The sequence below is a fragment of the Ranitomeya imitator genome, chromosome 4, assembly GCF_032444005.1.
Source record: "Ranitomeya imitator isolate aRanImi1 chromosome 4, aRanImi1.pri, whole genome shotgun sequence".
Lineage (NCBI taxonomy): Eukaryota > Metazoa > Chordata > Amphibia > Anura > Dendrobatidae > Ranitomeya > Ranitomeya imitator.
The window spans coordinates 166,156,691-166,300,869 of NC_091285.1; positions in this window are offsets into that span (position 1 = coordinate 166,156,691).

Here is a 144,179-nt window from a genome sequence, read left to right on the forward strand (position 1 = left end):
CCTTCGAAGCCTGTCTGCGGTCCCTCCTTCCACTAGGCCTCCACTGACCATTGTACTGCTGCCCGTGTACCCCTGGAACCAATTGTAAATTGCCAACAGCCCTATTTTTTTATGTTAGGCCTTCGAAGCCTGTCTGCGGTCCCTCCTTCCACTTGGCCTCCACTGACCATTGTACTGCTGCCCGTGTACCCCTGGAACCAATGTAAAAGTGCCTACAGCCTGTCCAATTTGTTATGTTAGGCCTTCGAAGCCTGTCTGCGGTCCCTACTTTCTACTACAACTACACTGACCAGACCACTGCCGCCCGTGTACCCCTGTAACCTATTTTAAAGTGCATACAGACAATTTTTATTCTCTATTTTACAATTATAAAGCCCAGATGGACTACGCTGTACCACGGTAAGAGCTACCCAGTCGTCACTTCTTTTGCGAGAAAAGCCATCCCAGCACTACAGCATCATGTAAAAATCTGCATTGTCCATGCTCTCTGGCTATCTAATAGTAGAAACGTGCACCTGACAACAGATGCATGGACCAGTAGGCATGTCCACGAAAGGTTAGATGTCCATTACGGCGCACTGGGTTAATGTTGTGGATGCATGGTCCACAGGGGACAGCCTACAAAGTCTGTCTGCAGTCCCAAATATAAATTGTCCTCCGCTTACCACACCAATGCTGCCTGTGTACCCCTGGAACATTTCATAAACTCCATTGACCAAAATTTGGGGTTTACAGCCTACTACCAGTGTCTGCCGCTCCAAGGTGTTCCCCAGGTTTCCTCGCCATTGCTTCGATCTTCCTGCTCTCGTTTAGTAGTTGTTGGAAACTACACTGCATTAGGCCTACAAATTGGGTATGGGGTGTAGAGAGACGGTGTGTTACACTCCAAGGTGTTCCCCAGGTTTCCTCTCCATTGCTTCGATCTTCCTGCTCTCGTTTAGTAGTTGTTGGAAACTACAGTGCATTAGGCCTACAAATTGGGTATGGGGTGTAGAGAGATGGTGTGTTCCACTCCAAGGTGTTCCCCAGGTTTCCTCGCCATTGCTGCGATCTTAATGCTCTCGTTTAGTAGTTGTTGGAAACTACACTGCATTAGGCCTACAAATTGGGTATGGGGTGTAGAGAGACGGTGTGTTACACTCCAAGGTGTTCCCCAGGTTTCCTCTCCATTGCTTCGATCTTCCTGCTCTCGTTTAGTAGTTGTTGGAAACTACAGTGCATTAGGCCTACAAATTGGGTATGGGGTGTAGAGACTGTGTGTTCCACTCCAAGGTGTTCCCCAGGTTTCCTCGCCATTGCTTCGATCTTAATGCTCTCGTTTAGTAGTTGTTGGAAACTACGCTGCATTAGGCCTACAAATTGGGTATGGGGTGTAGAGAGATGGTGTGTTACACTCCAAGGTGTTCCCCAGGTTTCATCCACATTGCTTCGGTCTTCCGACTCTCGTTTAGTAGTTGTTGGAAACTACAGTGCATTAGGCCTACAAATTGGGTATGGGGTGTAGAGAGATGGTGTGTTCCACTCCAAGGTGTTCCCCAGGTTTCCTCGCCATTGCTGCGATCTTAATGCTCTCATTTAGTAGTTGTTGGAAACTACAGTGCATTAGGCCTACAAATTGGGTATGGGGTGTAGAGAGATGGTGTGTTCCACTCCAAGGTGTTCCCCAGGTTTCCTCGCCATTGCTTCGATCTTCCTGCTCTCGTTTAGTAGTTGTTGGAAACTACACTGCATTAGGCCTACAAATTGGGTATGGGGTGTAGAGAGATGGTGTGTTACACTACAAGGTGTTCTCCAGGTTGCCTTTCCTGAGCTTCTATGTTCAGGCTCTCATTAAATTGTGGTTAAATGGAACAACTGCATTTGGCGTACTAGTTGGGTTGGGGCCTACTATCGGTGTCTGCCACTCCTTGCTGTTCTCCTGGTTTCCTGTCCTGAAATTCCATTTTCAGGCTCTCGTTAAGTAGTTGTTAATGTTAGACTGCATTTGGCCTACTAGTTGGGTTGGGGCCTACTATCGGTGTCTGCCACTCCTTGCTGTTCTCCTCCACTGAACAAAGCTGTGCCGCCTGTTTACTACGGTTGCCAATTTTGAACTGCATTTCGACTACTTACTGATTTGGGCCTACTCTCTGTGTCAGCCTCTCATTCCAGTCGTCCTCCACTGCAATGCCCCCTGGTTAGTCCTGTGTTACCAATTTTGAACTGCATTTAGCCCACTTTATTCTTTGGGCCTATATCTGTGTTTCCTCCTCATCCTGCCCATTGCCCAGCCAGTGATAGATGAGTCTGCTGGTACATTGACCCATAACGCTAAATTCCCCGTGCACGCTACACAGCAAGATTGTGACCCTGCTGAAAGTCAGGTTCCTCTTCCCGCATACCATACCAGAGGAAGGTGCAGATGAAAGTGCAGGTTCCTTCATCAGGTGGGGGGAGGAATACTAGTTGGCAACGTCACTGGCACAGGGCCTCTCATAGTACGCAAAAGTGTTGCTGCCGGTGGGAGGCGCCCCCGCCGTGCAAACACACCGCTGTACTTTGAGGGGCCCTGTGCCAGTGCCAGTGCCAACGAGTGGGCCCCCCCTGTTTGCTCAGGATCACAGCACTTGCAAAGTTGAAATACTTTCCTCTCCCTGCTCCACTGCCGTGACGCGTTCCAGATTTCCTGGGCCCACTAATTACTTGAACCAGCCCTACCCCCCACAACTTTAGCCAAATGACCCCCAATTTCAAATGCCTTCCAATTATTATAAGCTAAATTACGATTGACAAGCTTCAGTAAAAAGAATGGATGTTTTTGCCATTAAAATGGGCAGTGTAGGTGTTTTCCTGGCCTCCACTCACTGCCGACTATGCTCCCCCATTGACTTTCATTGGGTTTCGTGTTTCGGGCGATACACGACTTTTCGCGATAATCGGCCGATTCCACTCGACTCGACTTCTAAGATAGTCGGGTTTCGCGAAACACGACTCGACTCTAAAAAGGTCAAGGTCGCTCAACCCTACTTAAGAAGAGCCAGAAGATCGAAGCAATGGAGAGGCAACCTGGGGAACACCTTGGAGCGGAACACACCGTCTCTACACCCCAGACCCAACTTGTAGGCCGAATGCAGTGTTGATTTCAACAACTACTAAACGAGAGCTAGAAGCTCTAAGCTATGGAGAGGCAACCTTGGGAACACCTTGGAGTGGAACACACCGTCTCTACACCCCAGACCGAACTTGTAGGCCGAATGCAGTGTTGTTTTCAACAACTACTAAATGAGAGCTAGAAGCTCTAAGCTATGGAGAGGAAACCTGGAGAACACCTTGGAGCGGCAGACACCGTTAGTAGGCCCTACCGAAGTAGTAGTAGTAGCCCCAATGCAGTTTTCAAATTCTTATAGGCTGAAAACCAGACTATTGACGCTCAGCTTTTTAAAATGGAGGACAGCTCTATTGAGTGGCGCAGACAGACATAGGTAGTAGGCCTTAAACACAACATTTGGCTCAATGCAGTTTAAAAAAGGTTACAGGGGTACACAGGCAGCATTGGTCTGTTCAGTGGAGGACAATTTCAATTATGGACCACAAACAGAGTTTGTATGCCTACTATTAAAAAAAGGATGCTCTATGCAATTTAAAATACGTTCCAGGGGTACACGGGTAGCAGTAGACAGGTCACTGGAGGACTAGTGGAAGGAGGGACCGCAGACAGGCGTAGTAGGCCTAACATAAAAAAATTTGGCTGTAGGCACTTTTAAATTTGTTCCAAGAGGACAGGGGCAGCAGTGGTCTGGTCAGTGGAGGACTAGTGGAAGGAGGGACCTCAGACAGGCGTAGTAGGCCTAACATAAAAAAATTTGGCTGTAGGCACTTTAAAATTGGTTCCAAGGGTACACGGGCAGCAGTGGTCTGGTCAGTGGAGGACTAGTGGAAGGAGGGACCGCAGACAGGCGTAGTAGGCCTAACATAACAAAATTTGGCTGTAGTCACTTTTAAATTGGTTCCAGGCGTACACGGGCAGCAGTGGTCTGGTCAGTGGAGGACTAGTGGAAGGAGGGACCGCAGACAGGCGTAGTAGGCCTAACATAAGAAAATTTGGCTGTAGGCACTTTTAAATTGGTTCCAGGGGTACACGGGCAGCAGTGGTCTGGTCTGTGGAGGACTAGTGGAAGGAGGGACCGCAGACAGGCGTAGTAGGCCTAACATAACAAAATTTGGCTGTAGGCACTTTTAAATTGGTTCCAGGGGTTTATGGCCAGCAGTGGACAGGTCACTGGAGGACTAGTGGAATGAGGGACCGCAGACAGGCGTAGTAGGCCTAACATAACAAAATTTGGCTGTAGGCACTTTTAAATTGGTTCCAGGGGGACACGGGCAGCAGTGGTCTGGTCAGTGGAGGACTAGTGGAAGGAAGGACCTCAGACAGGCGTAGTAGGCCTAACATAAAAAAATTTGGCTGTAGGCACTTTAAAATTGGTTCCAGGGATACATGGGCAGCAGTGGTCTGGTCAGTGGAGGACTAGTGGAAGGAGGGACCGCAGACAGGCGTAGTAGGCCTAACATAACAAAATTTGGCTGTAGGCATTTTAAAATTGTTTCCAGGGGTACACGGGCAGCTTTGGACAGGTCACTGGAGGACTAGTGGAAGGAGGGACCGCAGACAGGCGTAGTAGGCCTAACATAACAAAATTCGGCTGTAGGCACTTGCAATTCTCTTGCAGGGGTACACAGGCAGCATTGGTGTTGTCAGCGGAGGCCGATTGTAATGAGTGTCTGCCAGTTAGTACTCCAAAAAAATAAATAGATGTTAATGTCTCACATTACAACAAAACCAAAACACAAAAGGGTGGAATACTTAGGTACAGGGGTGGGCTCCTCTACTGAGATTTAGACCTAGTAATTTGCCGCTAATTATTTAATGGTGTAAATATAGGACACTGCCCCTGACTATGTTAAGTACCATCATACATGTCAACACAATGGTATTGTCAGTGCCAGGCATTGAATGATGTCAGCGCATAGACTAAACATTGGTGGAACTGTGAGAGATAATTGTGCAAGTGGTAGAGCAATGTTTGAGCAGGGGGGGGGAACTCTCTTGTGGCCGGCGGTACATGTCCAGGGCACCTTATGTTACAACAGTGTGTCTGACGTTGGGTGCGCACCACCACCGCCAGAGACACTATATTGTACTATGAGGGACCCAGTGGCAGTGCCGTCGACCAAAAGCGGGCACACCCACCTCTTCAGACAAACGGCACTGTCACGGGTGCTTGCGTCGAGTGGCGAGACCACGGCCCTGTGGGAGGAGTTTGGCCATTTAGGGAGGTGTAAACATGTCGTATGCTGGACAATCAGCTGCTGCAAATTACGCGATTTGAAAAGTCAGAGTAGTCCACAAGCAAGACCTTTTCATAGGAAAGCTAGGTGTCAGCCGGGCAAGGTGGGGCAAAAGAATTCGAAATCCAGTTGTGGTTCATTTTAATGAAGGTTAGATCATCAACATTTTGGGTAGCCAGACGAGTGCTTTTTTTGGTTAATATTGAACCTGCAGCACTGAATACTCTTTCTGATAGGACACTAGCTGCCGGGCAAACAAGCTCCTGCAATGCATATTCTGCCAATTCTGGCCAGGTGTCTAATTTGGATGCCCAGTAATCAAATGGGAATGACGGTTGAGGGAGAACATCGATAAGGGATGAAAAATAGTTAGTAACCATACTGGACAAATGTTGTCTCCTGTCACTTTGAATTGATGCTGCAGTACCTGTCCTGTCTGCGGTCATAGCAAAATCACTCCACAACCTGGTCAGAAAACCCCTCTGTCCAACGCCACTTCTGATTTCTGTACCTCTAACACCTCTGGTCTGCTGCCCCCTGCAGCTCGTGTGAGAACGATCACGGGCGCTGTGTGCTGGGAATGCCTGAAGCAAACGGTCAACAAGAGTTGATTGTTTGGTTGCTAATATTAGTTCCAAGTTCTCATGTGGCATAATATTTTGCAATTTGCCTTTATAGCGAGGATCAAGGAGGCAGGCCAACCAGTAATCGTCATCGTTCATCATTTTAGTAATGCGTGTGTCCCTTTTGAGGATACGTAAGGCATAATTCACCATGTGGGCCAAAGTTCCAGTTGTCAAATCTGCGGTTGTGCTGGGTTGAGGGGCTGTTTCAGGCAAATCTACGTCACTTGTGTCCCTCAAAAACCCCGAACCTGGCCTTGCCACGCCACCAATTTCCAGTGTCCCCGGAAAAGCTTCCTCATTAAAAAAATACTCATCCCCATCATCCTCCTCGTACTCCTCCACCTGTTCGCCCGCTACCTCGTCCTGTACACTGCCCTGACCAGACAATGGCTGACTGTCATCAAGGCTTTCCTCTTCCTCTGCTGCAGACGCCTGCTCCTTTATGTGCGTCAAACTTTGCATCAGCAGAAGCATTAGGGGGATGCTCATGCATATTATGGCGTTGTCTGCACTAACCAGCCGTGTGCATTCCTCAAAACACTGAAGGACTTGACACATGTCTTGTATCTTCGACCACTGCACACCTGACAACTCCATGTCTGCCATCCTACTGCCTGCCCGTGTATGTGTATCCTCAAACAAATACATAACAGCACACCTCTGTTCGCACAGTCTCTGAAGCATGTGCAGTGTTGAGTTCCACCTTGTTGCAACGTCTATGATTAGGCGATGCTGGGGAAGGTTCAAAGAACGCTAATAGGTCTGCATATGGCTGGAGTGTACGGGCGAACAGCGGATATGCGAGCAAAGTCCACGCACTTTGAGGAGCAGGGCGGATAACCCCGGATAACTTTTCAGGAAGCACTGCACCACCAGGTTTAAGGTGTGAGCCAGGCAAGGAATGTGTTTCAGTTGGGAAAGGGAGATGGCAGCCATGAAATTCCTTCCGTTATCACTCACTACCTTGCCTGTCTCAAGATCTACAGTGCCCAGCCACCACTGCGTTTCTTTCTGCAAGAACTCGGACAGAACTTCCGCGGTGTGTCTATTGTCGCCCAAACACTTCATAGCCAATACAGCCTGCTGACGCTTGCCAGTAGCTGCCCCATAATGGGACACCTGGTGTGCAACAGTGGCAGCTGCGGATGGAGTGGTTGTGCGACTGCGGTCTGTGGACGAGCTCTCGCTTCTGCAGGAGGACGAGGAGGAGGAGGAGGGGGTGCGAACGGCTACAGCCAACTGTTTCCTAGACCGTGGGCTAGGCAGAACTGTCCCAAAATTGCTGTCCCCTGTGGACCCTGCATCCACCACATTCACCCAGTGTGCCGTGATGGACACTTAACGTCCCTGGCCATGCCTACTGGTCCATGCATCTGTTGTCAGGTGCACCTTTGTACTCACAGATTGCCTGAGTGCATGGACGATGCGCTCTTTAACATGCTGGTGGTGGGCTGGCATGGCTTTTCTCGAAAAGAATTGTCGACTGGGTAGCTCGTAGCGTGGTACAGCGTAGTCCATCAGGGCTTTGAAAGCTTCGCTTTCAACTAACCGGTAGTACATCATCTCTAATGAGATTAGTCTAGCTATGTGGGCGTTCAAACCCTGTGTATGCCTATGCGAGGCTAAATACTTCCTTTTTCTAACCATAGTCTCATGTAGGGTGAGCTGGACTGGAGAGCTGGAGATCGTGGAACTAGCAGGGGTGCCGGTGGACATGGCAGACTGAGAGACCGTGGGAGACAGTATTGTTGCCGCCGGTGCCCTAGATGCAGTGTTTCCTACTACAAAACTGGTGATTCCCTGACCCTGACTGCTTTGGCCTGGCAAAGAAACCTGCACAGATACTGCAGGTGGTGTGGAAAATGGTGGCCTTACACTGCCGGAAGGGATGTAGCGTTGCTGACTAGCTTCACTGGCCGAGGGTGCTACAACCTTAAGGGATGTTTGGTAGTTGGTCCAGGCTTGCAAATGCATGGTGGTTAAATGTCTATGCATGCAACTTGTATTTAGACTTTTCAGATTCTGACCTCTGCTTAAGGTAGTTGAACATTTTTGACAGATGACTTTGCGCTGATCAATTGGATGTTGTTTAAAAAATGCCAGACTGCACTCTTTCTAGCATTGGATCCCTTTTCAGGCAGTGCAGACTGAGCTTTAACCGGATGGCCACGCTGTCCTCCAACAGGTTTTGGCTTTGCCACGCGTTTTGGGCCAGATACGGGCCCGGCAGATGGAACCTGTTGCGATGTTGATGCCTGCTGCGGCCCCTCCTCCTCCGCTTCAGAACTACTGCCGCTTGCACCCTGTTTCCCCAATGGCTGCCAATCGGGGTCAACAACTGGGTCATCTATAACCTCCTCTTCTAGCTCGTGTGCAACTTCGTCTGTGTCACCGTGTAAGTCGGTGGTATAGCGTTCGTGACGGGGCACCATAGTCTCATCAGGGTCTGATTCTGGATCAGTACCCTGCGAGGGCAATGTTGTGGTCTGAGTCAAAGGACCAGCATAGTAGTCTGGCTGTGGCTGTGCATCAGTGCACTCCATGTCACATTCAACTTGTAATGGGCATGGCCTGTTAACTGTTTCACTTTCTAAGCCAGGGACGGTATGTGTAAAGAGCTCCATGGAGTAACCCGTTGTGTCGCCTGCTGCATCCTTCTTTGTTGCTGTTTTTGCTGAAGAGGACAAGGAAGCGACTTGTCCCTGACCGTGAACATCCACTAACGATGCACTGCTTTTACATTTACCAGTTTCAGAAGAGGAGGCAAAAGAGCTAGAGGCCAAAGGTTAGCCAAAACTTGCTCTTGCTGCTCCGGCTTTAAAAGCGGTTTTCCTACTCCCAGAAAAGGGAGCGTTCGAGGCCTTGTGTAGCCAGACGATGAACCTAGCTCCACAGCTCGAGACTTAGGTGCTATATTGTTTTTCCCACGACAACCCGATGCTCCACTACCAATACCATCATTACCAGCTGGCAATGAACGCCCACGGCCACGACCTCTTCCACCAGACTTCCTCATTGTTTTAAAAACGTCACCAAACTAACGGTATTTGTTACTGTCAAACAACTTACAAGGTGAACTCTAACTTCTGTATTATTTAGATATCCCTTTATAGGTGGGTGAGACTGCAAGGAAAATCAGGCACGATGTTACACACTCTGTTTTCTGTGGCACCAAATGAGAGAGATGCCACACACGCAGGACTGTCACTCAAGCACAAAGGCCAATATTAATCTCCCACTAGGCTTTCTATGGCCCACTATTTAAGACAGATGGCACACTCAGGACTGGCAAACAAGCAGAAAGGCCAATATTAATCTCCCACTGTTTTTTTATTCTGGGAGAATTTAGATACCAAATTTAAAAAAATAAAAATAGGCTTTCTATGGCCCACTATTTAAGACAGATGGCACACTCAGGACTGGCACACAAGCAGAAAGGCCAATATTAATCTCCCACTGTTTTTTTTATTTTTCAGGGAGAATTTAGATACCAAATTTTAAAAAAAAATCACTAGGCTTTCTATGGCCCACTATTTAAGACAGATGGCACACTCAGGACTGGCAAACAAGCAGAAAGGCCAATATTAATCTCCCACAGTTTTTTTTTTTTCAGGGAGAATCTAGATACCAAATTAAAAAAAAAAACCTTTAGGCTTTCTATGGCCCACTATTTAAGACAGATGGCACACTCAGGACTGGCAAACAAGCAGAAAGGCCAATATTAATCTCCCACTGTTTTTTTTTTTCTGGGAGAATTTAGATACCAAATTTAAAAAAAAAAACACTAGGCTTTCTGTGGCCCACTATTTAAGACAGATGGCACACTCAGGACTGGCAAACAAGCAGAAAGGCCAATATTAATCTCCCACTGTTTTTTTTTTTTCTGGGAGAATTTAGATACCAAATTTAAAAAAAAAACACTAGGCTTTCTATGGCCCACTATTTAAGACAGATGGCACACTCAGGACTGGCACACAAGCAGAAAGGCCAATATTAATCTCCCACTGTTTTTTTTTATTTTTCAGGGAGAATTTAGATACCAAATTTAAAAAAAAAACACTAGGCTTTCTATGGCCCACTATTTAAGACAGATGGCACACTCAGGACTGGCAAACAAGCAGAAAGGCCAATATTAATCTCCCACAGTTTTTTTTTTTCAGGGAGAATCTAGATACCAAATTAAAAAAAAAAACCTCTAGGCTTTCTATGGCCCACTATTTAAGACAGATGGCACACTCAGGACTGGCAAACAAGCAGAAAGGCCAATATTAATCTCCACTGTTTTTTTTTTTTCTGGGAGAATTTAGATACCAAATTTAAAAAAAAACACTAGGCTTTCTGTGGCCCACTATTTAAGACAGATGGCACACTCAGGACTGGCAAACAAGCAGAAAGGCCAATATTAATCTCCCACTGTTTTTTTTTTCTGGGAGAATTTAGATACCAAATTTAAAAAAAAAACACTAGGCTTTCTATGGCCCACTATTTAAGACAGATGGCACACTCAGGACTGGCACACAAGCAGAAAGGCCAATATTAATCTCCCACTGTTTTTTTTTATTTTTCAGGGAGAATTTAGATACCAAATTTAAAAAAAAACCACTAGGCTTTCTATGGCCCACTATTTAAGACAGATGGCACACTCAGGACTGGCAAACAAGCAGAAAGGCCAATATTAATCTCCCACTGTTTTTTTTATTTTTCAGGGAGAATTTAGATACCAAATTTAAAAAAAAAAAACACTAGGCTTTCTATGGCCCACTATTTAAGACAGATGGCACACTCAGGACTGGCAAACAAGCAGAAAGGCCAATATTAATCTCCACTGTTTTTTTTTTCTGGGAGAATTTAGATACCAAATTTAAAAAAAAAATAGGCTTTCTATAGCCCACTATTTAAGAGAGATGGCACACTCAGGACTGGCACACAAGCAGAAAGGCCAATATTAATCTCCCACTGTATTTTTTTTTCCGGGAGAATTTAGATACCAAATTAAAAAAAAAAAACACTAGGCTTTCTATGGCCCACTATTTAAGAGAGATGGCACACTCAGGTCTGGCACTCTAGCAGAAATGCCAATCTTAATCTCCCACAACTTATTTTTTTAGGGATAATTAAAAAAAAAAGAAAAAAAAAAGGGACTGTCCTACAATTACTATCTCCCTTCAGTAATCTCAGCCAGGTATGGCAGGCATCAATAAGAAGGAGTGGACTGCTGCACAAATTAAATCAAAAGTGTGGACAAACAAAAAAGATAGCTGTGCAGAAAGGAAGGAACAACAGGATTTGTGCTTTGAAAAAAGCAGTTGGTTTGCACAGCGGCGTACACACAGCAATGCAGCTATCAGGGAGCCTTCTAGGGCAGCCCAATGAGCTACAGCGCTGAGGGGAAAAAAAAAATGTAGCTTCCACTGTCCCTGCACACCGAAGGTGGTGTTGGGCTGTGGAAATCGCTACAGCACAAGCGGTTTGGTGGTTAATGGACCCTGACTAACGCTATCCCTGCTTCTGACGAAGCGGCAGCAACCTCTCCCTATGCTCAGATCAGCAGCAGTAAGATGGCGGTCAGCGGGAACGCCCCTTTATAGCCCCTGTGACGCCTCAGACAGCAAGCCAATCACTGCAATGCCCTTCTCTAAGATGGTGGGGACCAGGACCTATGTCATCACGCTGCCCACACTCTGCGTCCACCTTCATTGGCTGAGAAATGGCGCTTTTAGCGTCATTGAAACGCGACTTTGGCGCGAAAGTCGCGTACCGCATGACCGACCCCACACAGGGGTCGGGTCGGGTTTTGTGAAACCCGACTGTGCCAAAAGTCGGCGACTTTTGAAAATGAACGATCCGTTTCACTCAACCCTACATATTATACTTGGCACTTGCTAAGACTTTTGTCAGTTATGGTGTGCAAAGAAATCTTTTTGTTTCTTGGACTCCTATATGATTTTGATATCCACTATGTTGTTTCTTACAATTCTTTAGATAATGTTATGGAACCTCTCTAAATAATACCCGGTCAAGTCCTATTTACCTATGTCCCAATTTACTTGCATTCAGTATTTCATCCCACACTATTTGAACATATTTGCTTTTATATATGAACGTAGGGATTATTACTGCAAGTCTGTGTATTTTTTTATATAACTTTGGACTTTATCACTCTGCTCAGTGTTGGCTTGTTTTTTCATTTTTTTGTTCTATGTATTGTTATCTCTCTTTAATAAAAAAAAAATTTTTGAAATGTCTCAATAAAATTTACAGTTTATGTGGAAATTTGTTGGAGGACTTATTCTCGCCTTCATGGAATGCCTGACAAGATTTTCAGTGACCGGGGTCCCTAGTTTGTGTCTTGGTTCTGGAGGAAGCCTTGTCAACTGCACTGTATAGAGCTCAATCTGTCCTTGGCGTACCATCCTGAGACGAATGGACTGGTGGAGAGGACCAATCAGACACTTGTCACATATCTTCAGCATTTTGAGTCTGCCATGCATGACAACTGGGCATACCTACTGCATTAGGCAGAATTTGCCTTAAATAATGCCATCTCTGATTCCACAGGGCAGGCTCCTTTTCTCCTTAACTATGGTCAGCACCCACGTGTTCCTGTACCCATGCCTGTCTCATCTTCCTATCCAGGGTGGTGAACTGGGCAGTGGAGGCTTATGACATCTGGGATTGCACACAGGGGGCAATTAAAGTCTCCATGGAGATAATGAGGGCCTCCGCCGACACGCATCATCATCCCGCTTCATACTTTGCCCCTGGTGATTTAGTGTGGCTGTCAGCTCGTAACATCAGGCTGCTTGTAGAGTCCACTAAATTTGCTCCACGCTACCTAGGTCCTTTCAAGGTCCTCGAGCACTGACACTTTTCATGTGTCTCTGTTAAAACCTGTGTTTATGAACCGATCCTCTGGAACGCCTGTGCTGAGTTCGGATACGTCCTCTGAATATTTTTGAGGTCAACACTAGGGTTGAGCGAAACGGGTCGTTCATTTTCAAAAGTCGCCGACTTTTGGCAAAGTCGGGTTTCATGAAATCCGATCCGACCCCTGTGCGGGGTCGGCCATGCGGTACGCGACTTTCGCGCCAAAGTCGCGTTTCAATGACACGAAAAGCGCCATTTCTCAGCCAATGAAGGTAAACGCAGAGTGTGGGCAGCGTGATGACATAGGTCCTGGTCCCCACCATCTTAGAGAAGGGCATTGCAGTGATTGGCTTGCTGTCTGCGGCGTCACAGGGGCTATAAAGGGGCGTTCCCGCCGACCGCCATGTTACTGCTGCTGATCTGAGCTTAGGGAGAGGTTGCTGCCGCTTCGTCAGAAGCAGGGATAGCGTTAGGCAGGGTCCATTAACCACCAAACCGCTTGTGCTGTAGCGATTTCCACTGCCCAACACCACCTTCGGTGTGCAGGGACAGTGGAAGCTACATTTTTTTTTTTTCCCCCTCAGCTGTAGCTCATTGGGCTGCCCTAGAAGGCTCCCGGATAGCTGCATTGCTGTGTGTACGCCGCTGTGCAAACCAACTGCTTTTTTCAAAGCACAAATCCTCTTGTTCCTTCCTTTCTGCACAGCTATCTTTTTGGTTTGTACACACTTTTTATTTAATTTGTGCATCAGTCCACTCCTTATTGCTGCCTGCCATACCTGGCTGAGATTACTGCAGGGAGATAGTAATTGAAGGACACTCCCTGTTTTTTTTTTTTTTTTGTGGGAGATTAAGATTGACATTTCTGCTAGAGTGCCATCCCTGTCTGTGTCATCTCGCACTCAGTGGGCCATAGAAAGCCTATTTATTTTTTTGCTTGATTTGGGTTATAAAATCTACCTGAAAAAATCACTACATCAATCAGTGGGAGAAAAATATTGGCCTCAGGGCTTGTGTGCCACTCTTGACTCCTGTGTGCATCATCACTCACTCAGTGGGCCATAGAAAGCCTATTTATTTTTTTGCTTGATTTTGGTTCTAAAATCTACCTGAAAAAATCACTACATCAATCAGTGGGAGAAAAATATTGGCCTCAGGGCTTGTGTGCCACTCCTGACTCCTGTGTGCATCATCACTCACTCAGTGGGCCATAGAAAGCCCATTTTTTTTTTTTTTGCTTTATTTGGGTTCTAAATTCTACCTGAAAAAATCAATAAATCAATCAGTGGGAGATTAATATTGGCCTTTGGGCTTGTGTGCCAGTCCTAAGCGTGCCATCTCTCTCTCTCAGATAGTGGGCCATAGAAAGCCTATTTATTTATTTTTTTTTTTATTGGGTTTATAAATTTTCCCTGGAAAAAAAAAAAAAGTGGGAGATTAATATTGGCCTCTGGGCTTGTGTGCCAGTCCTGAGCGTGCCATCTCTCTCACAAATAGTGGGCCATAGAAAGCCTATTTATTTATTTTTTTTTGGTTTTATAAATTCTCCCTTAAAAAAAAAAGGGAGATTAATATTGGCCTTTGGGCTTGTGTGCCAGTCCTAAGCGTGCCATCTCTCTCTGTCTCTCAGATAGTGGGCCATAGAAAGCCTATTTATTATTTTTTTTATTGGGTTAATAAATTTTCCCTGGAACAAAAAAAAAAAAGTGGGAGATAAATATTGGCCTCTGGGCTTGTGTGCCACTCCTGACTCCTGTGTGCGTCATCTCTCACTCAGTGGGCCATAGAAAGCCTTTTTTTGTTTTATTTGTTTTCTAAATTCTCCCTGAAAAAATCATTTTATTTTCTTTGGTTTCTAAATTCTTCCTGAAAAAATCATTTTATTCTATTTTTTTTTTCCTAAAGTCTCCCTGAAAAAAAACAAAAAAAAACAAATCAGTGGGAGATTAATATTGCCCTTTCTGCTTGTGTGCCAGTCTTGACTCCTGGGTGTGCCATCTCTCTCTCTCTCTCCAATTGTGGGCCATAGAAAGCCTATTATTTTTTTAGCTTGATTTGGGTTCCAAAATCTACCTGAAAAAATCACTACATCAATCAGTGGGAGATAAATATTGGCCTCTGGGCTTGTGTGCCACTCCTGACTCCTGTGTGCGTCATCTCTCACTCAGTGGGCCATAGAAAGCCTTTTTTTGTTTTATTTGTTTTCTAAATTCTCCCTGAAAAAATCATTTTATTTTATTTGGTTTCTAAATTCTTCCTGAAAAAATCATTTTATTCTATTTTTTTTTTTCTAAAGTCTCCCTGAAAAAAAAAAAAAAAACAAATCAGTGGGAGATTAATATTGCCCATTCTGCTTGTGTGTCAGTCTTGACTCCTGGGTGTGCCATCTCTCTCTCTCTCTCCAATTGTGGGCCATAGAAAGCCTATTATTTTTTTTAGCTTGATTTGGGTTCCAAAATCTACCTGAAAAAATCACTACATCAATCAGTGGGAGATAAATATTGGCCTCTGGGCTTGTGTGCCACTCCTGACTCCTGTGTGCGTCATCTCTCACTCAGTGGGCCATAGAAAGCCTTTTTTTTTTTATTTGTTTTCTAAATTCTCCCTGAAACAATCATTTCATTTTATGTAGGAAAACCGCTTTTAAAGCCGGAGCAGCAAGAGCAAGTTTTGGCTTATCTTTGGCCTCTAGCTCTTTTGCCTCCTCTTCTGAAACTGGTAAATGTAAAAGCAGCGCATCGTTAGTGGATGTTCACGGTCCTGACTCCTGTGTGCGTCCTCTCTCACTCAGTGGGCCATAGAAAGCCTATTTTTTTTTTATTTGTTTTCTAAATTCTCCCTGAAACAATCATTTCATTTTATTTGGTTTATAAATTCTTCCTTAAAAAATCATTTTTTTTTATTATTTTTTTTTTTCTAAAGTCTCCCTTTTAAAAAAAAAAAAAACAAATCAGTGGGAGATTAATATTTACATTTGCGCTTCAGTGACAGTCCTGCGTGTGTGGCATCTCTCTCATTTGTTGCCACCAACAACAGAGTGTGTAACATTGTGCCTGATTTTCGTTGTGGTGTCACCCACCTGTAAAGGGGTAGCTAAATCATACTGAAGTTATAGCTTCCTTGTCCTCTTCAGCAAAAACAACAACAGAGAAGAATGCAGCAGGCGACACAACGGGTTACTCCATGGAGCTCTTTACACATACCGTCCCTGGCTTAGAAAGTGAAGCAGTTAACAGTCCATGCCCATTACATGTTGAATCTGACATGGAGTGCACTGATGCACAGCCACAGCCAGACTACTATGCTGGTCCTTTGACTCAGACCACAACATTGCCCTCGCAGGGTGCTGATCAAGAATCAGACCCTGATGAGACTATGTTGCCCCATCACGAACGCTATACCACCGACCGACACGGTGACACAGACGAAGTTGCACACGAGCTACAAGAAGAGGTAATAGATGACCCAGTTCTTGACCCCGATTGGCAGCCATTGGGGGAACAGGGTGCAGGCGGCAGCAGTTCTGAAGCGGAGGAGGAGGGGCCGCAGCAGGCATCAACATCGCAACAGGTTCCATCTGCCGGGCCCGTATCTTGCCCAAAACGCGTGGCAAAGCCAAGACCTGTTGGAGGACAGCGTGGCCATCCGGTTAAAGCTCAGTCTGCAATGCCTGAAAAGGTATCCGATGCTAGAAAGAGTGCAGTCTGGCATTTTTTTAAACAACATCCAATTGATCAGCGCAAAGTCATCTGTCAAAAATGTTCATCTACCTTAAGCAGAGGACAGAATCTGAAAAGTCTCAATACAAGTTGCATGCATAGACATTTAACCACCATGCATTTGCAAGCCTGGACTAACTACCAAACGTCCCTTAAGGTTGTAGCACCCTCGGCCAATGAAGGTAGTCAGCAACGCAACATCCCTTCCGGCAGTGTAGGGCCACCATTTTCCGCACCACCTGCAGTATCTGTGCAGGTTTCTTTGCCAGGCCAAAGCAGTCAGGGTCAGGGAATCACCAGTTTCGTAGTAGGAAACACTGCATCTAGGGCACCGGTGGCAACAATACCATCTCCCACCGTCTCTCAGTCTGCCATGTTCACCGGCACCCCCGCTAGTTCCACGATCTCCAGCTCTCCAGTCCAGCTCACCGTTAGAGATGATGCCCTACCGGTTAGTTGAAAGCGAAGCTTTCAAAGCCCTGATGGACTACGCTGTACCACGCTACGAGCTACCCAGTCGACACTTTTTTTCCAGAAAAGCCATCCCAGCCCTCCACCAGCATGTTAAAGAGCGCATCGTCCATGCACTCAGGCAATCTGTGAGCACAAAGGTGCACCTGACAACAGATGCATGGACCAGTAGGCATGGCCAGGGACGTTACGTGTCCATCACGGCACACTGGGTAAATGTGGTGGATGCAGGGTCCACAGGGGACAGCAAGTTTGGGACAGTTCTGCCTAGCCCACGGTCTAGGAAACAATTGGCTGTAGCCGTTCGCACCCCCTCCTCCTCCTCTTCGTCCTCCTGCAGAAGCGAGAGCTCGTCCACAGACCGCAGTCGCACAACCACTCCATCCGCAGCTGCCACTGTTGCACACCAGGTCTCCCATTATGGGGCAGCTACTGGCAAACGTCAGCAGGCTGTATTGGCTATGAAGTGTTTGGGCGACAACAGACACACCACGGAAGTTCTGTCCGAGTTCTTGCAGAAAGAAACGCAGTCGTGGCTGGGCACTGTAGATCTTGAGGCAGGCAAGGTAGTGAGTGATAACGGAAGGAATTTCATGGCTGCCATCTCCCTTTCCCAACTGAAACACATTCCTTGCCTGGCTCACACCTTAAACCTGGTGGTGCAGTGCTTCCTGAAAAGTTATCCGGGGTTATCCGACCTGCTCCTCAAAGTGCGTGGACTTTGCTCACATATCCGCCGTTCGCCCGTACACTCCAGCCGTATGCAGACCTATCAGCGTTCTTTGAACCTTCCCCAGCATCGCCTAATCATAGACGTTGCAACAAGGTGGAACTCAACACTGCACATGCTTCAGAGACTGTGTGAACAGAGGCGGGCTGTTATGTTTTTGTGGGAGGATACACATACACGGGCAGGCAGTAGGATGGCAGACATGGAGTTGTCAGGTGTGCAGTGGTCGAAGATTCAAGACATGTGTCAAGTCCTTCAGTGTTTTGAGGAATGCACACGGCTGGTTAGTGCAGACAACGCCATAATAAGCATGAGCATCCCCCTAATGCGTCTGCTGATGCAAAGTTTGACGCACATAAAGGATCAGGCGTCTGCAGCTGAGGAAGAGGAAAGCCTTGATGACAGTCAGCCATTGTCTGGCCAGGGCAGTGTACAGGAAGAGGTAGCGGGCGAAGAGGAGGAGGAGGACGAGGAGGATGATGGGGATGATTATATTTTTAATGAGGAAGCTTTTCCGGGGCCACTGGAAATTGGTGGCGCGGCAAGGCCGGGTTCTGGTTTTTGGAGGGACACAAGTGACATGGATTTGCCTGAAACTGCCCCTCAACCAAGCACAACCGCAGATTTGAGAACTGGAACTTTGGCCCACATGGCGGATTATGCCTTACGTATCCTCAAAAGGGACACACGCATAACTAAAATGATGAATGATGACGATTACTGGTTGGCCTGCCTCCTTGATCCTCGCTATAAAGGCAAATTGCAAAATATAATGCCACATGAGAACTTGGAACTAATATTAGCAACCAAACAATCAACTCTTGTTGACCGTTTGCTTCTGGCATTCCCTGCACACAGCGCCCGTGATCGTTCTCACAGGATCTGCAGGGGCCAGCAGACCAGAGGAGTTAGAGGGGCAGAAATCAGAAGTGGCGTTGGCCAGAGGGGTTTTCTGACCAGGTTGTGGAGTGATTTTGCTATGACCGCAGACAGGACAGGTACTGCAGCATCAATTCAAAGTGACAGGAGACAACATTTGTCCAGTATGGTTAGAAACTATTTTTCATCCCTTATCGATGTTCTCCCTCAACCGTCATTCCCATTTGATTACTGGGCATCAAAATTAGACACCTGGCCAGAATTGGCAGAATATGCATTGCAGGAGCTTGCTTGCCCGGCAGCTAGTGTCCTATCAGAAAGAGTATTCAGTGCTGCAGGTTCAATACTAACAGAAAAAAGGACTCGTCTGGCTACCCAAAATGTAGATGATCTAACCTTCATTAAAATGAACCACAACTGGATTTCGAAATCTTTTGCCCCACCTTGCCCGGCTGACACCTAGCTTTCCTATGAAAAGGTCTTGCCTGTGGACTATTCTGAATGCCTTTTCCAATCTCGTAATTTTCTGCACCTGATTGTCCAGCATACGACATGTTTACACCTCACTAAATGGCCAAACTCCCCACACGGGGCCGTGGTATCGACACTTGGCGACAGCACCCGTGAGAGTGCAGTTTGTCTGAAGAGGTGGGTGAGCCCGCTTTTGGTCGACGGCACTGCCACTGGGTCCCTCCTAGTACAATAAAGTGTCTCTGGCGGTGGTGGTGCGCACCCAACGTCAGACACACCGTTGTAATATGAGGGGCCCTGGGCCTGTACCGCCGGCCACAAGACAGTTTCCCCCCACCCCAGCTCAAACAGTGCTCTACCACTTGCAAAATTATCTCACAGCTCCACCAATGTTTAGTCTATACGCTGACATCCTTCAATGCCTGCCACTGACAATACCATTGTATTGACATTTTTGTTATGTTAGGCCTTCGATGCCTGTCTGTGGTCACTCCTTCCACTAGGCCTCCACTGACCACACCACTGCTGCCCGTGTACCCCTGTAACCAATTTAAAATTGCCTACAGCCATGTGTTATTATTTTAGGCCTTCGATGCCTGTCTGCGGTCACTCCTTCCACTAGGCCTCCACTGACCACACCACTGCTGCCCGTGTACCCCTGTAACCAATTTAAAATTGCCTACAGCCATGTGTTATTATTTTAGGCCTTCGATGCCTGTCTGCGGTGACTCCTTCCACTAGGCCTCCACTGACCACACCACTGCTGCCCGTGTACCCCTGGAACCAATTTAAAATTGCCTACAGCCATGTGTTATTATTTTAGGCCTTCGATGCCTGTCTGCGGTAACTCCTTCCACTAGGCCTCCACTGACCACACCACTGCTGCCCGTGTACCCCTGGAACCAATTTAAAATTGCCTACAGCCATGTGTTATTATTTTAGGCCTTCGATGCCTGTCTGCGGTCACTCCTTCCACTAGGCCTCCACTGACCACACCACTGCTGCCCGTGTACCCCTGGAACCAATTTAAAATTGCCTACAGCCATGTGTTATTATTTTAGGCCCTCGATGCCTGTTTGCGGTGACTCCTTCCACTAGGCCTCCACTGACCACACCACTGCTGCCCGTGTACCCCTGGAACCAATTTAAAATTGCCTACAGCCATGTGTTATTATTTTAGGCCTTCGATGCCTGTCTGCGGTCACTCCTTCCACTAGGCCTCCACTGACCACACCACTGCTGCCCGTGTACCCCTTGAACCAATTTAAAATTGCCTACAGCCATGTGTTATTATTTTAGGCCTTCGATGCCTGTCTGCGGTGACTCCTTCCACTAGGCCTCCACTGACCACACCACTGCTGCCCGTGTACCCCTGGAACCAATTTAAAATTGCCTACAGCCATGTGTTATTATTGTTAGGCCTTCGATGCCTGTCTGCGGTAACTCCTTACAATATGCCTCCACTGACCACACCACTGCTGCCCGTGTTCCCCTGGAACCAATTTAAAATTGCCTACAGCCAGCCCAATTTTTTTATTTTAGGCCTTCGATGCCTGTCTGCGGTCCATTCTTTCTATTACTACTACACTGACCAGGCCACTGCTGCCCGTGTACCCCTGGAACCAATTTAAAATTACCTACAGCCATGTGTTATTATTTTAGGCCTTCGATGCCTGTCTGCGGTCACTCCTTCCACTAGGCCTCCACTGGCCACACCACTGCTGCCCGTGTACCCCTGTAACCAATTTAAAATTGCCTACAGCCATGTGTTATTATTTTAGGCCTTCGATGCTTGTCTGCGGTGACTCCTTCCAGTAGGCCTCCACTGACCACACCACTGCTGCCCGTGTACCCCTAGAACCAATTTAAAATTGCCTACAGCCATGTGTTATTATTTTAGGCCTTCGATGCCTGTCTGCGGTCACTCCTTCCACTAGGCCTCCACTGACCACACCACTGCTGCCCGTGTACCCCTGGAACCAACATCAGAAAATATAAAAATAAGTATGTTGCTTATAAAAAAGAAAATACTGGAGAGATATCAAATGCAGACATTTTAACATTAAAAACAAACACATACAACAAAAATCTGGTACAGTACTAAAAATGGCCACCAGCTACAATAACTTTCTCCTGCAAGTAGTTAACTGAAAGGTTTTTTCAATTTTAAACACAGATATGGCATCCACCGAGTGTTGTCCTGTCGCGTCTTCTTTATATTATTGCCAAGAAGATGCAAAACAATGAAAATAATAAAATCATTATTTACCAAAAAAATAGAGTAAGTCAAAACCACATTGCAAATAAACATTCATTACAAATAAAGAAGCAGGGCGCGTCCGAGGGTGAGTATATACCTAATAAGAATATAATCACCCTCGGACGCGCCCTGCTTCTTTCCGACAGCCTTCCTTCCTAAGAATCAGCCCTTCCGTGGTGTAGAGAGAGGGTTTGTTACACTCCAAGGTGTTCCCCAGGTTGCCTTTCCTGAGCTTCGATCTTCCGGCTCTCGTTTAGTAGTTGTTGGAAACTACGCTGCATTGGGCCTACAAATTGGGTATGGGGTGTAGAGAGATGGTGTGTTCCACTCCAAGGTGTTCCCCAGGTTGCCTTTCCTGAGCTTCGATCTTCCGGCTCTCGTTTAGTAGTTGTTGGAAACTACGCTGCATTAGGCCTACAAATTGGGTATGGGGTGTAGAGAGATGGTGTGTTCCACTGTAGAGAGATGGTGTGTTCCACTCCAAGGTGTTCCCCAGGTTTCCTCGCCAATGCTTCGATCATCATGCTCTCGTTTAGTAGTTGTTGGAAACTACGCTGCATTAGGCCTACAAATTGGGTATGGGGTGTAGAGAGATGGTGTGTTCCACTCCAAGGTGTTCCCCAGGTTTCCTCTCCATTGCTTCGATCTTCATGCTCTCGTTTAGTAGTTGTTGGAAACTACGCTGCATTAGGCCTACAAATTGGGTATGGGGTGTAGAGAGATGGTGTGTTACACTCCAAGGTGTTCCCCAGGTTTCCTCTCCATTGCTTCGATCTTCCGGCTCTCGTTTAGTAGTTGTTGGAAACTACGCTGCATTAGGCCTACAAATTGGGTATGGGGTGTAGAGAGATGGTGTGTTCCACTGTAGAGAGATGGTGTGTTCCGCTCCAAGGTGTTCCCCAGGTTTCCTCGCCAATGCTTCGATCATCATGCTCTCGTTTAGTAGTTGTTGGAAACTACGCTGCATTAGGCCTACAAATTGGGTATGGGGTGTAGAGAGATGGTGTGTTCCACTCCAAGGTGTTCCCCAGGTTTCCTCGCCAATGCTTCGATCATCATGCTCTCGTTTAGTAGTTGTTGGAAACTACGCTGCATTAGACCTACAAATTGGGTATGGGGTGTAGAGAGATGGTGTGTTCCACTCCAAGGTGTTCTCCAGGTTGCCTTTCCTGAACTTCTATGTTCAGGCTCTCATTAAATTGTGGTTAAATGGAACAACTGCATTTGGCGTACTAGTTGGGTTGGGGCCTACTATCGGTGTCTGCCACTCCTTGCTGTTCTCCTGGTTTCCTGTCCTGAAATTCCGTTTTCAGGCGCTCGTTAAGTAGTTGTTAATGTTAGACTGCATTTGGCCTACTAGTTGGGTTGGGGCCTACTATCGGTGTCTGCCACTCCTTGCTGTTCTCCTCCACTGAACAAAGCTGTGCCGCCTGTTTACTACTGTTGCCAATTTTGAACTGCATTTCGACTACTTACTGATTTGGGCCTACTCTCTGTGTCAGCCTCTCATTCCAGTTGTCCTCCACTGCAATGCCCCCTGATTAGTCCTGTTACCAATTTTGAACTGCATTTAGCCCACTTTATTCTTTGGGCCTATTTCTGTGTTTCCTCCTCATCCTGCCCATTGCCCAGCCAGTCATAGATGAGTCTGCTGGTACATTGACCCATAACGCAACATTTCCCGTGCACGCTACACTGCAAGATTGTGACCCTGCTGAAAGTCAGGTCCCCCTTCCCGCATACCATACCACCTTACACGGGAACAAACAGGAAGGTGCAGATGAAAGTGCAGGTTCCTTCATCAGGTGGGGGGAGGAATACTAGTTGGCGACGTCACTGGCACAGGGCCTCTCATGGTACGCAAAAGTGTTGCTGCCGGTGGGAGGCGCCCCCGCCGTGCAAACACACCGCTGTACTTTGAGGGGCCCTGTGCCAGTGCCAATGCCAACGAGTGGGCCCCCCTGCTTGCTCAGGTTCACAGCACTTGCAAAGTTGAAATACTTACCTCTCCCTGCTCCACTGCCGTGACGTGGTCCAGATTTCCTGGGCCCACTAATTACTTGAACCAGCCCTACCCACCACAACTTTAGCCAAATGACCCCCAATTTCAAATGCCTTCCAATTATTATAAGGTAAATTACGCTTGACAAGCTTCATTAAGAAGAATGGATGGTTTTGACATTAAAATGGGCACTCTAGGTGTTTTCCTGGCCCCCACTCACTGCCGACTATGCTGCCCCATTGACTTGCATTGGGTTTCGTGTTTCGGTCGATCCCGACTTTACGTCATAATCGCTCGATTTCACTCGACCCGACTTTTGAGATAGTCGGGTTTCGCGAAACCCGGCTCGACTCTAAAAAGGTCAAGGTCGCTCAACTCTAGTCAACACTATTGTCTAGTCCAAGATGTTGCGCCGCCAAAAATTTTTTTGGGTTGACTGGAAGGGTCATGAAGCTGAGGATAAAACCTGGGAACCTATTGAGCAAATTTGTGCCCCCCAGCTCATTGCGGCCTTCGAGCGCCGCGAACATCGAGAGGGGGATGCTAGCGGGGGTAATGTTAGGCATGGGATTCTCTCTTCAGGTCCGTCCGAGGCCGATGGTTCCAGCATCTTGCTCAGGCTGGTGATATTCATTTGGTTACTGCTCGCTCCCCAGCCAAGTCCATGGGAGCCAGTAATATTCTGATGCAGCCCTGCACTCCAAAGTTTAAGTCCAGAGATCACCTTTCTGAGCAAGTCTGTGATGTGGCGTCTTCTCATTGGTGGTCGTGTGTTAGCTGCTCTGGTGATAAGGAGACTATGGATTGGCCCACAGGCAATGTCTCTGCCGGATTGGCATGAGTGTTTGGGGTGGAGCCTAGAGTTTAAAAGGCTCTCAGCGGCACATGCGAGCGCACTAGTATTACTTATGTGTGGTGTTTTTGAGTGGATATTCTACCACTCTGTTTGCACGTGATGCTCTATACACAGAGAGTTCTTTCATTGGCAAGGTAGGATTAGGACTGGGTAGCTACTCCTTGGCTTCGCATCTGTTTCCTACATGTGTGTGGTTAGCACAGTTGATTAACAGAGCAAGTCCAACCCTCAGACTACACCTTTCAGGGAAAGCGTCAGAGCTTTGCACCTAGCGTCACATGAGTTCTTCCTTTGGCTCAACATCTGCCTCATTCTTGTGTGTGATTGCCACAGTTTAGTTGCAGAGCAAGCACAATCCATGTGCTTCTATCCCTGTGACATTTAACAGGGTATAGTACTTAGCATATTGAGTACAGTATCTCTCAGTGAAGTAACTGAGCTTGCTACTATGCGCTCTTTCTTACTGTGTGGCGTTAACACACTGCGGTTATAGTGATCGCTCGCTGTTGAGTCTCACCATTGTTCACACTAGCAGCAGTTAAACATCTCTGCATGGTGGACCCGGGGTTGCAATTGCACTTTATTATTTATTTTTATTTAGTGCAATCCTCAAACCCTAACAGAGTTAGATTCCCCCTTTGGAAACTATATTTTTTTTGAATATAATGTAAGCACGCAATGTGTTTAATTTATAACTTGCTGAATTTTCCTCCCAGCTCTCATTGTTCTTCGACTACCTACAATTTGGCTTTCACCCCCACCATTCCACTAAAATTGCCCTGACCAAAGTTAATAATAACTTACAGTCAAAGCCAACAGACTATTCTCTATACTCTTCATTCTAGACCTGTCCTCTGCCTGCAAAACAGTTGACCACTGCTTCATACTATGCATCCTCTCTTTTGTTTCAAAGACCTTGCCATATTCTGGATCTCTTCATACCTTTCGAATCGCACATTCAGCGTTTCTCTTCATTCCACCCTCTCTGTGTTGGAGTCCCTCAAGTTTCTGTCCTAGCATCCCTACTCTTCTCCATCTATACCCTTGGCCTGTGGAAACTCATAAAGCTGCAAGGCTTCCAAAGCCATCAGTAAGCTCAAGACACTCAGATCTATCTCTCTGGCCCAGACATCACCTCTCTGCTGTCCAAAATCCTGGAGTATCTGTCAGAATTATTCTCCTTCTCCTCTTGCTTCCTCAAACTCAATATGGACAAAACTATACTCTTTATCTTTCATCAATCTCATGTATCTTGACTACCTGATCTATCTATCACAATAATTTCCTGTACCGGAAATCCTCTGACTCAGAGTAACTTTGACAAAAATATTTCCAGAATTAGTCCTTGCCTCTATCCTCACTCTACTAAAATGCCATCATCATCTCCTGCCTTGACTATTGCAACATCCTCCTCTGTGACCTACCTGCTAACACTCTCGCACCTCTCCAGTTTTCCTTATCTCTGCTGCCTGACTAGTTCATCTCTCTCCTCGCTAGTCCTCCATTTCTCCCATTTTCAAATCTCTTCATTGGCTCCCAATGCTCCAGCATAACAAGTTCAAACTACTAACACTGACCTACAAAGCATCCATAATCTTTCTCCTCCGTACATATCTGAACTAATCTTCTGTTATTTTCCAAGACCTCCTTCTCTCCTCCACACTTATTTGTTCCTCACCCAATCACCTCCAAGATTTTTCCTGAATATCACCCATCCTCCGGAATTCTATGTCCCAACACATTTGATTATCCACCACACTCGGATACCTTATACAAAACCCATCTCTTCAAGAAAGCTTATAACCTGCAATGACCAGGCTGTCACCTCAACACCACCTGAGCTACTGCAACCCCCAACCTATTGTCTCCTTACTCCATCATCCTGTAGATCAGTGTTTCTCAACTCTGGTCCTCAAGAGCCACCAACAGATCATGTATTCAGGATTTCCTTAGTATTGCACAGGTGATTGAATGCTTGCCTGGCCAGGTGATGCAATTATCACCTGTGCAATACTAAGGAAATCCTGAAAACAAGACCAGTTGGTGGCTCTTGAGGACCGGAGTTGGGGAACACTACTGTAGATCATAATCCCACAATGGCAGGGTCTTTTCCTCCTGTATTTTGTACTTAACCCCTTCTCATGTACAGCAGAATGGAATCAATAGTGCTTTATAAACAAATAAATAAAAATAATAACTTACTTAAGTTGACACTATTTACTGAACATGTCAACAACCACCCAGATAATGATTTTGTCCACAGAAATGGGGAGGTCATTTAATGAAATCTATATAGAGGTGGTTACAAGTAGAGATGAGCGAACCCCTGGATATTCAAATTCGGCGAACAGTTAATAAAAGGTTTGGTTTGGGTACCAGAACATCACCTGAGCCCGAAACCAGACCACATTCACTTGAATGAGTGGGCCCGAATATTCAGCATTTGCCACGCTGTCATGTTCATGACAGCACTGCAAACACTGCCTCTGATCAGTGGTAAAATCATTACCGCCGGTTAGAATGATGTGGTTCCCATGCTGTCAATTGTCAGCGTGAGCATACAGCTGTGTTTGGAGGTAAAAAGTTTACCTCCGGTCATTGGCATCAGCTGATGGGACTACTATTCCCATCAGTCGACAGCTGCTGCCGCTAATAACAGTAAAAGCAGGAGCGGCTCAGGGGATTATTCATCAGCCAATGCCTGCACTCCAAAAATATAATTAAAAAAAATACTGTGGGTTTCCCTATATTTTTGATAAGCAGCCAGGCAAAATTTACAACTGCTTGCTGCAACCCACAGCTGTCAGCATTAGCAAGGCTGGTTATTAAGAGTAGAATGGTTCCCACGTCGTTTTTTAAATTATATAAATAATAATTTTAAAAAATGGCGTGGGGTTCCTCCCATTTTTGACAACCAGCAAAGCTAAAGCAGACAGGCTGGTAAGAGGCCATTGATATTGGCACCTCCAGCCTAAAAATAGCAGCCCACAGCTGCCCAGAAAAGGCGCATATATTATATGCCCCAATTCTGGCACTTTGCCCGACTCTTCCCGTTTGCCCCGTGGCAGTGGTAAGTTGGGTTCCTCTTTGTCAGGTTATGTCACCTTTGTATTGTCTGGTTTTAGTAACACCTATCCATTACTAATCCTATATTTTTCTGGTAAATAAACACACAGCAAGTATAAAGTCTTTTGTTTGAAATAAAACAAAACACAGCTTCCCATTTGTATTTAAATATAAGCACAGTTATACTCACCTAATGCTCATTCCTTGAAGCCATGGTCTCCTTTAATAAGTAGAAAATAAAAAACAACCATATCCCTCACCTGTCCATTATTCTGTCCCATGCCGTAATCCATGTCTGGGGATAAATAGTTTTCAACCATCCAGGTTGAAAATAATAAAAAAAAAACAGCATGGAGAGTCTTCTATTCTTGATGAATACTCCTGTGCCTGCTCTCACTGTTATTAGTGGCAGCAGTTGTAGGCTGTTGGGAGCAGAAGTAACAATCAATCACCGCCTGCTCGCGTATTAGACACATGGACACATGCATACTGTTTTTGCAGGCACCAGTAATATCAGGACGTGTGAAACAGGCTTTACAATACCGCTGCTTCCCGGCGCCGGTACCTACCACACTGATGACACACAGATGTTATCCGTGTGCATGTGAGGGTACATTTTGAAGATCGTTTTGCTGTTAAAAAGCAGACATGTCTATGTGTTTTTCCCATGCACACATGTTCCGTGGAAACACCCTGACATGTGCACAGACCCATTCACTTGAATGGATATATGTGTGTAAGTCACCACATGTAACAGACACACTGACATGATAAAGAGGCCTAAAAGGGCCCTCAGTGACTGTTGTTAACCTTGAACATGTCACCGCTAGTCAATAAGGTCCACAGCAGCTCATTCATCAGTGGTTCTCAACCTGGTCGGTCAAATCTCGGCACCATCCAGGTTGAAAACTGTTTATCCCCAGACATAGATTATGGCGTGGGACAGAACACCGGACAGGTGAGGGCTATGGTTGTTTTCTATCTTCGATTTATTACAAAAGATGAGGGTTTCTATGAAATGAGCGTTAGGTGAATATAACTGTGTTTGTTATTCTTAAGCAAAAATGTAAAAGTTTTTTTTTATTTCAAATTAAAGACTGTATACTTGCTGTGTGTTTATTTACAAGAGGATTACTAATGGATAGGCTTCTTATAGACACCACTCCATTAATAAGTTGTGGGCTTTATCTCACCGGACAATACAAAGGTGAGATCAACCACACAAATATGAACCCCACTTGCCACCACTACAGGGAAAGTGGGAAGAGTTGTGTTCACAACGGTGTTCTGCTGGTGGTACAGTGCAAGAGGCTGCGTGAGTGTGTTAGTGTGTGAGTATGTGAGTGTGAGTGTGTGTGGGAGTGTGAGAGTGTGAATGTGAGAGTGTGTGTGAGTGTGTGAGTGTGTGAGTGTGAGTGTGAATGTGATTGTATGAGTGTGAGTGTGTGAGTATGAGAGTGTGAATGTCTGAGTGTGAGTGTGTGTGATTGTGAGTGTGTTTGAGTGTGAGTGTGAGTGTTTGAGCCTGAATGAGTGTGAGTGTGTGAGTGGGTATGTGAGTGTGTGAGTGAGTGTGAATGTGAGAGTGTGCATGTGAATGTGAGTGTGAGTGTGTGAGGGTGTGATTGTGTGAGTGTATGTATATGGTGCGACGGTGTTCCGCTGGTGGTACCGCGCAATAGGTTGGTACCAGCAGCAGTTTCCATATTGACACACCCATCACTTCAGTGTCCTGATATGACGGTCGATGAACTTCCTCCGCTTGGAATTCTGGGATACGGTGACATCTGGACAGAACAGGAAATTAAAACATTACAAGGCAATTATATAAATAGACATTCAAAGTTATAAGTTAACAGGATTTTTTACTTCTCTAATTTTATTAACTTCATATAATGTATATTTGCAAGACATATGAGCAGGGAGTTGATGGAACAGACTCAAGAACTGAGCCCATGTCATACACTTGCCCACATTTGCAATGCTCATAAATAGTTTTGATCAAGGCAATATAACCATGCGTATGATGCTGAAGTCAGTAGTATATGCTGCATTTAAACAAGTAGGATTGGGGTCCCCATTGTCACCAAATTGCCCCTCTCACATAATAAGATAATACTGACAGGACAATATGAAAATAATAATAGCTGGTATTGCACTATTGATGAAACAACCACAAGTTTGAATTTCCTAGTGGGACTGAAAAGTTATATATTAAGATAAAAAGCAACAAAATAAAACATACAGTACTGAGTAAAAGTTTTAAACACCTGTGAAAAAAGGCTGCAAAGTAACAATGCTCTCAAAACAGAAGTTTGTTAGTTTATTTTTATTATCAATTAACCATGAGCAAAATGAATGGATAGAAGATGAATCTAAATTAAATTATTACTTGGTGCAATGACCCTTTGCCTACTGAAAAATACATCAAAGCATCAATTCCTCTAGGTACACCTGTATGCAGTTTTTGAAAGGGAAGTTGTTCTAAGCATCTTGGAAAACTAACCACAAATCTGTTGATATAGAATTGTGCAAATCCTTCTGCCTCATCATGTAATTCCAGAGACAATCAATGATACTGAGATCAAGGTTCATATCCTCACTTCCAAAACTCGTTGCTTTTCTTTACTCTGAAAATAGTTATTAATTATATTATCTATATGTTTGGGATTGTAGTCCTGCTCTAGTATAAAATTGGAGCCAGATACCTCATTTATAGTATTGCATAATGGATTTAACAGCATTGAGGACACAAAGTAATGGACAGCACCGAGGACCAGAAATACAGTTTGCAGCATTTTTTTACAACTGCCTACAACTTTGGCACAGTACTATAAATTTAAATCACCTCCCTTTCACCATTTGTCAAAAAGAAAAAATAATACATAATTTGTATAGCACGTAATCATGCTGACTCACATAATAAAGGTAACTGCACTGTTTTCTGCACGTTTGGACCAACCTATATAACTCATAATGCCATTTTCCCACAACATACGGTAAATATTACTTCTATTCTAAGAAATTCTTTTAACTCAAAAAATAGTCCCTCATATGGTTCTTGAAAAGCAGAGATGAAAGACAAAAGCGAAAAAAATGCTGCAGTATCAGGGGGTTAATCAGCAGTAGATAGCAAATACAAGTGAAAAGTATAATCTTTAATATAAAATAGATTTAAAATATGTTCTTGAGTAGGAAGTAAAAATGATTTCCCATTGATAACAAATAATACTGAGTCACAAGCCAAATTAGCAAATGAATATATTCATGAAAAAAACTTTAGCAAAAATCTGGGAATCAAATCAATGATTTCATATACGAGAAGCATAGGAAAATAAACAGCCAGGAAATAGACTTGGAAGTGAAAGCCGTCTTTGAATTCTAAAGAACATTCTCAATAAAAGACCTAATACAGTGGGCGAAATAAGTATTTGATCGCTTAATGATTTAGTAAGTTTTTACACTGACAAAGACATGAACAATCTATAATTTTAAGGGTAGATTAATTTTAACATTGAGAGATAGAATGTCATGAACTGGGGGTGTTTGATTGCCCCCAGTTCATCAGGGGATTTAATATATCCCACTTTCCAGTTCCGGTTTGGAACTTGCAGCTCTCTGGCACCCCTTTACCCTCAGGTCAGTCAGGGAGCTACACATAAGGTAAGTAGTAGTCAGAAGGGCATCCTTGCTGTGTACTGGTTATTGGGCACACTGCAGTGAGGGCTATATAACTATTCTCAGATTATGTGTCTGTGTCCATCACTGCCAGAGTCTCCCAAAAAGCCCAGAACATTTCGCTACCACCAGCTCCTGATTTTATGATTACTATCGGGTCAGGAGCCAACATAATCAGTAGCGTTGACTTCGGAGTTCGGAGGACGTGGGGGATACATTTAGAGAAAAAACAGACTAGTAAATATTATAGCTTTTACTCCAAAAAAGAAATACAGTATTTTTCAGACCATAAGATGCACTTTTTTCCCCAAAATTTTTTGGGGAAAATGGGGGTGCATCTCATGGTCGCAATATACTTACAAATCCTGTGGCGGTGGCAGCGGTGGCTGTCCCAATGCAGCCTCCCTTCCCAGGCTGGTGTGGCTGTGGTGGTGCGATGGGGCTCTGGTGTTGTGGTGGTGGGCTGTGCTCTGGGGCAGTGACAGTGGCTCTCTGTGCTCTGTGGGGGGCTCTACCAGCATTTTGTCAAAGCCAGGAGGCCCCCGCACATCTGTTGTACCATATTGCGGTGGCTTCCGGGAACATGGCCTCCAGGAAGATGGTCATCAGGCCAGGGTCAGCGCATGCTCAGATTCAGATCGTCCCGAGATCTCGGGAGATGAGATCATGGGACAAGATTTTGTTGCCGAGATTTGAGTCTGAGCAAACGCCGCTACTGGCCCGGCGGCTATGTTCCTGGAGGCCATTTTCCTGGATGCCACCACAATATGGCATCAACAGATGTGTGGGGGCCTCCGGGCTTTGACGAAATGCTGGCAGAACCCCCCATGGAGCACAGAGAGATGCTGCCACTCCACTGGAGCACAGTCCCTGCCCCAGAGCACAGCCCCCTGCCCCAGAGCACAGCCCCCCTGCCCCAGCACAGAGCCCCTGCCCCAGCACAGAGCCACCACCCCTGCCACAGCATAGAGCCGCTGCCACTACACCAGCTTGGGATGGGATTTCCTGAAGGCCACCACACCAGCTTGGGATGGGATTTCCCGAAGGCCACCACACCAGCCTGGACCACCGAATGACCCCCTGTGACCACTCCTCCACCTGTGCCAATCTCTTCCCTGGTAAGCTGAAATCAGACTGTAAAACAGACCCCCATTTGACACATTATTTTTTTCCCTATTTTCCTTCTGAAAAATTGGGGTGCGTATTATGGTCCGGGGCAACTTATAGTCTGAAAAATATGGTAGGCAGTGCTTGCAAACATATAAAAAGATGTTACAAAATGAAAAGTATAGAATGTATATACACTGGCGCTTAATCACCTGGAAGGATAAGATGGAAGGGCCACAAAAGCTGCAGGTTGTTAAAACAGGTTCTGTGCAAAACTCTGTTGAAAAAATATATCCACTAAATAATAATACTATTAACCACCGTGCTAAAAGAGGCTAGAATATTGCTATACTTACTTATAATATAGCTGTTTCTGTGTTGTGTGGGGATCCTTATGCACAGAAGGGTACACCCAGTTATAGTAGTTTACTGAAAGGTAAATATACAAGAGAACGATATATTATTTTATTTCATTTGGACCATGCAAATTTATTTATCAGGGGTGTAGATAGAATGCACTTACTCCCAGTGAGTGGACTCACCGTCCAGGTACCTCAGCCTCAGCCTCTGGCACTGAACCGCACTATAACTCACCTAGTAGAGTTAGCGGTACAATCGGCACCGCATCCAGCAGATTACCTGGTCACCTTCATCGCAGGAATCCTTCCAAGCAGGATATGGTAAGTGCCCGTTTATGGTCATTAACACCACTGTAACTATCGCAGCACTGAATGATTCAGAGTGCTGCTTGCAGCATAGCTCTACCTTTTTTCATTTGTTTATCAGTATCAGTTTGCCACACAGTGGAAAGAAAGTAAAGGAAAAAAGAAATCCCACATAGGAACACTTCAGGTGCAACCTATACATTTGTATTAAAAGAGTAAGTGGATCCAATTAATACCCTTTGTAATACCCTTGATTATTCATTTGGACGCTCCAAATAACATATAGTTTTTTCTGTACAATTTACCTTTCAGTATTAACTTACCACATTGTGAAAAGAGAAACATTCAAACCCATATAGGAACACCTCAGGTGTAGACTGTACAGCCTCTCAAAAGGAGTAAGTGCATTCTATCTACACCCCTGATAAATAAATTTGCACGGTCCAAATGAAATAAAATAATATATCGTTCTCTTGTATATTTACCTTTCAGTAAACTACTATAACTGGGTGTACCCTTCTATGCATAAGGATCCCCACACAACACAGAAACACCTATATTATAAGTAAGTATAGCAATATTCTAGCCTCTTTTAGCGCGATAGTATTATTATGTTACAAAATGAGACAATTACAATATGTACAAAGCAATTAAAAATAATGAATTAAAGATGAATGAACTTAAAGTTATCTCATTCAATGGTACCCCATGTGGTGGCAGTGGGAGGGAATCTTCCCAAATCATCAGGTCAGATTGCACAGCCTGTCATAGCTGAATCCCCTGGCAAAAGACACCCTCCTTATTGTGCTTCGTATTCATATACCCTCTGTTAATGACCTCAGTGAGTGGGTGGAGCTGTGGAAGGCACCCCCCTTGTCCACAAGGACTGAAAACTTACTAACACCTTATTAATTTCATATCTCTGGTGGGAAATCTCATAGAGTGACGGCGGGACTATCATCATTCTTGTTCTGAAATTGGGTTTTTATTAAGTCCACACATGAAGTGGATATATGACCCGGTTAAGCAGAAATTGATTTCTCGAATTCTGCTGGTGTTGGGGCTTAAATAATTCACTGGTGTGTGTTTCTACTGATGCACATTCCAAAAATGTAAGTTTTGTTTTTTTATGGCTCTTTGGTGCCAGTATTTTTGATTTTACATGAACACCGTACTAAGGCAAAGAAATCTTGGCTTGCCATGTGCTTCAGACAAAAGTATGGTTTCTCCTCACTCACACATTCCTGAGTGAGGGGTGAGAAGGAAAGGTGGAGAGTGTTTACTTTACACAAATCTAATGGGGGGAAGGGAAGCGTGTGTGTGCTGAGCTGGCAGGTCATTTACAAAACTAAGGAGATGTACCAGAGTTTTGGTGTGCGTGGCTAGCACAATAAAGAATTGTTTCTTTAGGTCATATAGCTCCTGACATAAAATATCAAAAATAAAATCTAGAAAATCACATTGTATAAATTATGTAAGTTTATTTGCATTTTGCAGTGAGAAATAAGTATTTGATCCCCTTCCAACTATTAAGAGTTCTGGCTCCTATAGACTAGTTAGATGCTCCTTTTCAACTTGTTACCTGCTTTAAAGACACCTGTCTTATATCGTCAACTTTATAAAACACTCCTGTCCACAGACTCAATTAATCAGTTAGTCTTTAACATCTACAACATGGGCAAGACCAAAGAGCTTCATAAGGATTTCAGGGACAAGATCATAGAACTCCACAAAGCTGGAAGGGGCTACAAAACCATAATTAAGATGCTGAGTGAGAAGGAGACAACTGTTGGTGCAATAGTAAGAAAATGGAAGAAATACAAAATGACTGTCAATCGACATTGTTCTTGGGCACAATGCAAAATTTCACCTCATGGTGTATCCTTGATCATGAGGAAGGTGAGCGATCAGCCTAAAACTACACTGTGGTAACTTGTTAATGATCTCAAGGCAGCAAGGTCCACAGTCACCAAGAAACCATTGGTAACACATTATGCCGTAAAGGTTTAAAATTCTACAGTACCCACAAGGTCCCCCTGCTCAAGAAGGCACATGTGCAGGCCCGCCTGAAGCTTGCCAATGAACACCTGGATGATTCTGTGGGTGATTGGGAGAAGGTGCTGTGGTCAGATGAGAAAAAACGGAGGTCTTTGGCATTCACTCCACTAGCCGTGTTTGGAGGAAGAGAAATGCTGCCTATGACCCAAAGAACACCATACCCCCTCTCAAGCATGGAGGTGGAAACATTATGTTTTGTGGGTGTTTTTCTGCATCAATGGGAGAATGGATGGAGCCATGTACCATAAAATCCTACGTGACAACCTCCTTCCCCCAGACCTTAATCCCATTGAAAACTTATGATGGGAGTTGAAGCTCAGAGTTGCCAAGCGACAGCCTCAAAATTGTAATGATTTAGAGATGATCTGCAAAGAGTAGTGGACCAAAATGCTTCCTGACATGTGTGCAAACCTCATCATCAACTACAAATAAAGTCTGGCTGCTGTGCTTGCCACCAAGTATTAAGTCTTGTTTGCCAGAGGGATCAAATACTTATTTCTCACTGAAAAATACATTTATATCATTTATACAATGTGATTATCTGGATTTTATTTATGATATTCTATATCTCAATGTTAAAATTAACCTACCCTTAAAATTATAGACTGTTCATATCTTTGTCAGTGGGCAAACTTACAAAATCCACAAGGGATCAAATACTTATTTCCCCCACTGTATGTAGTTGCAAAACAGCTCATAATGTGCAAAATCACTGGAGATACCGGCTTTCAAATAGCATTATAAAACTTCATAGAATTTTTGCTATTGACTAATGAAAGTGTGTAGTCTTTACAATAATTGTTTTAGATTTCCTCTAGTAAATAATCACTTTCCTTCGTGTCTCTTTCTCGTAGCTTTTTCAATATGTGCATTGCTATTGTTCTATAGTCATGTGCTCACTTTTTTACGACTGAAGATACTGTATGTCAGCAGTAAAAACATTTTCAACATATGCCTTGATTCAGTAGTGATGTAAGAAATAAAACAAACATTACCCAACTACCTTAACAAAAATAATAAGTTTGAGAAATGAAAGAAAAGAAGGTTCACATTCCCAGGTTGTGCCTTGTTCACTGTCCTCCATGTTATTGATAATATCTATTGCATCTATTTAAAAACCAAAGCCAAATGGACTAATGGACTAAACCTTCCTGCTGCTTTTTGTTTTATCTACCAAATGCCAGTTTTAATTAATCAACTGGCCATGTTTCTTCATAATACAATGAAATCAGAGGTGACAGATTTTTGCTAAAGGATAATGTTTATTTTTAGGATAGATCCATGCTGATGAATTCAATTTACTTGACTAGGTAATGTACAAAAGCAACCCGGGCAGAAAATTACAGGGACAAAGTGGATAATGGACGGCATTCCAAAGATTTTTCTAATGTAGATACTGTTAATATTAAACTTTAATTTAAGGGCGTTAAATATTATTAAGAGCTTTCAAAATTAAACTACATACAAGCTGTCATCAACTTTATTGGCAATAGAGATAAAGAAATTGTTTCGATGCAAATCAAATTTGTATTGAATTACTTGAAATTTTCAGGACCTGGCTAATTTCAACAATTTGCTAATCAGATATCATTGAATATCAAGAAAAATTACCGACCCTATTTTACATATTACAGAAAATTACATTAGCCACAAAAGAATTGCATGACCTCAGGTGTAACCAGGGGCTGGCTGGCACTTTTCAGCCTGGGGGGCAATCGCAAGGCAGTTGCCCTCAAGTTGCAGTGGCCCTCCTTTTCGCTGCTTATCTCTGGCCATTGCATTAAAGCAGCAGAGTTAACAGGCTTTAACCCCTTCACCCCCGGAGCTTAATTCGTTTTTTTCATTTCGTTTTTTGCTTCCTTTATTTCCAGAGCCATAACTTTTTTATTTCTCCATCAATATGGCCATGTGAGGGCTTATATTTTTGCGGGACGAGTTGTACTTTTGAACGATACCATTGGTTTTACCATGTCGTGTAACACAAAAGGGGAAAGAAATTCCAAGTGCGATGAAATTGCAAAAAAAGTGCAATCTCACACTTGTTTATTGTTTGGCTTTTATGCTAGGTTCACTAAATGGTAAAACTGACTTGACATTACGATTCTCCAGATCATTACAAGTTCACAGACACCAAACATGTCTAGGTTCTCTTTTATCTAAGTGGTGAAAAAAAATTCCAAAATTTCCTTAAAAAAAAAATTGCGCAATTTTCTGATAACGGTAGCGTCTCTTTTTTTTGTGATCTGGGGTCGGGTGAGGGCTTATTTTTTGCATGCCAAGCTGACATTTTTAATGATACCATTTTGGTGCAGATACATTCTTTTGATCGCCCATTATTGCATTTTAATGCAATTTTGTGGCAACCAAAAAAACGTAATTTTGGCATTTCGATTTTTTTCTCGCTGCGCCATTTAGTGATCAGGTTAATCCTTTGTTTTTATTGATAGATCAGGCGATTCTGAACGCGGCGATACCAAATATGTGTAGTTTTGATTTTTTTTATTCTTTTATTTTGATTGGAGCAAAAGTGGGGTGATTTGAACTTTTATATATTTTTTATTTTTTTATATATTTAAACACTTTTTTTAAAATTTTGGCATGCTTCAATAGACTCTATAGGAGGCTACAAGCATGCACAACTCGATCGCCTCTGCTACATAGAGGTGAAGCACAGATTACCTGTATGTAGCAGAAATGCAGAGTTGCTTTGAACGCCGACCACAGGGTGGCGCTCAAAGCAATTGGCCATCAACAACCATAGAGGTCTCATGGAGACCTCTGGTTGTTATGGCAATGCACCGATGACCCCCGATCATGTGACGGGGTCAGTGGTGCGAGCACAACCGGCCACGCGGCCGGAAGCGCTAGTTAAATGCTGCTGTCAGCATTTGACAGCGGCATTTAACTAGTTAATGGGCGCGGGCGGATCGCGATTCTGCTTGCGCTCATTGCGCGCACATGTCAGCTGTACAAAACAGCTGACATGTCACGGCTTTGAGGTGGGCTCACCGCCGGAGCCCACCTCAAAGCGGGGGTTCTGCCAGCTGACGTACTATTCCGTCAGCTGGCAGAAAGTGGTTAAAAACAGGCTGGTGCATAGATATGGGATATACAATATGATGTCCTCACTGTCTCCTATACATAGTATGAGACTTTACAGTTTTCTATATACCATATACTATAGCTCCTCACAAATTGTATATCTCCAAAAACCCCTATTTATAGAATGATGGTCCCCTACAGCTCTCTAATTGCGATATTATGTACCTCACAGCTTCCTATATAAAAATATGATACAGGAAAGATATATATCTTGGTACCATGTTAGCCACGGGATAGATAAATATTTAGAATTGAGTGTCCTCAGTGGTTGATATACCATTTAATGGCTAACTGAAAAGATGGTAACAAATTGCAAGCTTTCGAGACTACACAGGTCTCTTCATTAGGCAAAGACTAAAAGAAAATCTGGAGAATCACATATTTATGCACAACATAGCACAGAGAAAAAGGGCAATTTGAATCTCTGAGGAAAACACTTACAGAAGACACAGAGCAAAAATTACAACAATATTACAACAAACTACGGGCCCTTCTGATTCATATCAAGGAAAAGAAACTGCACAGATTGCGCCTCAATTCAGGACTCTATGCAAACAGATACAAAACAAAGCCAAAACCTGACAACTTGGACAACCACTCAATTCCAGACACAAAAGGCGACACAAAGCATCTAACTGTGTCATTAATCTCTCAGATTATAAACCCAACAAAGTGGAGCTGGCCGTGCTTTCCAGAGGACTCTCATTTTGTCCCACTAAGGCCCTGGATAAAACTGAACTCTGCAGTAATATGGAACATTTTTTCAGGAGACTGCACCTGAGGGAATATTTCAATGATACAGAAGATTCAGAACCCACCTGGACTGAAGGAAAAGGGATCCTAACAACAAAGAAGAGGTCAGACTGGACACCTCCACCTGGACGCAACACTCATTTGGATAAGTATATAGACTCCTTCAGACATTTGATAAAATCCACCATCATAGATGCTAACAGGACACAAGCATCAACATCAGTGCCCAGGAGAGAAAGGCCATACAGTCTCTGAAAACCAACAAAGAAATCATCATCGAACCTGCTGACAAGGGAGGTGCAATAGTCATGATAAACACATCAGACTATATAAGGGAAGCAAACAGACAATTTATGGACACATGCTACTACAAAAAAATTGGAGTCGGATCCTACACAGGACTATTACAAGGAACTAAACAAGTTGGTATCTTGTCTGCCCGACGAATCCATAAGAGCCAGTGACATGATACCAGAAAGTCCAAGAACAGGGATATTCTACATGCTTCCCAAAATCCAAAAAATCTGGAAATCCAGGAAGACCAATTATTTCATGTGTGGGCACCCTTACTGAGCAGATATCTGGATGGGTAGAGGGTATTCTTAAACCCCTGGTAAAGGATACACGCAGCTTCACTCAGGACACAACTGACCTATTGAATAAACTATCAGCAATGGGTCCTCTACCAGAAGGAACCATCCTGGCCACCATGGATGTGGAATCTTTGTACTCCAATATCCCACACCAGGATGAATTAAATGCCTGCAGATTCTTCCTGGAAAACACAGGGACTGATGCATATTCTGTGGTGAAACTTATAAAATTCATCCTCACCCACAATTACTTTGAATTTGACAAGAAGATCTATCTACAGGAGACTGGCACAGCAATGGGAAGTAAAATGGTCCCACATTATGCAAATCTTTTCATGGCCAATCTTGAAAGCGACTTTTTGTCCTCATGTCCCATCAGGCCTCTGGCGTACTACCGCTACATTGATGACATGTGAATCATCTGGACGGAGTCTGAGCCACAGCTAAAGACGTTCCATGAACAATTTAATCAATTTCATCCTACCATCAACTTGACACTCAACTACTCCTGCACTGAAATTAACTTTTTGGACACCATCATTAAGCTGCAGAACAATAAAATAGAGACATCCCTGTATCAGAAGCCAATCGACCGTCCAACATACCTTAACCCCTTCCCGACCCATGACGCCACGTAGGCGTCATGAAAGTCGGTGCCAATCCGACCCATGACGCCTATGTGGCGTCATAGAAAGATCGCGTCCCTGCAGATTGGGTGAAAGCGTTAACTCCCATTTCACCCGATCTGCAGGGACAGGGGGAGTGGTAGTTTAGCCCGGGGGGGTGGCTTCACCCCCCCGTGGCTACGATCGCTCTGATTGGCTGTTGAAAGTGAAACTGCCAATCAGAGCGATTTGTAATATTTCACCTATTATAACTGGTGAAATATTACAATCCAGCCATGGCCGATGCTGCAATATCATCGGCCATGGCTGGAAATACTAATGTGCCCCCACCCCACCCCACCGATCGCCCCCCCCAGCCCTCCGATCTGTCCGGTACACTGCTCCGGCTCCCCTCCGTCCTGTGCTCCGCTCCCCCCGTGCTCTTGTCCGCTCACCCCCGTGCTCCAATCACCCTCCCCGTGCTCCAATCACCCCCCCTGCACTCCGATCCACCCCCTCCGTGCTCCGTTACACCCCCCCGTGCTCCGTTCCACCCCCCCGTGCTCCGTTCCACCCCCCCGTGCTCCGTTCCACCCCTCCCGCGCTCCGATCCACCCCTCCCGCGCTCCGATCCACCCCCCCGTGCTCCGATCCCCCACCCCCGTGCTCCCCCCCACCTCATCATACTTACCGATCCTGCCGGGGTCCGTCCGTCTTCCTCCCGGGCGCCGCCATCTTCCAAAATAGCGGGCGCATGCGCAGTGCGCCCGCTGAATCTGCCGGCCGGCAGATTCGTTCCAAAGTGCATTTTGATCACTGAGATAGATTATATCTCAGTGATCAAAATAAAAAAAATAATAAATGACCCCCCCCCTTTGTCACCCCCATAGGTAGGGACAATAAAAAAATAAAGAATTTTCTTTTTTTCCACTAATGTTAGAATAGGGTTAGGGTTAGGGGTAGGGTTAGGGTTAGGGGTAGGGTTAGGGTTAGGGTTAGGGCTAGGGTTAGGGTTAGGGGTAGGGTTAGGGGTAGGGTTAGGGTTAGGGTTAGGGTTAGGGGTAGGGTTAGGGCTAGGGGTAGGGTTAGGGGTAGGGTTAGGGGTAGGGCTAGGGGTAGGGTTAGGGTTAGGGCTAGGGTTAGGGTTAGGGGTAGGGTTAGGGGTAGGGTTAGGGTTAGGGTTAGGGTTAGGGGTAGGGTTAGGGCTAGGGGTAGGGTTAGGGGTAGGGTTAGGGGTAGGGCTAGGGGTAGGGTTAGGGTTAGGGTTAGGGCTAGGGTTAGGGTTTCGGTATGTGCACACATATTCTGGTCCGCTGCGGATTTGATAAATCCGCAGTGCTAAACCGCTGCGGATTTATGGCGGATTTACCGCGTTTTTTCTGCGCATTTCACTGCGGTTTTACAACTGCCATTTTCTATTTGAGCAGTTGTAAAACCGCTGCGGAATCCGCACAAAGAAGTGACATGCTGCAGAATGTAAACCACTGCGTTTCCGTGCAGTTTTTCCGCAGCATGTGTACAGCGATTTTTGTTTCCCATAGGTTTACATTGAACTATAAACTCATGGGAAACTGCTGCGGATCCACAGCATTTTCCGCAGCGTGTGCACATACCTTTAGAATTAGGCTATGTGCACACGGTGCGGATTTGGCTGCGGATCCGCAGCGGATTGGCCGCTGCGGATTCGCAGCAGTGTTCCATCAGGTTTACAGTACCATGTAAACCAAATCCGCTGTGCCCATGGTGCAGAAAATACCGCGCGGAAACGCTGCGTTGTATTTTCCGCAGCATGTCAATTCTTTGTGCGGATTCCGCAGCGTTTTACACCTGTTCCTCGATAGGAATCCGCAGGTGAAATCCGCACAAAAAACACTGGAAATCCGCAGAAAGTCCGCAGGTAAAACGTAGTGCCTTTTACACGCGGATTTTTCAAAAATGATGCTGAAAAATCTCACACGAATCCGCAACGTGGGCACATAGCCTTAGGGTTAGGGTTGGAATTAGGGTTGTGGTTAGGGTTAGGGGTGTGGGGGGGTTAGTGTTGGAGGTAGAATTGAGGGGTTATCACTGTTTAGGCACATCAGGGGTCTCCAAACGCAACATTGATTCCAGCCAATCTCGTATTCAAAAAGCCAAATGGTGCTCCCTCAATTCCGAGCCCTGACGTGTGCCCAAACAGTGGTTTACCCCCACATATGGGGTACCAGCATACTCAGGATAAACTGCGCAACAATTACTGGGGTCCAATTTCTCCTGTTACCCTTGTGAAAATAAAAAAATGCTTGCTAAAACATCATTTTTGAGGAAAGAAAAATGATTTTTTATTTTCACGGCTCTGCGTTGTAAACGTTTGTGAAGCACTTGGAGTTTCAAAGTGCTCACCACATATCTAGATAAGTTCCTTGGGGGGTCTAGTTTCTAAAATGGGGTCACTTGTGGGGGGTTTCTACTGTATAGGCACACCAGGGGCTCTGCAAACGCAACGTGACGCCCGCAGACCATTCCATCAAAGTCTGCATTTCAAAAGTCACTACTTCCCTTCTGAGCCCCGACGTGTGCCCAAACAGTGGTTTACCTCCACACATGGGGTATCAGCGTACTCAGGAGAAACTGGACAACAACTTTTGGGGTCCAATTTCTCCTGTAACCCTTGGGAAAATAAAAAATTCTGGGCTAAATAATTATTTTTGAGGAAAGAAAACGTATTTATTATTTTCACGGCTCTGCATTATAAACGTCTATGAAGCACTTGGGGGTTCAAAGTGCTCACCACACATCTAGATAAGTTCCTTTTGGGGTCTAGTTTCCAAAATGGGGTCACTTGTGGGGGGTTTCTTCTGTTTAGCCACATCAGGGGCTGTGCAAACGCAACGTGACGCCCGCAGAGCATTCCATCAAAGTCTGCATTTCAAAACGTCACTACTTCAATTCCGAGCCCCGGCATGTGCCCAAACAGTAGTTTACCCCCACCTATGGGGTATCACCGTACTCAGGAGAAACTGGACAACAAATATTGGGGTCAAATTTCTCCTGTTACCGTTGGGAAAATTAAAAAATTCTGGGCTAAATAATTATTTTTGAGGAAAGAAAACGTATTTATTATTTTCACGGCTCTGCATTAAAAACTTCTGTGAATCACTTGGGGGTTCAAAGTGCTCACCACACATCTAGATAAGTTCCTTTCGGGTCTAGTTTCCAAAATGGGGTCACTTGTGGGGGGTTTCTACTGTTAAGCCACATCAGGGGCTCTGCAAACTCAACGTAACACCCACAGAGCATTCCATCAAAGTCTGCATTTCAAAACGTCACTACTTCACTTCCGAGTCCCGGCATGTGCCCAAACAGTGGTTTACCCCCACATATGGGGTATCAGCGTACTCAGGAGAAACTGGACAACAACTTTTGGGGTCAAAGTTCTCCTGTTACCCTTGGGAAAATAAAAAATTGCAGGCTAAAAGATCATTTTTGAGAAAATAATTTTTATTTTTAATTTTCATGGCTCTGCGTTATAAACTTCTGTGAAGCACTAGGGGGTTCAAAGTCCTCACCACACATCTAGATTAGTTCCTTTGGTGGACTAGTTTCCAAAATGGGGTCATTTCTGGGGGATCTCCAATGTTTAGGCACACAGAGGCTCTCCAAACGTGACATGGTGTCCGCTAATGATTGGAGCTAATTTTCCATTTAAAAAGCCAAATGGCGTGCCTTCCCTTCCGAGCCCTGCCGTGCGCCCAAACAGTGGTTTACCCCCACATATGGGGTATCAGTGTACTCAGGACAAACTGGACAACAACATTTGGGGTCCAAATTCTCCTAATACCCTTGGCAAAATAGGAAATTCCAGGCTAAAAAATCATTTTTGAGGAAAGAAAAATTATTTTTTATTTCATGGCTCTGCGTTATTAACTTCTGTGAAGCACCTGGGGGTTTAAAGTGCTCAATATTCATCTAGATAAGTTTCTTGGGGGGTCTAGTTTCCAAAATGGGGTCACTTGTGGGGGAGCTCCAATGTTTAGGTACACAGGGGCTCTCCAAACGCGACATGGTGTCCGCTAACAATTGGAGTTAATTTTCCATTCATAAAGTCAAATGGCGCGCCTTCCCTTCCGAGCCCTGCCGAGTGCCCAAACAGTGGTTTACCCCCACATATGAGGTATCGGCGTACTCGGGAGAAATTGCCCAACAAATTTTATGATCCATTTTATCCTATTGCCCATGTAAAAATGAAAAAATTGAGGCGAAAAGAATTTTTTTGTGAAAAAAAAGTACTTTTTCATATTTACAGATCAATTTGTGAAGCACCTGAGGGTTAAAAGTGCTCACTAGGCATCTAAATAAGTTCCTTGGGGGGTCTAGTTTCCAAAATGGGGTCACTTGTGGGGGAGCACCAATGTTTAGGCACACAGGAGCTCTCCAAACGCGACATGGTGTCCGCTAACGATGGAGATAATTTTTCATTCAAAAAGTCAAATGGCCCTCCTTCCCTTCCGAGCCTTACCATGTGCCCAAACAGTGGTTTACCCCCACATGTGAGGTATCGGTGTACTCAGGAGAAATTGGCCAACAAATTTTAGGTTCCATTTTATCCTGTTGCCCATGTGAAAATGAAAAAATTGAGGCTAAAAGAATTTTTTTGTGAAAAAAAAGTACTTTTTCATTTTTATGGATCAATTTGTGAAGCACCTGGGGGTTCAAAGTGCTCACTATGCATCTACATAAGTTCCTTGGGGCATCTAGTTTCCAAAATGGGGTCACTTGTTGGGGAGATCCAATTTCTAGGCACACGGGGGCTCTCCAAACGTGACATGGTGTCCGCTAAAGAGTGGAGCCAATTTTTGATTCAAAAAGTCAAATGGCGCTCCTTCCCTTCCAAGCCCTGCCGTGCGCCCAAACAGTGGTTTACCCCCACATATGAGGTATCAGCGTACTCAGGACAAATTGGACAACAACTTTCGTGGTTCAGTTTCTCCTTTTACCATTGGGAAAATAAAAAATTGTTGCTAAAAGATAATTTTTGTGACTAAAAAGTTAAATGTTCATTTTTTCCTTCCATGTTGCTTCTGCTGCTGTGAAGCACCTGAAGGGTTAATAAACTTCTTGAATGTGGTTTTGAGTACCTTGAGGGGTGCAGTTTTTAGAATGGTGTCACTTTTGGGTATTTTCAGCCATATAGACCCCTCAAACTGACTTCAAATGTGAGGTGGTCCCTAAAAAAATGGTTTTGTAAATTTCGTTGTAAAAATGAGAAATCGCTGGTCAAATTTTAACCCTTATAACTTCCTAGCAAAAAAAAAATTTGTTTCCAAAATTGTGCTGATGTAAACACGTGGGAAATGTTATTTATTAACTATTTTGTGTCACATAACTCTCTGGTTTAACAGAATAAAAATTCAAAATGTGAAAATTGCGAAATTTTCAAAATTTTCGCCAAATTTCCGTTTTTATCACAAATAAACGCAGAATTTATTGACCTAAATTTACCACTAGCATGAAGCCCAATATGTCACGAAAAAACAATCTCAGAACCGCTAGGATCCGTTGAAGCGTTCCTGAGTTATTACCTCATAAAGGGACACTGGTCAGAATTGCAAAAAACGGCAAGGTCTTTAAGGTCAAAATAGGCTGGGTCATGAAGGGGTTAAATGGGACAGTTTCCATCCAAAACCTATAAAAAACTCTATTGTCTACAGCCAAGCCATCAGATACAATCGTATATGTTCCAACCCAATGGATAGGGATGAACACCTTAGTTGCCTCAGAAAGACCTTTTTCAATCAGGGCTACCATCCAAGAACAATTGAAAACCAGATTACAAGAGCCACCAGAATATCAAGGAATCACCTGCTACATTACAAAGCTAAAGAAGATAATAACCGGGTACCTTTAGTAGTCACATACAATCCAAATCTGGAAGTGCTAAGGGGAGCTGCACGGAAATTACAAACTTTACTACAAAAAGATGCCCGCTTACAATCCATTTTTCCAGACCCCTCACTACTGTGTTTTTGACAGCCCCCAAATCTAAGAAGCATCATTGTCAAGAGCTCCCTTTCCTCTCCAACAGCTGCAAGTACCTTTCCTTGCAACCAGAAAAAATGTAAATGTAAAACCTGTCCATTCATAATGACCACGGACAAGATAAAGATCCCCAATTCACATCAGGACTACAAGATCCCAGGTACTTTCAGCTGTGTCACTTCTAATGTGGTGTACCTAATTATTTGTACTAAATTTCCAACTGGGGGTCTGTATGTAGGGGAGTCAGGGCAGAAACTGAGAATAAGGATGAACTCTCATCGCCATACAATAAGAGAAAAAAGAATGGATCTACCTGTGGTAATACATTTTTGTCTCCCAAATCATAACATTATGGACATGAAATTACTTGTGTTAAAAGGTAGCTTCAAATCTCAGAGACAGAAGAGTTAGGGAATATAAACTGATGACGACTAGTGTTGAGCGATACCGTCCGATACTTGAAAGTATCGGTATCGGATAGTATCGGCCGATACCCGAAAAATATCGGATATCGCCGATACCGATATCCGATACCAATACAAGTCAATGGGACATCAAGTATCGGAATGTATCCTGATGGTTCCCAGGTTTTGAAGGAGAGGAAACTCTCCTTCAGGCCCTGGGATCCATAGTGAGGTGTAAAATAAAGAATTAAATAAAAAATATTGATATGCTCACCTCTCCGGCGGCCCCTGGACATCACGCTGGTAACAGGCCGGCTTCTTTGTTTAAAATGAGCGCGCTTAGGACCTGCGAATGACGTCGCGGCTTCTGATTGGTCGCGTGCCGCTCATGTGACCGTCACGCGACCAATCAGAAGCCGTGATGTCATTCGCAGGTCCTTAATTCCTAGAATTAGGAGTTTAGTGAATGAGAATGACGTCGCGGCATCTGATTGGTCGCGTGGCGGTCACATGAGCGGCACGCGACCAATCAGAAGCCGCGACGTCATTCGCAGGTCCTAAATGCGCCCATTTTAAACAAAGAAGCCGGCCGGTTACCAGCGTGATGTCCAGGGGCCGCCGGAAAGGTGAGCATATCAATATTTTTTATTTTAATTCTTTATTTTACACATCCCTATTGATCCGATACCGATACCCGATACCACAAAAGTATCGGATCTCGGTATCGGAATTCCGATACCGCAAGTATCGGCCGATACCCGATACTTGCGGTATCGGAATGCTCAACACTAATGACGACCTTTGACAGCCTTAGTGGAGGAATGAATGTGTCGCACGGATTTATGTCTTTTTACATCAACTAAGGAACTTGCCTCTCAGACTATGAGGGGTCATCACTAGGGTTGAGCGACCTTGACCTTTTTAGAGTCGAGTCGTGTTTCGCGAAACCCGACTATCTTAGAAGTCGAGTCGAATGGAATCGGCCGATTATCGCGAAAAGTCGGGTATCGCCCGAAACACGAAACCCAATGCAAGTCAATGGGGGAGCATAGTCGGCAGTGAGTGGAGGCCAGGAAAACACCTACACTGCCCATTTTAATAGCAAAAACATCCATTCTTTTTACTGAAGCTTGTCAATCGTAATTTAGCTTATAATAATTGGAAGGCATTTGAAATTGGGGGTCATTTGGCTAAAGTTGTGGGGGGTAGGGCTGGTTCAAGTAATTAGTGGGCCCAGGAAATCTGGAACACGTCACGGCAGTGGAGCAGGGAGAGAAAAGTATTTCAACTTTGCAAGTGCTGTGATCCTGAGCAAGCAGGGGGGGCCCACTCTTTGGCACTGGCACTGGCACAGGGCCCCTCAAAGTACAGCGGTGTGTTTGCACGGCGGGGGCGCCTTCCACCGGCAGCAACACTTTTGCGTACTATGAGAGGCCCTGTGCCAGTGACGTCGCCAACTAGTATTCCTCCCCCCACCTGATGAAGGAACCTGCACTTTCATCTGCACCTTCCTCTTTGTCCCCGTGTAAGGTGGTATGGTATGCGGGAAGAGGAACCTGACTTTCAGCAGGGTCACAATCTTGCTGTGTAGCGTGCACGGGGAATTTAGCGTTATGGGTCAATGTACCAGCAGACTCATCTATCACTGGCTGGGCAATGGGCAGGATGAGGAGGAAACACAGATATAGGCCCAAAGAATAAAGTGGGCTAAATGCAGTTCAAAATTGGTAACACAGGACTAACCAGGGGGCATTGCAGTGGAGGACAACTGGAATGAGAGGCTGACACAGAGAGTAGGCCCAAATCAGTAAGTAGTCGAAATGCAGTTCAAAATTGGCAACCGTAGTAAACAGGCGGCACCGCTTTGTTCAGTGGAGGAGAACAGCAAGAAGTGGCAGACACCGATAGTAGGCCCCAACCCAACTAGTAGGCCAAATGCAGTCTAACATTAACAACTACTTAACGAGAGCCTGAAAATGGAATTTCAGGACAGGAAACCAGGAGAACAGCAAGGAGTGGCAGACACCAATAGTAGGCCCCAACCCAACTAGTACGCCAAATGCAGTTGTTCCATTTAACCACAATTTAATGAGAGCCTGAAGATAGAAGCTCAGGAAAGGCAACCTGGAGAACACCTTGTAGTGTAACACACCATCTCTCTACACCCCATACCCAATTTGAAGGCCTAATGCAATGTAGTTTCCAACAACTACTAAACGAGAGCAGGAAGATCGAAGCAATGGCGAGGAAACCTGGGGAACACCTTGGAGTGGAACACACCATCTCTCTACACCCCATACCCAATTTGTAGGCCTAATGCACTGTAGTTTCCAACAACTACTAAACGAGAGCATTAAGATCGCAGCAATGGCGAGGAAACCTGGGGAACACCTTGGAGTGGAACACACCATCTCTCTACACCCCATACCCAATTTGTAGGCCTAATGCACTGTAGTTTCCAACAACTACTAAACGAGAGCATTAAGATCGCAGCAATGGCGAGGAAACCTGGGGAACACCTTGGAGTGGAACACACCATCTCTCTACACCCCATACACAATTTGTAGGCCTAATGCACTGTAGTTTCCAACAACTACTAAACGAGAGCAGGAAGATTGAAGCAATGGCGAGGAAACCTGGGGAACACCTTGGAGTGGAACACACCATCTCTCTACACCCCATACCCAATTTGTAGGCCTAATGCACTGTAGTTTCCAACAACTACTAAACGAGAGCAGGAAGATCGAAGCAATGGCGAGGAAACCTGGGGAACACCTTGGAGTGGAACACACCATCTCTCTACACCCCATACCCAATTTGTAGGCCTAATGCAGTGTAGTTTCCAACAACTACTAAACGAGAGCAGGAAGATCGAAGCAATGGCGAGGAAACCTGGGGAACACCTTGGAGTGGAACACACCATCTCTCTACACCCCATACCCAATTTGTAGGCCTAATGCACTGTAGTTTCCAACAACTACTAAACGAGAGCATTAAGATCGCAGCAATGGCAAGGAAACCTGGGGAACACCTTGGAGTGGAACACACCATCTCTCTACACCCCATACCCAATTTGTAGGCCTAATGCACTGTAGTTTCCAACAACTACTAAACGAGAGCATTAAGATCGCAGCAATGGCGAGGAAACCTGGGGAACACCTTGGAGTGGAACACACCATCTCTCTACACCCCATACCCAATTTGTAGGCCTAATGCACTGTAGTTTCCAACAACTACTAAACGAGAGCATTAAGATCGCAGCAATGGCGAGGAAACCTGGGGAACACCTTGGAGTGGAACACACCATCTCTCTACACCCCATACCCAATTTGTAGGCCTAATGCACTGTAGTTTCCAACAACTACTAAACGAGAGCATTAATATCGCAGCAATGGCGAGGAAACCTGGGGAACACCTTGGAGTGGAACACACCATCTCTACACCCCAGACCCAACTTGTAGGCCGAATGCAGTGTTGTTTTCAACAACTACTTAAGAAGAGCCTGAAGATCAAAGCTCAGAAAAGGCAACCCGGGGAACACCTTGGAGCGGCAGACACTGGTAGTAGGCTGTAAACCCCAAATTTTGGTCAATGGAGTTTATGAAATGTTCCAGGGGTACACAGGCAGCATTGGTGTGGTAAGCGGAGGACAATTTATATTTGGGACTGCAGACAGACTTTGTAGGCTGTCCCCTGTGGACCATGCATCCACAACATTAACCCAGTGCGCCGTAATGGACATCTAACCTTTCGTGGACATGCCTACTGGTCCATGCATCTGTTGTCAGGTGCACCTTTCTACTATTAGATAGCCAGAGAGCATGGACAATGCAGATTTCTACATGATGCTGTAGTGCTGGGATGGCTTTTCTTGCAAAAGAAGTGACGACTGGGTAGCTCTTACCGTGGTACAGCGTAGTCCATCTGGGCTTTATAATTGTAAAATAGAGAAAAAAAATTGGCTGTATGCACTTTAAAATAGGTTACAGGGGTACAGGGGCGGCAGTGGTCTGGTCAGTGTAGTTGTAGTAGAAAGAAGGGACCGCAGACAGGCTTCGAAGGCCTAACATAACAAATTGGACAGGCTGTAGGCACTTTTACATTGGTTCCAGGGGTACACGGGCAGCAGTATAATGGTCAGTGGAGGCCAAGTGGAAGGAGGGACCGCAGACAGGCTTCGAAGGCCTAACATAAAAAAATAGGGCTGTTGGCAATTTAAAATTGGTTCCAGGGGTACACGGGCAGCAGTACAATGGTCAGTGGAGGCCTAGTGGCAGGAGGGACCGCAGACAGGCTTCGAAGGCCTAACATAACAAAAATAGGGGTGCAGGCAATTTAACATTGGTTCCAGGGGTACACGGGCAGCAGTGGTCTGGTCAGTGTAGTAGTAGTAGAAAGAAGGGACTGCAGACAGGCTTCGAAGGCCTAACATAACTAAATTGGGCTGTTGGCAATTTAAAATTGGTTCCAGGGGTACACGGGCAGCAGTACAATGGTCAGTGGAGGCCTAGTGGAAAGAGGGACCGCAGACAGGCTTCGAAGGCCTAACATAACAAAAATAGGGGTGCAGGCAATTTAACATTGGTTCCAGGGGTACACGGGCAGCAGTGGTCTGGTCAGTGTAGTAGTAGTAGAAAGAAGGGACTGCAGACAGGCTTCGAAGGCCTAACATAACAAAATTGGGCTGTTGGCAATTTAAAATTGGTTCCAGGGGTACACGGGCAGCAGTACAATGGTCAGTGGAGGCCTAGTGGAAGGAGGGACCGCAGACAGGCTTCGAAGGCCTAACATAACAAAAATAGGGGTGCAGGCAATTTAACATTGGTTCCAGGGGTACACGGGCAGCAGTGGTCTGGTCAGTGTAGTAGTAGTAGAAAGAAGGGACTGCAGACAGGCTTCGAAGGCCTAACATAACAAAATTGGGCTGTTGGCAATTTAAAATTGGTTCCAGGGGTACACGGGCAGCAGTACAATGGTCAGTGGAGGCCTAGTGGAAGGAGGGACCGCAAACATGCTTCGAAGGCCTAACATAACAAAAATAGGGGTGCAGGCAATTTAACATTGGTTCCAGGGGTACACGGGCAGCAGTGGTCTGGTCAGTGTAGTAGTAGTAGAAAGAAGGGACTGCAGACAGGCTTCGAAGGCCTAACATAACAAAATTGGGCTGTTGGCAATTTAAAATTGGTTCCAGGGGTACACGGGCAGCAGTACAATGGTCAGTGGAGGCCTAGTGGAAGGAGGGACCGCAGACAGGCTTCGAAGGCCTAACATAACAAAAATGTCAATACAATGGTATTGCAGTGCCAGGCATTGAAGGATGTCAGCGCATAGACTAAACATTGGTGGAGCTGTGAGAGATAATTTTGCAAGTGGTAGCATCGGATACCTTTTCAGGCATTGCAGACTGAGCTTTAACCGGATGGCCACGCTGTCCTCCAACAGGTTTTGGCTTTGCCACGCGTTTTGGGCAAGATACGGGCCCGGCAGATGGAACCTGTTGCGATGTTGATGCCTGCAGCGGCCCCTCCTCCTCCGCTTCAGAACTGCTGCCGCCTGCACCCTGTTCCCCCAATGGCTGCCAATCGTGGTCAACAACTGGGTCATCTATTACCTCTTCTTGTAGCTCGTGTGCAACTTCGTCTGTGTCACCGTGTCGGTCGGTGGTATAGCGTTCGTGATGGGGCAACATAGTCTCATCAGGGTCTGATTCTTGATCATTTCCCTGCGAGGGCAATGTTGTGGTCTGAGTCAAAGGACCAGCATAGTAGTCTGGCTGTGGCTGTGCATCAGTGCACTCCATGTCAGATTCAACTTGTAATGGGCATGGACTGTTAACTACTTCACTTTCTAAGCCAGGGACGGTATGTGTAAAGAGCTCCATGGAGTAACCCGTTGTGTCGCCTGCTGCATTCTTCTCTGTTGTTGTTTTTGCTGAAGAGGACAAGGAAGCGACTTGTCCCTGACCGTGAACATCCACTAACGACGCGCTGCTTTTACATTTACCAGTTTCACGAGAGGAGGCAAAAGAGCTAGAGTCAGCAAGATAAGCCAAAACTTGCTCTTGCTGCTCCGGCTTTAAAAGCGGTTTTCCTACTCCCAGAAAAGGGAGCGTTCGAGGCCTTGTGTAGCCAGACGACGAACCTGGCTCCACAGCTCCAGACTTAGGTGCAATATTTTTTTTCCCACGACCACCTGATGCTCCACCACTACCACTACCCTCATTACCAGCTGACAATGAACGCCCCCGGCCACGACCTCTTCCACCAGACTTCCTCATTGTTTTAAAAACGTAACCAAACTAATGGTATTTGTTGCTGTCACACAACTTACACGGTGAGCTATAACTTCAGTATGATTTAGCTACCCCTTTACAGGTGGGTGACACCACAACGAAAATCAGGCACAATGTTACACACTCTGTTTTTGGTGGCAACAAATGAGAGAGATGCCACACACGCAGGACTGTCAATGAAGCACAAATGTAAATTTTAATCTCCCCCTGTTTTTTTTTATTTTTTATTTTTTTTTTCAGGGAGACTTTAGAAACAAAATAAAATAAAATGATTTTTTCAGGAAGAATTTAGAAACCAAATAAAATAAAATGATTTTTTCAGGGAGAATTTAGAAAACAAATAAAACAAAAAATAGGCTTTCTATGGCCCACTGAGTGAGAGATGACGCACACAGGAGTCAGGAGTGGCACACAAGCCCAGAGGCCAATATTTTTCTCCCAATGATTGATGTAGTGATTTTTTCAGGTAGATTTTGGAACCCAAATCAAGCTAAAAAAATAATAGGCTTTCTATGGCCCACAATTGGAGAGAGAGAGAGAGATGGCACACCCAGGAGTCAAGACTGGCACACAAGCAGAAAGGGCAATATTAATCTCCCACTGATTTGATTTTTTTATTTTTTCAGGGAGACTTTAGAAAAAAAAATAATAAAAAAAAAATGATTTTTTTCAGGAAGAATTTAGAAACCAAATAAAATAAAATGATTTTTTCAGGGAGAATTTAGAAAACAAATAAAACAAAAAATAGGCTCTCTATGGCCCACTGTGTGAGAGATGACGCACACAGGAGTCAGGAGTGGCACACAAGCCCAGAGGCCAATATTTATCTCCCACTGATTGATTTATTGATTTTTTCAGGTAGAATTTAGAACCCAAATCAACCAAAAAAATAAATAGGCTTTCTATGGCTCACTATCTGAGAGAGAGAGATGGCACACTTAGGACTGGCACACAAGCCCAAAGGCCAATATTAATCTCCCACTTTTTTTTTTTTTTCAGGGAAAATTTATCAATCCAATAAAAAAAATAATAAATAGGCTTTCTATGGCCCACTATCTGAGAGAGAGAGATGGCACGCTTAGGACTGGCACACAAGCCCAAAGGCCAATATTAATCTCCCTTTTTTTTTCAGGGAGAATTTATAAAACCAAAAAAAAAAAAAAAAAAAGGCTTTCTATGACCCACTATTTGTGAGAGAGATGGCATGCTCAGGACTGGCACACAAGCCCAGATGCCAATATTAATCTCCCACTTATTTATTTTTTTTTTTCAGGGAAAATTTATAAATCCAATAAAAAAAATAATAAATAGGCTTTCTATGGCCCACTATCTGAGAGAGAGAGATGGCATGCTTAGGACTGGCACACAAGCCCAAAGGCCAATATTAATCTCCCTTTTGTTTTCAGGGAGAATTTATAAAACCAAAAAAAAATAAATAAATAGGCTTTCTATGGCCCACTATTTGTGAGAGAGATGGCACGCTCAGGACTGGCACACAAGCCCAGAGGCCAATATTAATCTCCCACTTTTTTTTTTTTTTTTTCAGGGAAAATTTATAAACCCAATAAAAAAAATAATAAATAGGCTTTCTATGGCCCACTATCTGAGAGAGAGAGATGTCACGCTTAGGACTGGCACACAAGCCCAAAGGCCAATATTAATCTCCCACTTTTTTTCAGGGAGAATTTATAAAACCAAAAAAAAAAAATAATAAATAGGCTTTCTATGGCCCACTATTTGTGAGAGAGATGGCACGCTTAGGACTGGCACACAAGCCCAAAGGCCAATATTAATCTCCCACTGATTGATTTATTGATTTTTTCAGGTAGAATTTAGAACCCAAATAAAGCAAAAAAAAAAAATAGGCTTTCTATGGCCCACTGAGTGAGTGATGATGCACACAGGAGTCAGGAGTGGCACACAAGCCCTGAGGCCAATATTTTTCTCCCACTGATTGATGTAGTGATTTTTTCAGGTAGATTTTGGAACCCAAATCAAGCAAAAAAATAAATAGGCTTTCTATGGCCCACTGAGTGAGAGATGGCACAGACAGGGATGGCACTCTAGCAGAAATGCCAATCTTAATCTCCCACAAAAAAAAAAAAAAAAAAAGGAACTGTCCTTCAATTACTATCTCCCTGCAGTAATCTCAGCCAGGTATGGCAGGCAGCAATAAGGAGTGGACTGATGCACAAATTAAATAAAAAGTGTGGACAAACAAACAAGATAGCTGTGCAGAAAGGAAGGAACAAGAGGAATTGTGCTTTGAAAAAAGCAGTTGGTTTGCACAGCGGCGTACACACAGCAATGCAGCTATCAGGGAGCTTTCTAGGGCAGCCCAATGAGCTACAGCGCTGAGAAAAAAAAAAACGTAGCTTCCACTATCCCTGCACACCGAAGGTGGTGTTGGACAGTGCAAATCGCTACAGCACAAGCGGTTTGGTGGTTAATGTACCCTGCCTAACGCTATCCCTGCTTCTGACGAAGCGGCAGCAACCTCTCCCTAAGCTCAGATCAGCAGCAGTAAGATGTCGGTCGGCGGGAACGCCCCTTTATAGCCCCTGTGACGCCGCAGACAGCAAGCCAATCACTGCAATGCCCTTCTCTAAGATGGTGGAAACCAGGACCTATGTCATCACGCTGCCCACACTCTGCGTTTACCTTCATTGGCTGAGAAATGGCGCTTTTCGCGTCATTGAAACGCGACTTGGGCGCGAAAGTCGCGTACCGCATGGCCGACAACGCACAGGGGTCGGATCGGGTTTCATGAAACTCGACTTCGCCAAAAGTCGGCGACTTTTGAAAATGTTCGACCCGTTTCGCTCAACCCTAGTCATCACAATAGAGACCCTAATCAGAGGACAATAAAACAATCCTTATCTAAGAGTTGGCCCAATATTTATGGACATAACTGTTTATCACTCATGGTAATTCTGCTTCATGTCACCTGTCTTATCCATGGTTTCCCCCCTTTTCTTTTACTCTGTGCTATGTTGTGCATAAATATGTGATTCTTCAGAATTTGTTTTAGTCTTTGCCTGATGAAGAGACCTGTGTAGTCTCGAAAGCTTTCAATTTGTTACCATCTTTTCAGTTAGCCATTAAAAGGTATCAAACACTGAGGACTCTCAATTCTAAATATTTTTCTATCTACAATATGATGATCCTGCATCCCCTCTATATAGAGTATAATATTCCTACAGCCCCACTATATGGAATATGGTGGCCTCTCAGCCCCCATATGATGGTCTCCACAGTTTCTTTTATATATATATATATATATATATATATATATATATATATATAGTATGAAGGCATCATACTGCCCCACACATATAGTATGATAGTCCCCACAGCCCCCCATGCATAGTATATATAGTGCAATGGCTCCAGTTCAAACCATAAATATAGTACGATGGAACCCATATATACAGTGGGGCAAAAAAGTATTTAGTCAGTCAGCAATAGTGCAAGTTCTACCACTTAAAAAGATGAGAGGCGTCTGTAATTTACATCATAGGTAGACCTCAACTATGGTAGACAAACTGAGAAAAAAAAATCCAGAAAATCAGATTGTCTGTTTTTTTATCATTTTTTTTGCATATTATGGTGGAAAATAAGTATTTGGTTAGAAACAAACAATCAAGATTTCTGGCTCTCACAGACCTGTAACTTCTTCTTTAAGAGTCTCCTCTTTCCTCCACTCATTACCTGTAGTAATGGCACCTGTTTAAACTTGTTATCAGTATAAAAAGACACCTGTGCACACCCTCAAACAGTCTGACTCCAAACTCCACTATGGTGAAGACCAAAGAGCTGTCAAAGGACACCAGAAACAAAATTGTAGCCCTGCACCAGGCTGGGAAGATTGAATCTGCAATAGCCAACCAGCTTGGAGTGAAGAAATCAACAGTGGGAGCAATAATTAGAAAATGGAAGACATACAAGACCACTGATAATCTCCCTCGATCTGGGGCTCCACGCAAAATCCCACCCCGTGGGGTCAGAATGATCACAAGAACGGTGAGCAAAAATTCCAGAACCACGCGGGGGGACCTAGTGAATGAACTGCAGAGAGCTGGGACCAATGTAACAAGGCCTACCATAAGTAACACACTACGCCACCATGGACTCATATCCTGCAGTGCCAGATGTGTCCCACTGCTTAAGCCAGTACATGTCCGGGCCCGTCTGAAGTTTGCTAGAGAGCATTTGGATGATCCAGAGGAGTTTTGGGAGAATGTCCTATGGTCTGATGAAACCAAACTGGAACTGTTTGGTAGAAACACAACTTGTCGTGTTTGGAGGAAAAAGAATACTGAGTTGCATCCATCAAACACCATACCTACTGTAAAGCATGGTGGTGGAAACATCATGCTTTGGGGCTGTTTCTCTGCAAAGGGGCCAGGACGACTTATCCGAGTACATGAAAGAATGAATGGGGCCATGTATCGTGAGATTTTGAGTGCAAACCTCCTTCCATCAGCAAGGGCATTGAAGATGAAACGTGGCTGGGTCTTTCAACATGACAATGATCCAAAGCACACCGCCAGGGCAACGAAGGAGTGGCTTCGTAAGAAGCATTTCAAGGTCCTGGAGTGGCCTAGCCAGTCTCCAGATCTCAACCCTATAGAAAACCTTTGGAGGGAGTTGAAAGTCCGTGTTGCCAAGTGAAAAGCCAAAAACATCACTGCTCTAGAGGAGATCTGCATGGAGGAATGGGCCAACATACCAACAACAGTGTGTGGCAACCTTGTGAAGACTTACAGAAAACGTTTGACCTCTGTCATTGCCAACAAAGGATATATTACAAAGTATTGAGATGAAATTTTGTTTCTGACCAAATACTTATTTTCCACCATAATATGCTAATAAAATATTAAAAAAACAGACAATGTGATTTTCTGGATTTTTTTTTCCCAGTTTGTCTCCCATAGTTGAGGTCTACCTATGATGTAAATTACAGACGCCTCTCATCTTTTTAAGTGGTGGAACTTGCACTATTGCTGACTGACTAAATACTTTTTTGCCCCACTGTATATACAGTAGTATGATGGCCCCAGTTCTCCCCACATATCTAGTACAGTGTATGATTACCCCAGTTGTCCCCATATATATAGTATGATGGTCCCAGTTCTCCCCATATATATAGTATAATAGCCCCTGTTCTCCCATATATAGTAGGATGGCCACAGTTCTTCCCATGTATGTAATGTTATGACACCAGTTTATATATATATATATATATATATATATATATATTATGTATGTATATATATATATATATATTTATATTCATATATATATATATATATATATATATACATATATATATAATGATGGCCTCAGTTCTCCATATTAAAAAATAATGACGTTCATTCTCACCTTATCCTGATTCCCGGCACTACAGCCTCCATTTTCTCTTCCGGTCTGCAGAGCGGCATGAGGCAATAATGCCATCGTGCCACCTGTGTGAGCACACTGAAGTCTCAGGAAGCTGCGGACGGCAGCTTATGAGACAGACCAGGGTTTGCACTAGGAATTTTGGGGCCTCATTCTGGCAACATTTTCGGGTTCCCTTGAGACTCCGCCCAGGCTCCACATGAGCTCCGCCTCCACCATCCCACCGCCCAATCTTGAAAAAACTCAATTTCTCCACCACAGTTCCCATCAAACACCAGATCACACCATAACCAGCAGCTTTTGTTCTGGCCAAAAGAATTTTAAGCTGACACCACGACACGGTAGACTCATTTGGCCAGGCCCTACTCTACTCTAAACTATTAAACATAAATATATTTTTATGTATTTTACTTTAAGGGAATGAGTCACTTACATTTACCTTTTTATAAACAACCATTAATACCAAATACAAGGAACAAATACTGCCACACCATGACCAGACCACATATTACCACCACATAGTGACTGAATACCACATACAAGGAACAAATACTACCACACCATGACCAGACCACATATTACCACCACATAGTGACTGAATACAACAATACTTATCATTACTTTAAAAAAAAACACAATACTAAGAGCCATTATAGACAGGATTTCTGTATTTACTGTCAGTGTACAGGTAATACCGTGATCACTGGTGACATTATACACAGGACCTCTGTATATATTGTCAGTATACAGGTAATACAGGAATCACTGGTGACATTATACACAGGGGCTCTGTATATAGTCAGTGTACAGGTAATACAGTGATCATCACTGCCAGTGACATTATACACAGGAGCTCTGTATATAGTATACAGTGTATAGTGTCAGTGTACAGCTAACACACTGACTCATCACCAGTGACATCTCTAGCTGAAGTCCTTCATATTTGATTTTCTTTTTCATCCAGCACAGACCGCCATCACTCATCATGACTAGTCTCTGCATAAAATAACACAGTTACCTAGAGCCATGCTTCCAGAGCACATTCCCCACTTTTTCCCTTTCTTCTGTAATACACATCTGAATACAGAGGTGCACTCACAATCAATATATAATTGGTTATTATGCAACCTTATAGATTGTAAGTTTGTGAGCAGGGCCCTCATTCCTTTTGGTATCTGTTACTCTACGTGTTTATTGTTATGCTTAATGTCCATTGTCTGTACAAATCCCCTATAAAATGTGAAGTGTTGCGGTATATGTTGGCAGTATAGAAATAAAATTATTATTAGTATTATTACTATTAACCCACCACTCCAAATATAAATTATAATCCACCACTATGTACCCACTAACTATAAATAGCCACTTTCCCCATTTAAGCCACCATACAGCTCCATCTGCATAAAAAATATATTTTTTTTCTATAAAATAGTTTTTACTGTGCAAAACAACAGCAATAGCACAAAAGAGGACTTGAAAATCCTCCAAAAATACAGCGATCCTTACCTGCCCAGGCTTCCAAACTAATGCACTAACAGGATACAGTTGACCCATATAGTTAAGATGGCAGTAACACAGGTGCAAGAATACCGATGAGGGGGTCACGAGCTTACATATTTTTACCAAAATATTAACTAATATCTCACATTTTTATGTGTTTTTCTAGGGTGTAGTTGGTCCCATTTTGTCTTGTAAACTGTGGTGCCTGTTCACATGGGATGCATTTTGATAGCGGTGGCAGCCCACCTGATCTAATAGACAGGTGTAACTACTAGGCTGTTATCCTGGATAATGTGCATTGCCATAATGTGAAGAGCGCCACATACAAGTCTTTATTGTGCAACAATATATCAAGCAACCATCCCCTCCATTAATTGGCAGGCTGTGAGCAGTTGCCTCATCGATATTCTTACACCTGTGTTACTGCCATCATAACTATTTGGGTCCACTGCATCCTGTTAGTGCATTTGTTTGGAGGCCTGGGGAGGTAAGGATCTCTGCCTTTTTGCTGTATTTTTGTATTTTTGGAGATTTCTCAAGTCCTCTTTTTGAGCTCTTAATGTTTAGAGTTAGGACTCGTAAGCTAGAGGACTCATGATGGGGGTAACGAGCTTATGTATTTTGGCCAAAATATTAACTAATACCTCACATTTTTATGTTTTTTGCACTTTTTTCAGGGAGCAGTTGAGCCCATTTTGTCTTGTAAACTGTGGTGCTTGTTCACACGGGATGCATTTTGTCAGCGCTGGGCAGCCCGCCTGATCTAATAGAAGGGTCTAACAAGTAGGCTGTTAACCTGGATGCTGTGCATTGCCATAATGTGAACAGCCCCACATAAAGTCTTTATTATGCATAAATATACCAAGCAGCCACCCCTTCTATGAATTGTTAGGTTGTGAATGGTTGCCTCATCAGTATTCTTGCACCTGTGTTACTGCCATCTTAACTATATGGGTTCACTGCATCATGTTAGTGCATTTATTTGGAGGCCTGGGCAAGTAAGGTTCTCTGCCTTTTTGCTGTATTTTTGTATTTTTGGAGGATTTTCAAGTCCTCTTTTTGTGCTGTTGCTGTTTAGAGTTATGACTTAGCGTGAGGAGCCGTGACGGGGGTTACGAGCTTACGTATTTTGGGCAACATATTAACTAATATCTCACATGTTTATGTGTTTTTTGCACCTTTTTCAGGGTACAGTTGGACCCGTTTTTTCTTGTAAACTGTGGTGCCTGTTCACATGGAATGCATTTTGATAGTGTTGGGCAGCTCACCAGATCTAAAAGAAGGGTGTAACTACTAGGCTGTTATCCTGGATGCTGTGCATTGCCATAGTGTGAACAGTGCTGCATACAAGCCTTTATTGTTCATCAATATACCAAGCAACAGTCCCTTCCATGTATTGTTAGGCTATGAGTGGTTGCCTCATCGGGATGCATTGCACCTGTGTTACAGGCATCTTAACTCTATGGGTCTACTGCATCCTATTAGTGCATTTGTTTGGAGGCCTGAGCAGGTAAGGATCTCTGCCTTTTTGCTGTATTTTTTTATCGTGTAAAAGAACCAAAGCATAAAAAATGTAAATGTGGTATCACTGTAATCGTACTGTCCCGAAGAATAAAACTGTCTCATCAATTTTGCCACACACGGAACAGCATAAAAAAAAACGATTCCAGAATTAATGGTCGGCCACAGTTTTGTGCACCTCTGAAAAGAAGGACACCTCTGAAAAGTGGTCAGATGGAGTTCAGAGTAATTCTGCTGCCTCATTATAGTGAATGAATCCCCAAATGATTTAGATGGAAACCCCAATATAAGTGCTCAGCATAGTGGACAGGATAAATGTGATCCCAAATGTTATGGAAAATGTTCCCAATAAAATCTTCAATTCAGTCCACAAAAAAAGGAAGTCCCCACTCAGGTCTGTCACCTGTTTCAGAAATATAGGGGGTTTCCATGTTACTGGTTGCACAAAGGCTCTGGAAAAGCACTAAGGCTCATTGCCCCCCAAAATAAATCCAGTGAATTCTGTACTCCCAAATCAAAATGCCCCACCCTTCTGAACCCCACAGTGTGTTTAAACCACATTAATCGTCCACATTTTGGGCATTTCTGTAGAAATGCTGAAGAGCGAGTTCAACTTACAGATGCATGTCTCCAGAACCATGAGCTGGGAATAACATACTGGGCACTTCAACATACAGGGCACAATATACAGGGCAATCCCTGCATGTGTTGCGTCCGTCTATCAGCCCCGAATCATGCAGCCGCTGGGATGCAAACATTTGATTCAAGCATGCTCGAGATAGTCGGTTAACATCCGAACGTGTTTAGATATCATCTATGTGAAGTCTTTTAAATGGTGGCGCAAAATGTCACAGCTAGGGTTGAGCGACCTTGACTTTTTTAGAGTCGAGTTGGGTTTCGCAAAACCCAACTATCTCAAAAGTCGGGTCGAGTGAAATCGGCCGATTATGTCGTAAAATCGGGATCGACCGAAACACGAAACCCAATGCAAGTCAATGAGGCAGCATAGTCGGCAGTGAGTGGGGGCCAGGAAAACACCTAGAGTGCCCATTTTAATGGCAAAAACATCCATTCTTCTTAATGAAGCTTGTCAATCTTAATTTCCCTTAAAATAATAGTTAGGCATTGGAAATTGGGGGTCATTTGGCTAAAGTTGTTGGGGGTAGGGCTGGTTCAAGTATTTTGTGGGCCCAGGAAATCTGGACCACGTCACGGCAGTGGAGCAGGGCGAGGTAAGTATTTCAACTTTGCAAGTGCTGTGATCCTGAGCAAGCAGGGGGGGCACTGTTTGGCATTGGCACTGGCACAGGGCCCCTCAAAGTATGGCGGTGTGTTTGCACGGCGGGGGCGCCTCCCACCGGCAGCGACACTTTTGCGTACTATGAGGGGCCCTGTGCCAGTGACGTCGCCAAAGAGAATTCCCCCCCCAACACCTGATGAAGGAACCTGCACTTTCATCTGCACCTTCCTCTTTGTCCCCGTGTAAGGTGGTATGGTATGCGGGAAGGGGAACCTGACTATCAGCAGGGTCACATTCTGGCTGTGTAGCGTGCACGGGGAATGTAGCGTTCTGGGTCAATGTACCAGCAGACTCATTTATCACTGGCTGGGCAATGGGCAGGATGAGGAGGAAACACAGATATAGGCCCAAATAATAAAGTGGGCTAAATGCAGTTCAAACTTGGTAACAGGACTAACCAGGGGGCATTGCTTTGTTCAGAGGAGTACAACTGTAATGAGAGGCTGACACAGTGAGTAGGCCCAAATCAGTAAGTAGGCTAAATGCAGTTCAAAATTGGTAACAGAAGTAAACAGGCGGCACTGGTTTGTTCAGTGGAGGAGAACATCAAGGAGCGGCAGACACCGTTAGTAGGGCCAACAAAACAAGTAGGCCAAATGCAGTGTTATATTAAAAACAATTTAACAAGAGCCTGAAGATAGAATTTAGGGAGAGGCAACCTGGAGAACACCTTGGAGCGGCAGACACTGGTAGTAGGCCCCAACCCTAGTACTAGCCCCACTGCAGTTTGATTAAAAAACTATTTAACAAGAGCCTGAAGATCGAAGCTCAGGAAAGGCAACCAGGAGAACACCTTGGAGCGGCAGACACTGGTAGTAGGCCCCAACCCTAGTACTAGCCCCACTGCAGTTTGATTAAAAAACTATTTAACAAGAGCCTGAAGATCGAAGCTCAGGAAAGGCAACCAGGAGAACACCTTGGAGCGGCAGACACTGGTAGTAGGCCCCAACCATAGTACTAGCCCCACTGCAGTTTGATTAAAAAACTATTTAACAAGAGCCTGAAGATCGAAGCTCAGGAAAGGCAACCAGGATAACACCTTGGAGCGGCAGACACTGGTAGAGGCCCCAACCCTAGTACTAGCCCCACTGCAGTTTGATTAAAAAACTATTTAACAAGAGCCTGAAGATCGAAGCTCAGGAAAGGCAACCAGGAGAACACCTTGGAGCGGCAGACACTGGTAGTAGGCCCCAACCCTAGTACTAGCCCCACTGCAGTTTGATTAAAAAACTATTTAACAAGATCCTGAAGATCGAAGCTCAGGAAAGGCAACCAGGAGACCACCTTGGAGCGGCAGACACTGGTAGTAGGCGCCAACCCTAGTACTAGCCCCACTGCAGTTTGATTAAAAAACTATTTAACAAGAGCCTGAAGATCGAAGCTCAGGAAAGGCAAAAAGGAGAACACCTTGGAGCGGCAGACACTGGTAGTAGGCCCCAACCCTAGTACTAGCCCCACTGCAGTTTGATTAAAAAACTATTTAACAAGAGCCTGAAGATCGAAGCTCAGGAAAGGCAACCAGGAGAACACCATGGAGCGGCAGACACTGGTAGTAGGCCCCAACCCTAGTACTAGCCCCACTGCAGTTTGATTAAAAAACTATTTAACAAGAGCCTGAAGATCGAAGCTCAGGAAAGGCAACCAGGAGAACACCTTGGAGCAGCAGACACTGGTAGTAGGCCCCAACCCTAGTACTAGCCCCACTGCAGTTTGATTAAAAAACTATTTAACAAGAGCCTGAAGATCGAAGCTCTGGAAAGGCAACCAGGAGAACACCTTGGAGCGGCAGACACTGGTAGTAGGCCCCAACCCTAGTACTAGATCCACTGCAGTTTGATTAAAAAACTAACAAGAGCCTGAAGATCGAAGCTCAGGAAAGGCTACCAGGAGAACACCTTGGAGCGGCAGACACCGTTAGTAGGCCTTACCGAAATAGTAGCCCCAATGCAGTTTTCAAATTCCTATAGGCTGAAAACCAGACAATTGACGCTCAGCTTTTTTTAGAGGAGGACAGCTGTATTGAGTGGCGCAGACAGACACAGGTAGTAGGCCTTAAACAAAAAATTGGGCTCAATGCAGTTTAAAAAAGGTTACAGGGGTACACAGGCAGCATTAGTGTGGTCAGCGGAGGACATTTTGAATTAGGGTCTGCAGACAGACTTAGTAGGCTGTCCCCTGTGGACCATGCATCCACCACATTAACCCAGTGCGCCGTAATGGACACGTAACCTTCTGTGGACATGCCTACTGGTCCATGCGTCTGTTGTCAGGTGCACCTTTCTACTCTTAGATTGCCTGAGTGCATGGACAATGCAGACTTTTACATGCTGGTGGAGGGCTGGGATGGCTTTTCTCGCAAAAGAAGTGACGACTGGGTAGCTCGTACCGTGGTACAGCGTAGTCCATCTGGGCTTTATAAATATAAAATAAAGAAAAAAAGTAGGCTCTATGCACTTTCAACTAGGGGTACACAGCCAGCATTGGTCTGGTCAGTGGAGGACTATTAGAAGGAGGGACCGCAGACTTAGTAGGCCTAACATAACAAAAGTAGGCTGTAGGCACTTTAAAATAGGTTCCAGGGGTACACGGGCAGCAGTGGTGTGGTCAGTGGAGGACAATTTCAATTATGGACCGCAGACAGACTTAGTACGCCTACAATTAAAAAAAGGATGCTCTAGGCAATTTAAAATAGGTTCCAGGGGTACACAGTCAGCATTGGTCTGGTCAGTGGAGGATTATTGGAAGGAGGGACCGCAGAAAGACTTAGTAGGCCTAACATAACAAAAGTAGGCTGTAGGCACTTTAAAATAGGTTCCAGGGGTACACGGGCAGCAGTGGTGTGGTCAGTGGAGGACAATTTCAATTATGGACCGCAGACAGACTTAGTAGGCCTAACATAACAAAAGTAGGCTCTATGCACTTGGAAGTATCTTGCAGGGGTACACAGGCAGCATTGGTGTTGTCAGCGGAGGCCGATTGTAAGGAGTGTCTGACAATTAGTACTCCCAAAAAATAAATAGATATTAATGTCTCGCAATACAACAAAACCCAAAAACAAAAGGGTAGCATACTTAGGTGCAGGGGTGGGCTCCTCTGCTGAGTTTCAGACCTAGTAATTTGGCGCTAAGTATTTACTGGTGTAAATATAGGACATCCAAAAAACGAAAAGATGATCCAGCTTCTTTATCACGACCGCTTGGTCGAAACGCGTCGCGCGCCTTACTATGTGTATGATGCCGTCCCAGGAGTCGTCTCCTTATTTTAATATGTTGGATTAAACTTTTATATTTTATTTGGAAGCTGGATCATCTTTTCGTTTTTTGGATATTCTTCTCGTCACGTCAGGACGGAGATCCGTGCTTCCTGCATTTCCTCGGTGTGCTGGCTCCCTGCCTTTTGTCCGTAAATATAGGACACTGCCCCTGACTATTTTAAGTTGCATCATACATGTCAACACATTGGTATTGTCAGTGCCAGGCATTGAAGGATGTCAGCGCATAGACTAAACATTGGTGGAGCTGTGAGAGATAGTTTTGCAAACGGCACTCTCACGGGTGCTTGCGCCAAGTGGCGAGACCACGGCCCCGTGGGGGGAGTTTGCCCATTTAGGGAGGTGTAAACATGTCGTATGCTGGACAAACAGCTGCTGCAAATTACCAGATTAGAAAACTCAGTCAGACCAGTCCACAAGTAAAACCTTTTAATAGGAAAGATAGGTGTCAGCCGGGAAAGGTGGGGCAAAATAATTTGAAATCCAGGAGTGGTTCATTTTAATGAAGGTTAGATCATCAACATTTTGGGTAGCCAGACAAGTCCTTTTTTCGGTTAATATTGAACCAGCAGCACTGAATACTCTTTCTGATAGCACACTAGCTGCTGGGCAAGCAAGCTCCTGCAATGCATATTCTGCCAATTCTGGCCAGGTGTCTAATTTGGATGCCCAGTAGTCAAATGGGAATGACGGTTGAGGGAGAACATCGATAAGGGATGAAAAATAGTTAGTAACCATACTGGACAAATGTTGTCTCCTGTCACTTTGAATTGATGCTGCAGTACCTGCGGTCATTGCAAAATCACTCCACAACCTGGTCAGAAAACCCCTCTATCCAACGCTACTTCTGATTTGTGCACCTCTAAAACCTCTGGCCTGCCTGCAGCTCGTGTGAGAACCATCACCGGCGCTGTGTGCTGGGAATGCCTGAATCAAACCGTCAACAAGAGTTGATTGTTTGGTTGCTAATATTTGTTCCAGGTTCTCATGTGGCATAATATTTTGCAATTTGCCTTTATAGCGAGGATCAAGGAGGTAGGCCAACCAGTAATCGTCATCGGTCATCATTTTAATAATTCGTGGGTCCCTTTTGAGGATACGTAAGGCATAATCCGCCATGTGGGCCAAAGTTCCAGTTGTCAAATCTGCGGTTGTGCTGGGTTGAGGGGCAGCTACAGGCAAATCTACGTCACTTGTGTCCCTCAAAAAACCAGAACCCGGCCTTGCCATGCCACCAATTTCCATTGGCCCCGAAGAAGCTTGCTCATTAAAAAAATACTCATCTCCATCATCCTCCTCGTCCTCCTCCTCCTGTTCGCCCGCTACCTCGTCCTGTACACTGCCCTGACCAGACAATGGCTGACTGTCATCAAGGCTTTCCTCTTCCTCTGCTGCAGACACCTGCTCCTTTATGTGCATCAAACTTTGCATCAGCAGACGCATTAGGGGGATGCTCATGCTTATTATGGCGTTGTCTGCACTAACCAGCCGTGTGCATTCCTCAAAACACTAAAGGACTTGACACATGTCTTGTACCTTCGACCACTGCACACCTGACAACTCCATGTCTGCCATCCAACTGCCTGCCCGTGTATGTGTATCCTCCCACAAATACATAACAGCACGCCTCTGTTCGCACAGTATCTGAAGCATGTGCAGTGTTGAGTTCCACCTTGTTGCAACGTCTATGATTAGGCGATGCTGGGGAAGGTTCAAAGAACGCTGATAGGTCTGCATACGGCTGGAGTGTACGGGCGAACGGCGGATATGTGAGCAAAGTCTGCGCACTTTGAGGAGCAGGTCGGATAACCCCGGATAACTTTTCAGGAAGCACTGCACCACCAAGTTCAAGGTGTGAGCCAGGCAAGGAATGTGTTTAAGTTGGGAAAGGGCTGTGGCAGCCATGAAATTCCTTCCGTTATCACTCACTACCTTGCCTGCCTCAAGATGTACAGTGCCCAGCCATGACTGAGTTTCGTTCTGCAAAAACTCGGACAGAAATTCCGCGGTGTGTCTGTTGTCGCCCAAACACTTCATTGCCAATACAGCCTGCTGACGCTTTCCAGTAGCTGCCCCATAATGGGACACCTGGTGTGCAACAGTGGCAGCTGCGGATGGAGTGGTTGTGCGACTGGAGTCTGTGGACGAGCTCTCGCTTCTGCAGGAGGATGAGGAGGAGGAGGGGGGCGAATGGCTACAGCCAACTGTTTCCTGGACCGTGGGCTAGGCAGAACTGTCCCAATATTGCTGTCCCCTGTAGACCCTGCATCCACCACATTCACCCAGTGTGCCGTGATGGACACATAACGTCCCTGGCCATGCCTACTGGTCCATGCATCTGTTGTCAGGTGCACCTTTGTACTCACAGATTGCTTGAGTGCATGGACGATGCGCTCATTAACATGCTGGTGGAGGGCTGGAATGGCTTTTCTCGAAAAGAAGTGTCGACTGGGTAGCTCATAGCGTGGTACAGCGTAGTTCATCAGGGCTTTGAAAGCTTCGCTTTCAACTAACCGGTAGGGCATCATCTCTAACGAGATTAGTCTAGCAATGTGGGCGTTCAAACCCTGTGTATGCGGATGCGAGGATGAGTACTTCCTTTTTCTAACGAGAGTCTCATGTAGGGTGAGCTGGACTGGAGAGCTGGAGATCGTGGAACTAGCGGGGGTGCCGGTGGACATGGCAGACTGAGAGATGGTTGGAGACGGTATTCTTGCCGGTGCCCTACATGCAGTGTTTCCTACTATGAAACTGGTGATTCCATGACTGTTTTGGCCTGGCAACGAAACCTGCACAGATAATGCAGGTGGTGCGGGAAATGGTGGCCTTACAGTGACGGAAGGGATGTAGCGTTGCTGACTAGCTTCATTGGCCGAGGGTGCTACAACCTTAAGGGACGTTTGGTAGTTAGTCCAGGCTTGCAAATGCATGGTGGTTAAATGTCTATGCATGCAACTTGTATTTAGACTTTTCAGATTCTGACCTCTGCTTAAGGTAGTTGAACATTTTTGACAGATGACTTTGCGCTGATCATTTGGATGTTGTTTAAAAAAAATGCCAGACTGCACTCTTTCTACCATCGGATACCTATTCAGGCATTGCAGACTGAGCTTCATTAACCGGATGGCCACGCTGTCCTCCAACTGGTTTTGGCTTTGCCACGCGTTTTGGGCCAGACACGGGCCCGGCAGATGGAACCTGTTGCGATGTTGATGCCTGCTGCGGCCCCTCCTCCTCCGCTTCAGAACTACTGCTGCCTGCACCCTGTTCCCCCAATGGCTGCCAATCGGGGTCAACAACTGGGTCATCTATGACCTCCTCTTCTATCTCGTGTGCAACTTCGTCTGTGTCACCATGTAAGCCGGTGGTATAGCGTTCGTGACGGAGCACCATAGTCTCATCAGGGTCTGATTCTGGATCAGTACACTGCGAGGGCAATGTGCTGGTCTGAGTCAAAGGAACAGCATAGTAATCTGGCTGTGGCTGTGCATCTGTGCCCTCCATGTCCGATTCAACTTCTAATGGGCATGGCCTGCTAACTGTTTAACTTTCTAACCCAGGAACGGTATGTGTAAAGAGCTCCATGGAGTAACCCGTTGTGTCGCCTGACGCATCCTTCTCTGTTGTTGTTTTTGCTGAAGAGGACAAGGAAGCGACTTGTCCCTGACCGTGAACATCCACTAACGACGCGCTGCTTTTACATTTACCAGTTTCAGAAGAGGAGGCAAAAGAGCTAGAGGCTGAGTCAGCAAGGAAAGCCAAAACTTGCTCTTGCTGCTCCGGCTTTAAAAGCGGTTTTCCTACTCCCAGAAAAGGGAGCGTTCGAGGCCTTGTGTAGCCAGACGACGAACCTGGCTCCACAACTCGAGACTTAGGTGCTATATTGCTTTTCCCATGACCACCTGATGCTCCACCACCACTACCATCATTACCAGCTGGCAATGACCGCCCACGGCCACGACCTCTTCTACCAGACTTCCTCATTCTTTGCAAAACGTAACCAAAGTAACGGTATTTGTTACTGTAAAACAACTAAGGTGAACTAAAACTTCTGTTGGATTTATATATCCCTTTATAGGTGGGTGAGACTGCAAGGAAAATCAGGCACAATGTCACACACTATGTTTTCTGTGGCACAAAATGAGAGAGATGCCACACACGCAGGACTGTCACTCAAGCACAAATGGCAATATTAATCTCCTACTAATTTTTTTTTTAAGGGAGAATTAAAAAAAAAAAAGCAGTATTATAGACACTAGGCTTTCTGTGCCCCACAATTTGAGAGAGATGGCACACACAACTGGCACTCAAGCACAAATGCCAATATTAATCTCCCACTTTTTTTTTTTAAGGGAGAATTAAAAACCCCCAAAATAATACAACAGTGTTATAGACACTAGGCTTTCTGTGTAGCACATTTTGAGAGAGATGGCACACACGACTGGCACTCAAGCACAAATGCCAATATTAATCTCCCACTTTTTTTTTAAGGGAGAATTAACCCCCCCCCAAAAAAAAAAAAACAGTACTATAGACACTAGGCTTTCTGTGCCCCAAAATTTGAGAGAGATGGCACACACAGGACTGGCACTCAAGCAGAAATGCCAATATTAATCTCCCACTATTTTTTGGTTTCTGGGAGAATTTTCAAGAAATCAGGCCCAGTATTACACACTAGGCTTTCTGTGCCCCAAAATTTGAGAGAGATGGCACACACAGGACTGGCACTCAAGCAGAAATGCCAATATTAATCTCCCACTTTTTTTTGGGGGGGGGGAGAATTTAAAAAAAAAACAGTATTATAGACACTAGGCTTTCTGTGCCCCACAATTTGAGAGAGATGGCACACACGACTGATACTCAAGCACAAATGCCAAAATAAATCTCCCACTTTTTTTTTAAGGGAGAATTAACCCCCCCCCCAAAAAAAAACATCCAGTATTATAGACATTAGGCTTTCTGTGCCCCAAAATTTGAGAGAGATGGCACACACCGGACTGGCACTCAAGCAGAAATGCCAATACTAATCTCCCACTATTTTTTGGTTTCTGGGAGAATTATCAAGAAATCAGGCCCAGTATTACACACTAGTAGGGTTGAGCTAAACGGGTCGTTCATTTTCAAAAGTCGCCGACTTTTGGCAAAGTCGGGTTTCATGAAACCCGATCCGACCCCTGTGCGGGGTCGGCCATGCGGTACGCGACTTTCGCGCCAAAGTCGCGTTTCAATGACGCGAAAAGCGCCATTTCTCAGCCAATGAAGGTAAATGCAGAGTGTGGGCAGCGTGATGACATAGGTCCTGGTCCCCACCATCTTAGAGAAGGGCATTGCAGTGATTGGCTTGCTGTCTGCGGCGTCACAGGGGCTATAAAGGGGAGTTCCCGCCGACCGCCATGTTACTGCTGCTGATCTGAGCTTAGGGAGAGGTTGCTGCCGCTTCGTCAGAAGCAGGGATAGCGTTAGGCAGGGTCCATTAACCACCAAACCGCTTGTGCTGTAGCGATTTCCACTGCCCAACACCACCTTCGGTGTGCAGGGACAGTGGAAGCTACATTTTTTTTTCCCCCTCAGCGCTGTAGCTCATTGGGCTGCCCTAGAAGGCTCCCTGATAGCTGCATTGTTGTGTGTACGCCGCTGTGCAAACCAACTGCTTTTTTCAAAGCACAAATCCTCTTGTTCCTTCCTTTCTGCACAGCTATCTTTTTGGTTTGTACACACTTTTTATTTAATTTGTGCATCAGTCCACTCCTTATTGCTGCCTGCCATACCTGGCTGAGATTACTGCAGGTAGATAGTAATTGAAGGACACTCCCTGTTTTTTTTTTTTTTTGTGGGAGATTAAGATTGACATTTCTGCTAGAGTGCCATCCCTGTCTGTGTCATCTCTCACTCAGTGGGCCATAGAAAGCCTATTTATTTTTTTGCTTGATTTTGGTTCTAAAATCTACCTGAAAAAATCACTACATCAATCAGTGGGAGAAAAATATTGGCCTCAGGGCTTGTGTGCCACTCCTGACTCCTGTGTGCATCATCACTCACTCAGTGGGCCATAGAAAGCCCTTTTTTTTTTTTTTTTTGCTTTATTTGGGTTCTAAATTCTACCTGAAAAAATCAATAAATCAATCAGTGGGAGATTAATATTGGCCTTTGGGCTTGTGTGCCAGTCCTAAGCGTGCCATCTCTCTCTCTCAGATAGTGGGCCATAGAAAGCCTATTTATTTATTTATTTTTTTATTGGGTTTATAAATTTTCCCTGGAAAAAAAAAAAAAGTGGGAGATTAATATTGGCCTCTGGGCTTGTGTGCCAGTCCTGAGCGTGCCATCTCTCTCACAAATAGTGGGCCATAGAAAGCCTATTTTTTTTTTTTGTTTGTTTTATAAATTCTCCCTTAAAAAAAAAGGGAGATTAATATTGGCCTTTGGGCTTGTGTGCCAGTCCTAAGCGTGCCATCTCTCTCTGTCTCTCAGATAGTGGGCCATAGAAAGCCTATTTATTTATTTTTTTATTGGGTTTATAAATTTTCCCTGGAACAAAAAAAAAAAGTGGGAGATAAATATTGGCCTCTGGGCTTGTGTGCCACTCCTGACTCCTGTGTGCGTCATCTCTCACTCAGTGGGCCATAGAAAGCCTTTTTTTGTTTTATTTGTTTTCTAAATTCTCCCTGAAAAAATAATTTTATTTTCTTTGGTTTCTAAATTCTTCCTGAAAAAATCATTTTATTCTATGTTTTTTTTTCCTAAAGTCTCCCTGAAAAAAACAAAAAAAAAAACAAATCAGTGGGAGATTAATATTGCCCTTTCTGCTTGTGTGCCAGTCTTGACTCCTGGGTGTGCCATCTCTCTCTCTCTCTCCAATTGTGGGCCATAGAAAGCCTATTATTATTTTAGCTTGATTTGGGTTCCAAAATCTACCTGAAAAAATCACTACATCAATCAGTGGGAGATAAATATTGGCCTCTGGGCTTGTGTGCCACTCCTGACTCCTGTGTGCGTCATCTTTCACTCAGTGGGCCATAGAAAGCCTTTTTTTGTTTCATTTGTTTTCTAAATTCTCCCTGAAAAAATCATTTTATTTTATTTGGTTTCTAAATTCTTCCTGAAAAAATCATTTTATTCTATTTTTTTTTTCCTAAAGTCTCCCTGAAAAAAAAAAAAAAAAAAAAAAACAAATCAGTGGGAGATTAATATTGCCCTTTCTGCTTGTGTGCCAGTCTTGACTCCTGGGTGTGCCATCTCTCTCTCTCTCTCCAATTGTGGGCCATAGAAAGCCTATTATTTTTTTAGCTTGATTTGGGTTCCAAAATCTACCTGAAAAAATCACTACATCAATCAGTGGGAGATAAATATTGGCCTCTGGGCTTGTGTGCCACTCCTGACTCCTGTGTGCGTCATCTCTCACTCAGTGGGCCATAGAAAGCCTTTTTTTGTTTTATTTGTTTTCTAAATTCTCCCTGAAAAAATAATTTTATGTTATTTGGTTTCTAAATTCTTCCTGAAAAAATCATTTTATTCTATTATTTTTTTTTCCTAAAGTCTCCCTTAAAAAAAAAAAAAAATCAAATCAGTGGGAGATTAATATTTACATTTGTGCTTCAGTGACAGTCCTACGTGTGTGGCATCTCTCTCATTTGTTGCCACCAACAACAGAGTGTGTAACATTGTTCCTGATTTTCGTTGTGGTCTCACTCACCTGTAAAGGGGTAGCTAAATCATACTGAAGTTATAGCTCACCGTGTAATTTGTGTGACAGCAACAAATACCGTTAGTTTGTTTACGTTTTTAAAACAATGAGGAAGTATGGTGGAAGAGGTCGTGGCCGGGGGCGTTCATTGTCAGCTGGTAATGAGGGTAGTGGTAGTGGTGGAGCATCAGCTGGTCGTGGGAAAAAAAATATTGCACCTAAGTCTGGAGCTGTGGAGCCAGGTTCGTCATCTGGCTACACAAGGCCTCGAACGCTCCCTTTTCTGGGAGTAGGAAAACCGCTTTTAAAGCCGGAGCAGCAAGAGCAAGTTTTGGCTTATCTTGCTGACTCAGCCTCTAGCTCTTTTGCCTCCTCTCGTGAAACTGGTAAATGTCAAAGCAGCGCGTCGTTAGTGGATGTTCACGGTCAGGGACAAGTCGCTTCCTTGTCCTCTTCAGCAAAAACAACAACAGAGAAGAATGCAGCAGGCGACACAACGGGTTACTCCATGGAGCTCTTTACACATACCGTCCCTGGCTTAGAAAGTGAAGCAGTTAACAGTCCATGCCCATTACAAGTTGAATCTGACATGGAGTGCACTGATGCACAGCCACAGCCAGACTACTATGCTGGTCCTTTGACTCAGACCACAACATTGCCCTCGCAGGGTGCTGATCAAGAATCAGACCCTGATGAGACTATGTTGCCCCATCACGAACGCTATACCACCGACCGACAAGGTGACACAGACGAAGTTGCACACGAGCTACAAGAAGAGGTAATAGATGACCCAGTTCTTGACCCCGATTGGCAGCCATTGGGGGAACAGGGTGCAGGCGGCAGCAGTTCTGAAGCGGAGGAGGAGGGGCCGCAGCAGGCATCAACATCGCAACAGGTTCCATCTGCCGGGCCCGTATCTTGCCCAAAACGCGTGGCAAAGCCAAAACCTGTTGGAGGACAGCGTGGCCATCCGGTTAAAGCTCAGTCTGCAATGCCTGAAAAGGTATCCGATGCTAGAAAGAGTGCAGTCTGTCATTTTTTAAAACAACATCCAATTGATCAGCGCAAAGTCATCTGTCAAAAATGTTCAACTACCTTAAGCAGAGGACAGAATCTGAAAAGTCTCAATACAAGTTGCATGCATAGACATTTAACCACCATGCATTTGCAAGCCTGGACTAACTACCAAACGTCCCTTAAGGTTGTAGCACCCTCGGCCAATGAAGCTAGTCAGCAACGCAACATCCCTTCCGGCAGTGTAAGGCCACCATTTTCCGCACCACCTGCAGTATCTGTGCAGGTTTCTTTGCCAGGCCAAAGCAGTCAGGGTCAGGGAATCACCAGTTTCGTAGTAGGAAACACTGCATCTAGGGCACCGGTGGCAACAATACCATCTCCCACCGTCTTTCAGTCTGCCATGTCCACCGGCACCCCCGCTAGTTCCACGATCTCCAGCTCTCCAGTCCAGCTCACCCTACATGAGACTATGGTTAGAAAAAGGAAGTACTTAGCCTCGCATCCGCGTACACAGGGTTTGAACGCACACATAGCTAGACTAATCTCGTTAGAGATGATGCCCTACCGGTTAGTTGAAAGCGAAGCTTTCAAAGCCCTGATGGACTACGCTGTACCACGCTACGAGCTACCCAGTCGACACTTTTTTTCCAGAAAAGCCATCCCAGCCCTCCACCAGCATGTTAAAGAGCGCATCGTCCATGCACTCAGGCAATCTGTGAGCACAAAGGTGCACCTGACAACAGATGCATGGACCAGTAGGCATGGCCAGGGACGTTACGTGTCCATCACGGCACACTGGGTAAATGTGGTGGATGCAGGGTCCACAGGGGACAGCAAGTTTGGGACAGTTCTGCCTAGCCCACGGTCTAGGAAACAATTGGCTGTAGCCGTTCGCACCCCCTCCTCCTCCTCTTCGTCCTCCTAAAGAAGCGAGAGCTCGTCCACAGATCGCAGGCGCACAACCACTCCATCCGCAGCTGCCACTGTTGCACACCAGGTCTCCCATTATGGGGCAGCTACTGGCAAACGTCAGCAGGCTGTATTGGCTATGAAGTGTTTGGGCGACAACAGACACACCGCGGAAGTTCTGTCCGAGTTCTTGCAGAAAGAAACGCAGTCGTGGCTGGGCACTGTAGATCTTGAGGCAGGCAAGGTAGTGAGTGATAACGGAAGGAATTTCATGGCTGCCATCTCCCTTTCCCAACTGAAACACATTCCTTGCCTGGCTCACACCTTAAACCTGGTGGTGCAGTGCTTCCTGAAAAGTTATCCGGGGTTATCCGACCTGCTCCTCAAAGTGCGTGGACTTTGCTCACATATCCGCCGTTCGCCCGTACACTCTAGCCGTATGCAGACCTATCAGCGTTCTTTGAACCTTCCCCAGCATCGCCTAATCATAGACGTTGCAACAAGGTGGAACTCAACACTGCACATGCTTCAGAGACTGTGTGAACAGAGGCGGGCTGTTATGTTTTTGTGGGAGGATACACATACACGGGCAGGCAGTAGGATGGCAGACATGGAGTTGTCAGGTGTGCAGTGGTCGAAGATTCAAGACATGTGTCAAGTCCTTCTGTGTTTTGAGGAATGCACACGGCTGGTTAGTGCAGACAACGCCATAATAAGCATGAGCATCCCCCTAATGCGTCTGCTGATGCAAAGTTTGACGCACATAAAGGATCAGGCGTCTGCAGCTGAGGAAGAGGAAAGCCTTGATGACAGTCAGCCATTGTCTGGCCAGGGCAGTGTACAGGACGAGGTAGCGGGCGAAGAGGAGGAGGAGGACGAGGAGGATTATGGGGATGATTATATTTTTAATGAGGAAGCTTTTCCGGGGCCACTGGAAATTGGTGGCGCGGCAAGGCCGGGTTCTGGTTTTTTGAGGGACACAAGTGACGTGGATTTGCCTGAAACTGCCCCTCAACCAAGCACAACCGCAGATTTGAGAACTGGAACTTTGGGCCACATGGCGGATTATGCCTTACATATCCTCAAAAGGGACACACGCATAACTAAAATGATGAATGATGACGATTACTGGTTGGCCTGCCTCCTTGATCCTCGCTATAAAGGCAAATTGCAAAATATAATGCCACATGAGAACTTGGAACTAATATTAGCAACCAAACAATCAACTCTTGTTGACCGTTTGCTTCTGGCATTCCCTGCACACAGCGCCCGTGATCGTTCTCACACGAGCTGCAGGGGCCAGCAGACCAGAGGTGTTAGAGGGGCAGAAATCAGAAGTGGCGTTGGCCAGAGGGGTTTTCTGACCAGGTTGTGGAGTGATTTTGCTATGACCGCAGACAGGACAGGTACTGCAGCATCAATTCAAAGTGACAGGAGACAACATTTGTCCAGTATGGTTACAAACTATTTTTCATCCCTTATCGATGTTCTCCCTCAACCGTCATTCCCATTTGATTACTGGGCATCAAAATTAGACACCTGGCCAAAATTGGCAGAATATGCATTGCAGGAGCTTGCTTGCCCGGCAGCTAGTGTCCTATCAGAAAGAGTATTCAGTGCTGCAGGTTGAATACTAACAGAAAAAAGGACTCGTCTGGCTACTCAAAATGTAGATGATCTAACCTTCATTAAAATGAACCACAACTGGATTTCGAAATCTTTTGCCCCACCTTGCCCGGCTGACACCTAGCTTTCCTATGAAAAGGTCTTGCTTGTGGACTATTCTGAATGCCTTTTCCAATCTCGTAATTTTCTGCACCTGATTGTCCAGCATACGACATGTTTACACCTCACTAAATGGCCAAACTCCCCACACGGGGCCGTGGTATCGACACTTGGCGACAGCACCCGTGAGAGTGCAGTTTGTCTGAAGAGGTGGGTGAGCCCGCTTTTGGTCGACGGCACTGCCACTGGGTCCCTCCTAGTACAATAAAGTGTCTCTGGCGGTGGTGGTGCGCACCCAACGTCAGACACACCGTTGTAATATGAGGGGCCCTGGGCCTGTACCGCCGGCCACAAGACAGTTTCCCCCCACCCCAGCTCAAACAGTGCTCTACCACTTGCAAAATTATCTCACAGCTCCACCAATGTTTAGTCTATGCGCTGACATCCTTCAATGCCTGCCACTGACAATACCATTGTATTGACATTTTTGTTATGTTAGGCCTTCGATGCCTGTCTGTGGTCACTCCTTCCACTAGGCCTCCACTGACCACACCACTGCTGCCCGTGTACCCCTGTAACCAATTTAAAATTGCCTACAGCCATGTGTTATTATTTTAGGCCTTCGATGCCTGTCTGCGGTGACTCCTTCCACTAGGCCTCCACTGACCACACCACTGCTGCCCGTGTACCCCTGGAACCAATTTAAAATTGCTGCCCGTGTACCCCTGGAACCAATTTAAAATTGCCTACAGCCATGTGTTATTATTTTAGGCCTTCGATGCCTGTCTGCGGTCACTCCTTCCACTAGGCCTCCACTGACCACACCACTGCTGCCCGTGTACCCCTGGAACCAATTTAAAATTGCCTACAGCCATGTGTTATTATTTTAGGCCTTCGATGCCTGTCTGCGGTCACTCCTTCCACTAGGCCTCCACTAACCACACCACTGCTGCCCGTGTACCCCTGGAACCAATTTAAAATTGCCTACAGCCATGTGTTATTATTTTAGGCCTTCGATGCCTGTCTGCGGTCACTCCTTCCACTAGGCCTCCACTGACCACACCACTGCTGCCCGTGTACCCCTGGAACCAATTTAAAATTGCCTACAGCCATGTGTTATTATTTTAGGCCTTCGATGCCTGTCTGCGGTCACTCCTTCCACTAGGCCTCCACTGACCACACCACTGCTGCCCGTGTACCCCTGGAACCAATTTAAAATTGCCTACAGCCATGTGTTATTATTTTAGGCCTTCGATGCCTGTCTGCGGTCACTCCTTCCACTAGGCCTCCACTGACCACACCACTGCTGCCCGTGTACCCCTGGAACCAACATCAGAAAATATAAAAATAAGTATTTTGCTTATAAAAAAGAAAATACTGGAGAGATATCAAATGCAGACATTTTAACATTAAAAACAAACACATACAACAAAAATCTGGTACAGTACTAAAAATGGCCACCAGCTACAATAACTTTCTCCTGCAAGTAGTTAACTGAAAGGTTTTTTCAATTTTAAACACAGATATGGCATCCACCGAGTGTTGTCCTGTCGCGTCTTCTTTATATTATTGCCAAGAAGATGCAAAACAATGAAAATAATAAAATCATTATTTACCAAAAAAATAGAGTAAGTCAAAACCACATTGCAAATAAACATTCATTACAAATAAAGAAGCAGGGCGCGTCCGAGGGTGAGTATATACCTAATAAGAATATAATAACCCTCGGACGCGCCCTGCTTCTTTCCGACAGCCTTCCTTCCTAAGAATCAGCCCTTCCGTGGTGTAGAGAGATGGTTTGTTACACTCCAAGGTGTTCCCCAGGTTGCCTTTCCTGAGCTTCGATCTTCCGGCTCTCGTTTAGTAGTTGTTGGAAACTACGCTGCATTGGGCCTACAAATTGGGTATGGGGTGTAGAGAGATGGTGTGTTCCACTCCAAGGTGTTCCCCAGGTTGCCTTTCCTGAGCTTCGATCTTCCGGCTCTCGTTTAGTAGTTGTTGGAAACTACGCTGCATTAGGCCTACAAATTGGGTATGGGGTGTAGAGAGATGGTGTGTTCCACTGTAGAGAGATGGTGTGTTCCACTCCAAGGTGTTCCCCAGGTTTCCTCGCCAATGCTTCGATCATCATGCTCTCGTTTAGTAGTTGTTGGAAACTACGCTGCATTAGGCCTACAAATTGGGTATGGGGTGTAGAGAGATGGTGTGTTCCACTCCAAGGTGTTCCCCAGGTTTCCTCTCCATTGCTTCGATCTTCATGCTCTCGTTTAGTAGTTGTTGGAAACTACGCTGCATTAGGCCTACAAATTGGGTATGGGGTGTAGAGAGATGGTGTGTTACACTCCAAGGTGTTCCCCAGGTTTCCTCTCCATTGCTTCGATCTTCCGGCTCTCGTTTAGTAGTTGTTGGAAACTACGCTGCATTAGGCCTACAAATTGGGTATGGGGTGTAGAGAGATGGTGTGTTACACTCCAAGGTGTTCCCCAGGTTTCCTCTCCATTGCTTCGATCTTCCGGCTCTCGTTTAGTAGTTGTTGGAAACTACGCTGCATTAGGCCTACAAATTGGGTATGGGGTGTAGAGAGATGGTGTGTTACACTCCAAGGTGTTCCCCAGGTTTCCTCTCCATTGCTTCGATCTTCCGGCTCTCGTTTAGTAGTTGTTGGAAACTACGCTGCATTGGGCCTACAAATTGGGTATGGGGTGTAGAGAGATGGTGTGTTCCACTCCAAGGTGTTCTCCAGGTTGCCTTTCCTGAGCTTCGATCTTCCGGCTCTCGTTTAGTAGTTGTTGGAAACTACGCTGCATTAGGCCTACAAATTGGGTATGGGGTGTAGAGAGATGGTGTGTTCCACTGTAGAGAGATGGTGTGTTCCACTCCAAGGTGTTCCCCAGGTTTCCTCGCCAATGCTTCGATCATCATGCTCTCGTTTAGTAGTTGTTGGAAACTACGCTGCATTAGGCCTACAAATTGGGTATGGGGTGTAGAGAGATGGTGTGTTCCACTCCAAGGTGTTCCCCAGGTTTCCTCGCCAATGCTTCGATCATCATGCTCTCGTTTAGTAGTTGTTGGAAACTACGCTGCATTAGACCTACAAATTGGGTATGGGGTGTAGAAAGATGGTGTGTTACACTCCAAGGTGTTCTCCAGGTTGCCTTTCCTGAACTTCTATCTTCAGTCTCTCATTAAATTGTGGTTAAACGGAACAACTGCATTTGGCGTACTAGTTGGTTTGGGGCCTACTATCGGTGTCTGCCGCTCCTTGCTGTTCTCCTGGTTTCCTGTCCTGAAATTCCGTTTTCAGGCGCTCGTTAAGTAGTTGTTAATGTTAGACTGCATTTGGCCTACTAGTTGGGTTGGGGCCTACCATCGGTGTCTGCCACTCCTTGCTGTTCTCCTCCACTGAACAAAGCTGTGCCGCCTGTTTACTACTGTTGCCAATTTTGAACTGCATTTCGACTACTTACTGATTTGGGCCTACTCTCTGTGTCAGCCTCTCATTCCAGTTGTCCTCCACTGCAATGCCCCCTGATTAGTCCTGTGTTACCAATTTTGAACTGCATTTAGCCCACTTTATTCTTTGGGCCTATATCTGTGTTTCCTCCTCATCCTGCCCATTGCCCAGCCAGTGATAGATGAGTCTGCTGGTACATTGACCCATAATGCAACATTTCCCGTGCACGCTACACTGCAAGATTGTGACCCTGCTGAAAGTCAGGTCCCCCTTCCCGCATACCATACCACCTTACACGGGGACAAACGGGAAGGTGCAGATGAAAGTGCAGGTTCCTTCATCAGGTGGGGGGAGGAATACTAGTTGGCGACGTCACTGCCACAGGGCCTCTCATGGTACGCAAAAGTGTTGCTGCCGGTGGGAGGCGCCCCCGCCGTGCAAACACACCGCTGTACTTTGAGGGGCCCTGTGCCAGTGCCAATGCCAACGAGTGGGCCCCCCCTGCTTGCTCAGGTTCACAGCACTTGCAAAGTTGAAATACTTACCTCTCCCTGCTCCACTGCCGTGACGTGGTCCAGATTTCCTGGGCCCACTAATTACTTGAACCAGCCCTACCCACCACAACTTTAGCCAAATGAACCCCAATTTCAAATGCCTTCCAATTATTATAAGGTAAATTACGCTTGACAAGCTTCATTAAGAAGAATGGATGGTTTTGACATTAAAATGGGCACTCTAGGTGTTTTCCTGGCCCCCACTCACTGCCGACTATGCTGCCCCATTGACTTGCATTGGGTTTCGTGTTTCGGTCGATCCCGACTTTACGTCATAATCGGCCGATTTCACTCGACCCGACTTTTGAGATAGTCGGGTTTCGTGAAACCCGGCTCGACTCTAAAAAGGTCAAGGTCGCTCAACTCTACACACTAGGCTTTCTGTGCCCCAAAATTTGAGAGAGATGGCACACACAGGACTGGCACTCAAGCAGAAATGCTAATATTAATCTCCCACTATTTTTTGGTTTCTGGGAGAATTATCAAGAAATCAGGCCCAGTATTACACACTAGGCTTTCTGTGCCCCAAAATTTGAGAGAGATGGCACACACAGGACTGGCACTCAAGCAGAAATGCCAATATTAATCTTCCACTATTTTTTGGCTTCTGGGAGAATTTTCAAGAAATCAGGCCCAGTATTACACACTAGGCTTTCTGTGCCCCAAAATTTGAGATAGATGGCACACACAGGACTGGCACTCAAGCAGAAATGCCAATATTAATCTCCCACTATTTTTTTTTTAGGGAGAATTTAAAAAAAACAAAAAAGCAGTATTATAGACACTAGGCTTTCTGTGCCCCACAATTTGAGAGAGATGGCACACACAGGACTGGCACTCAAGCAGAAATGCCAATATTAATCTCCCACTATTTTTTGGTTTCTGGGAGAATTATCAAGAAATCAGGCCCAGTATTACACACTAGGCTTTCTGTGCCCCAAAATTTGAGAGAGATGGCACACATAGGACTGGCACTCAAGCAGAAATGCCAATATTAATCTTCCACTATTTTTTGGCTTCTGGGAGAATTTTCAAGAAATCAGGCCCAGTATTACACACTAGGCTTTCTGTGCCCCAAAATTTGAGATAGATGGCACACACAGGACTGGCACTCAAGCAGAAATGCCAATATTAATCTCCCACTATTTTTTTTTTAGGGAGAATTAAAAAAAAAACAAAAAAGCAGTATTATAGACACTAGGCTTTCTGTGCCCCACAATTTGAGAGAGATGGCACACACAGGACTGGCACTCAAGCAGAAATGCCAATATTAATCTCCCACTATTTTTTGGTTTCTGGGAGAATTATCAAGAAATCAGGCCCAGTATTACACACTAGGCTTTCTGTGACCCAAAATTTGAGAGAGATGGCACACACAGGACTGGCATTCAAGCAGAAATGCCAATATTAATCCCCCACTATTTTTTGGTTTCTGTGAGAATTATCAAGAAATCAGGCCCAGTATTACACACTAGGCTTTCTGTGCCCCAAAATTTGAGAGAGATGGCACACACAGGACTGGCACTCAAGAAGAAATGCCAATATTAATCTCCCACTATTTTTTTGTTTCTGGGAGAATTTTCAAGAAATCAGGCCCAGTATTACACACTAGGCTTTCTGTGCCCCAAAATTTGAGATAGATGGCACATACAGGACTGGCACTCAAGCAGAAATGCCAATATTAATCTCCCACTATTTTTTTTTAGGGAGAATTTAAAAAAAAACAAAAAAACAGTATTATAGACACTAGGCTTTCTGTGCCCCACAATTTGAGAGAGATGGCACACACAGGACTGGCACTCAAGCAGAAATGCCAATATTAATCTCCCACTATTTTTTGGTTTCTGGGAGAATTATCAAGAAATCAGGCCCAGTATTACACACTAGGCTTTCTGTGCCCCAAAATTTGAGAGAGATGGCACACACAGGACTGGCACTCAAGCAGAAATGCCAATATTAATCTCCCACTATTTTTTGGCTTCTGGGAGAATTTTCAAGAAATCAGGCCCAGTATTACACACTAGGCTTTCTGTGCCCCAAAATTTGAGAGAGATGGCACACACAGGACTGGCACTCAAGCAGAAATGCCAATATTAATCTCCCACTATTTTTTTTTAGGGAGAATTTAAAAAAAAAAACAGTATTATAAACACTAGGCTTTCTTACATAGTTACATAGTTATTAAGGTTGTAGGAAGACTATATGTCCATCTAGTTCAACCCATAGCCTAACCTAACATGCCCTAACATGTTGATCCAGAGGAAGGCAAAAAAAACCATGTGGCAAAGAGTAAGCTCCACATTGGGGAAAAAAATTCCTTCCCGACTCCACATACGGCAATCAGACTAGTTCCCTGGATCAACGCCCTATCAAGGAATCTAGTGTATATACCCTGTAACATTATACTTTTCCAGAAAGGTATCCAGTCCCCTCTTAAATTTAAGTAATGAATCACTCATTACAACATCATACGGCAGAGAGTTCCATAGTCTCACTGCTCTTACAGTAAAGAATCCGCGTCTGTTATTATGCTTAAACCTTTTTTCTTCCAAATGCAGAGGATGCCCCCTTGTCCCTGTTTCAGGTCTATGATTAAAAAGATCATCAGAAAGGTCTTTGTACTGTCCCCTCATATATTTATACATTAAAATAAGATCACCCCTTAGTCTTCGTTTTTCCAAACTAAATAGCCCCAAGTGTAATAACCTATCATGGTATTGCAGATCCCCCAGTCCTCTAATTACCTTGGTCGCTCTTCTCTGCACCCGCTCCAGTTCAGCTATGTCTTTCTTATACACCAGAGACCAGAACTGCGCACAGTATTCTAAGTGTGGTCGAACTAGTGACTTGTATAGAGGTAAAATTATGTTCTCCTCATGAGCATCTATGCCTCTTTTAATGCATCCCATTATTTTATTTGCCTTTGTAGCAGCTGCCTGACACTGGCCCCTGAATATGAGTTTGTCATCCACCCATACACCCAGGTCTTTATCATTGACGGTTTTGCCCAGAGTTTTAGAATTCAGCACATAATTATACATCTTATTACTTCTACCCAAGTGCATGACCTTACATTTATCCCCATTAAAGCTCATTTGCCATTTATCAGCCCAAGCTTCTAGTTTACATAAATCATCCTGTAATATAAAATTGTCCTCCTCTGTATTGATTACCCTGCAGAGTTTAGTGTCATCTGCAAATATTGAAATTCTACTCTGAATGCCCCCTACAAGGTCATTAATAAATATGTTAAAAAGAAGAGGGCCCAATACTGACCCCTGTGGTACCCCACTGCTAACCGCTACCCAGTCCGAGTGTGCTCCATTAATAACCACCCTTTGTTTCCTATCCCTGAGCCAGCTCTCAACCCACTTGCACATATTTTCCCCTATCCCCATTATTCTCATTTTATGTATCAACCTTTTGTGTGGCACCGTATCAAAAGCTTTTGAAAAGTCCATATACACTACATCCACTGGGTTCCCTTGGTCCAATCCGGAACTTACTTCTTCATAGAAACTGATCAAATTAGTCTGACATGAACGGTTCCTAGTAAACCCGTGCTGATACTGGGTCATGAGGTTATTCCTCTTCAGATACATCAGTATAGCGTCCCTTAGAATGCCCTCCAGGATTTTACCCACAGTAGAGGTTAAGCTTACTGGCCTATAATTTCCAAGTTCAGTTTTTGTTCCCTTTTTGAATATTGGCACCACATTTGCTATACGCCAGTCCTGTGGCACAGACCCTGTTATTATGGAGTCTTTAAAGATTAAAAATAATGGTCTATCAATGACTGTACTTAATTCCTGCAGTACTCGAGGGTGTATCCCATCCGGGCCCGGAGATTTGTCAATTTTAGTGATTTTTAGACGCCGCTGCACTTCCTGCTGGGTTAAGCAGGTGACATTTAATTGGGAATTTTTATCACTAGACATTTTGTCTGCCATGGGATTTTCTTGTGTAAATACTGATGAAAAAAAGTCATTTAGCATATTGGCTTTTTCCTCATCCTCATCCACCATCTCACCCAGACTATTTTTAAGGGGGCCAACACTATCATTTTTTAGTTTCTTACTATTTATGTAGTAAAAGAATATTTTAGGATTATTTTTACTCTCTCTGGCAATGAGTCTCTCTGTCTCAATCTTTGCTGCCTTGATTTGCTTTTTACAGAATTTATTTAATTTTCTGTATTTATTTAATGCCTCATCATTACCTACTTCCTTTAATTCTCTAAATGCTTTCTTTTTGTCACTTATTGCGCCCCTTACAGCTCTATTTAGCCATATTGGTTTCCTCCTATTTCTAGTATGTTTATTCCCATACGGTATATACTGTGCACAGGTCCTATCCAGGATGCTAATAAACGTCTCCCATTTTCTTTGTGTATTTTTGTGTCTCAGGATATCGTCCCAGTTAATTGCACCAAGATCCTCTCTCATCCGTTGGAAATTTGCCCTCCTGAAGTTTAGTGTCCTTGTAACCCCTCTACTACACATCTTTTTAAAGGGTACATGAAAACTTATTATTTTGTGATCGCTATTTCCCAAGTGACCCCCAACCCTTATATTTGATATGCGGTCTGGCCTGTTGGTTAATATTAGGTCTAGCAGTGCCCCCTTTCTTGTTGGGTCCTGAACCAGTTGTGAAAGGTAATTGTCTCTCATAGTTGTCAAAAACCGATTACCTTTGCTGGAACTGCAGGTTTCTGTTCCCCAATCTATTTCAGGGTAGTTGAAGTCCCCCATAATAATGACTTCTCCTTGAGTCGCAGCTTCATCTATTTGCTTTACGAGGATATTCTCCATTGCTTCCATTATTTTTGGAGATTTATAACAAACCCCTATCAGTAATTTATTATTTTTTCCCCCTCCCCTTATCTCCACCCACAGGGATTCTACATTTTCATTAAATTCACCTATATTTTCGCGCAGGATGGGTTTTAAGGACGATTTTACATATAGACACACCCCTCCCCCTCGCTTATCTGTACGGTCATTTCTGAACAGGCTATAGCCCTGCAAGTTAACAGCCCAGTCATGGCTCTCATCCAGCCACGTTTCAGATATCCCCACCATGTCATAATTATGCTCCAACAACATTAGTTCTAATTCGTCCATTTTGTTGGCGAGGCTTCTGGCATTAGTATACATGCACTTTATGTTCCTCTCTGTACTTCTATTTCTTAAATTATTAACTGTTCTGACCCCACCCCCCATGCCACCGCCACCCCCAACTTCCTTATTTGTGCCCAGGTCTCTGTCTGCACTATCTTCCCCTCCTATAAAATGAATACCCTCCCCCCCAATTCCTAGTTTAAACACTTCTCCAGCCTTCTAGCCATTCTCTCCCCCAGCACAGCTGCACCCTCCCCATTGAGGTGCAGCCCGTCCCTAGCGTAGAGCCTGTAGCCAACTGAGAAGTCGGCCCAGTTCTGCAGGAACCCAAACCCCTCTTTCCTACATCAATTCTTGAGCCACTTATTAACCTCCCTAATCTCCCGTTGCCTCTCTGGCGTGGCACGTGGTACCGGCAGTATTTCGGAAAATACCACGTGCCCCACAATTTGAAAGAGATGGCACACACAGGACTGGCACTCAAGCAGAAATGCCAATATTAATCTCCCACTATTTTTTGGTTTCTGGGAGAATTATCAAGAAATCAGGCCCAGTATTACACACTAGGCTTTCTGTGCCCCAAAATTTGAGAGAGATGGCACACACAGGACTGGCACTCAAGCAGAAATGCCAATCTTAATCTCCCACTATTTTTTTTGGGGGGGGAGAATTTAAAAACAAAAAAACAGTATTATAGACACTAGGCTTTCTGTGCCCCACAATTTGAGAGAGATGGCACACACGACTGGCACTCAAGCACAAATGCCAATATTAATCTCCCACTTTTTTTGTTTTAAGGGAGAATTAAAACCCCCCCCAAAATACAACAGTATTATTGTTAGGAGTCGAGTTTCCTCTGCTGCACAGGGGGAATCTCGATCCGTCTCCGCTGCGGTCTCCCATTCTCCTCCAGCCGCAGTGGAGTCTGCTCAGCAGGGACGTCGCTCCCAGTGTCTTGCTCGCTCTCACTCTGTACAGAGAGTTACTGCTGCTTCTTCAGCTCCTGCCATTAAAGTCAGTGCTGGTCAGCGGCGAGCGGACTTCCCTGGGACTAAGTCCTTGTTTGCGCACACTGAGCATGCCCAGAGCAAGATCTCCCGTTGGAGATCGAGGGTCATGTGCTCTGGCTCTGCAGCGCATTCCATTGGTCCTCTTGGCAGGTCTTGGAAGGGCAAAGTTTCTGTGGCCACTTCCTGTCCTGCAATTATAAAAACTGCGCATGACCGCACGGCCATGCGCTAGTGTACAATTGAATACGTGTGTTTGTTGTGAGTGCAAGTCGTTCATTAAATACCCCTACCCTATTGTATGACTGTTCGCGTATGGAGTATGGCTGCTATCTAGCGCCCGACAAATCACTCAACGTGTCTCACACGTATCAGCGTCTATTGCTGTGACCGCCAGTGCGGCGCCACGCGCCAGTAGTGCGCTTCCTGACCCACGTCTGGGTGCTTAGTGGTGCCTGCCAGCACGGCACAGTTCGCACTTCGGTGCTCTAATTATTAGAGTTGCCAAACACACCCTGTTGCGGTGTTGTGCCAGCAAGGGTCTAATCGGACTTCAATCCTAGTTGGGGTTAAGTTCGCTGACTGCTTGCTCGCCTTCTATGTGCGGTACCGCGACCCTGTGACGCAACAGGATCGCTTCCTTCACGTTGGGTGAAGTTTAACCCACGCGAGTATACTTATGAGTACCGCCATATAGTCCGTCATTACTCAGCAGCAGGTTCCATCTCTGCACGGTGGACCCCGGGCTACGAACGCACCGTACACTATCAGTCTTATTATTTGGTGCGTTCCGCTAGCCCTAACATTACACTAGCGCCAGGGTCTGGCTAGTGATGATGGACAAACAGCAATCCCTGCGGTATATACAGCAGCTGGAGGGTAGGTTGGCGGCTCTCGAGAGCGCAACCTCAGCTGTGGATGTTACCGCAGTTGCTGTACAGGCTGCCAGCGTGGCTGCAGCAACTTTGTCCATTGCCACCCCTGTTCCGACATTTTCTCGCCTCCCGCTGCCAGAAAAATTTTCTGGTAATAGCAAATTTTGTAGGGGATTCGTGAGTCAGTGCTCTACTCATCTCGAGCTTCTGGCTGCACGTTTCCCCACAGAGTGGGCTAAGGTGGGATTTATTGTGTCTTTATTGTCGGACGGGGCGTTGGAATGGGCTACGCCGCTGTGGGAGCGTGGCGATCATGTGGTGCAGAGTGCTCCTCTGTTTTTGAGCACTTTAAAACAGGTCTTTTTAGGACCTAAAGTCACCCATGACACTGCGCTCCAACTGCTGGCATTAACTCAGGGTGAGTCCTTGGTCAGTCATTTTGCCCTCCAATTCCGCACTTTAGCTTCTGAGCTGGAATGGTCGGATAAAGCTCTTATCCCCATATTTTGGAGGGGCTTGGCTGACCATGTAAAGGACGCTCTGGCCACTAGGGAGATTCCTGCCACACTGGAGGAGTTAACAACAGTCTCCACTCGAATTGACCTCCGTTTTAACGAGCGGAGGTTTGAGCGAGCCCAGTGTAGGCAGAGGTTTCGGCTGGCTCCTACTTTCGCCAAACCTCTGGAATCTCCGGTCCTGGTTCCTGAGCCACATGAGGCCAGGGAAGTGTCACAAGCGGGACCTAAGTCCCAGACCGCTTGTGCACTCAGGGTCTGTCATGTTTGCCAGCAGTCTGGACATTTAGCCACCAGATGTCCTCAGCGGTCGAGGAAACGTCAGCGTCTAGTGGTTGTAGGTGGAGGTACACTAGACACGGCGACGTTTGCCTCTAAATTGTCCTTTAAGGGGACAATTACTATAGGCTCATTCTCCCACTCGGTAGAGCTCTGCGTGGATTCTGGAGCGGAGGGCAATTTTATGTCTTCTGCCTTCGCCCAACGCCACGCAATACCTCTGGTTATGCTAGCTCAACCTGTAACGGTACGAGTGGTGAATGGGTCGACTCTGCCCTCACAGATAACTCACCAGACCATCCCTTTTACTCTGTCCATGTCGCCATCTCATCAGGAGATTATTTCTCTGCTCGTCATTCCAGAGGGAATTGATGAGGTCCTGTTGGGAATACCTTGGCTACGGTACCACTCTCCTCATATCGAGTGGTCCTCAGGCAGAATTCTGGGATGGGGTGAATCTTGTGGGGGTAGGTGTCAGAGGGAGTGCGTTCAGGTAGCTACAACTGAGGTACCCGCAGATCTTTCCTCTCTCCCCAAGCAGTATTGGTCGTATGCAGACGTATTCTCCAAAAAGGCGGCGGAGATCCTTCCGCCCCATCGCCCCTATGACTGTCCTATTGACCTCTTGCCTGGTGCTGAGCCTCCCCGGGGTCAAGTCTATCCGCTATCTCTCCCGGAGATGGAGGCAATGTCACAGTACATCCAGGAAAATCTGGCAAGAGGGTTCATCAGGAAGTCAGTGTCACCTGCTGGGGCAGGGTTCTTCTTCGTGCAGAAGAAGAGTGGGGAATTGCGTCCATGCATAGACTACAGGGGTCTTAACGCCATCACCGTTAAGAATAAATACCCTTTGCCTTTGATATCTGAACTGTTCGATAGGCTTCGGGGAGCAAGGGTATTTACTAAATTAGATCTGCGGGGTGCTTACAACCTGATTCGCATCCGTGAGAGGGACGAATGGAAGACGGCTTTTAACACCAGGGATGGGCACTATGAATATCTGGTGATGCCCTTTGGGCTCTGTAATGCCCCAGCCGTTTTCCAAGACTTTGTGAACGATATCTTCCGGGATATGCTTTCCACCTCGGTCGTAGTCTATCTGGATGATATTCTCATCTACTCTCCAGATATTGACTCCCACCGGAGAGATGTTTGCAAAGTCTTCGACCTCCTACGGGCAAACTCCCTCTATGCCAAGTTGGAGAAGTGTATGTTTGAGCAGGAGTCCTTACCTTTCCTAGGCTACATCATCTCAGCCCAGGGATTGGCTATGGATCCTGCCAAACTACAGGCTGTGATGGACTGGCAGGAACCCCATTCTCTTAAAGCGGTGCAGCGCTTTATGGGGTTCATCAATTATTATCGCCAGTTCATCCCGCATTTCTCAACTTTGGTAGCTCCCTTGGTTGCCCTCACCAAGAAGGGGGCAAATCCCAAATTGTGGTCTGAGGAGGTCTCCAAGGCTTTTATCTCTATAAAGTCACACTTCGCTTGCGCTCCCATTCTTCATCGCCCCGATGTTGATAAGCCATTTATCATGGAGGTGGATGCCTCTTCTGTTGGTGCTGGAGCAGTCCTCTTCCAAAAGGATGCTCAAGGTCGGAAGCATCCTTGCTTCTTTTTCTCCAAGACCTTCGCACCAGCAGAGAGGAATTATTCCATCGGGGACAGGGAGTTGCTAGCCATGAAGTTGGCTTTCTCGGAGTGGAGACATCTCTTGGAGGGAGCACGTTTTCCCTTCCAAGTCTTCACAGATCACAAAAATTTGGTGTATGTGCAGACAGCTCAGCGGTTAAATTCTCGCCAGGCCAGATGGTCCTTGTTCTTCTCCCGGTTTCATTTCACCCTCCATTTCCTTTCTGGGGAGAAGAACATTCGGGCCGACGCTCTCTCTCGCTCCGTTGTGTCATCTGTGGAGGAGGAGGAGGAGCCTCGGCTTATTGTCCCCACCGAGAGTTTGAGAACTGTGGCCCCGGTTTCGCTGGAGTCTGTGCCCCCGGGCAAGACTTTTGTTCCATCTAGTTTGCGACCGGAGGTTCTTTCTTGGGCGCACTCGTCCAGGGTGGGTGGACATTTTGGTACTAAAAGGACATCAGAGTTACTGGCGAGGACATACTGGTGGCCGCATATGGCTCGTGATGTCGCGGAGTACGTTCGGGTGTGTGTCTCTTGCGCCAGGAACAAGACTCCTCGGCAACGGCCAGCTGGTTTGCTTTATCCTCTGCCCATGGCTGACAGGCCCTGGGAGATGGTCGGGATGGACTTTGTGGTTGGCTTACCCAAGTCTCGTAATTGCACCATTATCTGGGTGCCTCTTCCACGGCTACCATCTGCACGGGCGTTGGCTGTCTTGTTTATCAAGCATATCTTTCGCTTACACGGTATGCCAGACAAAATTGTTAGTGACCGGGGTCCCCAGTTTGCGTCTCGATTCTGGAGGGAGCTATGTCGTCTACTCAGTATTGAGTTAAATCTCTCTTCGGCATATCATCCCGAGACGAATGGGTTGGTAGAAAGGGCCAACCAGACCTTGGTCACATATCTGCGACATTTTGTTTCTGCCAGACAGGATGACTGGGCATCCTTGCTACCGTGGGCAGAGTTTGCACTTAACAATGCCGTAGCCGACTCCACCGGTCAGACTCCATTCCTCTTAAATTACGGCCAGCATCCGCGTGTTCCTGTGCCCATGCCTGTGTCTTCCGCTGATCTCAGGGTGGCCGACTGGGCTGTGGAGGCACGGGACATTTGGGATCGCACGCAGGATGCCATTCGGGCCTCCAAGGAGAGAATGAGGTCCTCCGCTGATGTTCATCGGCGCCCCGCTCCGACTTTTGCCCCTGGCGACTTGGTGTGGCTCTCCGCCCGTAACATCAGGCTGCGAGTTGAGTCCACTAAGTTTGCTCCTCGCTACTTGGGTCCCTTCAAGGTTCTCGAACAGGTTAATCCTGTGGTCTACCGCCTGGCTCTTCCTCCACGCTTGGGTATCACCGACACCTTTCATGTGTCCCTCTTGAAACCCGTATACACGTCCCGGTTTTCCGAGTCATCTGCCGGGACATCGGGTTCGTCTACGGACGATTACGAGGTGAACGCTATTTTGGGGTGCAAGGTGGTACGCGGCAAAAAGTTTTATTTGGTGGATTGGAAGGGTTATGGTCCAGAGGACAGGTCTTGGGAGCCTGCTGAAAATATTCGGGCCCCACAGCTCACTGCTGCCTTCGAGCGTAGCGAGGCCCAAGGAGGGGGGGGCCCTAGGAGGGGGGGTAATGTTAGGAGTCGAGTTTCCTCTGCTGCACAGGGGGAATCTCGATCTGTCTCCGCTGCGGTCTCCCATTCTCCTCCAGCCGCAGTGGAGTCTGCTCAGCAGGGACGTCGCTCCCAGTGTCTTGCTCGCTCTCACTCTGTACAGAGAGTTACTGCTGCTTCTTCAGCTCCTGCCATTAAAGTCAGTGCTGGTCAGCGGCGAGCGGACTTCCCTGGGACTAAGTCCTTGTTTGCGCACACTGAGCATGCCCAGAGCAAGATCTCCCGTTGGAGATCGTGGGTCATGTGCTCTGGCTCTGCAGCGCATTCCATTGGTCCTCTTGGCAGGTCTTGGAAGGGCAAAGTTTCTGTGGCCACTTCCTGTCCTGCAATTATAAAAACTGCGCATGACCGCACGGCCATGCGCTAGTGTACAATTGAATACGTGTGTTTGTTGTGAGTGCAAGTCGTTCATTAAATACCCCTACCCTATTGTATGACTGTTCGCGTATGGAGTATGGCTGCTATCTAGCGCCCGACAAATCACTCAACGTGTCTCACACGTATCAGCGTCTATTGCTGTGACCGCCAGTGCGGCGCCACGCGCCAGTAGTGCGCTTCCTGACCCACGTCTGGGTGCTTAGTGGTGCCTGCCAGCACGGCACAGTTCGCACTTCGGTGCTCTAATTATTAGAGTTGCTTAACACACCCTGTTGCAGTGTTGTGCCAGCAAGGGTCTAATCGGACTTCAATCCTAGTTGGGGTTAAGTTCGCTGACTGCTTGCTCGCCTTCTATGTGCGGTACCGCGACCCTGTGACGCAACAGGATCGCTTCCTTCACGTTGGGTGAATTTTAACCCACGCGAGTATACTTATGAGTACCACCATATAGTCCGTCATTACTCAGCAGCAGGTTCCATCTCTGCACGGTGGACCCCGGGCTACGAACGCACCGTACACTATCAGTCTTATTATTTGGTGCGTTCCGCTAGCCCTAACAATTATAGACACTAGGCTTTCTGTGCAGCACAATTTGAGAGAGATGGCACACACGACTGGCACTCAAGCACAAATGCCAATATTAATCTCCCACTTTTTTTTTTTTAAGGGAGAATTAACCTCCCCCCCAAAAAAAAACAGTATTATAGACACTAGGCTTTCTGTGCCCCACAATTTGAGAGAGATGGCACACACGACTGGCACTCAAGCACAAATGCCAATATTAATCTCCCACAATTTTTTTTTTCAGGGAGAATTAAAAAAAAAAAACAGTATTAGACACTAGGCTTTCTGTGCCCCAAAATTTGAGAGAGATGGCACACACAGGACTGGCACTCAAGCAGAAATGCCAATCTTAATCTCCCACTATTTTTTTGTTTCTGGGAGAATTGTCAAGAAATCAGGCCCAGTATTACACACTAGGCTTTCTGTGCCCCGAAATGCCAATCTTAATCTCCCACAATTTTTTTTTTTAGGGAGAATTTAAAAAAAAAAAAAAAAACAGTATTATAGACACTAGGCTTTCTGTGCCCCACAATTTGAGGGAGATGGCACACACGACTGGCACTCAAGCACAAATGCCAATATTAATCTCCCATTATTTTTTTTTTCAGGGAGAATTAAAAAAAAAAAAAAAAAACAGTTTTAGACACTAGGCTTTCTGTGCCCCACAATTTGAGAGAGATGGCACACACGACAGGCACTCAAGCACAAATGCCAATATTAATCTCCAACTATTTTTTTTTTTTCAGGGAGAATTAAAAAAAAAAAAAAAGGAACTGTCCTACAATTACTATCTCCCTGCAGTAATCTCAGCTAGGTATGGCAGGCAGCAATAACAAGGAGTGGACTGCTGCACAAATTAAATCAAAAGTGTGGACAAACAAACAAGATAGCTGTGCAGAAAGGAAGGAACAACAGGATTTGTGCTTTGAAAAAAGCAGTTGGTTTGCACAGCAGCGTACAAACAGCAATGCAGCTATCAGGGAGCCTTCTAGGGCAGCCCAATGAGCTACAGCGCTGAGAAAAAAAAATGTAGCCTCCACTGTCCCTGCAAACAAAAGGTGGTGTTGGACAGTGGAAATCGCTACAGCACAAGCGGTTTCGGGGTTAATGGACCCTGCCTAACGCTATCCCTGCTTCTGACAAAGCGGCAGCAACCTCTCCCTATGCTCAGATCAGCAGCAGTAAGATGGCGGTCGGCGGGAACGCCCCTTTATAGCCCCTGTGATGCCGCAGACAGCAAGCCAATCACTGCAATGCCCTTCTCTAAGATGGTGGGGACCAGGACATATGTCATCACGCTGCCCACACTCTGCGTCCACCTTCATTGGCTGAGAAATGGCGCTTTTTGTGTCATTGAAACGCGACTTTGGCGCGAAAGTCGCGTACCGCATGGCTGACCCCACACAGGGATCGGGTAGGGTTTCATGAAACCCGACTTTGCCAAAAGTCGGCGACTTATGAAAATGAACGACCTGTTTCGCTCAACCCTAGTCACAGCTATTGTAAGTTCCTGCAGTGATACCAACAAACCTCCACAAATAGTTTGTAAACAAGTAAATCTGCAAAAATATACACCTAGGTGTATACAGGTACGCGCTGAAAAAATAGCAAAAGGGGATGACAAATAAGAATGTCCTTTAATATGAATGACCACTTATAAAATGTCCCAATGTGTTGTAATCTAGTGCCTAGATCAACACGGGTATACCCCCGGTGTGCTCACTTCATATAGCCAAGGAGTTAATGAAAGATACATAAGAAGTCTTCCTACCTCCGTTGATGATTAGAAGCCTGTGACATTAGTCCTGTTGTTCCGGATGCATTCAAGCAGAGAGAGTATTGTGAACAGGTGGCAGCCCCGGCCGGCAGCAAGCCACCAACAACTAACTTCCGAGTGGAGATGGGATCCTGAGGAAGGAGACAGGTGTCTCCGAAATGCGTAGGTTGTTTGGTCCTAGCTGCACTTCGTACTCACTCTCCGGGGGTTACGGTCACGTGATCCACTACGTCACACAGGTCCAGCGCACCATCCGTACTCACCGCTGATATCACATGCGGCGTCGGTTCTGCAGGATCCCGTCTTCACTCAGAGGTTAGTTGCTGGTGGCTTGCTGCCAGCCGGGGCAGCCACCTGTTCACAATGCTCTCTCTGCTTGAATGCATCCGGAACAACAGGAGTAAAGTCACTGGCTTCTAATCATCAACGGAGGTAGGAAGACTACTTATGTGTTTAGATATCACTAGAACCCTCTATTTTTTTCACATGGGGGAGAATATAGGCCTATCTCTCAACTTCTTTTTGAGCTCAAAGTGTGCTACATTCTGAATACATGAAGCAGTAACTATGATAATGTACATTATATGAGTTTCACAGCTCACTAGGTGAATGTTTTCAGCAGCGGTGATGCATCACTGCATCTGGAACAGGTTGTGAGTAGTGTTGAGCATTCCGATACCGCAAGTATCGGGTATCGGCCGATACTTGCGGTATCGGAATTCCGATACCGAGATCCGATACTTTTGTGATATCGGGTATCGGTATCGGATCAATAGGGATGTGTAAAATAAAGAATTAAAATAAAAAATATTGATATGCTCACCTCTCCGGCGGCCCCTGGACTTCACGCTGGTAACCGGCCGGCTTCTTTGTTTAAAATGAGCGCCTTCAGGACCTGCGAATGACGTCGCGGCTTCTGATTGGTCGCATGCCGCCCATGTGACCGGCACGCGACCAATCAGAAGCCGCGACGTCATTCTCATTCACAAAACTCCTAATTCTAGGAATTAAGGACCTGCGAATGACGTCGCGGCTTCTGATTGGTCGCGTGCCGGTCACATGGGCAGCACGCGACCAATCAGAAGCCGCGACGTCATTCGCAGGTCCTGAAGGTGCTCATTTTAAACAAAGAAGCCGGCCGGTTACCAGCGTGATGTCCAGGGGCCGCCGGAGAGGTGAGCATATCAATATTTTTTATTTTAATTCTTTATTTTACACATCCCTATGGATACCAGGGCCTGAAGGAGAGTTTCCTCTCCTTCAGACCCTGGGAACCATGAGAATACCTTCCGATACTTGATGTCCCATTGACTTGTATTGGTATCGGATATCGGTATCGGCGATATCCGATATTTTTCGGGTATCGGCTGATACTATCCGATACCGATACTTTCAAGTATCGGACGGTATCGCTCAACACTAGTTGTGAGTCACCATCAACTGGCAGCTACACCTGTTTCACAAACCAAGGTAGCAGTTATTGATTTCCTCCTATATCCTCTCAGGATCCTGTTCAAGTGGCATGACTCCATTCCCAATAGCCACAAAGCACAACATAATTTTTCCCTACATACCGCCTACTATTTTTTTACTCATGTAAGTTAAAGTGCTGCCAAGCAGTTTTAAAGCTTTAAAGCCAAGTGTAGAAAAGTCATATGAGGTCAAGTTGCTGCTGTACATCAAGCAACAACTCGCCTGCTGGCTGGATTCCCATTAACTACAAGTGACAATAATGATATATTCTAGCTGTGCTATTTTCAGGCAATATAACTCATAGTCCATGTGCTGAATTGTATAGTGCAACATTTCTTTCACAAACATACATGTTTGAGGAAGGTGATGGCTATCAAAGTCTTGGCCCATTTCAATGAATATTATTTGGTAAAGCATGCCTTTTTAGCTTTGCAAAAAAAAAGTGGACTGCCACAGCAAAATCTGGTTTGAGACATTGCAACCCACATACATTCAATGCTATAAATGTTGCAGCTTTTGTATAAACAATGTAAAACAGTGATGGACTGCATAATGTTGAAGTAAAACTATGGTTTATTTGGAGATCTGACATTGGCATCTAATGAGAAATGCATGTGGAATCATCAATGTAATTGCGCTAATATTTCTTATGCAAAAAACACCCACGAACATGCAAAAAAGGATATAGGAATATCACCAATTTTCTCATTTTCAGTGCCACCCTGTGTCTGTTAGGGACCCTCAAGGTCCATGTCACATGCTACATAATTTGTAGAAGGAGTAAAAGGAGGTCGATAATCAACCAGTGGATCTGGAAAGCATTGATGCATGTATAGTTTTTATTATTTAAATAGTGAAAACACTTTTGTAAATTTGAAAAAAAAAATTGCCTTTGTGACCATTTTCCGAGACCTGTAACAAATTACTTTTTTGGAAAATGGGACTGTGTAAGGGCTTATTTTTTCTGCCATGAGCTGACATTTTTACTGATACTATTTTGGTAAGATACAATGTTTTCATTTTCTCTTATTGCATTTACTGCAATCTTAACAAAGCCAAAAAGGATAATTCTGGCATTTTGATTTTTTTTTGTTACACCGCTTACTGATTGGATACATTTATTTAAGATTTACATACATCAGATTTTTACAATTGCAGCAATACCAAATATATGTATCTTTTAATGTTTTATTTGTAATGGGGAAAAATTGGGTAATTTGAACATTTATTGGTTTTTATTTTAAGCTTTTTTTTTTGTTTTTACTGTATTTAATAGTCCCCTTAAGGGACTTGAAGCTGTGATTTTCTGATCATTTGTGCTATACATAGCAGTGCTTTAGCACTGCTATGTATGCCTAAAATCACAATCTCCTATGAACACCTTCAAACGATCACAGTGTTATAGGGAAGCATCGCGCAGGGAGGGGACTCCCTGTGTGCTTCCCTGAGACCCCCGGATCTGATCGATGTGATCACGTTGCAGGTTCTCTTACCTCCTCCTCCCTGTGGCAGGCCCCGATTCAAAATGGACACGGGGCTGCATCGGGGTCCTGCAGGGAGATAGCTTACCAGTGCCTGCTCGGAGCAAGCGCTGGTAGGCCTGCAGGAGTGCACGTCAGATCTCTGATCTGACACAGTGCACAGCAAAGTGTCAGATCAGCGATCTCACACTATAACATGATGTCCCCCCCTGGGGCAATGTTATAGTGGAAAAAAAAAATATTCACGTGTAAAAATTTTTTTTAAAAAATTCCTAAAAAAAATAAATAAACATATTGTTTCTATAAATACATATCTTTATCTAAATTAAAAAAACAATAAAAGTACACATATTTAGTATCGCCGCGTCCGTAACGACCCGACCTATAAAACTGTTCCAATAGTTAACCCCTTCAGTGAACACTGTAAAAAAAAAAGGGGGGGCAAAAAACAATGCTTTATTATCATACCGCCAAACAAAAAGTGGAATAACACGCGATCAAAAAGATGGATATAAATAACCATAGTACAGCTGAAAATGACATCTTGTCCCACAAAATACGAGCTGCCATACAGCGTCATCAAAGAAAAAATTAAAAAGTTATGGTCCTCAGAATAAAGCGATGCAAAAATAATTATTTTTTCTATGAAATAGTTTTTATCGTATAAATTTGCCAAAACATAAAACAATGATATAAATGAGGTATCGCTGTAATCGTACTGACTGGAAGAATACAACTGCTTTATCCATTTTACCAAACGCGGAACGGTATAAACGCCTCCCTCAAAAGTAATTCATGAATAGATGGTTTTTGGTCATTCTGCCTCGCAAAAATCGGAATAAAAAGCGATCAAAAAACAAGACCTCACATGACTCTGTGGACCCAAATATGAAAAAATTATAGCTCTCAAAATGTGGTAACTAGTGTTGAGCATTCCAATGCTGCAAATATCGGGTATCGGCCAATATTTGCTATATCGGAATTCCGATACCGAGTTCCGATATTTTTGCGATATCGGAAATCGGAATCGGAAGTTCCTATAAGTTCCCAGTCATCTTCGGCGTGTGCGGTGCATATGGTTCCCAGGGTCTGGAGGAGAGGAGACTCTCCTTCAGGCCCTGGGATCCATATTCATGTAAAAAATAAAGAATAAAAATAAAAAATATGGATATGCTCACCCCTCCGACGAACCCTGGTTGTCACTGCTGCAAGCGTCTGCCTCCGTTCCTAAGAATGCAGAGAGTAAAGGACCTCCGATGATGTCACAGTCACGTGAGCGGTTAGGTGACCGGTCACTTGACCGCGACGTCATCGAAGGTCCTTCACTCTCTGCATTCTTAGGAACGGAGGCAGATGCTTGCAGCGGTGACAGCCAGGGTTCGTCGGAGGGGTGAGTATATCCATATTTTTTATTTTTATTCTTTATTTTTTACATGAATATGGATCCCAGGGCCTGAAGGAGAGTTTCCTCTCCTTCAGACCATGGGAACCATCCAGGATCACTTCCGATATTTGTGTCCCATTGACTTGCATTGGTATCGGATATCGGTATCGGCGATATCCGATATTTTTGGGATATCGGCCGATCCCATCCGATACCGATACTTTTAAATATCGGAAGGTATTGCTCAACACTATTGGTAACGCAAAAAATATTTTTTGCAATAAAAAGCGTCTTTCAGTGTGTGACGGCTGCCAATCATAAAAATCTGCTAAAAAACCCGCTATAATGGTAAATCCAACCCCCCTTCATCACCCCCTTAGTAAGGGAAAAATTAAAAAATTTAAAAAAGTATTTATTTCCATTTTCTCATTAGGGTTAGGGTTAGGGCTAGGGCTAGGGTTAGGGCTAGGGCTAGGGTTAGGGTTAGGGTTAGGGCTAGGGTTAGGACTAGGGTTAGGGCTAGGGTTAGCGTTAGGGCTAGTGTTAGGGTTAGGGCTAAGGTTACGGCTGGGTTTAGTGTTAGGTTTAGGGCTAGTGTTAGGGCTAGGGTTAGGGTTAGGGTTGGGGCTAGGGTTAAGGTTAAGGTTTGGAATTCATTTACGGTTAGGAATAGGGTTGGGATTAGGGCTAGGGGTGTGTCAGGGTTAGGGGTGTGGTTAGGGTTACCGTTGGGATTAGGGTTAGGGGTGTGTTTGGATTAGGGTTTCAGTTATAATTGGGGGGTTTTCACTGTTTAGGCACATCAGGGGCTCTCCAAACGTGACATGGCATCCGATTTCAATTCCAGCCAATCTTGCGTTGAAAAAGTAAAACAGTGCTCCTTCCCTTCCGAGCTCTCCCGTGCACCCAAACAGTGGTTTACCCCAACTTATGGGGAATCAGCGTACTCAGGACACATTGGTAAACAACTTTTGGGGTCCAATTTCTCCTGTTACCCTTGGAAAAATACAAAACCGGGGGCTAAAAAATAATTTTTGTGAAAAAAAATTATTTTCACGGCTCTGCGTTATAAACTGTAGTGAAACACTTGGGGGTTCAAAGTTCTCATGACACATATAGATAAGTTCCTTGGGGGGTCTAGTTTCCAATATGGGGTCACTTGTGGGGGGTTTCTACTCTTTAAGTACATTAAGGGCTCTGCAAACGCAATGTGACGCCTGCAGACCAACCAATCTAAGTCTGCATTCCAAATGATGCTCCTTCCCTTCCGAGCTCTGCCATGCGCTCAAACGGTGGTTCCCCCCACATATGGGGGATCAGCGTACTCAGGACAAATTGGACAACAACTTTTTGGGTCCAATTTCAACTGTTACCCTTGGAAAAATACAAAACTGGGGGCTAAAAAAAATTTTTTGTGGAAAAAAAAGAATTTTTATTTTCACGGCTCTGCGTTATAAACTGTAGTGAATCACTTGGGGGTTCAAAGCTTTCACAACACATCTAGATGAGTTCTGTAGGGGATCTACTTTCCAAAATGGTGTCACTTGTGGGGGGTTTCAATGTTTAGGCACATCAGTGGCTCTCTAAACGCAACATGGCGTCCCATCTCAATTCCAGTCAATTTTGCATTGAAAAGTCTAATTGCGCTCCTTCCCTTCCGAGCTCTGCCATGCGCCCAAACAGTGGTTTACCCCTACATATGGGGTATCAGCGTACTCAGGACAAATTGTACAACAACTTTTGAGGTCCAATTTCTTCTTTTACTCTTGGGAAAATAAAAAATTGGGGGTGAAAAGATCATTTTTTTGAAAAATACGATTTTTTATTTTTATGGCTCTGCATTATAAATTTCTGTGAAGCACTTGGTGGGTTAAAGTGCTCACCACACATCTAGATAAGTTCTTTAGGGGGTCTACTTTCCAAAATGGTGTCACTTGTCAGGAGTTTCAATGTTTAGGCACATCAGTGGCTCTCCAAACGCAACATGGCGTCCCCTCTCAATTCCAGTCAATTTTGCATTGAAAAGTCTCATGGCGCTCCTTCGCTTCCGAGATCTGCCATGCGCCCAAACAGTGGTTTACCCCCACACGTGGGGTATCGGCGTACTCAGGACAAATTGTACAACAACTTTTGTGGTCCATTTTCTCCTGTTACCCTTGGTAAAATAAAACAAATTGGAGTTGAATAAATTTTTTGTGAAAAAAGTTAAATGTTCATTTTTATTTAAACATTCCAAAAATTCCTGTGAAACACCTGAAGGGTTCATAAACTTCTTGAATGTGGTTTTTAGCATCTTTAGGGGTGCAGTTTTTAGGATGTTGTCACAATTGGTTATTTTCTATCATATAGACCCCTCAAAATGACTTCAAATGAGATGTGGTCCCCCCAAAAAATGGTGTTGTAAAAATGAGAAATTGCTGGTCAACTTTTAACCCTTATAACTCCCTTATAGTGTTGAGCATTCCGATACCGCAAGTATCGGGTATCGGCCGATATTTGCGGTATCGGAATTCCGATACCGAATTGCGATATTTCACGTGTATCGGATACCGGAATCGGAAGTTCCCAGAATTCAAAACTGCACGCAGCAGCCAATGAGGAATGAATGGAAGTGTGGGCACATCCTGTTTAGCATGGTGGGCATGTAACTACTGGCAAGGCTGTGATTGGCTGCTGAAATGATGTCACTATGCACTATAAAAAACGCTGCCGCCATTTTGCGCTCAATCTGCTGTGATTTCAGTTAGGGACAGGACGCTGTGTTCTAACTGAGGGCCAGTTGAGATAGCGAATTGCTTCATTGCGCTTTTCCCAGGCTAATTTAGCAAACGCTGTGTGTTCACCTTGCTCTTGCCTTGCAGCGCTGTTTTAACAGCGTTCTGCAAGGTCTCTCTGAGTGTGTGTGTGTGTGTGTGTGTGCAGCTCACTCTGTAGTCTGTGTGCAGCCCGGTTGTATTCAGCTCAGGGGGGGTTCACACTGCCTCATACTGTTCTATCCATTGTCCTTTTTTGCTCATAGTGCAGCCTTCTGCACATTTTTTCTAAAATTTCCTATTAGTGTCTTTCCACCCATCTCTAGCTAAATTGTGGAAAAACACTACATAGGATAACCTAGAGGAGGGTTTTTGGGCCTTGCAGCGCCGTTTACGGCTGTCTGCACGGTCTCCGTGTGAGCGCAGCTCACCCTGTAGTCTGTGTGCAGCCACAGCCGGTTGTATTCAGCTCAGGGTGCGTCACTGCCTCATACCGTTAAATAACTTGTCCTTTTTTTCCAAATAGTGCAGCCTGATGCAAATTTTTTCTAAAATTTCCTATTAGTGTCTTTCCACCCGTCTCCAGCTAAATTGTGGAAAAACACTACATAGGATAACCTAGAGGAGGGTTTTTGGGCCTTGCAGCGCTGTTTACGGCTGTCTGCACGGTCTCGGTGTGAGCGCAGCTCGCCCTGTAGTCTGTGTGCAGCCACAGCCGGTTGTATTCAGCTCAGGGTGCGTCACTGCCTCATACCGTAAAATAACTTGTCCTTTTTTGCAAATAGTGCAGCCTGCTGCACATTTTTCTAAAATTTCCTATTAGTGTCTTTCCACCCGTCTCCAGCTAAATTGTGGAAAAACACTACATAGGATAACCTAGAGGAGTGTTTTGGGGCCTTGCAGCGCCATTTACGGCTGTCTGCATGGTCCCCGTGTGAGTTAAACTCGCTCTGTAGCCCGATCTGCAGAAAAAAAAAAAGTAAAGTTCACCAAACACCATTTAACACTTGTGTAGGCCACATTTTATCAATAATAAAGTCTAGTCCACACTTTACAAGATTAGTGTTTCTTACACCTGTTAGGAGGAGCATTTCAGGAATAAGCACACTAAGGCCTTAGTACTTTTCTGCGTATCTTTATCTGTCAACCAAGATGAAGAGGGCAGGGAGTAAGGCACGTGGGCGTGGGCGCGGAGCAGGGAGAGGAGCAGGGAGAGGACGTGGTGATTCTGTGCCTGCTGCGGGCACCGGTGACTAATCATCACTCAGTTTCAGCAGGGATCAGTCCTTCATGCGCAGCTTTGTCGGAGAGCGCCGTGCACCGCTGCTGCGTGAAGATCAAATTGAAGCCATTGTCGGATGGATGGTAGCTAACGCATCGGCATCGACTTCAGTTAGTGCCACATCCTCTCAGGCACAGACCACTGGAGAGCAGCCATCTGTCTCTTCACCACCTGCCAAATTGGCCAGGCAGTCAGAGAGCCCAGGACAGGAGCCGTCTCTACTTCTGTTCTCTGAATCTCTTGGCTTGGAAACAGGGGGCCAGCCAAGCAGCATTGGAGAAATGGAAGAAGAGGCAGTGTGCAGTGATGCCCAACAGCTTTGTCTCTCTGACTCTGAAGAGGCGGGTGGGCCAGTGCCTGCGGTGACCACAGCACAGTACGCATCTGATGATGAAACTCAGGTGCCACTTTCTGGTGCGTACTGTGCTGCCGAGACTACCCAGGAGGAGCAGTTGGTGGCAGAGGGTAGTGGAGATGATGAGGTCCTTGACCCATCGTGGCGTGAGGAACAGGAAGGTGGTGGGAGCAGCTCTGAGGAAGAGATTCCCCTAACGGGCCAAAGAGGGAGAGGGAGGGGGAAGACTGCGGAGCCTGTAGCCTCCACTTTGGCACCCGTTAGGAGCCTGTCTCTTCCAAAAGCCAAAAAGGGCGCTCCCAAGACTTGCAGTGCCTGGTCCTTTTTTGACACAGTTGCAGATGACATTTGTTTTGTCAAATGCAAGCTGTGTCATCAGAAAGTCAAAAGAGGTAAAAGTGTCAGCAACCTCAATACCACAAATATGTGGAAACATGTGCGGACCAGGCACGCGGTGGAGTTACAAAAACACACTGAAGACCTAGGCCAACCAACAGCGGCAGCTACCACCTCTTCAGCTCGTGTTGCCTCTTCCTCCAGCTCACGCACAGCGGGTTCGGCTTCCTCCCAGGATCGCCATGGAAGAACTTCTGGCACTGTTGTCCAGAGACCTAGTGTAATTCCACCCACAGCACCACCTTCCCAGTCATCCTCACACTCCCAGCCTAGTCTACAGCCATCGGTAGTACAGGCATGGGAGAAAAGGCAGGCATTCTCGGCCAACCACCCCCGAGCACAGGCTCTGAATGCAGGCATTGCCAAACTTCTGTCACTGGAAATGCTCTCATTCAGGCTGGTGGAGACTGACAGCTTCCGTGACTTGATGGCATTGGCAGTCCCACAGTACAAGGTGCCCAGCCGCTTTTACTTCAGCAGGCAAGCTGTCCCTGCCCTGCACAAGCATGTGGAGGGACACATAAAACACGCGCTACTGAAAGCCATCAGTAGCAAGGTCCACCTCACCACCGATGCGTGGACCGGTCGACATGGACAGGGGCGATACCTTTCCCTCACTGCCCATTGGGTTCATGTTGTTGAGCCAGGTACAGATCGTGCGAGTGGCGCAGGACGTGTCCTGCCCACTCCAAGGATTGCAGGAATCCAGTCTGTACGCATGGACTCCTCCTCATACACAAGTTCCTCAGAATCATCGCTGCAGGAGCCGTCACAGTCCACCTCCACATGGACCCGTGAACGTTTACCTGTTACAACCGACATGAGCACAGCCGTGGCCAAACGTCAACAGGCCGTCTTGAAACTAGTTTCTTTGGGGAATCGAAGCCACACAGCGCAGGAGCTCTGGAATGCCATCAAGCAGGAGAGCGATGTGTGGTTTGTGCCAGCGAATCTCCAGCCAGGCATGGTAGTGTGTGACAATGGCCGAAATCTGGTGGCAGCTTTGGCCATTGGCAACCTCACTCACATCCCATGTCTGGCACATGTGCTCAATTTGGTTGTGCAGAGTTTTCTGAGGGACTATCCGGATCTTGATGCACTGCTGCACAAGGTCCGCCTAGAGTGTGCTCACTTGCGGCGTTCCAACTTGGCAAGATCCCGCATTGCTGCTCTGCAGCGCCGATTCCGCCTTCCGGAACACCGCATCATATGTGACCTACCTACCAGGTGGAATTCCACGTTACATATGTTGGAGCGGTTGTGTGAGCAGCAGCAAGCAGTAATGGAGTACCAGCTGCATCAGGCACAAAGAAGTCGCAGTCAGCGCCAATCGGACTTCACAACCACAGAGTGGGCCACTATGAAGGACGTCTGCCAGGTTTTGCGTCCTTTCGACTATTCCACGCGGATGGCAAGTGCAGATGATGCACTAGTCAGCATGACTGTCCCCCTTATCTGCCTGCTTCAACAAACACTGTAATCGTTAATGGATGATGTTGTGGAAGAGGTGGAGGATGAGGAGTCACCTTTTCCATCAGCACCACGTGGTTCCTCACAAAGGGGTAGGCAGGGGCCACTTTGTGAGGAGGATGAGGAGGAGTCAATGGAGGAGGAAGAGCTCTGTCCAGAGGAGGGAGTTACACAATTTTCCAGTGGTCAGTGTGTACGGCGAGGGTGGGGTGATGACGAGCGGGCAGAGATCATGTCTCAAGCAGGGGACAGCGTTTCTGGGCCAGTTGGCAGTCTGCAGCACATGGTTGATTTCATGCTGCAGTGCCTGAGAAACGACCGCCGCATCGACCACATTCTCAACATGCCTGATTATTGGGTGTACACCCTCCTCGATCCTCGCTACCATGACAACGTCCAAAACCTCATCCCAGCGTTGACCCGGGAGCGTAAAATGCGGGAGTACCACGACACACTGGTGAATTCCATCATCTTCTCCAGTCCAACTGAGAGGAGTGCTGCTAGTGCTTTACAAAGCAGCTCAGTGCGTCAAGGCAGTGGAGGAGGCTCTGCACAAAGAGGGAGCAGAAGCAGTGCCTCTGCCAAAGGCAAGACCAGTATTTCACAACTGTGGCAAACTTTTGTGTGCCCGCCCCAAATGTCTACACCATCACCGGCGGCTCCAGTCAGCAGGAGGCAACGGTTCCGTCAGATGGTGACAGACTACATGGCTTGCCCTCTTTCTGTACTCCCAGACGGCTCTTCCCCATTCAAGTTTTGGGTCTCTAAGTTGGATACATGGCCAGAGCTAAGCCAGTATGCATTGGAGGTGCTGGCTTGCCCTGCGGCTAGTGTCTTATCGGAACGTGTCTTTAGTGCCGCAGGTGTTGTACTAACAGACCGTCACATACGACTATCCTCCGATAACGTTGACCGGCTTACCTTTCTGAAAATGAACCAGGCCTGGATCTCGCAGGAATTTGCCACTCCTCTGCCTGATTAAGTAATTGGGTGTCATCCAGGTCTCCTGATGTGTTCATCTTTCTACCACCTGAACTGCTATTCCTGGGCTCCAACACCGCCAGTTGCGGCTCAGAAGTGCAGGCTGCACAGTCAAAACATACGACCCAGTGTTATTGGGTTTCAGTAACGTCAGCTGATCCCCAGCTGTGTAGCCGGCAATGTGTCCTGCGACCGCCACGCTGGCACAACAACCTAAATGTAAGGGAACCTGTCCCCCCCCCTCGGCGTTTGTTACTGAAAGAGTCACCTTGTGCAGCAGTAATGCTGCACAAGGAAAAGGTAGCTCTTTCAGTTTAGCTCCTTGCACACGCAGAACTTAACACTTATAAAATGTGTTCACTGATACCGTTATACCGTCCCGAAGCTGGGACTTTCCTTCGTAATGACACCTAAATGATGTCAGAAGACGGGCACCGCTAACTGTGCATGGCCAAGGGATAACATAACAGCGCAGGCTCCGTGACAGCTTAAAACAACGCTGATGAGGTAGCGCACGGCACCAAGGGGATAGGAATGACAGCTGTGCTGGGTCCCATTACGAAGGAAATTCCCACCTCCGGGACGATTTTACGGTATTGGTGGCCACATTTTAAGTGTTTACTTCTGTGTTTGCAAGGAGCATAAATAAAAGAGAAACCTTTTCCTTTTGCATCCTTAGTGCTGCACAAGATGGCTCATTCAGCTACAAACGTCTTGGGGGGGTGTTAAAGGTTCACTTTCAACTTGCTCCAACCAGGCTTCGGCCTACACTCTGTTCCTCTGCTAATCGTGCTGTCCCTGGGCTCTAACACCGCCAGTTGGTGCCTGGAAGTGCTGTCCGCACAGTCAACAGTCGCTCCTTTGTTATTGGGGTTCAGTAACGTCAGCTGATCCCCAGCTGTGTGTGCGGCAATACCTCCGTCCTGTTATGACCTGGTGGTCAGGACAATAATGGACCAGGTGGATAAGAGCACATGGAATGACCTGATAGTTACTGATAATATAGGACGAGCTCTGGGACGTGGGAACTCTGCTGACCGCAATCCCTAATCCTATCATGCACATTAGAAATAGCCGTGGATTGCTCCTAACGCTCCCTATGCAACTCGGCACAGCCTAAGGAACTAGCTAGCCCTGAAGATAGAAAAATAAAGCCTACCTTGCCTCAGAGAAATTCCCCAAAGGAAAAGGCAGCCCCACACATATAATGACTGTGAGTAAAGATGAAAATACAAACACAGAGATGAAATAGATTTAGCAAAGTGAGGCCCGACTTACTGAAGAGACCGAGGATAGGAAAGGTAGCTTTGCGGTTAGCACAAAAACCTACAAAAGACCACGCAGAGGGCGCAAAAAGACCCTCCGCACCGACTCACGGTGCGGAGGCGCTCCCTCTGCGTCCCAGAGCTTCCAGCAAGCAAGACAACAAACAAAATAGCAAGCTGGACAGAAAAATAGCAAACCAGAGAAAAACAAGCAGGCAACTTAGCTTCTGCTGAGAAGACAGGTCACAAGAACGATCCAGGAGTGAACAAGACCAATACTGGAACATTGACAGGTGGCATGGAGCAAAGATCTAAGTGGAGTTAAATAGAGCAGCCAGCTAACGAATTAACCTCGTCAGCTGTGGAAGGAAACTCAGAAACAGCCACCAGAGGAATTCCATGGACAGAACCAGCCGAAGTACCATTCATGACCACAGGAGGGAGCCCGACAACAGAATTCACAACACCGTCCTCTGACATCATTTGTTGTCATCCTGGCTGCGCCTGTGCGTCCACGCTGCCTGAAATCCCACCTCGCAGTGTCGTCTATTGTGATCCCACAGTGGGCCTGCTATCCATGGCCATGCGCAGTGCATATACTAGCCTCTCACTCCCCTTCTTCACACTTCTTCAGACTAGGTGGCGTCAGCTGATCCCTAATAGCATGCCACGGCCGTGACGCCGCACAGTCTGAGGAAGCAGGAAGGAGGGGAGTGAGAGGCGATGATATGCACTGCGCTAGCTGCACAGAGAAAAACGCCAGCCAATGTGTCAGTGGGGTTCAGCACCGCCAGCTGTTCCCCTGCTGTGTAGCCGGCAACGTGTCCTGCAAACGCCATGCAGGCACCTGAACTGAAATTAAAGGGAACCTGCCTCTTCCCACCCAGGTGTTTCTATGTATAACAGCCACCTTGTACAGCAGTAATGCTGCATTTGTACAAGGTGGCTGACTTTTTCTCCTTGCCCACGTCGAACTCAACACGTACAAAATGTGTCTCATTACAGACCATTACAGTGTCCCTGAGGTGTGACTTTCCTTTTTAATGACGTGCAGCACCCCCTTGGTAGCGCTGCTCTTTTTCTGACATCATTGGTTGGCTGGCTGTGCCTGTGCGTCCGCCCTGCCCGACAAAACGTCCCTCGTTGTCTGATATATTTGGACTGCGAGGGTGTGATTGATGGCCATGTGCAGTGCATATGTTCGCCTGTCTTCACTCCCCTCCTTCCGCCTTCTTCAGACTGTGCGGCCTCATGGCCGCGGCATGCGATAAGGGATCAGCGGAGGCCGCCCAGTCTGAAGCACGTGTAAGGAAATGAGTGAGCGGCAAACATATTTACTGCGCAAGGCCACGAATCCCAGCCCTGCAGTGTGATTTTATGAACAGACACTGCGGGTCTGGGATTCATGGCCATCGCTAACCGCACCGGCCGACATGAAATGAGGTGAGAAGACAGGCAGCGCTCACAGCGCATGGCCAAGGGATAACAAGAGTGTAGACTCCTGTACAGCAAATAACAATGCTCAGGATGCTGCACCCAGCACCAAGACGTTATTTTTAGACACCTGTGCTGCGCCTCCTTAAAAAGACAAGTCACGCCTCCAATACAGTCTTACTGTATAATGGGCAAAATTGTGTACGTCTTTCATTCAGCGTGTGCAATGAGCAAAATTTAAAGAGCAACCTTTCACTTGTGGAGCATTACTGCTGCACAATTTCTGGCTCTTCTACATTGTAACACCTGAGGGAGGGTTAAAGGTTACCTTTGAAATTGGTTCAATTAGGCTTCAGCCTACACTCTGCTCCTCTCTTCCTCCTGCTGACCCTGGGCTCTAACACCGCCAGTTTTTGCCCGGACGTGCTAGCTGCACAGAGAAAAACACCAGCCAATGTGTTAATGGGGTTCAGCACCGCCAGCTGTTCCCCTGCTGTGTAGTCGGCAACGTGTCCAGCACAAGCCACGCTGGCACAACAGAACAAAAGCTGCCACCAGTGCAGGCTTCGGCCTACACTCTGCTCCTCTCTTCCTCCTGCTGTCCCTGGGCTCTAAGACCGCCAGTTTTTGCCCGGACGTGCTAGCTGCACAGAGAAAAACACCAGCCAATGTGTTAGTGGGGTTCAGCACCGCCAGCTGTTCCCCTGCGGTGTAGTCGGCAACGTGTCTAGCACAAGCCACGCTGGCACAACAGAACAAAAGCTGCCACCAGTGCAGGCTTCGGCCTACACTCTGCTCCTCTCCTCCTCCTGCTGTCCCTGGGCTCTAACACCGCCAGCTTTTGCCCGGACGTGCTAGCTGCACAGAGAAAAACACCAGACAATGTGTTAGTGGGGTTCAGCACCGCCAGCTGTTCCCCTGCTGTGTAGCCGGCAATGTGTCCTGCAAACGCCACGCAGGCACCTGAACTGAAATTAAAGGGACCCTGCCCCCCCCAGGGGTTTCTATGTATAATAGCCACCTTGTACAGCAGTAATGCTGCATTTGAACAAGGTGGCTGACTTTTTCTCCTTGCCCACGTCGAACTCAACAAACACGTACAAAATGTGTCTCATTAGAGACCATTACAGTGTCCCTGAGGTGTGACTTTCCTTTTTAATGACACGCAGCACCCCCCTTGGTAACGCTGGCCGTCTTCTGACAACGTTGGTTGGCTGCCTGTGCCTGTGCGTCCGCCCTGCCCGACACAACGCCCCTCGTTGTCTTACTTATTTTGACTGCGAGGGTGTGATTGATGGGCACGAGCAGTGCATATCTTCGCCTGTCTTCACTCCCCTCCTTCCGCCTTCTTCAGACTGTGCAGCCTCATGGCCGCGGCATGCGATAAGGGATCAGCTGAGGCCGCACAGTCTGAAGCAGGTGTAAGGACATGAGTGAGCGGCAAACATATTTACTGCGCAAGGCCATGAATCCCAGCCCTGCAGTGTGACTTTATTAACAGACACATCTGGTCTGGGATTCATGGCCATCGTTAACCGCACTGGCCAACATGAAATGAGGTCATAAGACGGGCAGCGCTAACAGGGCATGGCCAAGGGCTAACAAGAGCGCAGACTCCTGTACAGCAAATAACAATGCTCAGGATGCTGTGCCCAGCACCAAGTCGTTATTTTTGGACACCTGTGCTGCGTCTCCTTAAAAAGACAAGTCATGCCTCCAATACAGTCTTACTGTATAATGGGCAAAATTGTGTACGTCTTTCATTCAGCGTGTGCAATGAGCAAAATTTAAAGAGCAACCTTTCACTTGTGGAGCATTACTGCTGCACAAGGTGTGGCTCTTCTACATTGTAACACTTGAGGGAGGGTTAAAGGTTACCTTTGAAATTGGTTCAATTAGGCTTCAGCCTACACTCTGCTCCTCTCTTCCTCCTGCTGACCCTGGGCTCTAACACCGCCAGTTTTTGCCCGGACGTGCTAGCTGCACAGAGAAAAACACCAGCCAATGTGTTAGTGGGGTTCAGCACCGCCAGCTGTTCCCCTGCTGTGTAGTCGGCAACGTGTCCAGCACAAGCCACGCTGGCACAACAGAACAAAAGCTGCCACCAGTGCAGGCTTCGGCCTACACTCTGCTCCTCTCTTCCTCCTGCTGTCCCTGGGCTCTAACACCGCCAGTTTTTGCCCGGACGTGCTAGCTGCACAGAGAAAAACACCAGCCAATGTGTTAGTGGGGTTCAGCACCGCCAGCTGTTCCCCTGCGGTGTAGTCGGCAACGTGTCCAGCACAAGCCACGCTGGCACAACAGAACAAAAGCTGCCACCAGTGCAGGCTTCGGCCTACACTCTGCTCCTCTCCTCCTCCTGCTGTCCCTGGGCTCTAACACCGCCAGCTTTTGCCCGGACGTGCTAGCTGCACAGAGAAAAACACCAGCCAATGTGTTAGTGGGGTTCAGCACCGCCAGCTGTTCCCCTGCTGTGTAGCCGGCAATGTGTCCTGCAAACGCCACGCAGGCACCTGAACTGAAATTAAAGGGACCCCGCCCCCCCAGGGGTTTCTATGTATAATAGCCACCTTGTACAGCAGTAATGCTGCATTTGTACAAGGTGGCTGACTTTTTCTCCTTGCCCACGTCGAACTCAACAAACACGTACAAAATGTGTCTCATTAGAGACCATTACAGTGTCCCTGAGGTGTGACTTTCCATTTTAATGACACGCAGCACCCCCCTTGGTAACGCTGGCCGTCTTCTGACAACGTTGGTTGGCTGCCTGTGCATGTGCGTCCGCCCTGCCCGACACAACGCCCCTCGTTGTCTTACTTATTTTGACTGCGAGGGTGTGATTGATGGGCACGAGCAGTGCATATCTTCGCCTGTCTTCACTCCCCTCCTTCCGCCTTCTTCAGACTGTGCAGCCTCATGGCCGTGGCATGTGATAAGGGATCAGCTGAGGCCGCCCAGTCTGAAGCAGGTGTAAGGACATGAGTGAGCGGCAAACATATTTACTGCGCAAGGCCATGAATCCCAGCCCTGCAGTGTGACTTTATTAACAGACACATCTGGTCTGGGATTCATGGCCATCGTTAACCGCACTGGCCAACATGAAATGAGGTCATAAGACGGGCAGCGCTAACAGGGCATGGCCAAGGGCTAACAAGAGCGCAGACTCCTGTACAGCAAATAACAACGCACAGGATGCTGCGCCCAGCACCAAGGCGTTATTTTTGGACACCTGTGCTGCGTCTCCTTAAAAAGACAAGTCACGCCTCCAATACAGTCTTACTGTATAATGGGCAAAAATGTGTACGTCTTTCATTCAGCGTGTGCAATGAGCAAAATTTAAAGAGCAACCTTTCACTTGTGGAGCATTACTGCTGCACAAGGTGTGGCTCTTCTACATTGTAACTCCTGAGGGTGGGTTAAAGGTTACCTTTGAAATTGGTTCAATTTGGCTTCGGCCTACACTCTGCTCCTCTGCTCCTCCTGCTGACCCTGGGCTCTAACACCGCCAGTTTTTGCCCGGACGTGCTAGCTGCACAGAGAAAAACACCAGCCAATGTGTTAGTAGGGTTCAGCACCGCCAGCTGTTCCCCTGCTGTGTAGTCGGCAACGTGTCCAGCACAAGCCACGCTTGCACAACAGAACAAAAGCTGCCACCAGTGCAGGCTTCGGCCTACACTCTGCTCCTCTCTTCCTCCTGCTGTCCCTGGGCTCTAACACCGCCAGTTTTTGCCCGGACGTGCTAGCTGCACAGAGAAAAACACCAGCCAATGTGTTAGTGGGGTTCAGCACCGCCAGCTGTTCCCCTGCGGTGTAGTCGGCAACGTGTCCAGCACAAGCCACACTGGCACAATAGAACAAAAGCTGCCACCAGTGCAGGCTTCGGCCTACACTCTGCTCCTCTCCTCCTCCTGCTGTCCCTGGGCTCTAACACCGCCAGCTTTTGCCCGGACGTGCTAGCTGCACAGAGAAAAACACCAGCCAATGTGTTAGTGGGGTTCAGCACCGCCAGCTGTTTCCCTGCTGTGTAGCCGGCAATGTGTCCTGCAAACGCCACGCAGGCACCTGAACTGAAATTAAAGGGACCCTGCCCCCCCCCAGGGGTTTCTATGTATAATAGCCACCTTGTACAGCAGTAATGCTGCATTTGTACAAGGTGGCTGACTTTTTCTCCTTGCCCACGTCGAACTCAACAAACACGTACAAAATGTGTCTCATTAGAGACCATTACAGTGTCCCTGAGGTGTGACTTTCCTTTTTAATGACACGCAGCACCCCCCTTGGTAACGCTGGCCGTCTTCTGACAACGTTGGTTGGCTGCCTGTGCCTGTGCGTCCGCCCTGCCCGACACAACGCCCCTCGTTGTCTTACCTATTTTGTCTGCGAGGGTGTGATTGATGGGCACAAGCAGTGCATATCTTCGCCTGTCTTCACTCCCCTCCTTCCGCCTTCTTCAGACTGTGTGGCCTCATGGCCGCGGCATGCGAAAAGGGATCAGCTGAGGCCGCCCAGTCTGAAGCAGGTGTAAGGACATGAGTGAGCGGCAAACATATTTACTGCGCAAGGCCATGAATCCCAGCCCTGCAGTGTGACTTTATTAAAAGACACATCTGGTCTGGGATTCATGGCCATCGTTAACCGCACTGGCCAACATGAAATGAGGTCATAAGACGGGCAGCGCTAACAGGGCATGGCCAAGGGCTAACAAGAGCGCAGACTCCTGTACAGCAAATAACGACGCTCAGGATGCTGCGCCCAGCACCAAGGCGTTATTTTTGGACACCTGTGCTGCGTCTCCTTAAAAAGACAAGTCACGCATCCAATACAGTCTTACTGTATAATGGGCAAAATTGTGTACGTCTTTCATTCAGCGTGTGCAATGAGCAAAATTTAAAGAGCAACCTTTCACTTGTGGAGCATTACTGCTGCACAAGGTGTGGCTCTTCTACATTGTAACTCCTGAGGGTGGGTTAAAGGTTACCTTTGAAATTGGTTCAATTAGGCTTCGGCCTACACTCTGCTCCTCTCTTCCTCCTGCTGACCCTGGGCTCTAACACCGCCAGTTTTTGCCCGGACGTGCTAGCTGCACAGAGAAAAACACCAGCCAATGTGTTAGTGGGGTTCAGCACCGCCAGCTGTTCCCCTGCTGTGTAGTCGGCAACGTGTCCAGCACAAGCCACGCTGGCACAACAGAACAAAAGCTGCCACCAGTGCAGGCTTCGGCTTACACTCTGCTTCTCTCCTCCTCCTGCTGTCCCTGGGCTCTAACACCGCCAGTTTTTGCCCGGACGTGCTAGCTGCACAGAGAAAAACACCAGCCAATGTGTTAGTGGGGTTCAGCATCGCCAGCTGTTCCCCTGCTGTGTAGCCGGCAACGTGTCCTGCAAACGCCACGCAGACAACTGAACTGAAATTAAAGGGACCCTGCCCCCCCAGGTGTTTCTTTGTATAACAGCCACCTTGTACAGCAGTAATGCTGCATTTGTACAAGGTGGCTGACTTTTTCTCCTTGCCCACGTGGAACTCAACACGGCATGCGATAAGGGATCAGCTGAGGCCGCCCAGTCTGAAGCAGGTGAAAGGACATGTGTGAGCGGCGAACATATTTACTGCACAAAGCCACAAATCCCAGCCCCGCACTGTGACTTTATGAAAAGACACTGTGGGTCTGGGATTCATGGCCACCGTTAACCGCACCAGCCAACATGAAATGAGGTCATAAGACAGGCAGCGCTAACAGGGCATGGCCAAGGGATAACAAGAGCGCATACTCCTGTACAGCAAATAACAATGCTCAGGAGACTGCGCCCAGCACCAAGGAGTTATTTTAGGACACCTGTGCTGCGTCTCCTTAAAAAGACAAGTCACGCCTCCAATACAGTTTTACTGTACAATGGGCAAAATTGTGTACGTCTTTCATTCAGCGTGTGCAATGAGCAAAATTTAAAGAGCAACCTTTCACTTGTGGAGCATTACTGCTGCACAAGGTGTGGCTCTTCTACATTGTAACACCTGAGTGAGGGTTAAAGGTTACCTTTGAAATTGGTTCTACTAGGCTTCAGCCTACACTCTGCTCCTCCTGCAGACCCTGGGCTCTAACACCGCCAGTTGGTGCCTGGAAGTGCAGGCTGCACAGAGAAAAACACCTGCCATTGTGTCAGTGGGGTTCAGCAACGCCAGCTTTTCCCCCGCTGTGTAGCCGGCAACGTGTCCTGCAAACGCAAATCAGACACAAAGCTGCCTCCAGTGCAGGCTTCGGCCTACACTCTGCTCCCCCTTTGCTCCAACACCGCTAGTTGAGGCTCTAGCAAGACAATCTTGAATAGGCAACACATCCGGGTTCCAGCACCGTCAGCTAGTTCTCGGCAGTGTCTTTGTCACGGGTACTCCCTCGTGCCCAGCCTGGGTCCAGCACCGTCAGCTGGTTCCGGGTAGTGTCAAGCTCAATTATATGCCTATGTGTTCCCCGTCGTGTTGCGGTCGGGTTAGCCAACTCCATGGTGCCTCCAGTTTAGGAGCTTCCTATGTGGGCTGCGGTAATTTTCAATCAAGGCTGGTTCTGTAGTGCCAGTAGGCCAAGCTCCCCCTGTAGGACTGTTGGTGTTCGGTAACTGCGGCAGCCTCGCAGCCAAGCTGTTCTCTATTCTCCTGTGGACCATCTGGTCCACATCCTGGTTCCAGCACCGTCAGCTGGTTCCGGGCCGAGCCTTTGGCTTAGGTGCCTCCTTCTGGGTATCCGAGTTCCGCCAACGCCAGGCGGTCCTTGGTAGTGCTTTTAAGCGCGGGTACCTACAGCTTAGTAACCGGGTTCCAGCACCGTCAGCTGGTTCTCGGCAGTGTCTTTGTCACGGGTACTGCCTCGTGCCCAGCCTGTGTCCAGCACCGTCAGCTGGTTCCGGGTAGTGTCAAGCTCACTTATACGCCTGTTATGATCAGGTAATTCAGTACCACAATGGACATAGAAGTCAGAGCACATACAGTGACCTGACAATAACCCAAAAACATAGAACGAGCTCTGAGACGTGGGAACTCTGCTGACCGCAATCCCTAATCCTCTCCAACCACACTAGAGGCAGCCGTGGATTGCGCCTAACGCTCCCTATGCAACTCGGCACAGCCTGAGAAACTAGCTAGCCTGAAGATAGAAAATAAGCCTACCTTGCCTCAGAGAAATACCCCAAAGGAAAAGGCAGCCCCCACATATAATGACTGTGAGTTAAGATGAAAAGACAAACGTAGAGATGAAATAGATTTAGCAAAGTGAGGCCCGACTTTCTGAACAGAGCGAGGATAGGAAAGGTAACTTTGCGGTCAACACAAAACCCTACAAACAACCACGCAAAGGGGGCAAAAAGACCCTCCGTACCGAACTAACGGCACGGAGGTACACCCTTTGCGTCCCAGAGCTTCCAGCAACAAATTAGAAAAGCTGGACAGAAAAAATAGCAAACAAATAGCAAAGAAGAACTTAGCTATGCAGAGCAGCAGGCCACAGGAATGATCCAGGGAAAAGCAAGTCCAACACTGGAACATTGACAGGAAGCCAGGATCAACTACGACTAACGGCACGGAGGTACACCCTCTGCGTCCCAGAGCTACCAGCAAGCAAAAAAAAACCAAATAAGCAAGCTGGACAGAAAAAAACAGCAAACAAAATAACAAAAGCGGAACTTAGCTATGCAGAGCAGCAGGCCACAGGAACGATCCAGGAGGAAACAAGTCCAATACTAGAACATTGACTGGAGGCCAGGATCAAAGCACTAGGCGGAGTTAAATAGAGCAGCACCTAACGACTTTACCACATCACCTGAGGAAGGAAACACAGAAGCCGCAGTACCACTCTCCTCCACCAACGGAAGCTCATAGAGAGAATCAGCCGAAGTACCACTTGTGACCACAGGAGGGAGCTCTGCCACAGAATTCACAACAGTATCCCCCCTTGAGGAGGGGTCACCGAACCCTCACCAGAGCCCCCAGGACGACCAGGATGAGCCATATGAAAGGCACAAACAAGATCGGGAGCATGGACATCAGAGGCAAAGACCCAGGAATTATCTTCCTGAGCATAACCCTTCCACTTAACCAGATACTGGAGTTTCCGTCTTGAAACACGAGAATCCAAAATCTTCTCCACAATATACTCCAACTCCCCCTCCACCAAAACCGGGGCAGGAGGATCAACAGATGGAACCATAGGTGCCACGTATCTCCGCAACAATGACCTATGGAATACGTTATGGATGGAAAAAGAATCTGGAAGGGTCAAACGAAAAGACACAGGATTAAGAACCTCAGAAATCCTATACGGACCAATGAAACGAGGTTTAAACTTAGGAGAGGAAACCTTCATAGGAATATGACGAGAAGACAACCAAACCAAATCCCCAACACGAAGTCAGGGACCCACACAGCATCTGCGATTAGCCAAACGTTGAGCCTTCTCCTGGGACAAGGTCAAATTGTCCACTACATGAGTCCAAATGTGCTGCAACCTGTCCACCACCGTATCCACACCAGGACAGTCCGAAGACTCAACCTGCCCTGAAGAGAAACGAGGATGGAACCCAGAGTTGCAGAAAAACGGCGAAACCAAGGTAGCCGAGCTGGCCCGATTATTAAGGGCGAACTCAGCCAAAGGCAAAAAGGACACCCAGTCATCCTGATCAGCAGAAACAAAGCATCTCAGATATGTTTCCAAGGTCTGATTGGTTCGTTCGGTCTGGCCATTAGTCTGAGGATGGAAAGCCGAGGAAAAAGACAAGTCAATGCCCATCCTTGCACAAAAGGCTCGCCAAAACCTCGAAACAAACTGGGAACCTCTGTCAGAAACGATATTCTCTGGAATGCCATGTAAACGAACCACATGCTGGAAGAACAATGGCACCAAATCAGAGGAGGAAGGTAATTTAGACAAGGGCACCAAATGGACCATCTTAGAGAAGCGATCACAAACCACCCAAATGACTGACATTTTTTGAGAGATGGGAAGATCTGAAATAAAATCCATAGAGATATGTGTCCAAGGCCTCTGCGGGACCGGCAAGGGCAAAAGCAACCCACTGGCACGAGAACAGCAGGGCTTAGCCCGAGCACAAATCCCACAGGACTGCACAAAAGAACGCACATCCCGCGACAGAGATGGCCACCAAAAGGATCTAGCCACTAACTCTCTGGTACCAAAGATTCCAGGATGACCAGCCAACACCGAACAATGAACCTCAGAGATAACTTTATTCGTCCACCTATCAGGGACAAACAGTTTCTCCGCTGGGCAACGATCAGGTTTATTAGCCTGAAATTTTTGCAGCACCCGCCGCAAATCAGGGGAGATGGCAGACACAATTACTCCCTCTTTGAGAATACCCGCCGGCTCAGATAAACCCGGAGAGTCGGGCACAAAACTCCTAGACAGGGCATCCGCCTTCACATTTTTAGAGCCCGGAAGGTACGAAACCACAAAGTCAAAACAGACAAAAAACAGCGACCAACGAGCCTGTCTAGGATTCAACCGCTTGGCAGACTCGAGATAAGTCAAGTTCTTAAAAAACCTTAAGAAACAAGATTCTTTCGTCATCAAAGAGGCGGATAAAGGGGGCAATATCGTGATTTGGCCCAAAGATATGTATGTGACCGAGGCAAAGAGACAACTATTAAACACTTTCCATTATCAGGTCTTGCCTTCGGACCCTACGGATATCTTTAAGAAGCATCTTGATGGTCTTGTCTCGACTGCATTTGACCTGGGAATCATCAATAAAAGAGAAAAGACGTTCCTGAGTATTGATATGCCAAGAATACCAACGTACTACATGCTCCCCAAGGTCCATAAATGTCTGGACAACCCCCCAGGTAGGCCGATTATATCGGGGATTGGGGGGCTTTTTGAGCGGCCTTGTATATACTTGGACTATTTTTTGCAGCCTCTGGTCTTTACCTTAGATTCATATATACGGGACTCTATGCATTTAATAGAAAAGATTGGAAAGCTGGAAATACCCAATGATACTCTGATCGTCACACTTGACGTAGAGTCCCTATATACCAGTATTGACCATAGGCTGGGATTGGAGGCAGTCACATACTTCTTGGACAAGAGGTCAAGCAGGGATAGGGACCATGACCGCTTCCTACTTGATTTGTTGAAAATAGTGTTGGAGAAAAACTATTTCACCTTCGACCGTGTCTTTTATAGACAGGCATCTGGCACCGCCATGGGTGCCAGGTGCGCACCTTCTTATGCCAATCTGTATATGGGGTGGTGGGAGGAGACTCATGTCTATAAACTTCAGCAGTATCGGGAACAGGTGCTTGAATGGCACCGTTTCATCGATGATGTTCTCTTCTTCTGGACAGGGACTTTGGATGCATGTAATGAATTTATTGATTTGCTCAACAGGAATCCATGGAACATCAGACTTACATCTAAGGTATCCTCTGTTGAGGTGGATTTCCTGGACCTGAATATCACCATGAGCAATAACTGTATCACTACGAGCCTACATAGGAAGAAAACGGCTACCAATAGCCTACTCCATTATGACAGTGCACACCCGACCCATCTCCGCAATAGCATACCCAAAGGACAATTTTTGAGGGTTAAAAGGAACTGTTCGGCTGAGGATGATTTTCGGACAGAATCAAAGCGACTCACGGAAAGGTTCCAAGCCAGGGGGTACCCGCATAAGGTGATCTCACGAGCGTTCCAGCACTCTCAGCAGTGTGAGCGGGAGGATATACTGAAACCAAAACGGAAGGAGAACACACGGACGATAGACTTGATAACTGTATATCATAATCAGTGGGGAGATGTATATGATATTCTTAAGAAAAACTGGAGTATCCTACTCACGGTACCTAAATTACATCCTTGGTTGGCCCCCACACCCAGGATGGTGGCCAGGAGGTCGCGGAATCTCAAAGATGAGTTGGTGTCTAGCCATTTTAAAAGGGCATCTGTGAAGACCGGTACTGGTGGTCGCATCTTTGGGTCTTACCCGTGTGGAGGATGCAATGTTTGTGGTTTTATGATATCTGATACGGGTTTAACGTTACCACACATTTCAAAAAGGATTGAACTTTTATCGTACTTCAATTGTCGCACCAGGAATTTGGTGTATGCCCTAGTATGTGGGTGCCCCAAAATATATGTGGGGTACACAACACAAGAATTAAGACGTCGGGTGCAACAGCACCTATCCGGCATTAACACTGCCGGAAAGGACTTGGAGAAGGGCAAACAACTTTCATCGGTGGCTGGACATTTTTTCAAAGAACATGGGGGCTCCACAAGGGGTCTGAGAGTCATGGGGCTTGAGGGGGTTAAGCCTGATATTAGGGGTGGTTATATGGTGCTGGACTTGCTTAGGAGAGAATCCAAATGGATATACAATCTCAATAGCCGGGCCCCAGTGGGGATCAACGAAGAATTGTTGTTTACCGGCTTTTATAAGCAGGTTTAGAGCCCGAGGGTACGGATCTGGGGACTGGTTGATTTAGGGGCATTTAGTCCTATGAGTCCAGTTCCCATAAGGGCAGGTTGGTTTCGGAGGACAAAACGGAACCAAGGACACAGACATCGGGCCCTCACTTCAAGAGCCAGACCAGCCTCGGGGCTGCTCTTCTCCCTCTCCGTTTCTCTCTCCCCTCTCTTTTTCCTTTTTTTTTTTTTTTTTTCTTCCCCTCTCCCCTTCTTCTTTCCCTCCCCCTTGGAGATGGATGAGACATTTTGGGAGGGTTTAATTTGCTAGGTCTGTGGGTAACGCTGGACCTTCTGGCACATTTAATGGATATGGTTTGGTATCATTATGATGTGTCTTTATACTGTCTAATAATAACATCAATATATAAAAAATGTATTTCTTTACCAACATGAAGTACATATAATTTCTTTTTCCCCTCCCTTTTGGGAGTAGCAAATATTGCCTTCTGTGCATTGTCTTTTTCTTTCGGTGGGGCAGTCATCCTCGTCAGATTCGGACGTGTGCCCAGCTACCCTCATAGCTTTGACGCCTCAGATGGATTTATTCCTTGGATTGCCCATCCCCGCAAACTCCAAACTATGCCCATTGGAATCTGGGTATTTACATATGAGATCTGTTAAATGGGTGTGTATGTTATATATGTGGTACCAGACTGCCTGTGAAATGAGTGACATCATATAGCGTGAGCATATCTGTCGCGGTGTTGGGAATTTGGCAAGAGTTACAATATACATGGCCTGTTATCACCCTTGCACTAATTTGTGTGCGAGTATGTGGTGCTTCGGTTATATTGCGCATGCGAGGTTGCCGTTTCTATGGCAACTTGGAGGTGTGCGTCACTGCTTATGACATTTGTGCGCAGATGTACGGCTATTGCTGTGCAATCCGTGCACATTATGTTTGTGCGGATGGCCCTCATGGCAACCCGGTGAAGCGCAACATTGAAATAGACCAGATCCTGTGGTAGTAACTCTCTGTGTTTACACACAGACCCCATGTGATCTCCGGACCAATCAGATTCGTTCTTGCTGAATGGATTCTGATACAGGGGAGCTGATTGGCTAATGCTCCTGTGTGTATTTGCAGGGGGAGTGTACACAGGTCCGGAACTACTCACCCGGCGCTCCACACTAAGAGGGAATTTAAACACCGTCAGCAGCCTAACAGGTGATAACAATCAGCTTCTATTGGCTATTGCTCTTGTGTGTATTTGCAGGGGGAGTGTGCGCAGGTCCGGAACTAATCACCAGACGCTCCACACTAAGAGGGAATGTAATCACCGTCAGCAGCCTAACAGGTGATAACAATCAGCTTCTATTGGCTATTGCTCCTGTGTGTATTTGCAGGGGGAGTGTGCGCAGGTCCGGAACTAATCACCAGACGCTCCACACTAAGAGGGAATGGAAACACCGTCAGCGGCCTAACAGGTGATAACAATCAGCTTCTATTTCGGTTTGCACATAAAAGGCAGGTCAGGGGGATTTCCTTCATTACCTTCCCCTGACGAAGACGCTCCAGTAGCGTCGATACGCGTGGGGCCTTCATCCCCCTTCCCCCCCTCCTCTACTTTGCCTTGGATCCAGTCCTGGACTCTTTCATCTACCCCAGCCGCACTTAGGTATATATACCTCCACCAGATTGTTGTGCTCCTGCCACATAGGCATTTCTTGGACTTAGACACATCATCATCTTTGGTGGCAGGAGACTTCACATTTAGCTTGGTAACGTATGGCTTGGGGTGCTACACTTAGGACAGGCTGTGGCTACACCAGGTATTAACCTGGCTAATGGTATTGTGTTTTTTCCACAGGCCTGTGACAGGACTGGGAGGTAGGGCTATTGTTTAGGGTTCTATAAATATATTTGTCTGTGTAGGGGCAGTATGCTAATTGGCTACATCAGAAATTAAACTTATATATATGTATTGTCTTTTATCTGCCAATTTGTATGTTATGCTCTCTGCGGTATTTGCATATGTATATTTTTTTCATTTATAGACCCTTGCTTTCATATGTGGGGGGTTGAGGGTAGGTCTGTCTAGTTTTTAGATGTTTTTAAATGTATGTTCCTTCCTGTTTTGCCTTTATGTGTGGTGAGGTATTATTCTAAAATAAAATAAAATTTATTATATCAGTTTGATCCCACTGTGTGCATATTCTTTTCTTTTGTGTTGAGATAAGTCAAGTTCTTATGATCAGTCAAGACCACCACGCGATGCTTAGCTCCTTCAAGCCAATGACGCCACTCCTCGAATGCCCACTTCATGGCCAGCAACTCTCGATTGCCAACATCATAATTTCGCTCAGCAGGCGAAAACTTCCTGGAAAAGAAGGCGCATGGTTTCATCACCGAGCAATCAGAACTTCTCTGCAACAAAACAGCCCCTGCTCCAATCTCAGAAGCATCAACCTCGACCTGGAATGGAAGCAAAACATCTGGTTGACACAACACAGGGGCAGAAGAAAAACGACGCTTCAACTCTTGAAAAGCTTCCACAGCAGCAGAAGACCAATTGACCACATCAGCACCCTTCTTGGTCAAATCGGTCAATGGTTTAGCAATACTAGAAAAATTGCAGATGAAGCGACGATAAAAATTAGCAAAGCCCATGAACTTTTGCAGACTTTTCAGAGATGTCGGCTGAGTCCAATCATGGATGGCTTGGACCTTAACAGGGTCCATCTCGATAGTAGAAGGGGAAAAAATGAACCCCAAAAATGAAACCTTCTGAACACCAAAGAGACACTTTGATCCCTTCACAAACAAAGAATTAGCACGCAGGACCTGAAACACAGTTCTGACCTGCTTCACATGAGACTCCCAATCATCCGAGAAGATCAAAATATCATCCAAGTATACAATCAGGAATTTATCCAGGTACTCTCGGAAGATGTCATGCATAAAGGACTGAAACACTGATGGAGCATTGGCAAGTACGAATGGCATAACTAGATACTCAAAATGGCCCTCGGGCGTATTAAATGCAGTTTTCCATTCATCGCCTCGCTTAATACGCACAAGATTATACGCACCACGAAGATCTATCTTGGTGAACCAACTAGCCCTCTTAATCCGAGCATACAAATCAGATAACAGCGGCAAGGGGTACTGAAATTTAACCGTGATCTTATTTAGAAGGCGGTAATCTATACAAGGTCTCAGCGAACCATCCGTCTTGGCAACAAAAAAGAACCCTGCTCCTAATGGCGACGATGACGGGCGAATATGCCCCTTCTCCAAGGACTCCTTCACGTAACTCCGCATAGCGGCATGCTCAGGCACAGATAAATTAAACAGTCGACCTTTTGGGAATTTACTACCAGGAATCAAATCGATAGCACAATCACAATCCCTATGCGAAGGTAGGGTATCGGACTTGGGCTCATCAAATACATCCCGGTAATCAGACAAGAACTCTGGAACCTCAGAAGGGGTGGATCACGAAATAGACAGAAATGGGACATCACCATGTACCCCCTGACAACCCCAGCTGGACACAGACATGGATTTCCAATCTAATACTGGATTATGGACTTGTAGCCATGGCAACCCCAACACGACCACATCATGCAGATTATGCAACACCAGAAAGCGAATAACCTCCTGATGTGCAGGAGCCATGCACATGGTCAGCTGGGTCCAGTACTGAGGCTTATTCTTTGCCAAAGGCGTAGCATCAATTCCTCTCAATGGAATAGGACACTGCAAGGGCTCCAAGAAAAACCCACAATGCCTAGCATACTCCAAGTCCATCAAATTCAGGGCAGCGCCTGAATCCACAAATGCCATGACAGAATAAGATGACAAAGAGCAGATCAAGGTAACGGACAAAAGAAATTTTGACTGTACCGTACCAATGGTGGCAGACCTAGCGAACCGCTTAGTGCGCTTAGGACAATCAGAGATAGCATGAGTGGAATCACCACAGTAGAAACACAGCCCATTCTGACGTCTGTGTTCTTGCCGTTCAACTCTGGTCAAAGTCCTATCGCACTGCATAGGCTCAGGTTTATGCTCAGATAATACCGCCAAATGGTGCACAGATTTACGCTCACGCAAGCGTCGACCGATCTGAATGGCCAAAGACATAGACTCATTCAGACCAGCAGGCATAGCAAATCCCACCATGACATCCTTAAGGGCTTCAGAGAGACCCTTTCTGAAAATAGCTGCGAGCGCACCTTCATTCCATTGAGTGAGTACGGACCACTTTCAAAATTTCTGACAATATACCTCTATCTCATCCTGACCCTGACACAGAGCCAGCAAATTTTTCTCTGCCTGATCCACTGAATTAGGTTCATCGTACAGCAATCCGAGCGCCAGGAAAAACGCATCAATATTACTTAATTCAGGATCTCCTGGCGCAAGAGAAAATGCCCAGTCCTGAGGGTCGCCACGTAAAAAAAGAAATAATGATCCTAACTTGTTGAACTGGGTCACCAGAGGAGCGAGGTTTCAAAGCCAGAAATAGTTTACAATTATTTCTGAAATTCAGAAATTTAGTTCTATCTCCAAAAAACAAATCAGGAATAGGAATTCTTGGTTCTAACATAGAATTCTGAACCACAAAGTCTTGAATATTTTGTACTCTTGCCGCGAGCTGCTCCACACATGAAGACAGACCTTTAATGTCCATCGCTACACCTGTGTCCTGAACCACCCAAATGTCTAGGGGAAAAAAAAGGCAAAACACAGTGCAGAGAAAAAAAAATGGTCTCAGAACTTCTTTTTTCCCTCTATTGAGAATCATTAGTACTTTGGGCCTCCAGTACTGTTATGATCAGGTAATTCAGTACCACAATGGACTCTCTGAAGCCCTTAAGGATGTCATGGTGGGATTTCCTATGCCTGCTGGTCTGAATGAGTCTATGTCTTTGGCCATTCAGATCGGTCGACGCTTGCGTGAGCGTAAATCTGTGCACCATTTGGCGGTATTACCTGAGCTTAAACCTGAGCCTATGCAGTGTGATAGGACTTTGACCAGAGTTAAACGGCAAGAACACAGACGTCTGAATGGGCTGTGTTTCTACTGTGGTGATTCCACTCATGCTATCTCTGATTGTCCTAAGCGCACTAAGCGGTTCGCTAGGTCTGCCACCATTGGTACGGTACAGTCAAAATTTCTTCTGTCCGTTACCTTGATCTGCTCTTTGTCATCGTATTCTGTCATGGCATTTGTGGATTCAGGCGCTGCCCTGAATTTGATGGACTTGGAGTATGCTAAGCGTTGTGGGTTTCTCTTAGAGCCCTTGCAGTGTCCTATTCCATTGAGAGGAATTGATGCCACGCCTTTGGCCAAGAATAAGCCTCAATACTGGACCCAGCTGACCATGTGCATGGCTCCTGCACATCAGGAGGTTATTCGCTTTCTGGTGTTGCATAATCTGCATGATGTGGTCGTGTTGGGGTTGCCATGGCTACAAGCCCATAATCCAGTATTAGATTGGAAATCCATGTCTGTGTCCAGCTGGGGTTGTCAGGGGGTACATGGTGATGTTCCATTTCTGTCAATTTCGTCATCCACCCCTTCTGAGGTTCCAGAGTTCTTGTCTGATTACCGGGATGTATTTGATGAGCCCAAGTCCGATGCCCTACCTACCTACAAGGAGGGCAAACAAATTAATATAAATGCTCCACCATAATACAATATGAGAAAACCGAAAAGATAATGGACACAAGAGCTCAGAGTAACAAGGTTAACAACTTTATTAAGAACAAATAAAAGCTAACAACAATAAATATATGCAAGATACCATATATATATATATAAGACACAAAAGATGCAATAAATAAAAGTAGAGGCGAACCTAGTACCGCGCACTGATGTAAAAGTACACTCAGGAGCAAATCAAGTAGTAGCTATGAGGTCAGGAAGCCATACAAATGTAGTTAAGATAACGAAGTAGTGAAGAATAATAGGCTATAAGACCTAAAAATTAGATAAATGTGCCAGCTACATAAACAATGATAGATGACAAAGCTCCAAATTACTGACCGGGCAGCAGGAGGAACATGCAGATGTATAAACTACTATATGGGAAGATCCCATTAAAGCACAGTGCACATAAGTAAACCCCACAAAGCATAATAGTCAATCTGATCCAAAAGGTTAGGCGTATGAGTCTATAAACTCCTAATATCACAATCAGTCAGGAACCACATATAATCCTGGGAAATCCCATGCAAAAGGGGAAGACTGAGCCAGTGTAGGGTTAAAGCATATACCGACCTGCTGCTATCATGCGTGGAAGAGGGAGCCCCGACGCGCGTTTCGCAGTAGTTGCTTCCTCGGGGGGCAACCAATACTACCAATTTGATTCCTGGTAGTAAATTCCCAAAAGGTCGACTGTTTAATTTATCTGTGCCTGAGCACGCCGCTATGCGCAGTTATGTGAAGGAATCCCTGGAGAAGGGGCATATTCGCCCGTCATCGTCACCATTAGGAGCAGGGTTCTTTTTTGTAGCCAAGAAGGATGGTTCGCTGAGACCTTGTATAGATTACCGCCTTCTAAATAAGATCAGGGTCAAATTTCAGTACCCCTTGCCATTGTTATCTGATTTGTTTGCTCGGATTAAGGGGGCTAGTTGGTTCACCAAGATAGATCTTTGTGGTGCGTATAATCTGGTGCGAATCAGGCGAGGAGATGAATGGAAAACTGCATTTAATACGCCCGAGGGTCATTTTAAGTATCTAGTGATGCCATTCGGACTTGCCAATTCTCCATCAGTGTTTCAGTCCTTTATGCATGACATCTTCCTAGAGTACCTGGATAAATTCCTGATTGTGTACTTGGATGACATTTTGATCTTCTCGGATGATTGGGAGTCTCATGTGAAGCAGGTCAGAACAGTTTTTCAGGTCCTGCGTGCTAATTCTTTGTTTGTGAAGGGATCAAAGTGTCTCTTTGGTGTGCAGAAGGTTTCATTTTTGGGGTTCATCTTTTCCCCTTCTACTATCGAGATGGCTCCTGTTAAGGTCCAAGCCATCCATGATTGGACTCAGCCGACATCTCTGAAAAGTCTGCAAAAGTTCCTGGGCTTTGCTAATTTTTATCGTCGCTTCATCTGCAATTTTTCTAGTATTGCCAAACCATTGACCGATTTGACCAAGAAGGGTGCTGATTTGGTCAATTGGTCTTCTGCTGCTGTGGAAGCTTTTCAAGACTTGAAGCGTCGTTTTTCTTCTGCCCCTGTGTTGTGTCAACCAGATGTTTCTCTTCCATTCCAGGTCGAGGTTGATGCTTCTGAGATTGGAGCAGGGGCTGTTTTGTCGCAGAGAGGTTCTGATTGCTCAGTGATGAAACCATGCGCTTTTTTTCCAGGAAGTTTTCACCTGCTGAGCGAAATTATGATGTGGGCAACCGAGAGTTGCTGGCCATGAAGTGGGCATTCGAGGAGTGGCGTCATTGGCTTGAAGGAGCTAAGCATCGCGTGGTGGTATTGACTGATCATAAGAACTTGACTTATCTTGAGTCTGCTAAGCGGTTGAATCCTAGACAGGCTCGTTGGTCGCTGTTTTTTGCCCGTTTTGTCTGAGCCGGCGGGTATCCTCAAGGAAGGAGTAATTGTGTCTGCCATCTCCCCTGATTTGCGGCGGGTGCTGCAAAAATTTCAGGCTAATAAACCTGATCGTTGTCCAGCGGAGAGACTGTTTGTCCCTGATAGGTGGACCAATAAAGTTATCTCTGAGGTTCATTGTTCGGTGTTGGCTGGTCATCCTGGAATCTTTGGTACCAGAGAGTTGGTGGCTAGATCCTTTTGGTGGCCGTCTCTGTCGCGGGATGTGCGTGTTTTTGTGCAGTCCTGTGGGATTTGTGCTCGGGCTAAGCCCTGCTGTTCTCGTGCCAGTGGGTTGCTTTTGCCCTTGCCGGTCCCGAAGAGGCCTTGGACACATATCTCTATGGATTTTATTTCTGATCTTCCCGTCTCTCAAAAGATGTCAGTCATTTGGGTGGTCTGTGATGGCTTTTCTAAGATGGTCTATCTGGTACCCTTGTCTAAATTGCCTTCCTCCTCTGATTTGGTGCCATTGTTCTTCCAGCATGTGGTTCGTTTACATGGCATTCCAGAGAATATCGTTTCTGACAGAGGTTCCCAGTTTGTTTCAAGGTTTTGGCGAGCCTTTTGTGGTAGGATGGGCATTGACTTGTCTTTTTCCTCGGCTTTCCATCCTCAGACTAATGGCCAGACCGAACGAACCAATCAGACCTTGGAAACATATCTGAGATGCTTTGTTTCTGCCGATCAGGATGACTGGGTGTCCTTTTTGCCTTTGGCTGAGTTCGCCCTTAATAATCGGGCCAGCTCGGCTACCTTGGTTTCGCCATTTTTCTGCAATTCTGGGTTCCATCCTCGTTTCTCTTCAGGACAGGTTGAGTCTTCGGACTGTCCTGGTGTGGATACTGTGGTGGACAGGTTGCAGCAGATTTGGACTCATGTAGTGGACAATTTGACCTTGTCCCAGGAGAAGGCTCAACGTTTCGCTAATCGCAGACGCCGTGTGGGTCCCCGACTTCGTGTTGGGGATCTGGTTTGGTTATCTTCTCGTCATATTCCTATGAAGGTTTCCTCTCCTAAGTTTAAACCTCGTTTCATTGGTCCGTATAGGATTTCTGAGGTTCTTAATCCTGTGTCTTTTCGTCTGACCCTTCCAGATTCTTTTTCCATACATAACGTATTCCATAGGTCATTGTTGCGGAGATACGTGGCACCTATGGTTCCATCTGTTGATCCTCCTGCCCCGGTTTTGGTGGAGGGGGAATTGGAGTATATTGTGGAGAAGATTTTGGATTCTCGTGTTTCTAGACGGAAACTCCAGTATCTGGTTAAATGGAAGGGTTATGCTCAGGAAGATAATTCCTGGGTTTTTGCCTCTGATGTCCATGCTCCCGATCTTGTTCGTGCCTTTCATGTGGCTCATCCTGGTCGGCCTGGGGGCTCTGGTGAGGGTTCGGTGACCCATCCTCAAGGGGGGGTACTGTTGTGAATTCTGTGGCAGAGCTCCCTCCTGTGGTCACAAGTGGTACTTCGGTTGATTCTCTCTGTGAGCTTCTGTTTGTGGTGGGAAGTGGTACTGCGGCTTCTCAGTTTCCTCCCTCAGGTGATCTGGTGAGGTCGTTAGGTGCTTCTCTACTTAACTCCACCTAATGCTTTGATCCTGGCTTCCTGTCAATGTTCCAGTGTTGGACTTGCTTTTCCCTGGATTATTCCTGTGGCCTGCTGCTCTGCATAGCTAAGTTCTTCTTTGCTATTTGTTTGCTATTTTTTCTGTCCAGCTTTTCTAATTTGTTGCTGGAAGCTCTGGGACGCAAAGGGTGTACCTCCGTGCCGTTAGTTCGGTACGGAGGGTCTTTTTGCCCCCTTTGCGTGGTTTTCTTTAGGGTTTTGTGTAGACCGCAAAGTTACCTTTTCTTTCCTCGATCTGTTAAGAAAGTCGGGCCTCACTTTGCTGAATCTATTTCATCTCTACGTTTGTCTTTTCATCTTTACTCACAGTCATTATATGTGGGGGGCTGCCTTTTCCTTTGGGGTATTTCTCTGAGGCAAGGTAGGCTTATTTTCTATCTTCAGGCTAGTTAGTTTCTCAGGCTGTGCCGAGTTGCATAGGCAGAGTTAGGCGCAATCCACGGCTGCCTCTAATGTTGTTTGGAGAGGATTAGGGATTGCGGCCTGCAGAGTTCCCACGTCTCAGAGCTCGTTCTATGATTTTGGGTTATTGTCAAATCACTGTATGTGCTCTGACCGCTATGTCAATTGTAGTACTGAATTGCCTTTCATAACAGTGGAGTTAAATAGAGCAGCACCTAACGACTTCACCACATCACCTGAGGAAGGAAACTCAGAAGCCGCAGTACCACTCTCCTCCACCAACGGAAGCTCATAGAGAGAATCAGCCGAAGTACCACTTGTGACCACAGGAGGGAGCTCTGCCACAGAATTCACAACATACGCCTATGTGTTGCCCCGTCGTGTTGCGGTCGGGTTAGCCAACTCCATGGTGCCTCCAGTTTAGGAGCTTCCTATGTGGGCTGCGGGAATTGGCAATCAAGGCTGGTTCTGTAGTGCCAGTAGGCCAAGCTCCCCCTGTAGGACTGTTGGTGTTCGGTAACTGCGGCAGCCTCGCGGCCAAGCTGTTCTCTCCTCTCTTGTGGACCTTCTGGTCCACATCCTGGTTCCAGCACCGTCAGCTGGTTCCGGGCCGAGCCTTTGGCTTAGGTGCCTCCTTCTGGGTATCCGAGTTCCGCCAACGCCAGGCAGTCCTTGGTAGTGCTTTTAAGCGCGGGTACCTACAGCTTAGTAACCGGGTTCCAGCACCGTCAGCTGGTCCTCGGTGCCATTGGCTCTTGCACACTTGGGCAACGCATCCGGGTTCCAGTACCGTCAGCTGGTTCTCGGCAGTGTCTTTGACATGGGTACTCCCTCATGCCCAGCCTGGTTCCAGCACCGTCAGCTGGTTTCGGGTAGTGTCAAGGTAACTGAGACGCCTATGCGTTGCCCCGTCGTGTTGCGGTCGGGTTAGCCAACTCCATAGTGCCTCCAGTTTAGAAGCTTCCTATGTGGGCTGCGGGAATTGGCAATCAAGGCTGGTTCTGTAGTGCCAGTAGGCCAAGCTCCCCCTGTAGGACTGTTGGTGTTCGGTAACTGCGGCAGCCTCGCTGCCAAGCTGTTCTCTCCTCTCCTGTGGACCTTCTGGTCCACATCCTGGTTCCAGCACCGTCAGCTGGTTCCGGGTCGAGCCTTTGGCTTAGGTGCCTCCTTCTGGGTATCCGAGTACCGCCAACGCCAGGCGGTCCTTGGTAGTGCTTTTAAGCGCGGGTACCTACAGCTTTGTAACCGGGTTCCAGCACCGTCAGCTGGTCCTCGGTCGTGCCATTGGCTCTTGCACACTTGGGCAACGCATCCGGGTTCCAGTACCGTCAGCTGGTTCTCGGCAGTGTCTTTGTCACGGGTACTCCCTCGTGCCCAGCCTGGTTCCAGCACCGTCAGCTGGTTCCGGGTAGTGTCAAGGTAACTGAGACGCCTATGCGTTGCCCCGTCGTGTTGCGGTCAGGTTAGCCAACTCCATGGTGACTCCAGTTTAGGAGCTTCCTATGTGGGCTGCGGGAATTGGCAATCAAGGCTGGTTCTGTAGTGCCAGTAGGCCAAGCTCCCCCTGTAGGACTGTTGGTGTTCAGTAACTGCGAAGGCCTCGCGGCCATGCTGTTCTCTCCTCTCTTGTGGACCTTCTGGTCCACATCCTGGTTCCAGCAACGTCAGCTGGTTCCGGGCCGAGCCTTTGGCTTAGGTGCCTCCTTCTGGGTATCCGAGTTCCGCCAACGCCAGGCAGTCCTTGGTAGTGCTTTTAAGCGCGGATACCTACAGCTTAGTAACCGGGTTCCAGCACCGTCAGCTGGTCCTCGGTGCCATTGGCTCTTGCACACTTGGGCAACGCATCCGGGTTCCAGTACCGTCAGCTGGTTTCAGGTAGTGTCAAGGTAACTGAGACGCCTATGCGTTGCCCCGTCGTGTTGCGGTCGGGTTAGCCAACTCCATAGTGCCTCCAGTTTAGAAGCTTCCTATGTGGGCTGCGGGAATTGGCAATCAAGGCTGGTTCTGTATTGCCAGTAGGCCAAGCTCCCCCTGTAGGACTGTTGGTGTTCGGTAACTGCAGCAGCCTCACGGCCAAGCTGTTCTCTCCTCTCCTGTGGACCTTCTGGTCCACATCCTGGTTCCAGCACCGTCAGCTGGTTCCGGGCCGAGCCTTTGGCTTAGGTGCCTCCTTCTGGGTATCCGAGTTCCGCCAACACCAGGCGGTCCTTGGTAGTGCTTTTAAGCGCGGGTACGTACAGCTTTGTAACCGGGTTCCAGCACCATCAGCTGGTCCTCGGTGCCATTGGCTCTTGCACACTTGGGCAACGCAACCGGGTTCCAGTACCGTCAGCTGGTTCTCGGCAGTGTCTTTGTCACGGGTACTCCCTCGTGCCCAGCCTGGTTCCAGCACCGTCAGCTGGTTCCAGGCAGAGCCTTTGGCTTAGGTGCCTCCTTCTGGGTATCCGAGTTCCACCAACGCCAGGCGGTCCTTGGTAGTGCTTTTAAGCGCGGGTACCTACAGCTTTGTAACCGGGTTCCAGCACCGTCAGCTGGTCCTCGGTCGTGTCATTGGCTCTTGCACACTTGGGCAACGCATCCAGGTTCCAGTACCGTCAGCTGGTTCTCGGCAGTGTCTTTTGCTCTTGTACCTTCTGCTCCCCATCCTGGTTCCAGTACCGTCAGCTGGTTCCGGGCAGAGCCTTTGGCTTAGGTGCCTCCTTCTGGGTATCCGAGTTCCACCCTCCTGCTTAGTAACCGGGTTCCAGTAACGTCAGCTGGTCCTCGGTAGTTCCATTGGCTTTTGGACCTTCGGCTACCCATCCGGGTTCCAGTACCGTCAGCTGGTTCTCGGCAGTGTCTTTTGCTCTTGTAACTTCTGCTTCCCATCCTGGTTCCAGTAACGTCAGCTGGTTCCGGGCAGAGCCTTTGGCTTAGGTGCCTCCTTCTGGGTATCCGAGTTCCGCCAACGTCAGGCGGTCCTTGGTAGTGCTTTTTAGCACGGGTACCTCCTGCTTAGTAACCGGGTTCCAATAACGTCAGCTGGTCCTCGGTAGTTCCATTGGCTCTTTGACCTTCGGGTAGCCATCCGAGTTCCAGTTCCATCAGCTGGTTCTCGGCATTTTCTCAGCCTTCTTGTACCTTCTGCTACATTTCCAAGTTCAAGACCCTAAAGACGACGACCCGGAAGACCACCCCTAAGATGACGACGACACCAGAGACGACAACCACTGAGATGACGACGACCCTGGAGACGACGACCCTGAAGACCACCCCGATGACGATGACGACGACGACGGCGGAGACGACGACGGCGGAGACGACGAAGGCTGAGACGACGACCCTGGAGACGACGACCCTGGAGACGACGACATGGAAGACCGAGAAGCAGAAGAACAAGAGGCTGCAGAACAAAGAGCAGAAGAACATTAAGCATAACACTTAATATCAGAGCAAAAGATATTATCTAAATTATATGCAGAAGAAGACTAAGCAGTGTATGGGGGTGAGTCCGTTCCTCCTCGTGGTGCCCCTGGATAAAGCCTGATGCTGCAGGCCAAACTGAATGCGGACAAATGTAACTTTTGTGACAGGCAGAACGGAAGGTGTAATCTTCAAACTTTTATAGATAACAACTACGGGAATGCCTGTCACAAATGAGAATATGATGAAGAAGTAGAATAGGAAGAATAATAATAGTTGAAGAAAATGAATATGAATAATGTAATAAAAAAAAAATGTAGAAGATGAAGAAGAAGATGAATAAGGTGAAGAAGAAGTTGATGTCAAAGATGCTGATGATGATGAAGATGAAAGTGTGGGAAAAGTAAAAAAAATAAGGGGGAAGGGCGTGGAATAGTGAAACATCAATATCTGACAAAATAAAAAAAAAATTTACATAGTCAATATCTTTGTAACTCCGAACGTCTTTAAAAAAAATTAAAATTCCTGCTATTCTATTTGATTGGGCTAAACCTCTATGCCTTTAATGTCTCCGCCACCTCCCCAAATACATCCTGCATTATTCTTAGTTGTTTTCCTTCATGTAGAATGAACCTACAAGGAAAGAAAGGGTTTATTTTAATTCCGATATTTTGGTCCCATTGACTTGTATTGGGATCGGGTATCGGTATCGGCGATATCCGATATTTTTTGAATATCGGCCGATCCAATCCGATACCGATACTTTCCGATATTGTAAGGTATCGCTCAACACTACTCCCTAAGAAAAAAAAAATTTGGCTCCAAAATTGTGCTGATGTAAAGTAGACATGTGGGAAATGTTACTTAATAAGTATTTTGTGTGATGTATCTCTTTGATTTAATTGCATAAAAATTTATAGTTTGAAAATTGCGAAATTTTCAAAATTTTTGCCAAATTTCCGGTTTTTTCACAAATAAACGCAGGTAATATCAAAGAAATTTTACCACTATCATGAAGTCGAATATGTCACGAGAAAAGTTTGTCAGAATCACCGGGATCCGTTGAAGCGTTCCAGAGTAATAACCTCATAAATGGACAGTGGTCAGAATCGTAAAAATTGGCCTGGTCATTAACGTGCAAACCACCCTTGGGGGTAAAGGGGTTAAATCAGCCATCATCTGCAAGGAAAGATGGGGGCTCGGCATGCGAGCCTGCATCAAAGGCAGCGACACAATTTTTTACGTATATACAGTACAGACCAAAAGTTTGTACACACCTTCTCATTTAAATATTTTTCTGTATTTTCATGACTATGAAAATTGTAAATTCACACTGAAGGCATCAAAACTATGAATTAACACATGTGGAATTATATACTTAACAAAAAAGTGTGAAACAACTGAAATTATGTCTTATATTCTAGGTTCTTTAAAGTAGCCACCTTTTGCTTTGATGACTGCTTTGCACACTCTTGGCATTCTCTTGATGAGCTTCAAGAGGTAGCCTTCAGTGTGAATGTACAATTTTCATAGTCATGAAAAAACGGAAAAATATTTAAATGAGAAGGTGTGTACAAACTTTTGGTCTGTATTGTATATGTCAAATGTCGTGAACACTGTCTTATAAAAAGTTTGTGCTTTATACATTAACATCACCTTGTCTATAATATGTAAACATATTGTTATATAGAATGCTGCTAAATAAAAGGGTGGGTTAAATCTAGAATACATCTTTTTAGAGTTTAAAGATAAACATGGTTCTCTGTACTTTGAATACTGCCAAATACCTTCCAAGCAAACCACTCACTTCCCTTTGGTCTCCCTCATTATTGATTTATAGCCATTATTTATATAGGTAGTTAATAGTTTGGGAAGCTTGTAATTGCTTGGAAAATACTTGCTTTGGAGAGGAGAAATAGAACCCTGATAGTCCTACGAGTTTACACTTCATATGCGAAAAAGAAAGGACTCTGACTATAGGAGCTTACAATTTAGAGTTGAGGGAGAGGCAGAGAAGACCCCGCTGACCATAAAAGCTTACCCTTTACAGAAAAGAGAAATTTACCTAGTGACTCTGGAGATGGATAATGACTCTGGTACTAACCACCACTCTACGAGGTGTGATAATATGTAAGATTTAACAAATAAAATGAAATATGAAAATATTTAAAATCACGTGAAATCACCAAGTACAAGAAATTTAAAGTAAACTATACCCTCCATTGATCGTTTGGCTCATCTTTACTATCAATCCAATATATTCTTTCATAAGTATGAAATGCTTATATTATATCCACTGATTATGAAAGCTAACAAAAAGCTAACATATGATAATTAGTTCTAATAAAATGTAAAAGGTAGAAAAATATTGACAGTGCGATGAACAGTTTCTTTGCTCTGAATCTACCTTATCAAAGCTATGATTTTTTTGGCTAGATAATTTTTACGCTTTTCATGGTTTGAAAAATTCATTTGTTGTCATCTGGCCATACTTCCACTCCTCTGTCTTTGCACCTACTGTATTTAAACAGCTATTTAAAGAAGCCACTTTAACAGAATGTTATGAATTATGTATGAACATATTGGATTCTGAGTTCACTGACAATGATCGGCTGGCTAAGCATGAAATCTATTAGTACCAGCATCCACCAGGCTGAACACCACACAATTCCTACAATGCACAGTTTATTAATGGGAAATCAAGAAAGGTTAGCTACTTAGATCTCATCAGAGTGCCCTTAACAAAGGTAAGAGTTAACTTTATTGAACTGCTTTATTGAACTGGTGCTCAAATGCTGATAATGGAGTTATAATTAGAAAACATTTTGCTGAATTACATTGTCACAAAAATGTAATTTCATTACTACATCTATTACCTAACATTAGATGCTTAGATTTTGAATATATGCAAACATTTTACATTATAATGGTATGACCAAGATCAAAGTTGGAAGGACGTCTTGGTGCCAATATCGCTTGGTGGAAAGTGAAAATCAAAAGCTCCAAAGGTATCATAAAATCAAAACTTGGAATGTACGAACCATGGACCAAGGCAAACTTGACAGCGTGAAAGCCAAAATGGACAGCGTAGGAGTCTACAAACTTAGAAATAACAAACTAAGATGAAGTCACTCTGGACATTTAAAACAAATCTCTGAAAGAGAGAAAAAGCAGCCATACTTGCAATAAATAGTCCAGACACAAATGCACAAACAAGATGCACCAGGTTCCTCATGATAAAGGCAAGGGCAGCACAGGTGCAAAATACTAATAAAACAAAAACAACCACTTACTAACCCACGTAACATATGTGGGGTGGCTGCCTAGTATGCTAATTGCACACAGGCTTACATAAGGTGTCATTCACACCATTACATGAGATGCACCTCTATCTTTTTAACAGTCTATTACCAACGTCACTAGTATTACATCAGGTGGGTTGCCCATTCCATATGTGCACCTACAGACCGGACACTTTTTTATTATTTATTTTACTTTTTAGCCACCTTAGGTGAGTTGAAATTGTGATTATATTACACCATACATACAAAATGATTTCTCCTATGAAGCCATCCCACATACTGGGCTTCACTGGAGGACAATGATAGCAGTCATGGTGTTAGGCGCCAGGATTCTCCCACTGCACTGGGTAGATCCCAAGCCTTGCCTGCTTCAGTGGTCTCTCAATCATCTTTGGCCGCTGTGGGTGCTGCTGACCATAGACATTGGTTCCAGCATCCTGCTCAGGCTCTTGCTGTTCGTCTGGTTACTGCTGGCTCTTCAGCCAAGCCTATGGTAATGAGTAGTAGGCAACAACGAGCGAATGCTCAGGAGACTAAGTCCAGAATTCACCCTACTGAGCATGCTCGTGATGTGGTGACATCTCATTGGTAGTTGGTTGTCAGCTGCTTTGGTGATGTCGCAGCTCCAGATTGGTCCGTGAGCAAGGTCCTGTCTGACTGGACATGAGCTGAACATATAAAAGGGTCTTGAAGGTGCATGCTAGTATCATTTTCATTACGTATGTGTATGGGACATTGTATCAGTATGGTCTTTACCAGCATGTGCTTAGAGTCGGCAGTAAGCTGTTAGATTTCTGGTTCTCCAGAGAGGAGTTGGTTGAGTGCTTTTTCTGTCTGTGTGACCACTGTTTGATACTTACCCCGTAAGTGGGTTCATTCCTCTGTGAGGTTAACAAGGAGCGTATCTAGCGTCATTCCTATTCCGTTACTGTGTGCGAGTGACGCAGCTCTATAGCAGAGCATCTATTCCGTTACTGAGTGCAAGTGACACAGCTTTATTGCATAGCACATATTCCGTTACTGTGTGAGAGTGACACAACTCTATTGCAGAACATCTCTTCTGCTACTGTGTGCAAGTGACAGAGCTAAGTAGCAGAGCATCTGTTTTGTTTCTGCTTGCGTGTTGATTTCATGTGCTATTCACTGAGTGGCATTTAACTCTGTGTGAGCAAACAATCGCTCGTTGTGTGTTCCGTCATTGTTCACACTAGCTGCAGTTTAACATCTTTGCAGGGTGGACCCCGAGTTGCTATTGAACTTCTCAATTAAATTTATTTAGTGCAACCCGCCAACCCTAACACATGGGGACCTTCAACGGGCCCATAGATTCCATGACAACATAACAGCCCCCATGATTGGGTAATGAGGGGCCAATGCGAGATGGTACGCTCACACATTGGCGATTGTGTAAGTGGTGAAAGCCTTTGAAAACTATACTTAAAAAGACTCAAGAATGATCACTTTTTATATTTTTTCCAAACAACATAACAATTTCACCAGCCCCCCAAAATGACTTCTTGTATCAGGTAATGGGTGCCATGATAGAGGGTGTGGCAATTTATCGATTATCTTAAACCTCTGATATTGACATTACTGGAATTCATAAAAGATACTGCAGCAGCTCTCAAATGTTTAGATAGCCTATATTTAGAAGATCATATGATAATGGTTACTATAGACAATGAATCTCTGAATGCTTCTATAAAATACACTGATGAGTTAACAGCTACAGCTTGGTTTTTAAAAACTAACAATTTGGAAAAAGAATTGTATAAGTTGTTCTAAATACCATTGCAATATGTCTTTTAATGGCATTTATCTACAGACCTAAGGCTCCACCATCGGCACAGTTTATGCGGCAAATTATGCCAATTCATTTCTTGGTACTCGTGAAAGTGAGATATTTCAGAGAGACCCACCCCAGGGAATGGAAATGTATAAATGGATGTGCTACAGAAAAATGACAAGTGTTTCATCTAGGTAGGTATGCCTGTGGAGTTGCAAAAAGTTATATAACAGCTAAGCGATATTAAGATTAATGTGAAATTGTACTATAAAAGAATGAGACTTTCTGGATATAAAAATCAGCATTTTAGAAATTTATAAGAATTACAGATGTCTATCGCAAACCAATATCTACATAATCAACATGACCTCTTCTTACTTGCAGGGTCATCCCTTCAGCTGTCTACTATGCAAAGAATGTCAATTGGTCAGTTTATGCAAATTAAAATATTCTGCTTCCAAGAAGAAACCTTTGAAAAATAAAGGACCTAGAACAGAGGTTTTTGGAGAGGAGATTCCTAGGATAAAGATCAAGAATGCGGAATACATTTATGGCAAAATATATATAGAAATGAATGATTTCTAGAGAAGTTAAAGGGAACATGAAAAATATGTAAAAGATATCATGGAAAAATCCAGGCAATACTTTGACAAGTTGACGACACCTCTTAGTAATTATACAATCTTCCATCAATCAAACTGTCGATTGTTAAAATTATAGATAAACATATGCATTTAATAGTCTTTCAGCAAGAATAAGATAGATGTTAATGGAAGGTGAATCTACATTTAGGGGGATGGGCAGGATCCTCTGCTGCCGATACCATTTCTGTGTGAGAACAGAGGAGAAATGTTCCAGCTTGCAAGCTGGATCAATTCTCCTGTGTTCTCATTTGGCGTGGGTGCTCACCCCGATCCGTGGTGGGCGTTGGCAGGTTTGGGGATTTAATCACAGACTGGTAAGCTGACTATTTTTCTTTTTAGATTTCTGTGTGGGGCTGGAAGAAACATAGGTGTCATGGTGCGCACGCAATAGTGGACAGGACTATTGAAGAAAAGGAGACCAGCCTGTGTGTTGGAATGTCCTGGAGTGGACTGGATTCCTGGAAGCACATGGTGAGGCTATGTACTGAGGGCCTGTGTGTTGGAAGTGCCTGGGACTGAAATTCCTGAATAGCACACGGAGAGGCCGTATCTGCAGAGCCTGGGATGGCTAGTGTGTTTGGGAAGCTACAGTTCCTACTGTGGGTCTGGACTATCGGAGGTGCCCTAGTCACAAGAAAGGTGATCCCAGTGAGGCAGCTTTTCCCTGGGAACCAGGACTGACAGGAGTCAGTGTGTGGAGCCGGAGCTCCAGTAAGGTAACTCCAGATAAAGGGGGTTACGGGCAGAGACGTATCTGCCATTGGAACAGACTGTCGGTACTTAATGTGTTCCGTTGATGTAAATAATGAACTGTTTGTGACACGATTTATGATGTTTAATAAACCGGATAGACTGTTAACATGGAGAAACCATGCCTGAGTGCTTTAATCCCATTGCCAAGCAAGTTTCCCTAACCCACTCAGGTAGCGTTATCTCACAGGGGGCTTAAGGCTGGTTTCAGACTAGCGTTCGGGAGGGCTGCGGATGAAAGCCTTCTTCCTCTGTTAAGCCCTACCCACTGCCACACCTCTTCCTTCAACTCCGCCTACATCTGCATGCATCCTGCGCACCCTATCTTTACCATTGGGCACACAGGTTGTGCGGATATATGCAGATGCCTCTGCATGCATCGTTTTGAAGCTGCACTGACTGCGTCGAACGCAACATGTTGCATTTTGTTGTGGTCGGCGCAGCATCAAAACGACACATGCGGATGCATCCGCATGGCCTGTGTACCCAATGTTAAAGATAGAGTATGCAAGACGCATGCAGATGTAGGTGGAGCTGAAGAAAGAGTGCGGTAGTGCGCAGGCCTTAATGGAAGAAGAAGGCTTTCATCCGCAGACCTGCCGAACGCTAGTGTGAAACTAGCCTTAGTCAACCACATGTTCGGTTAACAAATATGGCCTCATTTGGCTGTATTTTCAGTCCAACACAACAACCTTATAATGATCTAGTATCAAGACAAATACATTGAAGATAGCTTACATCTATAGGACTACATCACCAGAACTACCAGAACTATCATCAATACACAAATACAGTCAGCTAAGAAAAAGTTTGTTTTCCACTACCTCAGCTTCAGACATTATCCTAGTCCAGTGATGCTTGTCGTTCAAGGCATTTCACAAATACAGTGCCAAGCTTAGTACAGCAATTAACTGCAACTTTATGTCAGTTCCTGGGGTATACGATTGGATTACAAGAAACTGCAACTACAATTATTTAATTAACAATGGTAAGGAGAAACTGGGAGTTGTTGTTACAAGCCATCATCAAGAATGCAAACCATAACGGAATCATAATACTGATTAGACACAGGCAGCAGCACTATTAAACATTTAAAGAGAACATTTTTTAGAGATATCTTATTTGTTAAAAGGCCCTTTAACTCTGAAAAGATTGATGATGGACTGGGTGTCCCACCGACTACTCAGCAAACCTCTTAGAAGTGTGTAGCCCTGGAGACATGACTATGACGGTATGTTGCATCTGCTCTGTGCTGTATAATGCGCTCTTGTCTCCTGAGATACTGTATGCATTTCAAACTGTAGTTTGGAAGCATTGGTGTGGGTCTCAGGACTTCGTTCCCATTCAATCTTCACAAAATTAATGGGCCTAAAGCAGAAAAAATTTCACAAAAGTTAAGGTACATTTACACTATGGCCGATTGGATATTCAATATCCGAGTCTCTAAACATACTGGTAATCGCTTGATGCGGAGCAAACATTTTTTTGTGGTGAAAGTATTTTTACGCTTGCTTAACACTAGGATTACCGGACTGGTGACCCCACCCTAGAACTACCAAATGAAGTCATTTTGACTCCTGGCTTGTTTTAGTTTTTTTTTTTAGAGTTTCTTGCTCCTGGAATTGTTGTAACTTTAATTTACAGAACGTATAGAATGTATAGAATGCAAAGTAGCAAAAATATCGTCAGGCTTTAGCGCAGTTCTTCTAGCCATATGAGCAATTAGAAAAACTGCAGGCCGTATTTTACAGAAATTATGTAGTCCACTCGAGAGTTCACTGGTTCACTGTCGGATATCCTGTATATGTCCTGTGTATGTCAAGCATATTTGCAAAAATGCTAATTATTCTAAGTCAAAGCCAACATTTATTCTTAACATACAAGTAAATGAAAACTAAAAGACATAATAACATTCAGCGACAAAGACTTGCATAATATAGTAGGGAGTCAAAATGACTCCCTTTGGTAATTAAAGGTAAATTTTGAAAAAAAGGTACTCTTTTTTTTCCAAAATTATTTATTGTCACAACATTTTTTTTCGCATCCTAAATGAGTAATTTAGTCACCAAAACTCAAGCCGGAATTCAGAAAAATGTAGTCACAGAAGAGAAATAAAAATTGCGAGGAGTCAAAATGACTCCATCGGTAGTTCTAGTGTTAAATATAATCATTCTTTGTAGCACATCATCCTGTGTAAACATGTGCTGCCAAGAACAATGCTATTCCTTTGCGTACCGTACAATCATGTTATTAATCGTTCTGTGCACATGAAAGTATGATTACAGCCTGTCTAGACAGGTTATTAAACAACTGATGGTCAACTTCGTATAACAGATAGGAGTTTGTTTAAAGGTGGAAATTGGCCAATGTAAAAGCACCCTCTCATCTGGGTACCTCATAAGTGACAACTTCTTTGATTGGAGTTCATCTATTTTTTTCTTCTTCATCTGGTCCTGATGCCAGGATGATTTTTCAGAGAGAAAGCTCACATCTGCAGAATTCTTTCTTCTCTGGTCCACATCCCTATTTGGTGCCCTTAAAAAAGTATAATTATAATGCTCCTGAATATCTTTCTTTCTTTCTTTTTTTCTTTCTTTCTCTCGCTCTCTCCTTTCTTTCTTTCCCCTCTTTCTTTCTCTCTCTGTTCTTTCTTTCTTTCTTTCTTTCTTTCTTTCTTTCTTTCTTTTTTTCTTTCTTTCTTTCTTTTTTTCTTTCTTTCTTTCTCTCTCTGTTCTTCCTTTTCCTATAACCAACGAACAGAAAAAGGGGGCGAGGGTGTCAAAAAGGTACTACTGGCCTCTCAGATTCTCAATATTAATCTGACCTGATAGCAAAATGACTATGTCCATCGGATCAATGGCAGCGCGATTGCACGCGAAACAGCTGTCATCCTACGTGGACACGATCTCACTGATTTTACTGCATATGTTCTAATAAAGACTGTCACAGTTCATCGGGCCTGGTGAGTGCAAGCCGTTTTCTTTTCTTCTTTTTTTCACTGGAGCAAAATTACTATATTTGCCCATAGGATGAATAGTATATACATGATCTCATTTATATGGTACAAATAAGTGGTGCTTATTAGAAAAGGATGTTATACCCATACATGTTATTGTGACTTACTTGGGCAAGTGGAGGACATATCCTATGGGCAACTATAGTCATTTTGCTATCAGGTCAGATTAATATTGAGGATCTGAGAGGCCAGTAGTACCTTTTTAAAGGGCGTCTGTCACCCCAAAAATTGTATATGAGCTGCAGCCACCGTCATCAGGGGCTTATCTAAAGCATTCTTTAATGCTGTAGATAAGCCCCCTGATGTAACCTGAAAGATGAGAAATAAAGGTTATATTATACTCACCCAGGGGCGGTCCCGGTCCATTACGGGTCAGATGGGCGTCGCGGTCCGCTCCAGCTCCAGCTGTCTGCGGGAAGTCAGAAGTAACAGAAACAGGCTATCAGGCCACGTTCACATGTTCAGTATGTTACCTCAGTATTTGTAAGCCAAAACCAGGAGAGTAACAATCAGAGGAAAAGTATAAAGAAACACGTCACCACTTCTGGATCTCTCACCCACTCCCGATTTGGTTTACAAATACTGAGGTAAAATACTGACCAAATACTGAACGTGTGACTGTGGCTTTAGGTTGGTTTCACACATCCTGATATTTCCGGTACCGGAAAAAACGGTACTGGAGATATTCGTGTCTGTGTGTGTAATACGTGTGGCAACTGTCTGCCGCATCTGTATGACACGGACGCCTGCCAGGGAAGAAGCGCTAGAGTAAGCTCTGTTCCCCGGCCAAGAGCACACTTAAAATGAAGCAAGTTGATCACTTCACCCTAGGCGGCATTTAGTCCCTGAAGAAGTGTAAAGATCGATGTTTCAAATGTATTCCTATTTAAAAGTGTATGTATTTTCCATGTGCGTCAGGTTAGGCTAGTAAAGAGTAAACCAGATTTATTTGTACTGATTTTACTACGGGGGCGCCGTTTTGCCGTTCGCCTCAGGCAGCAGAGAGGCTAGGTTCACCCTTGCCCTCCCTTATGAGTTATACCCACCAAACCTTCATCCTTTATGAACTATGACCTCAAGACTGCTCCCTCCATGCTGATATCCCAATATGTCTCCACCACAAATTGAGCCCCTCTTTATACTGTTCTCTTTCTCTACACTGAGCTTCTCCTTCATATTGTATTTCCCATAGTGCCCTTTCTTCATATTGACCCTTCTTCATAGATGGCCC